Genomic DNA, 118,231 nt, shown 5'->3' on the forward strand with positions numbered 1-118,231 from the left:
CGATATTGTGAGGCTGGCAGTAATTTTCGTTGAGCAAGACATGTCAGTCGATTTTAAATGTACATTTTTGCGGTTTCCTTGTTGTCGTCGTAAGATAACAAAGTAAAACAAATGGAGCAGCACGCCAAATTGGTTGCGAGACCAGCCGGGTTTCTATCTGTCTGACTGCTGCGTGTGGGGCTGCAGACTGCCCACATTCGGGTTAAAAAAAGTTGCCACTGGTTCGGGCTGGACTCGGGTCTAATTTTCTCGGGTTTGTCTCGGTCGGGTCTTTCTTTCAAAAAAAATTATTTATGCACGTCGGGTATAAAGTGATTCGGGTCATTTCGGGTCGGGTACATTTCTTTGGATCCGAGAAGACCTCTAGTGCACATACGCATTCTTCTACAAAGAAGCTACTAGATCTTCTGATGATGGAAGCTACTAGAAGCAAAGTGTTTCAAACTTGGCACCAGCAAACATATCAAAGGCAACCACAGGAGAATGAGTTTCTTTTTGCATTACAGACAAAAGGTGTTATCCAAGCTGCTCTTTGCTATACAATGAAAGAGAATAGTGGCCAGAGCCTCGTTTTCGTTTATAAGAGGAGCTCGGAGCTTTTCTGTTCGACAGATGAATGTCATATGTTTTTTTTAACGATATAATAAGTAAATGATGATAAAAATCCATTTGGGTAAACTATCCCTTTTACATTCCTGAATAGGGAAGCTATTGGGGAAGAGATAAAGGTTCTCTGGAGTTCTAGGGAAAACTGAGGATCAGGGAAAGGAGGCAACGAGATTCATATTTCCATCCAGGGCCGGTGCTACCTATAGGCACAGTAGGTAAATGCCTAGGGCCTCCACAACTGCTAAATTCATGTGCGCTAGTCCACCAATCACGACTGACAACAATAGACTAAGTTACAAGGTGAGTTCGACTTTATGAGGCGCCGCAAGAACCGCAGGCAGATAACATTAAAGTAATGCGAGAATGATTGATAAAAGCAAACTCCTCTGTATGTTTTCTCAAATCGCTCTCGAGGTACTTTGATGTCATCCGCCTGTCGGTTCTTGCAGCGCCGCATGAAATCTAGCAGTATGATGAACAACATTCAAAACTTTGCAGCTGACTGACTTTAAGCGGCTATCATGTCCAGCGTAACCGGCATGCAAAGATGCAGGTATTTTGTAATGCATTGTAAAAAATTGCTTTGTTCTGTGTATCAACGTAATTTCAGGACATGTCTAGAAGGTGTTCATCTTTTAGGGTTTTTGCAGTGTAGTGCTGTCTTTTTAATTTTACTCTTTGGAGAAAGTAAATCTGTTATCCTGTGTTATCCCAAAACGGTGTGTTTTTAAATAAATAACTTAATCCACAACAACAAATTTAACTGCCTGAAAATGTTTAACGTGTATGGTTTTGCATAATTTTGAATTAAATTTGATCTATTTGTTAACTTGATAAATAGTTATGAGGAAAAACATGTTTGATAACTGTAGTGCTTAAATAATTTCTTACAAGGTAGAAAAACACTATGACACTTTCTCGCATTATTCTGAAAAATAGAGCACTGTTAACCCAGATATTGTCTTTACTTAAACAATCAAGTAAACATCACTTAATATTTTCTGTTTTGAAGCCAAAGCTTTTAAGCTTACAAAATCCATTAAACTAAAACATTCAAGTAAAATAAACTTAAAATTATTAGTTCATGTTGTGAGGAATACCCATAATCCTTTGCGCCTGAATATTTTGATTATTTTCTGCTTTTTCACAGAATAAACACTGATAAGAACTTGCACTACTCAAATTTTGTTAATAAAATGTCATATAGGTTCAAGCTCTTAGATTATTGATGTTGTTTTGTTGTAAATGATAATTTTGTGAAGTCACCGTTAAGGTGATCAGTGTTTCCGTGCATGAACACTGTTTAGAACATTTTATTGTATTTCTCTCCACAGAACTGACAATGTATGTCAAAAACACAGTTTTGTGTGTGTTATGTTTCTGTGGAGAATCACGTTTATTCAATGATTGACTTAAAGTCAGTCATTAATTTTGTGATATAATACCATTTATAACATCAAAGGTAATATAAAGTGATAAAAACTAAAGTTATATGCGACGGGTTTCCTGACAAATTTCTAGTAATGTCAACTAATCTGGGTTAAGAGTGCAGGAATATTGGAAGAAATTAAAACATTAAATCTATTCAACTTAAAATTTTTGTTAGAACAACTTATATGTTTAAGTAAACTTCACTTAAGTTTTTAAAGGGATAGTCTACCCTTTTGCCATATTAAACTATGTTATTATCTCAACTTAGACGAATTAATACATATCTATCTTTTTTCAATGCATGTACTGTACAGCGCGTCGTGAATGTGTTAGCATTTATCCTAGACCCATTCATTCCTATGGTACCAAACAGGGAAGCCACCAAACATTTCCGTGTGTTCCCTATTTAAAGACTGTTACATGAGGAGTTACACCAGTAAGTATGGTGCCACAAAATAAAACTTTTTTGGTACCATAGGAATGAATGGGGCTAGGCTAAATGCTAACACATTCACAACGCACTGTACAGTGCACGCATTGAAAAAATATAGGTATGTATTAATTCGTCTAGGTTGAGGAAATTTTTTTTTTAGGGCAACGAGTTACCTTTATTTTTTAAGTAAACTCAACTTATCCAGGCTTACAGTGAGGGGTGCGAGGGGCCTCCAACATAAATTTTGCCTAGGGCCTCCAAATATCTGCCGGCCCTGTTCTCATCATTCCCGCAGCTCAGAATGGGAAATCCCTAATGATGTTTAACCACTCCTGTCAAATACTTTAACCTACATGAGACACCTTAGAAATGTATGTCATTCTTACACACGAAGCTGCAGAGATTGCATGTAAAATACCACAACATTTTACTTTAAATATATGTGTAGAATGAAATGTGTCAAAGCTTACACGCAACAGCATGGAGTTTGTGTGGTGTGTTTGTCTTAAAGCATGTTTTTGTGTGATTGTTCTTTACCATACATCCTAAAGGAAAACTTCCAAAAGTATCTGTAAATCTCAAAATGCTGTAACGTTACTAATTTGAACACAATCACATTATCTTCTCAAGAACAAATGCTTGAGCATGAGCCAATTCAGATTTTCAACAATAAACAACTGTAGACACTGTACTTAACTAAAGACATTGTAGGTGGGACACAGTGCTTACATGACAGGCCACTCTGAGAGCAATAGATGGGTTACTGTTCCTCCCTTATTGTTTCTCCAACATTGTGCATTGGACAGTAACGGTTAAAGGGCAGAGCGGAGAGGAAGGTGCTTCTGAAGTCATTCATCCCTTATTCTGTGCTCGCTGCAATGCGCCTGCAGAGCTCCAATGCTGTCAAGAGTGCATGGTGAAAACCATGTGTCAATCATGATCTCCTTTCTCCTTTTTTTGGAACACACTTCTACAATATCTGATGTGATCAGCCCATTCAATAGCAGCCTTTCATCACAATTCCAAAATTGACGCATTTCATACAGTTTCACCTGAGCCTATATTTTCTTTCTTTCTCATTTTTCCTAATGCACAATGTTTGACTTTTTTATTGTTGTTACATGGGAACTGTTGGCACATTTTTGACCTTTAGAAACTGTCCCAGTTCAGATTCTGTTTTTGTAAACGGATGTCTTATCAATCTGAATATTTTACTTAAATTAATGTTAATTATTACTGCTTAAACATGTTATTTACTAGAATTCTTTACAAACAAACATCAAAATTTGCAACATGCATGTGATTCTTTATGCAACCCCAAGATTTACATGACATGTTTACGATCACTATATACAAACATCTTTGCCTGTGTAATGATCAGGCAATGTGACCTTGGACCTTAGAAAGTGCCCATATAAACTCTCCTACTGTTCTGTCTCTCTCTCTCTCTCTCTCTCTCTCTCTTCTCTTATGTTCCCTTTGAGCTACATATCACAAGTATAACACTCCTTTGTACAACAAAGATCCAATAGCTTCTACTGACAATTTACATAGAGCAATGGGAAATCTACTTGTGTCCATGAAGCACACACATTACCGCAAGGCATCCCATGGGAATCAATTTAATCAGAATGGGAATCCATCCAAATTATTCATGCTGTTCCTTAGTCTTTGTTTCAGGAGCAGATAAGATCTTTATGCAAATCAGATTGGTAAGGGTTGCATTGAGTTGAATTGCATTATAGGTGCAAACGTGTATTAGGCAATTGCCTGTTTTAGAGTAAAATCAATAAAAGCTCCCCTGCTTTCATTGCATCAATACATCTACTACAGCTTTTCCCAATGAGAATCCTTTTGCTATTCAGGATATTACATTTAACTGTTGGCGTATTTTCACAATACATTAAACGTTGTGATTTCAAGACCAATGTTGTTTTCTATAAAATAAGCTACCTTTATGAGCTTGCACCTGATCTGCGCGGAGACCATGTGGCTGTTCCTGAGATTCCCAACCCTAAACATGAGGCACAGCTTTCCGTCCCGTTGCGAGATGACCGCGTCCTGGCTGAACATGAGCGTCTCTGCGCGCTTCTTGGGTTGTGACATCTTAATGAACATGCAGCCGATAAGAAACGCGTCCACGATCGAACCCAACAGGGACTGGAAGAGGAAAAGTATGATGCCCTCCGGGCACTTCTCAGTTATGTACCTGTACCCGTAGCCTATGGTCGCCTCGGTCTCGATGAAGAACAGAAAAGCGGAGGGAAAGTTGTAAACGTTGGCGACGCACGGCGTGTACGACTCGTCGTGGCCGTGGCCGAGGTCTCCACGGATGTACGCGATGATCCACCACATAAATGCCATTATGAGCCATGCGACCGTGTATGTCAGGAGGAAAATGAGCAGGTTCCAGCGCCACTTTAGGTCCACGAGCGTGGTGAAGAGGTCGGAGAGGTACCGGCTGGTCTCTCCGCCAAGGTTACCGTGCTGGACGTTGCAGCGTCCGTTCTTCTCCACAAATCGCTGGCGCTTTCTTTTGGCCGGGGCAGAAAACGACATGCCCCGGTTGGTGTTTACTACCTGATAGTCTTCGCCGAATTTCCTCCTGATCGCAGACATGATGAGACGACCGCGGTTGACAGATAAAGTCACGCGTAAAATGCCTTAAGTTTTACACGAGTCTATTTACGCATGGCACGTAGCGGTCCATAGATGTTGCGAGTACTTCCCTAATGTCTAACTTCACTTGGAGCATTTGCGTAAAGTGTCTTCTTGATATTCTCAGATTATTAAAACATAGTAGGGATACTCAAAAAGTAGTCCAAGTAATAAACATAGTAATTCAGTTTTCTATGCGCCAGTGTCTCCAGCATGAGGTTACATCTCTGTTGAGCTCTATAGATTCTGGTGTAGATTAACTGCGGCACTGTGTAGGTTACATATGTACGGACCCTTGTGCTGCCTATACGCTATGAGATAGGCAGGGGTTGGGCAAATGTGCTGTGCGTGCGTGTGTGCGCGCTGTGCTTGCGTGCGTGTGTGTGTGTGTGTCCAAACCATTGAATAGCTGTAGTGTGGTGGGGAGAACGCGTATGGCTGGTGTGAAATTCTGGCATTAGAGTGCCATCTGCTGAAGGCATACTGATCATAACACCAACTTATATTGGCTAAGAATGGGACACACCCCTCAAAATCAAATACAGGAATGTGTAAAACAAAAACACATATAAGGAGCAAATAAATTATATAGAGAGATTAACAATACCAAATAAAATGTTTAATTATAGTACTAGTATAGGATGCATTTTTCCCCCACAAAAACAGATCTATTTTAGATGTCTCAAATGATTGCATTTATGAGATATCTGACTGATTTTATAAACATTTATGAAATTCAATCAAGGAATGATAACAAGGAATGGCAGGAATTTCATTGTTTTATATGGAGAGTTGGATTTTTTGTTAAAAAAGTTTACTTTTAAACATTTTGTCAAATATTGACATATTATTTACTTGTGAGTCAGAGTTTTGTCTATATGTCTTTGCAAGAAAGGTAAGTTAAAATTAATTTATACAGGGATTTGGGAATTTTTATTACAAAAAGAAAAAAAATGGTTAACTATACACTGTGCTGAGTTCAACTACTTATAAAGGTTTGCTACTGTGAGTGATTCTACCATTATTCAACAAATGGTGTTTTTATAGATGTGACCATTTTAATATTTAATAAAACACATATGGGCTGTGTCCTGGACAGGGATTAGACTCTTCCTAGACTCAAATACATTAAAGGGCTGTCCAAACTGAAAACAACTTTCACCGACATATCTTAAAATACATCAGTGCCCTTTGTTTTGCCTCAAAATGTATAGTAATGTTTTCAGAAAGGCTTGTTTGTTAAAACTAGTCATATTTCTTAATTAAACTAAGGCCTAGTACTGGCTTAAGCTTATCTCTGTCTGGAAACAACCCCTTAACCCCTAGTGTTCCAATGTGGGAGGAACACTAAATTATTTGACAGAAAACTTCATAAAAATTCAAAAACAAAAAGCTAATCATGTCACATATCTTTGGAAAGCTGAGATTTTTGTGATTCGAATGATGTAAACCCTTTAAATATACAATAAGCACAGCAGGTACAATTAGTGTCCTTTTAGGCGTTTTTTTGCATTTTTCAGGAATGCTAAGGGATTAATGTTATTGACATAAACATGCCAATGAAAGTTAACCTATTGATTCAAATATTAAACACAACATACAATTAAACAAGCATTTCAAAGTCTGTATGCTTCTGTTTTTAATTTATTTATCATGTTTAGTAATTTGGCTGCAATCAAATGTGCCATTTTTTTGGTATTCATGCAAGTCTGAACAGTGGATAAGAAGGCAAAGTTTTGCATATGAAAAATAAACAAGAAAGAAAGGTTAATAAAACTTGAAAACTTGAACTGATTTTCCAAATTAGTGACCAGATATTCAAGTTACACCCATTCGATAGATAGATAGATAGATAGATAGATAGATAGATAGATAGATAGATAGATAGATAGATAGATAGATAGATAGATAGATAGATAGATAGATAGATGTTTATTTAATTATAACTTTATATATTTATTTTTGCATAAATTAATCTATAGCCTGATTAAAGAAATAAGTGGCCTAAATAAAACGTGTGCTAGCAATTGGCAACAAATAGCAGATGCTCAGGCACAATCCGCATTTGCATAGTGGCCCCCTGCTTGACGAGTCCTGCTTGTCTCCGTCTGTCTCCTCTCACGACCCGTCCGCTCAACCCATAATTCCCAGCGTCGACACAACATGGAAGAGGCCAACAGCTGCAAGAGAACAATGTTATGGCTGTGAAATAACTTCAAGACCCGAACGCCGAGATTCTTCTGAACGCTGCGAGTCGGCCGTGGTCATGTACAAGTAAGTGCGATTCCATTTCTATCGTTTATTTGTCCCTAAGGTTACAAAGACGAGAGATTCCGCGCGGTTGAAATCTTCAAATGAAATCACAGTCGCTCGAGCGAGAGATGCGTTCATCGCGAGCATCATTGTTTCAGGGACACGCACCATTGCTTAAGACCGACTCGTTTAGAGTTACTTTTACTAAATCACTTTCTTTCTTTTAGAGCCCTTACCCCTGTAGTACTCTCGGTGTGTTTGCTATATCGTATTTATCGTCGTATATTCTCTGCGGATTGTGTTACTGTGTGCGGGCTATAATTAGTGATGGTGTGCGCAATGAATGGTAAGAATATATCACACCGTGTACGGTGCAAGAAAGTACAACGCTGCAGTAGTAATCAAATAAAACGTATTCAATTTTGCACTCAAATTGTATCAGATTAATCTGTTTTAATGATAGCGTTTTGGTGTGTCGCGTGCAGTGTAGCCATGGCTCTTTCATCTGCATGCTACTACTACTGCTGCTGGCTAGCCCTGTTCATCACTCACTTCAATAAAACACTTTACTTTGCTTACGAGTTTCAGTTTTATTTTGCATTTATGTTGTGTGGACTTGCAAACATTTCCATATTTACACCAATAAGTTTGTTTAAACGCTTGCTGAAGTTTCCCTGCCTCACTCTTTGGTGTTAGTTAGCCGTTAGCTGCTAATGGAGTCATTTAGACGGAGATGTGTTTGGTAATTGTGATGAACGACTAGATTAGCCGGATTTGATAAAACGGGATCAATTTTAGCTAGTTTAGAAAAAGAAAGACTTGAGTTAACATATCAACGAAGTAAAACTAAAGTATAGGAGAGCCCGAACTCGATTTTATGAATGAAACCACACGTATCAAAAGATTGAGCCATATCAACACGATTAAGCAGCTTTCCATTAACGTTAGCTGATCACAATAGAGAACAATGCTGCGACACACACAAAACAAGGAAAATGGTTTGCCCCAATATAAATATGTAAACTACATTTAGGTGTTTAAAATATGAATTATAAACCATTTAAGGTGTTTACAGAAAACATAACTCGACATTTTTAGCAAGTATCACCGATCTGATGTTGCTAAGGTTAGCTAACAGTAAATCGAAGGTGCTTATCTGGTTACCCATAAGAGTTAATATTGTATTGTTTCCTTTTTAAATTGTGTTGTATTAACCTTTAAATGAAACTGAAGCAATGTGAGTTCTTTTGTTCTTTTTATTGCATGAATATGCGTATGTTGTTTATATGTTTAAAGTTGTGTTTTTCCATCAAACCTTTATATTTTAGTGTGATTGCCGAATTACAGAGATATTATAAAAATGGCGATTTTTTTTTTACCTTATTTTTCATTCAGCCAAGGCACATTATCGTCATGACTATATAAAACCAATGATAGACCTTCATTACCATGACAAAGCTTGCCAAGATAATTTATGAACTCCTGCCATTTTGGCAGATATCTGCATTTACTTGTGACTTTTTAAAATGACCGGCACAATGATTTCAAGGTTATCGTTAAATTAGTAATTTAGTTGCCGTTCATGTCTGTCAGGTGCTGGAGGTCAGAAGGTTACGCTGTGCAGTCTACCTTGCCTGTATTAAGTCTTTAATCAAGCGTTTATATATTAAGTATGCACTGCATATAGATATAGTATGCACTGCTTGAAATGATCTCTGGTTATGATCTCTGATCTTTATTTTGAAGATATTTGATAACCTCTGGTGGTATGTGACCTATGGTGTCTCATAATCTCATAATAATAATAATAATGTGGTCATTATACAAACGTTACAGTTTAGGATTCTCTGATTTTGCTTTGTCATCAGCTGTGCTATACTTAAAATTGCACCGTTAACCTAGTTTATTTTAGTTTGCGGTCAATGTATGAATATCCCTGAATCATCAGCTATTTTTAATAAGGCCGGCGTAGTAATCTTTATACAGAAATAAGTTATATTTCTAAATCAGTTCATATGTATGTGTGTAATCCTATTTTGAATATATGATTTAAGTAGTATACAGTATGCACAATCATTTACTTGGATTTTAAGAGAAATTGTATTGTTCCCGAATAAGCAATGTCATGTCTTCTTCCTTTACAGCTTATTTTGTCATCTAAGCTGAATGAACTTTGGCCTTTTGAAGACCCAAGCATGAGTATTATCCAGGACAAGCTAGGCAATGAGTTTTTACGAAACGGAGGCATGGACCCCAACTTTCCCCCCAGCATGATTATGTTTAGTCATTTACCTCCAGTGACCAGTTTCACGCGGCTGACTTCTCAAGCCTCCATGGGGGATCTGCCTCAGGAGATGATCCTGAAGAAGGAGCGTGACTCTCCCGACCATGGTGGCGGCTTTCTCCACAGTATGGGTATCAAACAGGAGAAGCTCAGCGATTTCGACTACCGCCTCCCGATGTATGCGGGAACTGGAACGACAGGAGGAAAAAGCACTGATATGCTGGACATGTCGCTTGGAAACCACCAAAATATGCTTCTGCATGACCTAAGCCTTACCAATGTAGGTGTAGTTGAATAAGGAATATACACTATACTGTGTTGTGGTCTTACAAATGCGTAGCTCACATTGAAGTGTCATAGGATGATAATAATAACATTTTTTTATGCTTCATTAGCAGTTCTCTGGCAGATTAGGGAAAGACCCAAAAGAATCTGGAAGTAGAAGAGGGAAGAAGGCAAATGGAGAAGGACCAGAGGGCAAATCCAGAAGAAAACAAGGGGACCCTGCAAAGGTTTTTTTTGTTAAATCTTAAATCCTGAATCTACTTCATCATTAAATGTGTATATATAATATAGAAACATTTACATGCAAATCAATAAACCAACTATGCAGAAAACATGCATTTACATGGGATTTGGAGGTCAGGTTTCTTGCAGACTGTCACCACCTATAGTACATATAGGGGCAGTTTCTCAGACAGGCAAGATGTTTTGAAATATAGCCAGCTCAAACGTGAAGTTTAGTCTGAGACTTTGATAAACCCACCCATCTGTCTTAGGCTATACGGTTGTATCTCTTCCTGTAAATGTATCAAGAGCTTTTATTTTCGCAGTTTCTTTGCCAACTGCTTAAGTCGAGCGCAGATTTTTATGCGTTACTTTGTGCGTACTTCCACGTGTGATGTTTATCGTGCGCACATGAACAAAACTGTGAGAATGGCGGTTAAGGTGTTTACATGCAACGTGAAATAGGGGCAAAACACAAGCGGTGCCAATAGTTTTTTGCTTACACCAATTATGGGTTTTCCCCTATAACCGTTTTACGCATTTAAGCATAATCAATGTAATGCTGCATTTACACCAGCCGCGGTAGAGGCGGCAAAAACACGCTATCCACGCGTAGTTGGACACTTGAACATTTGCATTTACTCGCTTCATTCGGGCATGAAATTGTAGTCATTCGAGACATTCACGCGGAAATTCCCGTCATGGGAGGGGGTTCTGCGACTCTACTGAGACTACGCTCGCTTCCTGTAATCACGTCACTACTACAGCAAGGTCCTGATTGGTTAACGCGGCGCGGAAATCCACCGAAGTTCAGAGTTTTTTTTAACTGGCGCATTTCCCACGGCAACGCTCAATTCGCACGGCGTTCCGTACCGCAGGAAGCCTAATCGCGCCTTTGCATTGACTTACATATAACTCATCTGCGCTTGCCGCCTCTACCGCGGCTGGTGTAAATGCAGCATAAGACTGCACGTAAACATACTCATTAAAAATAGAAATATTGTTAATGTGAAATATTGCTCTGTCATAGTTGTAATCTGTTGTCGATTGCATAAACATAGCCGTGAAGTTAACTAGCAATTAGGCCTAGTCCACACAGACACGGGTATTTTTATAACCGTGACTGTTTACGCGGTTCGGCTGTTTGTCCATACGAAAACACAGTATTAGAGGACTGAAACCAAACCTTTTTGAAAACCCCTGCCAGGGTGAGGATTTTAAGAAGCGCCGGTTGCAGTGTTGTCGTGACGTGTAGAGAGTTAAACCCGTGTTTTTGCTTTGCGACGTCACTTTTGTTAGGCTTCGCTGCCTTCTGGTGTGGCATGCTCTTGACAGCGCTTGATAGCGTGTTTTTGCCTTTTTATGAGGATGGAGATTTCTTTTAAACCGAGCATGTGGGGACGGGATTTTTTTGGAGGAAGTGTGGGCTAGGCCTTAGTTAGGGCTAATCAGTCTTACTGTTTGGATTCAAATTCAACCAATCTACCTTTTTATGTAACATGCCTAAAAGGTTATGATCAGTCTTGAAGAAAAAAAGACATGAATAACTTTTAAGACTAGTTATGCAACCGGCTACTGATCTCAATAAATGTGACCGAAATCCAGGCTAAAGTCTAATAATCTAATTGTGAGATTTGGAGCATCACGGATTCGTTTACTTATTGATTTCACATTAATATTGACAAAGATTGAAATCAAAGATATCAATGTTGTTAAGTGCTGATGTTTTAATGCCTGTGTGTTTTACCTTGCTGTTTTAGTCGCACATGCTAGATGGGGATGCTGGACCTCTCTCTCCAAACTCTAAACCACACATATGCGAGCACTGCAACGCAGCCTTCCGCAGTTCCTATCACCTGCGCAGACACGTGCTCATTCACACAGGTGACAAGCTTATACTGCCAACTGCACTACAGCAATGAGATTCGAACGTAAGCAGCATTTATGGGGATGCAACCTAATGTGGAAAATGTTGCATTTGTTTTTCGACTGCATAGGTGAGAGGCCTTTCAGGTGTAGTCAGTGTAATATGAGCTTCATACAGAAGTATCTGCTGCAGCGGCATGAGAAAATCCACAGCGGTGAGTTTAAGTTTGCTTTTGCGGTGTATAAGAAGGAAAGTGTACATGTCATAAGCTTTTCATATGGAAATTGTGCTGAAATTGCTTTGCTTGCCTAACAGGGGAGAAACCTTTCAGCTGCGACCAGTGCAACATGCGCTTTATTCAGAAGTATCACATGGAGAGACACAAAAGGACACACAGTGGGGAAAAGCCATATAAATGTGACACCTGTCTACAGGTAGGAGATGATTCATATCTATGCTTATATTCTTATATAATATTTCTTGGCTTTTAAGTAAAAGTAAAGCTAAATGTATGCTTTGTTTTCTGTTTGCGGATACCTGTTGTGCGCATTATGTGTGACTACACGCATGAGGTAAATGGCTAGATGTAAACCCTCAACGTTTCTTTTTATGCCTGCAGTATTTCTCACGAACGGATCGATTATTAAAGCACAAGAGAACCTGTGGAGAAGCCATAAAGAAAGGTCTGGACCCAGGCATGCTAGACCTTGGGGATGAGGACATGGGACAAGGCAGCTACCTACTCACTCAGGGAAACACCAGCGCCCCACCTCGCAAGAGGGGCAAGTCCAAAATTGGCAACGAGGGAGGGGAGCGACGACGGAAGAAAGCTTCGGGAGGAGGAGGGGCGCTTATGACACGGGGACACTATGCTGCGGACCTGCCCAGTGGATCAGGGGCATCTTCTTCAGGAGGTCTGGATGAGACGAACATGGACAACCAGCATGGACGCACACCAAAGCTTGTCTTCAAGAAAGGCGGTCGCAAAGGAATGGATAAGGATCAAGTGTCTATGAATGAAGCCCACCAGGCCTCTAGTCTTCATGAACAGAAGCCTACTCTAGACATGTCTGGCCCTGGAAGCATGGACGGTCTTGGCCTTCTCCAGACCTCCGGTGGACACAAACAGGGAGGTACCAGCAGCAACTATGACGATGCCATGCAATTTTTGAAAAAGAGACGATACCTGCACGCTGCTAACAGCGGCGGTGGTCCTGACTTCAGCTCCGTCCACCTTCCCCAGCCGACGGTCATCCAGGGAGGGATAGGAGAACCCACGTTGGCCTTGCTTGACACTTCACCTTTGATAAGCGTCGACAAACATGACAAGTCAGGGATCCCAGATGAGGTGCTGCAGAGCTTGCTTGACCACTATTCCCACAAATCCGACGTGACATTTGATCTGCAAGATCCACACCACGTGGAATTGCAGCCGGCCTCATCCACCCCTGAACTCGTTCAGGATGACGGATCCCCTGGTGACAAAAGTGGGGTGATGAACGAATATTCAAAGTTCTTGCTACAGACCTTGGAGAGAACCAGCCACAGCAGTAGCTTCGTGTTGGGTCCATCTGGACCCTTCCCAAGCCTCCTGTCGTCTAGTAGCAGCCCTTCTAGCACTCTCTTCACAGACAAGAACATCTACAGTGCCTCCTCAATGGAGTGTGGATTTGGACAGCCTGTTGCCTCCCCTCTAGCGCCTTCCTCCTCTTCCCTAAGTAAGTCCCATTTTGCAATGCTGGTAGGTTCTCCGTCGCCTTCCCATGCCTCACCGTCCTCCCAACAAGGCTTTCATCTTAGCAGCCTGGAACCAGCAACGCACCAGCAGCTTACCCCATCTCAGGAGCTTACTGACCAGCTAGAGAAGCAGCACTCACCGCAATACCCTCTCACAACTCAGGAGCTGACCAACAGCAGCAGCCAGAAAGACCAGCAGTCCAAGAATGGCACCTCTTCGGCCAACAACAACGGGAACTGCACTAATGGCAGCTCATCTAACGGCTCCGTCTACTCTATGGCCCAACCTCCTGACCTCACTTCACTCGAGCCCTCTAAAGAAGTGGATATGCGTTCCACCTACCAGATTGAGAACTTTGCCCAAGCCTTTGGGTCCCAGTTCAAGTCTGGTCGCCAGACCCCGCTCGGCTACGTCGGCGACCCGCGGGTAGGGGTTGGGGAAGTTGACCACAGAATACAGCGGACTACCGTGTCTGAATTCTCAGGGTATACTAGTCTGTTAGCAGACGTCAATGAGCCAGCTAGCTCAGGATCCAAAACCCCCACAAGCCAAAGCTACAGGTAAGGGTTTAGGTGGCTCACCTAACCCTGATTTGGGGGATGAGGACTTTCTCGAATGCTTCCTCCTCTTCACCGAGTAAACTTTTATATTACACTGCCATTAAATGTCAATAGAGGACTTTACCAGGGAAGGCCTACATGACCTCAAATGCAATTTCATGTTCTTTTTAATGAATTTTAGTCATTTGTTTTATTAGTATAGTGGATGTAAGATTAGATTTAAATGACAAAATTAGAGGTTAGCTAATGGACTTGTTTGTTTGTTTTTTCAGATACCTATATGTCTTAGCTAGCGTAGTCCAATTAAGGTGTAAGATTAAGTTAATAATGAAAGATGTCAGGGAGTGGCCCAGTATTCAATGGCAAAAAATGTATTGTCTGTTACAAAAATCGAAAGTATTACTCAGGAAAAGCAGTAACTTTTTTTAATGAGGTGTTGTAACGCCGTTTTTTACAGGTGTACTTTGAAATGACAGTAAAGCTTTGTTTTTGAAGTTCCTTAAAGAGAAAAACAAGTCAATTTGGAATTCAACTTTTGACACTGGTGACTCTCTTCACTACTTTACATTGCTTACGGTACTTCTAATGTTAATGTGAAAACACTTGCATACTTTAATCACTAAGGGCCATGTAAAGAAAAAATACTGGTAGTCAAGTAGGCAGATAGGAACAATTGAGAATCTGTAGATATTTATTTGTAGCTACATGGAACTACATAACTTTTGTCTCAGGGTGAGCAGTAATTCTTATCCCCTTCTTTAAACTTTACTTTTTTGTCAGTTGAAATCATTTTATGTCTCAAGGAATTAAATAAGCACTTTTATACACCATTAAAAGCAAGAATTCAGATTCAGGACACAAAAAATTATTATTTTTGATGAAGAAAGCTGTGATTTTTAAAAGTGAGGGAAGGAGCGGCAGATTTGCTGATTGACAAAGGGCATATGAGTTTTTGAATATTAATTGGTGGTATTGGGGATGGCCTACCATTTTTTTTTTTTATTGTTGTGGCCCTTAGGCTAACAACAGTACCCTTGCAGAGCAGACAAGCTTTGAGGTCTAATGCTTTCAAAGTGTTCAGGTAACTATTCGACTCGGTTTGAGTAGCAAACCTCTTACCACATAGTTTTAAATTTAATGCCTGACAAAATTCCAAGCTTCCCTTTTAAATTGTCGCAAGGAGCAGACTTCTGAAATGTACGAAAGGACCTAAACCTGTGGTGTTTTATTTTTAAATCGTGTTTGGTTTTGATTGAGCAGTGAATTAGGAATGAAGCCGATCACAGAGAGACTTGACTTTGAAACGAGGTGTCGTCTTCCCGATGCAATTTTGATGCCCTTGGAAAAAGTGGTGGGCAGCTTTGTCTTCCACTTCCTGTGGATTGTGGCCCATGCAGCGAACCATTGCTGTCCTGTATGAGAGCCTTTAGTTGTCCTGCCCTGTTTTTTCCTTGCCTTTTATGGAGTCCTGTCACAGAAATGCCATTGCTGTGATGTTGAGAACAAAGACTGAATGCTGCACTCCAAACTCGTTCCATGCTTTTATAGAAAGAAAAAAAACGTGAAAAAAATAAGAATAAAAAGAGAGTGGTGTGAAGAATAGGATTGACCTTAATATACCTCATATCATTGTAAAAATGAAAAACCAGGGACATGTGTTTCATGTAGTGGGAATATTGTAGTATGCATCAGCTTATTGTATAATCATATAATACCACCTTTGTTTACAGTTTAAGCTGATATGATGGAAAACAAATGTACTACTTTTTTTGTCTGTTAAGCGGTGATGCCAAGCAGTGTTTCATTGTAGAATAATGCCTAGAATTTCATGATTTTGTCTGTTTTCCTCTTTGTTTTTGTTACTTGCCATGTGTTTTGATATATGATTTCTAGAAAGACTTTGTTTACAGTAATGTACAAAAACACTAAAATGTTTTTGCTTTCTTTTTTGTTTTCGAGTATGCATGAAATGAAGTTTGTTTTGTTTTTGTTTATGGCTTTTCCCTGATCACCATTGCACCAAAAGTTTGTAGCATATGCGTCCCCGACTTCAGTCTCGTTTCTGTGACAGGGCTGTACATGTCAGATGACTTTATAAATGATTAGGTAAGCCAATAAAAACCTTTTGTTATATAAAAACAAACTCGTTTCAACTTCCTTTAAAAAGCAATCAGAGAGTTTTACAGCAGCCAATGTTAATTGAGTGATACCCAACCCTTTTGAGTGGTGGGGTTAAATGTTGATTTGCATTTTTTTTTTTTGGTCTAGAAGCCTAATCTTGGTCTTGTTTTAAAGGAGACAATTTAAGGTTTTTAACAATGTTATAGCAGTTTACATTTATCTTAATACAAATAATCTAATAAAATATAAATTTTATAAATAAAATAATATACTTTCTTTATATTTCACAAAAGTAATAATGTAAACATGAAACCATAAGTCTCAAGTACTTGTGATCCAAATTTCAAGTTAAAATCACAAAGAAATAGGTGTATGTGTCACTTTTTGTAATTTTACCAACAGCGACCACTAGGTGTCAACGGTTTGCTGCATACTCTTGTCATAAATGAATAAATTACTGTCACTGCATTTTTACAGCAAAAACGTTTTAAAATATGAAAACTACTTAGAGTGTTCTGGTGAGATATAGTTTGTCTCAATTTTTGTATATGTATACTAGGATGTAGTGTTATGAAAATATAAAATTAATATGCATACATAATGGGGGGGGGGTAATGTAACCAAAAACTTCACTACATTATCTCTATCATCAGATGAGCTAGACATATGAAAACTACATTCTAAAGGCTTTCCGGTGATGTATAGTTTATCAAGATTTTTTGGGTTTAGAGTAGGGGTTTAGGGTTATAAATATGTAAAAACAAATTGGGCCTACATGTGGGCCCACGGCCTTTTAGAAAACTGACTCTTACTATGTAATCTTTTTTGAAAAATGACATCTTTGAAAACTACACTCTTAGAGCTTTCCAGTGATATATAGTTAGTCATGATTATATAAGAATTCAGATGCGAAACCCTGAAGCAAACATAGGCGTCCTGCTGGCGGACATTGACATTTAGCAGGATATAAATGTTTTGAGGCACACTCTCTTCATAAATGAATTAATTACTCTCCCTACATAGTTTATTTTATAAAACACTGTTGAAATACTCCAACAATATATAGTTTGTTGTGATAGATTAAGATTTACGTCAACAATATTGAAGTAAACTTGGGTATCACGCAGTGGCGGCCAGTGACTTCTTTTTTTTTTTTGAGAGTGCTCGATGCGAAGTTCGTCACAACACGTATGTAGCCCGTCATGTGTGTGGTTCCTTTTTTCAAAATATGTGTTCAGCGCGTCGAGTGAACCTATGTGCATCACATGTCTTGTCAAAATAAGTGCCTGCTGCAGATGCATCTGAAGGGTTTATGAAAAAAGAGACGCTCGCGTTTGCCAGATACTTGCATAATCTCATCAGTGTTAACTGTTAAGGGAGTGTCTTGCAAGTATTTTGTGAACGTTAGCATCTCTTTTATCATAAACGGTTTTGACAAAACATGTGATGCACATGGTTCACATGATGCAACAAACACATATTTTGAAAACGCAAGCAACACACATGACACTGCGAACACTTATTTTGAATTAGTGCCCCTCGGATGAGCAGTCACGAGCCGCCACTGGTATCACATATACGGATATACCATATATCACATAAGAGATCTAATAAAAAGGAGATGACCAATCGAAACAGTTAAAAGTGCAATAAAGATCAGGTTGATAAATTTGCTTCTGTAGCTGTTGGCAATATAATGATTTAAGATTTTTACTAATATGTAACATACTTTTTACATGTGTAGCTGTATTTACTGAACCTTTATCTACTGTTTACCACCAGGTGGCAAGATATAGCCAGTTTTCTGACAGCATCACACTGATAGCATTCAGTTGTGAAACAAGGATAACAATCTTTTACATTCTTTTTCAAAAAGTTGTCAAGGAATGATAAATATATCACATGAGTTATGTGTAATCATGTAAAATGACACAGGCAAAAGTATTGGAGCCCTGAAGAAAAAAAAGCCAAGACAGTAATAAAAAAAATCCTGCTTGTCTTGCAAATAATAACAGCTGGTTCGGTCCCAACTTATGGCCTATAAAATAGTGTTTCATTATACCAGTGCTTCTCAAATAGTGGGGCGGGACCCCCAGGGGGGGCACGAAGCGACACCAGGGGGGGCGCGCGAGACCCCAGGGAAAATACTTTTTCAGGAAGTGATTTTTAAAGATATTACACCCCAATCACGCTGTAAACCGCTTGTGTTATTTATTGATTATATTTAATTTTTCAGTATCAAATGGTAAAAAAATATTATACTTTAAATAAGGATTGATTTTTTATTTCAGGCAAATTGATGCATTTTAAGTCTTTTCTAAAAACAATGTTAATAAAGTTATTCTTTGTTGTAAGTTGATCGATATTTCTTTTTTTGTGTTTTCTTTTTGTGTTTTCTCAATGTTAATAAGGATACAATGTTTTGCAGATGTGTAATTTTATAGGCAAATTATACTATTTACAGCCGCGGCGGAGTGTTGGGGGGGGCGCGAAATGTTTACCTCTTCCTAGGGGGGCGTGACAGAAAATAATTGAGAAGCACTGCATTATACCAAGGTGTCATGCAAGAAACATCTCATGATGGATAAACCCTACCCTATACACAGCCAGGAAAACTCTCAATTGGTTTCAGAGAAAGAAAATAAAACTGATAGAATGGCCCAGCCTTACTCAAATCCGACTGAAATCTATGAAAAGATCTTAAGATCAGAGCTCATAGATGAGGCCCACAGAGCCTTCAAGACCTCAACATCACACCTGAGCAATGCATGCAACTAGTTTCTCCATACAGGAGGCGTCTTGAAGCTTTCATACCATTAGAGGCTTTGGTACAAAGTATTAAATACATTTCAGTAAGCGTGTTCAATACTTTTTCCCTGTGTCGTGATTACACATAATTTATAGACATCCATTGTTTGATTTCATTGAATGTGTGGATTGCATGTGTTCTTTCCAACATCTGGTGAAAAATGGCATGTCAGTAGCACCTTTAGAAATATGTTAACTGAGAAAAATGGTGTTATGTTCAATACTTATTTAACCAGCTCCATACACATGCATGCATGCTCGCGCACACAGCAATAATTCACAAAAAAAAGGATTCATTCAATTTACTCAATTATTTTAAGGTAAGTGGTTGCAATCAATTTATTTAAGATACATTTAAACAAAGTTTTTTTTTTAATGTAGCTTAAATAAATAGATTGCAACCACTTACCTTAAAAAAATTTAGTAAATTGAATGAATCCCTTTTTTCAGTGTTATGTTAAGATTTATCAATGAAGAGACACATACACAATTAGAAACATTCAGTGATGTTTAAAATCACTGTTCAACCACATTTGAATATGTACACTTTTGAAAAAGGTGACCAGTGTAATTTATTTTCATCTTATTTTTTTTTCATTTAGTATCTTGAAGATCCTTCTGATCCTCCTGTCCTTCAGAAGCTGTAAAATACATGTTTTCCAGAAGAGATTTTTTTATGCCAATTATTATTTTCAGAAGTTTATATATGTATATACTAAACTAAGATTTTGTATTAAATCAAATATAGATTTTTGTTGATTAACTAATTAGTTATAGATTGATCTTATCTGGTATCATTTACAAACAATGGATAGCTCATGCTGGTGATTCCTGTACACATACAAACATTTCCTGGTGTTATAATTATGTTTCTGAGCTAAACTTTATGACTAAATTATAGTGTTCATGTTTCCATTGTGAAACACATATTTCAACATTTCAAATAAATTACAGTACAATAGGCTTTTTTATAAGCCAACAGAAGGTGGTTTCATGTTGCTGAGAAACAGAACAGATTTCCTTATTTGAACGTAAATCATTTATCCAAATCAATTATATAAAGTTAAAGTATTTCGATTTTGTGTACATATCTCTGATGTTGTCTAATGTAAATATTAGAAACTAAATATTTTTTGTTAAGGTATCTAAATTAAAACAGACCATTAGCGTAATGGTGATAAATATATAACTTGTTAACCATTTGTAAAACAAATGGGTTGGGGTTTATGTTGAGTAAATTGAGTCAGTGACTTCCGCAACTTGGCAACAAGTCACTTTACATTTCCAGTAAGTCATGCTTATAGACTTTGTTTTGTATCAAAAACCCCTCTGATCCAGCATTCATACCCACTTAGCGAATGTTAAAATAAAACAATAATGCAGATGCAAATGATTGAAAAAGCTGTAAAATATTTGGTAGTTAATTCGGACGAAATACTAGTGTACTAAATGGACAAATTCTATTCTAGATCTATTCTTTAAAAAACAGCTAATACATCATTTCTGTTAATAGTGACATCAGACTCAACCCAGATTATGAGATATTTTCCTTGTGGTAATCCATCAGAGGAGGGTCAAAGTACATTAAGTTGACCTAAATGAATAAACCACAAGTCTTTATGATTTCTGCCCAACCATTTTTGCCTTAAGCTGTCATATGGCTTTATTTAAAAGCTAGATCTGTTATGTCTTTATTTATTTTAAGTGTAAACTTTATGGATATTCCATATCCATAAAGAATATTGGCCTTATAACAAAGCAATAATGTTGTTTACAGTGCTGACCGGTTTAGTACTGTGTCCATCCATATTACTGCACTATTATTCTTGCTCCCATATTGTTGTGCAATGTGATTTGACCAAAGAAATTTAAGTTATCGTAATTATGGTCTCATAACTGTGGCTTCTTTTATTGTTTTGCTAATGACTTACTGACCATAGCAGATTAATGGTTAGTGGAGTGAATGAATTATCATGTGCAGTTTATTTTTAACTGCCAGAAGAATTTGGTATCAAAGGTCCCAAAATAAACCCCTAAACGTAAAATACTTTTTATATAAGCCTAAACAGATCCAGTCAGGTCAATCAATCATCTGAAAAAGTGTTTTGGAAACTCAATGAAATTTACTTTTTTTTATTATACGTAAACGTATTATTTTTAGCGCAGGACCTTTATAAATGTTAATATTTAAGAAGTATACATATATTTAAAAAATTAAATATTTATAATAAAACCATATAATTGTAAACGTCTTCAGTTTTTTATAACTCATTTGTTTAGGTTTCCGGGAGGCGTGGCTTTGTATGTGTAACGTCACTCAGCGTTATTATGAGGCTTTCGCAGCGAGCTTGAATCAGACAGAGGGCAGTGTGAAACAATAACGTTTCACATTCACACTATTTCTTTATTTTCTACTTTTTAAATAATCAAAGGACTATCTGAAAATGCGTGCCCCACTTACAATCATTTTGACATTTTGCTTGGTGGCTGCATCGGAGTGTAAGTGTTTCTCTTTACTTACAAAGATTTTAATGCCATCTTAAAACTGTAACAAAGTAACTTACATTACTTGTCGTTCTTGAGTCTAAATTGTTATTTACTGCATTTTATGAGAAATATTATACATTCATGTTTAATCTGATTGATTGTCAATGTATTAGTTGTAAGCATTGCAGTTAAATAAGTTATAAACAAAAATGCTAAAGTGATTTATCATATTTTTTTTTTTTAAAGAAATCACATATCACACGTGTCTCTTATTAAAAGAGTGTGAGATAATAACCTTTACTGTTACTTAAAAGCACTCAATTGTTATTGATAGTTTTTTATTTATATATATTTGTAGAAAACGTTTTCCCAAATTGTTAATTTTGTTATTTTTTATTTACAGACATGGGTGGAGAAATTTTATTTTTGTTTTAAACACCAAATATATTTGATTTATTCATAAACCTATAGCCTAACTACACCAAACGCTTTTGTGGCTTATAAATATGTCACTTAATTCAAAGCACTGTTTACAAGTAAAATAACAAGTGCTTTCAAAAATATTTCAGGTATTAAATCTTGAGAATACATTAAACAATAGTGCATTACATTCACCCTAAACAAACCCTGAAAATGTACCATAGCAATGAACTATTTTGGTTTAAAAAAAATCTAATTTACCTAAACTGGTTTCATCTACAGTTTCGATAAGTCATGTTTTATGACAGGCTTATTTAATGTGCTAGTTAACCTTGTAAGCGGAAGAGTACAACATGAACTTTGTCATCTCCATGAGACATCATGTTGAACTTTTATTGCTTTCAAAGTCCTTAACTTTTTTGCTTTATTGACCTATGAACGATTATCGCCACCTATTATGACTCAATAGTCATATCAGTTTGCAAAAATTGTTCGTAAACAAATAAAGCATTACATTTCTGTCCCCAAATGCTGGAACTGACTTAAAACATTTTTGAGGTATACCAAAAAGGCACACCATCACTGAGATTCTATACATCTCCTCATAACATCTACACATTACCATGTCTCTTTATTTGGTCTCCTTATTCTGCAACATAGTGTCACTCAGTCAACTTTATATTGAAAGCCATTTCAAATTATTGGCTACTAAATAGTTTAGCTGTACCCCTAATATTACCAATACTTTGGTGACATGGAATACACATTTTTTGTAAGAGATTTAAAAGTCAGGATGGACTGATTAAGAGAGAAAACATGTTAGATGTTTTGTTTGTTCAGATTTGGTAGTGGGAATTTTCCTCAGCTTTGTGATAGAATTGTACAGCATGCTGATGCTGCTCTTATCCACATTCTTCAATAATTTTGTCTTTATTTTTTATGTAAAGAAATATTGACATTTTATTATTATAAACCCGCCTGCAGCCACAACCATTTCCGGAACTGCCACCACTACTGGGCCTGCCACCACTACCGGACCTGCCACCACTACTGGGGGTGCCACCACGACCGGGCCTGCCACCATGACTGGGCCTGCCACCACTACCGGACCTGCCACTTCAACCGGGCCTGCCACCACGACCGGGCCTCCCACCACGACTGGGCCTGCCACCACGACAGGGACTGCCACCACGACCGGGCCTGCCACCACGACCGGGCCTGCCACCACGACCGGGCCTGCCACCGCTACCGGGCCTGCCACCGCTACCGGGCCTGCCACCGCTACCGGGCCTGCCACCACTACCGGATCTGCCACCACGACCGGCAAGCCTGCCACCACAACTGGGCCTGTCACCACGACCGACAAGCCCGCCACCACGACCGGACCCGCCACCACTACCGGCAAGCCCGCCACCACGACCGGGCCTGCTACCACGACTGGCAAGCCTGCCTCCACGACCGGGCCCGCCACCACAACCGGCAAGCCTGCCACCACGACCGGTAAGCCTGCCACCACTACTGGGCCCGCCACCACAACCGACAAGCCTGCCACCACGACCGGGCCTGCTACCACGACTGGCAAGCCTGCCTCCACGACCGAGTCCGCCACCACAACCGAGAAGCCTGCCACCACAACCGGCCCCACCACCAAAGGTACTCCATAATCAAAAACCCCACCAGCAGACTTTAAAAATGTACAAGCAGTACATGTCATTTGTACCTCATTGTGATGACTCAAGAACAGGATAATTAACCTTACTAAGGGGAGATGGTCTATTCAATTTTACCCAAATAAAAACAAAGGTTATGAGGGTCAGACTGAGGGTCAGAGGATTTGTTTTGTTTTTATTGAAAACACTGTACAACTTGCATTCACAACCTTGCTATTGTCAAAAATGAATATGCACTCTCCACAAAGATGAGTTTTTTTCTAGCAAATGTGTATTGTACCTTAAATGTGTTTACATACCTTAAAAATGTACACCAGTTCATTTGTAAACACTACATTGGGTTATTTAATTTTCAGATGAAAATACTGTAGCCTTATATTGTATGAACTGATTGTATTTATTGAAGCTTGTGTATAATTACATATAAGTTATAAGAGAAACTACAAATCAACCTTGAAAACTACTGCTGGAGAGGATCTTGTACCGGGATGTATGTCCTCTTTGCATAATCATATTGTTTTTTGATTGTTAAGGACCCTGCTCTCCAAATCCCTGTATTGGAAATGGAATCTGTGAAGAGCGGTCAGGGGGTGATTTTGTTTGTGTCTGTCGGCTTGGGCTGGTTTACGATGACATCATAGGCTGTATTGAAGGTATGACCAGTCTACCTGTTAGTTATTAATACGTCAGTGCAGATTGTTTTGTCAAACTAATATACATTTGGTGTCAGTGGGGAAATTGATATTATATACTCATACATACACTATTCTCTATCAATTATATGCACTTATTTTTTTGAAGCAAAGGTTTTTCCTGGTACTTTAACTTTGAAAGACGACTTTGAACCAGAAATGGAAGACAAGAAATCTGATGCGTTTAAAGATAAAGCTGAAGAAATACAGAAGGAGGTAAGGGACGAATTTTTTTTTGATCATTTAAGGGATTCATTCCCAGCTGGTCAATAGAGGGTATCTGTTTCTTCTGCTTTGTAAAGGGTGTAGGAGTGTCAAAATGAAATGTTTGCATAGGTAATAATTGATGTTGTCACTTTCTTTATTCATAACTGAAATATAGCTCAGAGACGCTCTCAAAGGCGATGGCTACATTGATTCCATAGTTCTGAGTTTGAGGTGAGTCCATCTTATCATTGTTCCTTATTGTTGTTTGACTATTTTACTTCCTTGTATACATTTTTGCTTGTATATTTACATTTAGGCATTTAATAGATGTTTTATTGAAAGCATTATAAATATAAATTTTTTATCTATTTTTCACTTATACAGACAACACTGTGAAGTCATTAAATGTCTCAACAACTATTCGGAACAGTTTTAGTTTTACAGGGGGACCTCTGAGAAAATCTTGCTTCTCAGAGGTCCTCTGTGTTTTTAATCCCGTCTGAATCAGCCATGTCTGTGTTTTTCTCTGACGACCGCCGTAAAAATTCCAGAGCAATTTGCCTACTGTTTTTTTCGCCGAACTCAGAAGTCCTTAGAGAATTTTTGTCCAGTCCGAATACGAATGTCTGTGTTTTCCAGCAATATCTTTTGAAAACGTGTATTTTTGTGGTTTGGCCAACGTGATCGGCCGTAAGGTCTTACTAATGTTCGTATTTTGTACTTCCTGCGTCCCATTTATTCAGATATGGATGTTTTTTTCCATTTGGCGGAATAAAATAATTAAATCCAGACAAGCCAAATCTCATACAATGTTAAAGGAACAGTATGTAGGATTGTGGCCAAAACTGGTATTGCAATCACAAAACTTGTGGCTAAAACTGGTACTGCAATCACACAACTGGTGGCCAATACACAAAATGACAACATAAACATCAGTTGAGGGCTGCAACTCCACTTTTTAAACAACAATATCCTGGCCAGACCACTGTTGTCAGTGATATAAGTATTTGAAATTAACATGATTTTTTTAATGTCTAGTGACATATCAGGGCCATTTTATGGTTAATTGATATACATTTCTTACATACTGTTCCTTTAAGACTGGCCACTGTCAGTGTCATGTAAGAATAAATGTTATTAATCATGATTTTTTCATTTCTTTGTGTTTATTATAAGCAGCCATTAAAAAAAGTCATGCTACTTTAGTAGGATTTGTCGTTTTTACCATTTTTTACAAAAGTTATTTTGATTTGTTAAAATTAAATTAATAAATTACAAGTCTTGTAATAATTTTACATTTAAACAAAATATCAAATATTACAAACACGTGTATCCAGAGCATGTGATCTTCGGCAGTCCCCAAACTCATAAAACAGACACTCCCATCTCTGGAATAGCCTGAGAATTTTAGTCCCGTCTGAATTGGTACATAAAATCACAGACATCGTGGGGGACATGTTGAAACTCAAACGTAGTTTGGAAAAGTAATCCTCTCTGAATAGTGTTGATTGACATATTATAATAAGTAGCTTTTACTTAAAAACATATATTTTTTTTTACAATATTTTTACATAAACTGCATTATTCATGCAACAAAAAATAAAACTACAAGGAAAAAGGTATGCAATAAGTGAATTGAAAAATCCAAGTTGTTTCATATACAAATAAAATAAAGTAAACGTAACATAAATTTTAGGTGTAATTAACTTTAAATTATCAGTAAAAATGCTGTGAGGATTACCCATTAGCTCTCATGCCTGAATATTTACATTATTCATGTTTTTTTTCTCAAACAATAAGAACTGATGGGGCATTTAAATAGTTGTTAATAAGAGAAAGGGATTTAAACATTTTGTTTTTGTCGTAAATTATAGTTTTCTGTAAAGTCACCATTCAGGTAATCATTATTTGCTGTGGTAAACATGGACTGAAAATCAATACCAGTGGCGGCCGGTGTCTTCTTTTTCGAGGGCGTATGATGCGAAGCTCACCACAACATGTATTTAGCCCATCATGCGTGTTGGTCATCATGTCAAAATATGTGTTTGGCGCGTCATGTGAACCATGTGCATCACGTCTTGTCGGGACACAGGCCTGCTGCGCATGTGTCGAAGGGGTTCATGATAAAAGAGGCACTCACGTTTGCCAAAAACTTGCTTAACCCTTGTATTGTGTTTGATTTTTTGTGACGATTTTGATGGAGCGGGTCAAATTGACCCTAACTGGATTCATTGCAATTCCCTATAAATATTACATAATGGAAAACAAGAAGGAATTAGCTATGAACAGGATCATTTTAATATCAGTATTTGACATACATTACAAACACTTAATATCAAAACTTATTATTTTTTAAATACATTAACCACAATTTTTAACATAATATAAGGCTTAAAATAAGATTAGTGTTAAATCAGTGTGTGTCGAGTATTTTGTAGACACGGGCGTCTCTTTTATCATGGACCCTTTTAATGTATGTGCAGCGGGCCTACATTTTGACAAGATCCATGATGCACATGGTTCACATGACATGACGCAACCAACACATATTTTGAAATGACGAGCAACACACGACACTCCAAACACATAGTTTGATTTTGCGCCCCTCGGAAGAGAAGTCTACGGCCACCACTGATAAACACATAATATTTCCACAATAATGAAGACCCACATCAAAAATGCATTTTGCGGTGTATTTTTGTGGTGAAGCAAGTCCATTAAATGACTGCCACAGAAGCAGTCATGAAGTTTTTTAATATGCAAGTTAAATAAAATTTTTAATCTGAGTACAGTCTACATGAGCATTATTAGTTGAACTTGTGTTACATATTTTTTATATAAAGAAGGTTAAGTGAACTCAATTATTATTTCAGTTTTTCTTGTTATTTTGAATTAAAATCTCCTCAAGTTGAATCTACTATAATAAAAAAATGTGCTTACAGTAAAATCTAACATATAATTTTTTACAGTGAAGGCAGTATAGTTGCAGACGTGCAGAATTTCTATCAGGTTTCATCCAGTGCCACAACAGATACAGTTAAAAAATTAATTGATGATGCATTAAAAAATGCTACATTCAATGGTATGTAAGTTTTCACCTGTTTTATTGCTTACTTTTACATTTTCACTTTTTCAGATAATAAAAGGTAGCAACTTTTGTAAACATTGACCTTTTACTCAATTCTCAGAAAAGTCTTTGTGTGAAATTGGATACTGTGATAGTAAGACCACAGCCTGTGACAGTAGTACGTGGTGGTGGTATTGCAGTGTGCACTTGCAGAGAAGGGTATATCAAATCCGAACTCACAACTCAGTTGTGCATTTGTAAGTGTCGTCTAACATTATTTTTGTGTCCTTGGTGTTGTGCTTACTGTAATATACACACATTCATACTGATTAATTTTGCGCTGATGTTTCTGTCTTTGTACAGCTTGTCCTGAAGGGGAAAAAGCAGTTGATTCAAAAGATTGTGAAAAGTAAGCAAATGCATCATGACATGTTTTTCAAGCGATTCCTCACATTTAAATCTTGCGAAAAATTTTATTTCATGAAAAATGTATAAATGTTAAGGACTGTGTAGTTTAAAAAATGTCTTGGCACATCTGAATACTTTTAAATGTTTTGTCATTGCTTGGTGAGCCCACAAAGGTCCTCTGTGGTACCCCAATCTTTAGGCCCATGTAATCCCAGGCCATGTGAATTTAATGAAACAGTTCTCCCAAATATTAAACTTCTCTCATAATTTACTCATATGATGCTATCATAGATGTATATTACTTCCTTTCTTCAGTTAAACACAAATAATGTTATATTAAAATGCTGTCATGTTATCATCTTATATAGGAGTCCAAAAAACACATACATCCTTCATCAAAGTAATAATCATAAATGACTTTAGTGAGATGAAAAGCAGTAGCGCAGGATCATTAAGAGGTGTGTGGTTTATTTCAGGTGTCCTTTTGGCTTTTCGGGATTCAACTGCAAAAATCGTAAGTTGGTGCTGATAACTGATACCTCTTTATATCTTTAATTTATAACTTTATATCAGTCTTTATCGTTATCTCAGTTTCCATTGTTCTTGGAGTTGCAGGAATTGTGTATGCGTCAGCATGTAATGCATATTCTCATTACAGCTTATCTTTTGGTCGTGGTTGTGGTTTCCATTGGATTCGGCGTGTCTATTATAATTTTTGTGACCCTGCTGGTCGTGAAAAGCAGGTGAAAGTCTATTACACATATCTTACTAATAAAATTCTTATACATAAGCTTTGAGTGGATTTGTAACACACGTATTTGTATATGAACGTGTTTTTGTAGCAAACCGAAAGAAAGCTCCCCGTCTAAAAAAGATTTGAGCCCACATGGTAATGGAATGGAAATGCCTAAACCTGCGGGAGTTCCCAGGATCCCCCGAGCCAATCCTACTTCAGATTGGCAGACTACAAATTTGGAGATGAGCAATACTGGGAGCACTCAGGCACTGGTGACCAAAGATCAGCTAGAGAACAAAGCAGTAAGATCACCGCTAAAATGCCATAGGGCTGAATGTTGAACTGTGTGTCTGTATTTGTAGTTGTTGGCTTGCTAAACATTCAGAAGCATTTATTTATTGGTAATATCAAAGAATTAAAGAGATATGATCTTTTGGATTTAATATCCATCGAGAGAAACACTTCTGTATGCTTTTTTTGCAGTACAATTATTATGATAATGATGACGATGACGTGATGTACAAGAATCAAGATCCAGTGTACTCCAGGGTAAAGAAGGTGGAAAATGGCGGAAGAGGCGCCCAAAACCCATACTATCGGTTTGATGATGAGAGAATGCACAGATATTAGCAGCACTGGATTGATTTCTGGAACAGGACTTTTACTTTTTAAATGACCAAAATTTCAAGATATTACAAACAGACTTTACAGTTTTATATATGTTGATTTTAGGAACAGAATTCAGTTTTTCTCTGTATTTCATTTTATGGTATTAACAGCGTGTGTTTTACTCTTTTTATATATGCTTTTGGTTTATTTAAATATTTAAACAAAATTGAGCACTAAGCAGTTTCAAAAAAATGAACTATAGCTTTTTTGCAGAAATATGCATATACTTTCTTTTTATATACTGACTATCCATGTAGAAGTGTTAATGTTTTGTTTGTTTATTACAGCAACACAGTTGAATACATATCCATGCTTTTAATTAAATCTAAAATGTTTGCTTATTTATTAAATGTAATTATGAGGTTATGAATGTTGTTAATACTTGGGCTGGATCTCAGGTTTACTTTTACTAGGTGAATAAGATTTCTCTGAATCAGATTTTCAGTAATCCCAGGTGGTAAATAGTATAATTTATTCTGAGATAATGAAATTGAACCTGTAATTTTGAACAGATTTTTGATGTCTGTGCCAATTAAAATTTTATTATTAAAGGGCTAAACCACCAAATAAAAAATCATTTCTCCATTATTCATGCTTCAAGCCTATCACAAGAGCACAAAATGAATATTTTTTTTCAGAATGTCTAAACCAGTTCATTTATTGTTTGGAAAAGAGAAGCTTGAATATTCTGCTAAATAAAAAATATAAATTTCCTCTGTAATATTTCATACCAGAAAAAGGATTTGTTAGAAGATAAGTTAATTTAAAATGAAGATATTTGTTTAAAAATGCAGAATTTTTTTTCTCCTGGCTAGTGACAAAATTTTGTCATCATTTACTCATCCTCATGTTGTTCTAAACCTGTATGAATTTATTTTCTCTGATGAACACAAAAGGAGATATTTTGAGAAATGATGGTAAACACACAGCAGTAAGTGACTATTGACTTCCATAGTAGGAAAAAATTTTTTTTGAAGGATTGTGAAAAATGACTAAGAAAATGTTTTGATAAATGATGGTAAGCACACAGGCGACCGTAGCCATTAAATTTCATCATATTTTTTTATTCCTACTATGGAAGTCTATGGTCACTTACTGCTGTGTGTTTACCATCATTTCTCAAAATATCTTCTTTTGTGTTCATCAGAAAAAAAAAGAAATAATTCATACAGATTTAGAACAACATGAGGACGAGTAAATAATGACAGATTTTTCATTTTAAAGTGAACAATCCCTTTAATTATCAAATATAAATTATTTAAGTTGTATTAATTACTTTATATTTATTTAAAATAGTTGTTATAAGAGTGTAAACTAATGGTCAGCAGGAAGAATTGACAGAGGTCTGGCAAAAATAACACATCATGCCCAAAGCTAACAGTCAAGACGAATACATAATTTTATTGCAAGAGAGGATCTAGATAGATAGATAGATAGATAGATAGATAGATAGATACTGCCAAAAGGACAAAACATTTCTTCATTATTTTGGAGTTATAAAAGATTGAAAGTCAGATCAAACCATGGTCATTTTTTGTTCTGGCCCTGGTGAAATGTCACTTACTCCTCTCTGGTTCTCACCCCTCAAAATAAAAGGGTTGAATAAAAAAGTATAAAATAAGTATAATTTATTATAAATCAAGGTTAAACATGATGATTTAGCACACTGTAAAACATCTTTGCTGACTTAAAACTTTTTGTTTAATCAACTTGGATTTTTAAGTCATTTTAACCTACTATTATTGATCTTGACTAGAGATGAGTTTTTCTAACTTATAAAATATAGTTAAAATAAGTCAACTTTGTTTTGTAAGTTGTAGCAACTCATATCTTGTCAAGATAAATAATACTAAGTTGAAATGACTTGAATCTGAGTTGATTGAAACTTAAAAATTTAAGCAAAGAATTTTTACAGTGTGCTACCATGAATATTTTCCAACTTTAACACATTTTAAATTACAGCTAATGTATTATTTAAATACTACCTGGCATTTATTTGAACAGTTAACACAAAATGAAACATTTAGCCAGAAACGAAAGTCTAAATCTAGAGAGCCCCGTGCACCATCTTCCGATGGAACTTCCACGTGGAATTGTAGTCGGCAAATGCAATATCTTTTCCACCTCTAGTTAACAAGTCTGTTGTAACCCTGAAGAGAATCATGCAAAGTTTAATTTAGCCTACAAATTAATTTGCAGCATGAAGTTAAAACAAGGTTTTGCAAGTCAATTCAACATACTATTTTAAGTTCTATTTTGAGTTTAAAAAGTTGACATAACTTATAAAAAGAAGTTAAAATTGTTTAACTTTTTTAAGTTGAAGTTACATAAAAATATTGTTGATTTGCCAAAAATGCTGCATCTTTTTACAGTGTATAGACCATCGCACATTTTAAACTGTCACCAGACTTTTTTAGATGAATAAAGAAACATGTCTGTTTCCACAGTACACTGTAATAAACTACTTTTCTGTCTTAAAATTTTTTGTTAAATCAACTCAGATTTACAAGTCATGTCAACAGAGATGAGTTGTCACAACTTATAAAATATAGTTGAGAAAAGTCAACTTAATTTTATAAGTTATAACAATTCACCTCTAGTCAAGATAAATAATAGTAAGTTGAAATGACTAGTTAATCGAGTTGATTCTACAAAAATTTTAATGCAACAAAGTTTTTTTTACAGTGTAGAGATTGAAATCACACCAATCACCAAAAGTGTGTTTGTCCCTGCAACAGATACAAGACCTTATCAATAAAAACCAAAAAGGATGGTTCTTCATGAGTTACATGAACATGACAATGAAGAATTTTCTGCTGATGTTGACATGTTTCACTGGTAAAAGTTAATCTTAGATGAGATTCAAGCAAAGATGGGGTCATAAAGGCTTGTACCTTTGTCTCCTACATTCAGTCCAGGCTTATTTTAGGAGAGGAGCTCATCAAAGACCTCATCGAAGGTAAAGAGTTTGTGGATGGATCACTGAAACAGCTTCAGAAACAGAAGAAGATCATCATTCTCTTTCCATGGCCTGTTTTATTTAACTGTGCAAGAATTCTGATCAAATACTTCAGAAATGGACAGATTAGGTTTTTGTGTTTTAACATGGTTATTTTTAATCTACGGACCCTGCTTCGTGCAAGGTACAGTATGTTTTAATATTTATATCTGTTTTGTTCAATATGTTTTGCACTTGAAATATTGGAGTGTTATAACAGCTCAGTTTTCTATAAACATATTCTGTATAATAGGTTTTTAATGTCAATAATTTCTTTATAATATAATCAATACTCTGATATTTCTATTATAAATTTCTTATTTTACAGTAAATAAGGGATTTCATCTTAATGTTAAAGAAACAACAGAAAGAGGAGGCATCCTTTCAATTAAAGGGATAGTTCACCAAAAAATGAAAATTCTCTCATCATTTGCTCACCCTTATGTTGCTCTAAACTGGTCTCTTTTTTCTGTTAAACACAAATTGAGATACTTTGATAAATGATGGTAATCACACATTGATGGCACCCATTAACTTAGTTAGTATTTGTTATTCCTATTATGAAAGTCAATGAGTACAGCTAACTGTATGCTTACCATCATGTATTAAAATATCTTCTTTTGTATTTAGCAGAATAAATAAACTCATATAGGTTCTCAACAACATGTTAAAAATTATGTTGAGGTAAATGGTGATAGAATTTGCATTTTGGGGTAAACTATCCCTTTAAAACATTGTTTTCAAATGAGACCTGAATATGCTATTGCTCAGTTTGAACCTATTAATTTTGCACAAATAACTAAATAGACACCATCAAATAAAACTAATTGAAATATATTCAGGCATAATCTAAATATAAATTCACAGGGAAAATGTTTCAAATTTTAGTAGGCATCACATGATGTGAAGTTCCAATGTTCTACATCTACACAGTAGCTCCAAAAAGCCATAAACTTAAAGTTACTCATAAAGTTACTCATTAAATCTTGCAAAAGTGAGATTTATTTGTAAATTACCCAATAAACATCACTAATTTAAGTCATTAAAACCAACCTGCAAAGTGTTATAGCACATCAACACATAATGTATGTCTAATATCTACTGTAATAAACAGATTTCTCTTTGAGTAATGATCATCTTTAAACATTGTAACAGTTTTATGTTTTGACCATATGGACACAAAATGATTTTGGCATATTTGAAATACAACTAAACCTCCTAAGACCTGGTGTGTCCACATACGTGGACATCAAATTTTTTTGTTGTGTGCACCATAATACTTAATTCTCTGTAAACCTTTTGTACACAAACGTGGAAAAATATCTGGTTATTATATTTATTGGTTCTTATTTAACCCAAATATCTAGAATAAACCTAAAATGCAAGCCAAACCAAAGCTCGGGTCTTAGAAGGTTAAGTAATGTTTTATCATGTTAGAAAGTGTACCAGAGGCTGTTAAAACAAAACTAAATCATCATTTTCTGAGCAGGTCAGTGCAGCAGTGGTCAGTTTCAGTGTAATAATGGTCAATGTATAGATCAAAACTGGAGGTGTGATGGAACGAAGGATTGTCCAGATGACTCTGATGAACTGAACTGTCGTAAGTATCTCTGCCTGACCACTGACTGAACTGATAAACAAAAGTAGTCATTTTAGCATACTATTTTAAATTGTAAAATGTTTTTACATTAAATAAACTTACCAAGATAAGTTGTCAATATCAATTTATTTTTCTTTAAGTTACAGCAGCTGGTTAAAATAGTAGACTGAAATAGTAGAGTTTTCTTTTTATTGCTTATATTTGGTACCGTTGCATAAAGGAGCTTTCCAGAAAATAATACAAGCATAAAATGTCATGTAAAAAAATTCCAATATTGTCATTCTGCTCTCATTCTTCTCCTAATTGGATTTCCAGCTTTGCCCACCTGTAGCTCTCAGCAGTTCAAGTGCTTGACAGGTGGCGAGTGCATCCCTTTAGCATTTGTATGTGATGGGGAGGCAGACTGCACAGATGGTTCTGATGAACAGAGAGCTTGTGGTATGTCTACATGCATCTTAAAGGGCAATACAATGGAGAAATAAAAACGAGGCACTGATATTTGTAGCAATGTATTATCAGTGATGGTGCATGACAAGCAGGGTTTGTTTTTTAGGCGACCAGACATGCAGCACAGACCAGTTCACCTGTCGAGAAGGACAGTGCATTCCTAAACAATACAAATGTGACCATGTTTCAGACTGTGTGGATAACTCAGATGAGAACAACTGCAGTAAGATCATCTTTCTTCTGTAAAAGTAGCATTAACCAATAATGTCTTCCTTTGATATGCTATTTCATATAGTAATCATTTGTAAAAATTCTAATAATCAGTGTATTCCTATTTAATTTTTAGAATAATAGTTTAATTTTAATTGTTTCTTTTGTGCTTAAAGGCCAAAGTAGGAAAACTCTTAAATAAGAGAAATATAATATTTCTGTGGTTTTACACTGAAATGTAATACTATTATTTTTTATGCCATGTTACTTTAACGTCACATAATATTTTCTCTAACACAGTTTACACAAAAACAAACATGAGATTTGTGTCACAAATGTTTTAGAAATGCCCATGTGACTGTACTTTTGAAATGTGACAAGAGTACAGCATTATTCAAAACAGAATCTGAATTACCGAAGCAAAAATTTATTGCAAACAGCCCTGTGATGAATGTCATAAAAGTCATAAGCACAATTATCTTTACAAGACTAAAAATGCTTGACTTCAACATTTATTTAGCACATAAAAGTCTCAGGATAAATCAGTTACTAGAATGACAAGTAATAGCTGCTAAGATCATCAGGTTTTGGAATGCCAATAAAACACAAGTGTGAAATTTCCTGTTGTTGAATTCAGACTACCCAGCATGCACAGAGAAGACATGCGCTAATGGAGCGTGCTACGACAACGCTCAACACTGCGATGGGATGCTAGATTGTCGGGATGGTTCGGATGAATCCAATTGCAGTGAGTGTCAAAGAATCCAAGCAATATATGTGACCCTGCCTTTATTGTTTTCTAAACAAAATCATAAAAGAAACATACTGTGAAAATATAACCTTAATATCTTTAATAATATTAACTTAGTAAGGGCATGTCAAAGATTGAAATCCATATGCATATTCCGCATGCTATGTTTTATTTTTTAAACAGCAAGACAATGTATGCCACACCAGTTTGAATGCACGAATGGATACTGTATCCCGATGCCCTTCGTCTGTGATCACTGGGATGACTGTGGGGACAGCAGTGATGAGAAAGACTGTGGTGAGTCTTTAAGTAATAAAGCCTACAGTGTGCCTGCCTTATCAAAAGTGATGAATGAAGTATGCATAGCATATGTAGGTTTTAATAATAACTAAACAGACCACTATGTTGTCTTCACTTCTAGAGTATAAGACCTGCAGCGGGTCAGAGTTCACCTGCAGTAATGGACGCTGTATGTCTCAGCAGTGGGTGTGTGACGGCATCAATGACTGTGGTGACTTTAGTGATGAGAATGGATGTGGTAAGATATCGACACCCATCTCCTGTCAAAATGAAATTTATTAGAAATCATAATGTGCAAAAGCAATTTCAGTAAAATCTTTTTTTTTTTAAGAAAACACATGTTAAGGGTTTGTCAAACTTTCAGACCCAAGTATTCGAGACTGTTACCCGGGCGAATGGCCGTGTCCTGGCTCTTCAATGTGTGTGCCCATAAACAAAGTGTGCGACAATAATCCTGACTGCCCTGGTGGAACAGATGAGACCAACACTACGGCACAGCTAACCTGCGGTAAATACCAGCAAGACAGATTATGTTAAATAATTATAATATTAATAATATGTGTCTGTTTTAATACAATCTTATAAAAATGATCCCAGCACCATATAAAACATTTGAACATTTAAGAGACATTTAACAGTTCATTTAAAAGAGAACATTTATTTTTTACCCTGTCTGCTGTACTATTATAAAAAGCTTCAAAGTTTGATTTCAATCTTACACAGTCTTAAACAGTTAGTATTAAAGATATCAAAGTTATATTTCTACAGAATATTCTTTACATTATGCTGGATGATTTTGTGTAGAAAACAGTAGAAACAGTAAATAATAAAGAGTTTACCTGGGTTTTGCAGACTGGGTAAAAATTATAAAAATGTATTTGCATTATATAACAGAAAGTATAAAGAATATTGTTCAAAATGGCAAATTTATTTCTGGTTGTGGTAAAACTGTGGAACATTGTCCACAGTTAAGTAGACGTCTCATCGGACGCACGCGCGTTGCCGCAGTTACGAAACGGAGCTAACTTCCGGTCTGTGCTTGTTTATTGGTCTGACCAGAGATAGGCTACTATAATTTGGTCTGGCTACTAGCGACTAAACGGACCTCTGGAAAAAATACGTGGTGGAAAATAAAAAGTTTTGGTTTCCAAAAGACGAGGAGAGACAGTGAGCATGGATCACTGCTGTGAGGATTTGGTTTCATCGGAAGCACGCGCGTTGCCACGGTTACGCGTCAGGCCCGCAGTTTACTTCCGGGCTGTACTTGTTTATCGGCCTGGCTAGTGACTAAACTGACCTCAGGAACAAATGCGTTGTGGAAAATAGGTGTCTTTAGGAAATGTTTCGGTTTCCTAAAGTCAAGACGAGGGGAGATGGTGAGTAATGGATAATCGCTGTGTGTGGATTTTGGCTGCCAGGCAAGAGTTTAATGATCATTTACGTTATCTAGCATGTTACATTATACCGTTATACATTCATTTTACATAGTTTAGCCCAGTGTAATGGTTGATATGCTTTAGCTATGATCTGAACTTAAGGTACTTTACTTGTTATTTATTTAATCTATTCTAGAGGGACTTGTTGTTATTGATTCTTTTCGTAAGTCTAACGTTACGGGAAGTTAAGTTTGGGCCACAAAAGTCATTTGTTTATGTTGTTGCTGCTGAAACCATATATCTTAACAATGAAGGAATATCTTATTTGTCAACACAGTACACCTGTGGTTACCCATGCGTGAAGGGAAACAGACTTCATACATCCACTAAAAGTTGGATACAAATGTAAAAGATGTCACTTGTTGTAATGTTTGGTAGTTAATGCAATGACATTTAGCCTAATCATATGGCTCAGCCGTTTGAGCATTGTGTTGGCAGCACAAAATGTCATGGGCCCGATCCCAGAAAACACACTGATAAATACTGATAAAATATATACTTGTTATGCACTGTAAGTCACTTTGGATAACTGCAACTGCAAAATGTGTAAACGTAAATGTAGACGTGTTTTGTTTTCTCATAATCTATGTGACCAATTTTGATATAATGATAATCACATGGCATCATCAAATCAGTGCCAAGCAATCGGCTTATCAACAGTCATATTTTACTAGACACTCATGTGTTTTACATTTTATTGAGATTTTATGTGCTCAAATTCAACTGCCTGCACATTTGAGTCACATTTTATGGCAGCACTTTTAATGCGTTTGATGATAGCCTCACATCACATTATGCATGTGACAGTACACAAATTAACTGAATCTGTTAACTGCATCTCACCTGTAGGTTTAAGCCAGTGCTCAGCTCTAAGCTGTGAATATCGCTGTCACCCCAGCCCTCAGGGCGGAGCCTGCTACTGTCCCGATGGCTTTACGGTAGCCAATGATAGCCGTTCATGTGTGGGTGAGTGCAGATTTCTTTTTGAAATGTTAAAGTGGTTCACATTACACAATGTACACTTTGCACAATTAATTTGTTAAACTTATAGTTTTAGATGCTAATTGATCAATACTGTATTTTTTAATAAATCCCAGTTTTAACCTCATGATCCTTATGTTCATGTTCTATTTACATGACTATTGTATAACTATATTTTCTATCAAATTAAATATTAAATATTAAATATTGATTTTACTTATCATTTTGAATAAGAAAAACATATTTATTTATACATAGTCATTATTAAAGTCTTTTCTTTAATCACAATAAAAAACTTGATCTGTGTCATATTCCAAATATAGTTCATTGTCACTAGGCTTTCGTACATTATTGCTGACAAATATGGCCCTTTATTTATTATACTAGTGTCTATTGGCAGACTTACAGTAGCAGGTATATGGTTTATCCTCAGACTATGATGACTGTAATATTTGGGGAATCTGTGATCACTTCTGTGAGGATCGACCAGGCACACATCATTGTAGCTGTGCAGATGGATATTTCTTAGAGCAAGGTCATGTCTGCAAAGCCAACATCTCAGGTAAAGAGAAACTGAAACCCAAAATGCTTCTGATGAGCTTAAAATATATTATATATATTTATAAACAGCCTTATTCAGAGTTATTATAGAGTGCCACATGGATGACGTATTTTTGTAGGCTATCCCAGAAGTTATTGAGACACTGGTTCCCTTGGAAAAAAGCTCATTAATTTTTCCTGTAGACTTTTGGGTTATCTCAAAAATAAGCTCTGTGTTTAACAAAAGTTTATGATACTTACATGTTTTGTCTAACAAGCTAGTCTTCACAGATGAACACACATTTTGAACACACAGACTTGTTTTTATTGTTTTTATTGTTGTGATGCACCTGTGTTATAACATGTCTTGCTTGGTTCTCCTAGGTGGTTTACCACACCTGATCTTCACAGATGGACGTGATATAAAGATGGCAGACATACATGGGAGGTTTGTTAGACTTCTGGCCCAATCAGATGGCAGAGGTTACGCTGTGGGTGTTGGTTATAACTGGCACAGTCAACGCATCTTTTGGACAGACACCGATTCTCAGAAGGTGTCTATTAATTTATAGTATGAAATAACCACAGATTTGAATCAGAATCAAATCATGTTGACAAGAATATTTTTATTCAGATTTACTCCATGAACTTTAATGGTGAGGATAAGAAGGAGGTTCTCTCTGAAGCAGTGCACAGTGCGCAGAACCTGGCTGTGGACTGGATCAACTTCAAGCTTTACTTTGTGGAGGAACGGGTGGAGAGGATCGAAGCGTGTGATTATGATGGGGGAAACCGTGTCACGCTGATTGCTGAAAATTTGGTGACTCCTCATGGGCTTGCCCTGGACCCAACAGTGGGGTGAGTACTGTATGTGTGTGGATATATCATGTTAGTTATATGTTTATGTATATCCTATTACTGATTGATAATCTAATTTTCCAGGTATATGTTCTTCACGGACTCTGGCTTCAACACAGATGATGTAAAACTTGAGCGAGCTTTCATGGATGGTAGTAATCGGTTTGAGCTGATTAAGACCAGACTTGGTTCTCCTACTGGAATCACACTGGATTTGGTCACTCAGAGGGTTTATTGGACCGACAGCCATTATAACCTAGTTGAGACCATCACTTATAGTGGCGTAGACAGGTATAACCATTTGTTTCAGGAACAGATCATGTGTTTTGATGGGTTAAACTAAACCTGTAGATTTTAGTAGAGTGTTTTTAAGAAGAAAGATTTTTACTTTACCAATGTAATATTTTTCAATTTATGTCAATAATGTCCTGTTTTGTATGTTTATGCTATCAAATGTGCCACTAGGAAAGTAGTGCTGAATGGAGGTCATCAGGTACCCCATCCCTTTGGGATTTCAGTATTTGAGAACCATGCTTTTTTCACTGACTGGGTCAAGATGGGTGTGATTCGGACCAATCGCTTCAATGGCAGTGATTCAACATTTCTCTATCGTTCTACTAACAGACCTGGACAAATTGTGGTCTCACATCCACTCCTTCAGCCCACAGGTGAGACAGAGTTTAATGATAATGACAAAATACTTGCTAGGGCTAAAATATATACTTGAACTACCTGAGTGATTTTAATATTTCACAAAGTTGTGTCGTCAAAGCGAGACTATCAAGCTTTTATGATGTTTATATAATTGTCATAAAAAATATGACGCATAATTGTATTGCATATTGTATAACACGTTCTTTTAGCAAAGTATTGCATATTTTGCACTTTTTCAGTACCATGCAGCACTGCTTCCTGATAAAAAAATCCATCTTTAACCAGCCAAAGATTTGTTTAGTTGACTTTTGTTTTAGTCCAGTCTGCTGCTGCTCTAGCTGGCTACCTAACGTTAGTCTTGCCAAGCTGGTCTTTCTAAAAGTTTTCCAAGCCCCAGCCAACAGACCATCTTGACCAGGCTAATGGCGCTTTTCCATTGCATAGTACCCCACTGTTTGGTTTGGGTCAGGTCGGGTCAGCTCACCTCACTATGGAGGACTACACAACACGTTTAGACTGGTTAAAGTTGTTTTTTAGAGTAGAAGCATAGCCAACACTTCACCCAAATTTTGTTAACTATTCCAGAAACATCAGTGAATATGATTAATAATATATGATCATATTCAATATATCAAAATTTTTTCTGACAGTGAGAAGCCCATGTGGCAAACACAATGGCGGGTGTGAGCAAATTTGCCTTCTAAGTCACCGCACAGACAACGATGGGTTGGGTTACCGCTGCAAGTGCCGCCTTGGATACGACCTGCAATCTGATGATCACAGCTGCTTTAGTGAGTTTGCCACATGCATATAGTTTGTTAGCTTAACTTATTGTACTGTAAAACATGTAGAATCTGATGAATCCCTTCTTTCCGTCCACCTCTCTTACACTTCCAGAGATAAAAGATTATTTACTGGTGTCAAGTGCGTCAGCAGTCAGAGGGATCCCTCTTAATGTGTCCTCTCAGGAGGACGTCACCCTGCCGCTGGCTGGTCTGACCGGAAGTTTTTCCGGTTCTGCAGTGGAGTATGATGCCTCCGCAGAGACAGTGTTTTACAACGATCGCTTGCGGCAGCTCATTTACCAATCACCCATCAATGGCACCAGTGAGTCTGAGGATACTTACATTTAGATACCGAACTGCATGGTTATGAATCTCTTTCCACAAAACATTCAGCACTTTGTTAACTACGTTGTATTGTGTTGTTATATATCAGATCAAAAGATTTTGACAGGTTATAGAGTGGGCACTGTGGAGTCAATGGCATATGACTGGACTTCAAAGGTCCTCTTCTGGACATCCAGCTCGTATCGCACCATCTCAGCTTTTAAAGTGACTGACGGATCCAGACGGGACATTGTTAAAAACCTGATATACCCTCGGGGTATTGCTGTACATCCTAGTGCAGGGTAAGAGAGAACAAGGGCATGGTAAAGAATACATCAGTTAAAGATTTTGATTTCTTTATATCCTAAGATGAGTAAAATCTCCCCCCAATACCACCTGCCTCCACTTAACAAATCATGGCTTGTGGCTGCCCACATGAAAAAATACTGTAGTATACCTAGTATTTACTGTAGTAACGTGTAGTAAATATTAGCACACTGTAGTATATTATAGTACATTTTGTATATAGTAACATATAGTATTGTGTAGTATCACTATAAATTGATAAACTGTATTAAATACTGTAGTATACTTAAACTATTGTAAACCTGTATTAAATTTTAGCATACCAAAGTATATTATCATAGTACACTTTGTTAATTTATATGCCATTGCCTACTGTGGTATTTTGTAGTATCAATTATAGAGGATTGAATAACTGTAGTAAATACTGTAGAGTACCTTAATATTAACAGTACCATGGTAAGATTCAAGAACACTCTAGTATTTAGGAATTTTACGCCAGTTAAAGGAATAGTCTACTCATTTTCAATATTAAAATATGTTATTACCTTAACTAAGAATTGTTTATACATCCCTCTATCATCTGTGTGCGTGCACGTAAGCGCTGGAGCGCGCTGCAACGCTTCGATAGCATTTAGCTTAGCCCCATTCATTCAATGGTACCATTTAGAGATAAAGTTAGAAGTGACCAAACACATCAACGTTTTTCCTATTTAAGATGAGTAGTTAAACGAGCAAGTTTGGTGGTACAAAATAAAACGTATCGCTTTTCTAAGCGGATTTAAAAGAGGAACTATATTTTATGGCGTAATAGCACTTTTGGGAGTACTTCGACTCGGCGCAGTAACACCCTCCCTCTCCCATTATGAGTCGAAGTACTCCCAAAAGTGCCATTACGCCAGAAAATATAGTTCCTCTTCCAAATCCGCCCAGAAAAGCGCCACGCTCCATTTTGTACCACCAAACTTGCTCGTACAACCACTCGTCCCAAATAGGAAAAACGCTGATGTGCCTGGTCACCTCCAACTCCATCTCCAAACGGCACCATTGAATGAATGGGGCCAAGCCAAATGCCATCGAAGCGTCGCAGCGCGCTCCAGCGCCCACGTGCACGCACACAGATGACAGAGGGATGCATCAACAATTCCCAGCTAAGGCAACAACACATTTTAATATTGAAAATGAGTAGACTATTCCTTTAACAATAGTAAATAATTAAATATACCTAGCTTTTAATGTGGGCATCTAAAGTTATTGGCTATTTCAAACTAAAGGATTATCCTTTTCATATGATAAACATTAAGGGCCCTATTTTAACAATTTAAGCGCATGGTCCAAAGCGCACGGCACAAGTGCATTTGGGGCGTCTCTAAATCCACTTTTGCTAGTTTAACGACAGGGAAAATGGTCTATGCGAATGGCGCACAGTCTATTTTCGTAATGAGTAATGGGTGTGTTTTGGGCGTAACGTGCAATAAACCAATAAAAGTCTTATTTCTCATCCCCTTTAAAAGCCAGTTGCGCTTGGCGTATTGGAGTTTGTAAGCGGAACAAACAAAGTATTAAATAACAAAATTATTTTTCATTGTTTTATTCATAATAATGGTTATTTGTGTAATGAAGGCTTTGGTTCTCTTTAAAAGTCGTTATTTCAGTCATGGAGTATTAAGTCAAATAAGCTGGTAAAGTATGATGCAAGATCGCTGTAATCTTAAAAAGGTTTTTATAAGAATAATTTACAAATATGCTAAAAACAGGTTTGCAAAAAACTTTATTTGTAACAAACAGGAAATTAAGAATTTACAGACGTGTGGAGTTCAGCACTGGGAAAAAATATTACTTAAAAATGGTTGCCATCTCACCATATCCAAAGGTACAAAATCATCATATACAATACATCCATGGGGTAGCATTTAAAAAATCTAAATAAATGCAATATATATTTGAACTTTTTAAAAGCAAAAAAAATCTGCTTCACAAGCTAAAGGTGAATCAGCTACACGCCTTCTAAAGTCCTGTAAACTGTCCTCATTTATGTCCAAAAGACTCAATAATAATCTTTTACATTTTAATCCTTTAATTTAAATTTCTAATTTAATTTAATATTTAAAAATGTTTGTGTGCTGCTGCGCATCCATTGTGTGTAATAAGCAAACGCACGTTGTCATCCCACTTATAGGTGCATATTGCTAACGTGCTCTTTAAATAACAAAAACAATATTGCGCCATTGACTTTAGACCAGGTTTTATTTGGTCAATGGCATAGTCTGTTTTAGTTGCCTTAAAATAGCAATGCGCCAACAATGAACACACCTCGTTTTCAAGCCAAGCACGCTCATGGGTGAACAAATGGGCGCAAATGCATTTGCTATTTAATCAATGTGATGCTGGATGTGAAAATTATAATTTTGCGCCGCGCTGAAACTAGCAAAAAACACTTGCGTTGTGCATTGTGCTGTATTGCACCGGGTGTATGATAGGGCCCTTAAACAGCAAAGACAATTGTGCTTGTCAAGTAATTTCATGGGGCCTTGTTAATTTTTTGTCCTAAGAGATCTATCTATTTCATTTAAGACTCAAATGACATAATATTTAACTCTTCTTTAGATGTGAGTTAGTATTTGTTTGAGATATCCTTGACTGTACTACACAGCTTTTTTGTATATCTTCAGATACCTCTTCTGGTCGGATTGGTATCGTCCAGCGGTGATCACCAGAGCATATACAGATGGCAGCAATGCTATTTCTCTTGTCAACACTACACTTGGGTGGCCAAATGGACTTGCTGTGGATTACCTGTAAGGAAGACTTGAGAGTTATTTGCTTTCACTATTCTTGAGTTTTTAAATAAAATGGGTTTATCCAATAATAATGAGCTTGTGGAAAAGTCTCAAAAAGTTTTGTTTGTGCTCCACAGAATGGATAGACTATATTGGGTTGATGCACTGCTGGATCGGATTGAGCATGTGAACATTGACGGGATGGATCGACAGGCGTTTTCCAGTGTTGGACAAATCACTGACCCTTTTTCACTTACAATACACTCAGGTTAGGCTCATTACAGTGCTCATATGCTTTATATTTAGTAAGAATTTACAAGTGATTCAAAAACATACATTACAGTGAGAAAGGATGTTTAACTACAAAGATACTGTATAAGGAAGTGCATGTATCAATGTTTTTTTAGTTGTTAATGACTGATCTGTCTCTGCTGTGTGTTAGATCATCTGTTTGTATCAGATTGGAGGACAAATTCTGTGTTTCGTATGAGGAAGAGGGATGGTGGAGAAAATGTCATACTCAGAAAGGGCATTACGGGCATAATGAATGTCAAAGCCTATTCAGCTGATATTCAAGACTGTACGTGTCAAAAATTGCCCTACTTATCACAAAAATGCTGAGTTTTTTCAGCACAAAGTTAACGTATGTGCATCTCTGTGTACTCTGTGTCTAACTTTTCCTGACTTTTTTGTTTATTTTTGTTGAATCAGTATTCAAAAGCAGATGCAACTTGATTGCAAACGGCCTCTGCAGTCACTTCTGCTTCCCTACGCCTGCGTCCGGCCGCATGTGTGGTTGTCCCTATGGCATGAAACTGCAGGAAAACAATAGAGACTGTGTAAAAGATGACTCTGAGCCTCCACCAGATAATAACTGTGGTGACTACTCCTTTCCCTGTGATGAGGGCCGCTGTGTACCTAATTCATACCGCTGTGATGGTGTTAATGACTGCATCGACAAGACAGATGAAGCCAACTGCACAGAGCCAGGTGCGTATAGTATGTACAGGTGTGAGCAAAAGGACAACAGTATATATGTTGGAGGGCATCACAAACTTTTGAAACACAAATTTGGGAGTTAGTCATAATATCTAAGGACGCGAGTGTCAACTTTTGATGAAGCATATGCACTTAAAAAAAAAAAAGTTTAAAAGGTTCTAGTTAAAGGTACCTTGAAAGATGTCAAAGGTTTTGTCGACATAAAATGAAAAATAAAATGTACAATTTTTAGTCTTTTATGAAGTTAACCTTTCAATATTGCTAGGGTGGTCACAATGATTAAATAATCATCTCATTGTGATTGTTTAATCCCCCTCCCCTTATGTGCACTGTATATAAGTACTATATCTATTATCTGTATTGTAAAAAATAATTTGCTTTATAAAAAAGTTTTCCTCCGAAGAGAGGGGGGGTCATTGTGATGATTTCAGATCACCGCAATGATTGCACATCCCTCTAAAAACACAAGGGGGAGCTGCAGCAGCTGTATAAATGAGACCATAACAGTGTAACGCGATACATTGCAAAGAAATTTAATACAGTGTATTATAATAATACATAATTTATAAGACAATTAACTGTCAGTCAAATTTAATAATTGTTACAGCCCTAAATATAGCTGGAGGCGCTACAACTAAAAAGGTCACACTTCACTTTAGTGAAGTTTTATTTTTGCATTTAGTTTAAAACTGCAATTTATGAATGTGCCCCTGCAAGCTCAGTGTAGAGCACTGGTTAGCATGCCAAAAGGTCAAGGGTATAAACCCAGGGAGCACACATAATGAAAAAAATGTATACCTTGCTTTGGACGAAGTGTCTGCCAAATATATATATATATATATATATACACAATACATAATATTTTGCTTTAAAACAAAAATAGAAAATTATTTTTCATAAATATATAGCAAAATATGTATCGTTGTACATCTCTAAAATGTTTTTAATTAGGGACAACCTGCTCCCCCTATGCTTTCACCTGTGGGAACAAGCACTGCATCCCTGCTAGATGGCGCTGTGATGGACACAATGACTGCGGTGATGGGTCTGATGAGGATAACTGCCCTACACGTGGTCCAACCACCTGTTCTTCAGACCAATTCCCCTGCACCAATGGAAATTGTGTGCCAAAATCATGGGTGTGCGATGCGTTCAATGACTGCGGTGATGGTTCTGATGAGAGAGACTGCAGTAAGTATCGCACTCCAAGATTTTGTAATAAAATTAAAGATCTGCAAATGCACATCCTCAACCTTAATTTGTGTTTTCATGGCCATTGAATAAAAAGTTTACCCAAAGATTAAAATACATAAAATATTCTTTTCTATTTATTTTTAGATGTCATCAGCAGCTGCCAGCCAGGCTACTTTCTTTGCCCAGACCACCGCTGTATATACGGGTCATATGTTTGTGATGGAGATAAGGACTGTTTGGATGGCTCTGATGAGAAAGACTGTGGTAAGGTGTAGTTGGCATATTTGAGGTTCAGGTATCCCTTCTAAAGGTCTACTTATTCAGTATGGATTGTGTGGTTGTTTCTTACTCTGGATAGAGTATTCGTGTGGAAATTGGGAGTTTGCTTGTGCCAGTGGAGATCAGTGTGTGAGTCAGAGCTACCGCTGTGATGGGGTTTATGACTGCAGGGACCACTCAGATGAAAGTGGCTGTCGTAAGTTACTGTTATTTGTTACATGTACATTTTATCTATATTTTATGATATTATTTAAAATTTGAAATTTTTGGGTGATAGTTCATAGGTTGACAGCATAGGATACTATCTTTTATAATGTTGCTGTGAACATCCCTGCATCCCAATTTGAATACAATAAGTACTAAATAATAGTCAAAATTAGTTTTAGTATGTCTATCTCTGTTAAAGTTCCAATAACAAAAACAAAAATGCCCCCACATTCACGTAATTGTTTGTGATGGGTCACTATTTGACAAAGCCACAATGTTTACTTTTGATAGACCCGCCCCACACATATGCAACCCATTTAACAATGTTGGTTAGTAGACACGCCCCTTACTGCTGATTGGCTACAAGTGTATTTTGGTACTCGGCCGACTCTCTTCTCTCTCAAAAATCATGCACCTCGTCTTTAATAAGGACGAATAAAGAAATGCCAGTGACTGATGGTTTATTCCATGTGCAGCCACACGTGGGCCTGGTCTCTGCCATGACAATGAATTCCAGTGCCAGGTGGACGGATTCTGTATTCCGAAATTATGGGAATGTGACGGCCATCCGGACTGCGAAGACGGCTCTGACGAACACAATGGCTGCCCTCCCCGCACCTGCAGATCGCCAGATTTTCAGTGTGCTAATGGAAACTGTGTGTCTCAGAGTTGGGTTTGCGACGGGGATGATGATTGTAGGGACATGAGCGATGAGACAAACTGTCCAACTCCACCATTCAGTTGCCCGTCAGGTCAGTGGTTGTGTCCAACCGACCAGGTGTGCATTGCGCAGTCTTGGTTGTGTGATGGCAAAAAAGACTGTCCCAATGGAGCTGACGAATCTCCCCTTTGCAGTGAGTACAATGCCAGATTTATGCATTGCATTTATGCACTCTAATCTAACATTTTTACTTTCTCTTTCTAACATCTGTTATACGTTTTTTAAGATGGAGATGACTGTGAGGTAAATAACGGAGGCTGCAGTGATGGTTGTATTCAGGGTCCGTTCGGAGCGCAATGCATATGTGATATTGGATTCCAGCTGTTGAATGACTCGAAAACCTGTGATGATATAAACGAGTGTCTGATCCCTGGATTTTGCAGTCAGACTTGCTACAATGAGCGCGGCTCTTTCCGATGCTCCTGTGACTTTGGCTACCAGATGGAGCCTGATGGACGGACATGTAAAGCCACCTGTAAGCAACATCTCCATCATTCACATTCTTGACTGGATTAAGATGTTTTTAGAAAAGTATATACTTGCTTGGACTGTTTTTAATTAGTTAATTGTAACACTAGTAATTTTGTCACTTTTGTCTCCTTTAGCACCAGGTGAAGCTTTACTTCTGGTGGCCAGGCGCAGCCAGCTTATCGCTAACCGTGTGAACCTCAGGCCACAGATCATCCAACCCGTAGCCAGTGGTGGGAGCATCGTCACTGTAGACTTTGATAGAGTCAGCAAAAGAATCTACTGGGGCGATGCAAATTACAACATGATCTACAGTTCATTCCAGAACGGCACGGACCAAAAACAGGTACAGCAAGTAATAAAATGTCTTTCTGTACTAAACTGATAGATGGTTATGGGTCATGGCTTCAATCCCAGTGAACACACATACAGTGCACTGATAAAATGAATACCTTTTAAGTCTCTTCTAAGCATCTGTCAAATGCATACATTTAATGTAGATGTATAAAAAGAAATAAAGATTAGATTTTTAGGATATAAACTCATTTACTGATGCTGTTATATTAGGTGTTTTCTTCGGGCCTGATGGTACCTGAAACTATAGCAGTGGATTGGGTGGGTAGAAACATTTACTGGACTGACTATGTCATGGAGAACATTGAAGTATCTACCCTAGATGGCCGCTTCCGGAAAGTTTTGATTACAGAGAATGTCACCAGCCCTCGTGGATTGGCTCTGGACCCTCGCAACCAGTAAGAATATTTGCAATATTTGTATTATAACATAGCATAAGATGCAATATAAGGTAGCACAACATCATAATATCCACTGTGTTCTTCACAGCACCAATCTTATGTTTTGGTCGGACTGGGGTCAGAACCCTCGTATAGAACAGGCCAGTATGGATGGGTTCGGGAGAAGAGCAATCGTGACCAGTAAGGTATACTGGCCTAATGGACTTACCCTGGATTACACAACCAGAAGACTATACTTTGCTGACGCCTATTTGAAATATATTGACTACTGTGACTACGACGGTAAAAACCGGAACCAGGTCTTTGCAAGTGATTTGGTAAGAGTCCACCATTTATTGCAAGTCTACTTTTATTTGTGTCATGCAATATATTTTTTTCTCAATTATAGGTTTTAATTAAAGGGACACTTCACTTTTTTTTAAAATATGCTAATTTTTCAGCTCCCCTATGTTTAAACATTTGATTTTTACAGTTTTGGAATCCATTTAGCTGATCTTCGGGTCTGGTGGTACCCCTTTTAGCATAGATTAGCATAATCCATTGAATCTGATTAGACCATTAGCATCACGCTACAAAATAACCAAAGAGTTTGGATATTTTTCCTATTTAAAACTTGACTCTTCTGTAGTTCCATTGTGTACTAAGACCGACAGAAAATTAAAAGTTGTGATTTTCTTGGTTGATATGGCTAGGAACTATACTCTCATTCTGGCGTAATAATCAGTCACTTTGCTGATGTAGCATGGCTGCAGCAGGCGCAATGTTATTACGCACTGCCCGAAAATAGACCTTTTATTTGGGTCATGCAATATAGTTTTTCTCAATTATAGGTTTTAATTAAAGGGACACTTCACTTTTTTTTTTAAATATGCTAATTTTCAGCTCCCCTATGTTTAAACATTTGATTTTTACAGTTTTGGAATCCATTTAGCTGATCTTCGGGTCTGGTGGTACCCCTTTTAGCATAGATTAGCATAATCCATTGAATCTGATTAGACCATTAGCATCACGCTAAAAAATAACCAAAGAGTTTGGATATTTTTCCTATTTAAAACTTGACTCTTCTGTAGTTCCATTGTGTACTAAGACCGACAGAAAATTAAAAGTTGTGATTTTCTTGGTTGATATTGTCATGGTCCTGCCTTCTTGTCATAGTTTTGTTCCTTGTGGCAGGATCATGACAGCCCATGTGTTTTATGTTAAGGCACTTGGCTTTGTTTATCTGGCCATGTGCCTTGCCTGTCTTGTCTATAACCCCGCCCCCTTGTCTCCTTGTTAATCACCTAATTATAGTTTGATTCATGTCACCTGTTCCCTCTTGATTTGCTCCCCTATTTAGTGTCCTTGTGTTTGCTGTCCTGTGCTGGTTCGTTTGTCTCATGTATGCCATGTTTCCTGTCTTGTGAGTTATTTTGCTCCCTCGTGGGCCTTTATGTTATTGTTAATAAAGTTTTGTGTTAAACGTCTGCATCTGGGTTCTCCGCCTCGTGATTCCTGACAGATATGGCTAGGAACTATACTCTCATTCTGGCGTAATAATCAGTCACTTTGCTGATGTAGCATGGCTGCAGCAGGCGCAATGTTATTACGCACTGCCCGAAAATAGACCCTTGGTTACTTTCAATAGCAGGGGACTATTTAAAGGTGCTGCGTAATATCATTGCACCTGCTGCATGGTCTAATCAGATTCAATGGATTATTCTAAACTATGCAGAAATGGTACCGCCGGACCCGGAAATCAGCTGAATGTATTTCAAAACGATAAAAATCCCTTTAAAGATGCACTTATATAAAATTTTCCTTCGATTTCCGATATTATTGTCAATACAATAGCCGATACCAATGGTTTGGTGGTTATATTAACTTGCATTAAAGGAATATTCTACTCATTTTCAATATCAAAATATGTCACTACCCTAACCAAGAATAGCCGATACATCCCTCCATCATCTGTGTGCGCGCACGCAAGCGCCGGAGCGCGCCGCGACGCCCCGACAGCACCCAGCCCAGCCCCATTCACTCAATGGCACCAACCAGAGACAAAGCCAGAAGTGACCAAACACATCAACGCCCCCCCCATTCAAGACGAGCAGCCACACGAGCAAGTTTGGTGGCACAAAACAAAACGCAGCGCTTTTCTAAGCGGATTTAAAAGAGGAGCTGCATTTTATGGCGCAATAGCACTTTTGGGAGTACCCCGACCCGCCGCAGTAACACCCTCCCTCTCCCATTATGAGAGGGAGAAAGGGAGTGGACTTTTCAGGCGAGTCGAAGTACTCCCGAAAATGCTATTACGCCATAAAATATAGTTCCTCTTTTAAATCCGCTTAGAAAAGCGCTACGTTTTATTTTGTACCACCAAACTTGCTCGTATAACTACTCGTCTTAAAAAGGAAAAACGTTGATGTGTTTGGTCACTTATAACTTTATCTCTAAATGGTACCATTGAATGAATGGGGCTAAGCTAAATGCTATCGAAGCATCACAGCGCGCTCCAGCGCTTACGTGCGCGCACACAGATGATAGAGGGATGTATCAACAATTCTTAGTTAAGGTAATAACATATTTTAATATTGAAAATGAGTAGAGTATTCCTTTAACTAAATTCTAAAGATTACAATTTCTGACATTATTCATTTCATATACGGACCATTAATATTGAACAACTAGTGATGTTTCTTAACAGTTTCTATACACTGATCTCAAATTCATTGAATTTTCCTGATTTATTTTAACTGACAGAATATTTCGGCCATGACTATCGGCTGTTTTAAACTATCGGCCAATAGCTAATAGTGTGAAAAATTGCTTTTATCGACCGATACCTATTAATGGCCAATATATTGGTGCATCTTTTCATATGTAAAATAATAGCAACACATTTATAAACATTAGCTAACAAACTATATTGTTATTGCTCATTGTTAATTCATCTTAGCAAATGCCTTATTGTAATGTTTTACTAAAATTAAGATGTAAACTCTTATGAGTAAGTGAACATGGCAATGTATTGTTATGTTTTTTGCTAATATCATTAACTTAAGGTTGGACTGATGCTGGACTAGAGCATATTTCTGACATTTAGTACATCTTTTTTAAAATACTATTTAATATTACAACCCTGGATTGATTAAATTCTGCACATTTCATACACCTCTTGAACTATAGGTGTTATATGTTATATAGGTGTTAGATGTTATATATTTACTGTATAGCTGCTTTGCTAAATACAAAACTTTGAAAAGTGCTATAGAAATAAATTGAAATGATCTAATTGAATTTTCTACATTCTTCATTTTCTGTCATTTCTCCAGGTTCTTCAGCAACCGCACGGCATAACCATCTTCGAGGACAACATATACTGGAGTGACCGGTCCACAAGTCAAATCATGATGACCAACAAATTTCATGGAGGAAACACCACCGTTCTTATGACCGCTGTATACCAGGGCATGGGCATCACCATAGATCACTCTGTAAAGCAGCCTTTAGGTTAGACCTCCACACAGTTTACTGATGGCACAACTAGTTTTTCATAACTGTAAATAACAAAATCTGTTGGGTTTCATACAGCGCTGAACCCCTGTGAAAACCATCCGTGCAGTCAACTGTGCCTGCTGTCAACCTTAAGACCTCGATACTACAACTGCGCCTGTCAGTCTGGTTGGAACCTTGATAGTGATGGCCGTACTTGTATTAAAGGTCAGAGTTTTGATAAACCTTGAAGTGTAGTGTGTAATTGTAGTGTGATGTTTTTTTTACGTCAAAGCTGATATGTATTAAGTAAAGGAGGGCTTGGGAGAAGCTTGCTCACCTGTCCATGGGTCTATTTGGACTTGTCCAAACTCATCCTTTACTTCAACTATCTCTGTCAATTTTTCTAGATAAAACACCATTCCTGATGGTTGTTAGGGATACAGTCATTATGGGAATTCCTCTAAATCCCAATGACACATCCAACAACGCCATGGCGCCAATTTCAGGCATCACACAGGGTCGAGACATTGATTTTGATGACCAAGAGGAGTTTGTCTATTGGGTGCAAGGCACAGTGAGTAACCCATTAAAACTAAATTTATTTTTAAAGAAACCCATGTCTCCATTACTAGTTTGAAAGAACATAAGTTATTTTTATGGTGGTCCTGTGGCTCGATGGGTATAGCCAAAGTCCCTTCACAGAAGCCGCGCCACTGGGCGGCCATGTTTGCAATGCCTCCAGGCAATTATTTCAATCATGCAAGACTAAAGTCCTATTTACTTACATGGGGAAAGACAGATAACTCTAAAATCACATGCTAAAATCAAAATTAAACAACATATTTATGACCAACAATTAAATCTGATATCACCTGTATCATTATATTTGTTCAAGTTAATCTCAATTTGTGCTAAAAACACCTTTTTCTATGTCATTTCATGCTGTATCTATATTGTTTCTTTATTTTGGACTTCCGTTGCCAAAGCTGCCATATTGCATTTTCCCTATACATAATAATCTTAGTGCTTAATATTGTATTTATCCAATGTCCATGGTATAGCATTGTGTTGCAAAGGTCATTGAGTGAACACACATACTGATAAAACAAATGTAGAGATTGAATGCTCTGAATAAAACCATCTGCCAAATGCATAAATCTAAAATGAATTTAGTTTGTGCATAGTGTGATTGAATATTTGCAGTGTCATGATTTTTCAAAGTAGTTCACAGATGATTATTGATACAAAGCAATATTGGTTTCTTTTAGGGTTCTATTTACAGAAGTAAAACAGACGGGACCAATCGAACTGAGTTTGCACCAGCTGCTATTATTGGTTCCCCATCTGGTCTTGCATTTGATTGGATAACTCGAATCATGTACTACACCAATCCATCCACCAGCAGCATTGAGGTGAGCAACACATAAACTTAGATATTTTTATCATTTAATTTTTTTGATATCACATATGGTTGGGTAAATATGGACAAACCCAACCATTGGGTTTAAATTTAAACCTATTTTGAGTTGTTTCAACCCAAATGCTGAGATATTTCAATCCATAGTTGGATCAAATATGGACATATTTAGGTTAATTTAAAACAATGGGTTAAAAATAACATTTTAAAATTTGTTAAAATAAATGAGCAAAGTTAACAGTATGAATTGCATTTTGAAAAAAAAAATTTCTTCTCCCATAGGTTATTAGGGTTGATGGATCTCAACATTATAGAAAAACTATTATCACAAACACAGGAAAGCCGGAAGGAGCTGGAGAGCCCATTGGAATTGCTCTTGATCCAGCCAGAGGGTAAAAACATTATTATTACACATTTTACTTGTTCTAACATATGTATCACAATTGGATAATAATGGAGAGTCATCTACAGGAAATTGTTCTGGACAGACAGAGGAACAGGCAGTGGAGTTCCACCAAAGGTGGCGAGTGCAGACATGGATGGTGGTAACCTCAAAAACCTCTACACAGGAAACATGGGCAATATTGAGTTTATTGCTGCAGACATTGAAGCCAGAAAGCTCTACTGGGGTGTTCCTCAAACTGGGATGGTAAGAACCGCACACTTATTAGACATATGTACATGTTAACATGTAGCTCAATTGGTAGAGCATTATGTTAGTAGGGCAATTACTGATACATTCTGAACTTTTGTATACCTTGTAAGATGCTTTGGATAAAAGCATTTGCTTAATGCATACATGTACATTTGTACAGTAATTAATCTCACACCTCCTCGAGTTTTATTGCTTTGACTTACTGTACACTGCCCAATGACCTCACTGTCATTCATTTCAAATATATCTCACTTTATTTATGTGTTTTCTTGTAAAGCCACTGTTTGTTTGGTGAGTCTGAAATGACTCTTTAATTGGCAGATTGAATGTGGAACTATGGATGGTGTGAGCAGGGTGACTATTGTAAGTGGATTATCTCACCCCTGGGGGATCACTGTATACCAAAACTACCTCTACTACACTGACCTTGACTATGAGGTCATCGAGAGAGTGGACAAAAACTCTGGCGCAGGCTTGGTGGTGATGAGGACTGGCATGGCTGGGGTGCGGGCACTAAAAGTGCATGCCAGAGATAGTGAGTAAATCATTGCAATGCTTTATTTAAAAGTGTCCTGTTAAGCTTTTTCACCTTGTCAGCTTAATTTAGTGAGGTTAAAGAAAGATCTAAATAAAGATTTAAATAAAGACTTTTTAGGTTCTTTCTTATATTAATTTATTAATTTGTGAAACAAACTTAATTATTCACTTCTCTTGACATGAGGTAAATAATAGATTAACATCCTAATCAACATCTCAAACTATGCAGTTTGCAAAAAAATTAAGATTTTCATAACAGCTCTCAGAAAAAAATGTCAAAATTGTTCCCTAGCTGCCTGTCACTGGGGCAGTACCCTTTCAAAAAGTACCCCTTTCATTTGAAGAGTTCAAATTACATATGGGTACCAAATGTATACATATCTGCACATACAATAAATGGTACATATTGGGACCTGATTAAAGGGAACTACCCCAAAGACAGCTTGGGACCATTTTGAATATTTTATTTCTCTTGAAGGAGAAACATATTAATAGTAAAATGAAACAACATAGATAGATCTCTCTGATTAGTACAATTTTCATTTAAGGCACAATATAAGACTATCCGAGTTTAATCTTTTGGATTTTTCCTGTTTAAAAATAATTTATGTTCTGTTCACCTTCAATTCATTAAATGCAGACTTTGCTGGAACAACCAATGCTTGTAGCACCAACAACGGTGGCTGTCCCCATCTGTGTCTGCCCAAACCTGATGGACAGAAGACATGTGCCTGCACTACAGGGTTTGTCCCATCTCAGGATGGCTCTCACTGTGAGCAGTATGACTCTTATGCTGTGGTCTCCTCTTCTAAATTCATCAGAGGATTCCACATCAACAGCTCGGATCACTCTGAAGCCATGGTTCCTATTGGGGCCAGTGAGTATTCATTGTAATATGTCAGTATTTCTTAGCATGGAGGAAGAGGTTAAACTTTGTCCTAACCTGTGATAAGATTCTAGTAAAAAAATATTTTGTCAGTACTGCATGTGAAAATGCATTTAACACAGAGACTGCTAGTTTCCTTAGTTACCCATTCACAGTTATCTAATCTGGTTAGGACATTGTAGAGGGAGGCAGTTTACAAAACCTATACAGGGAGTGCAGAATTATTAGGCAAGTTGTATTTTTGAGGATTACTTTTGTTATTGTACAACTACAGTGCTCTTGGTCAATTCAAAATGTTAACAAACCCTCAAACCTGAACATTTAAGTAGTAAAAGTAAAATTTTGGCTTTATTAAGAGAATATTTCTATGTACATCATTATTAGGCAACTATTAGTGTGCAGAATTATTAGGCAACTAAATGAAAAACAAAGATTTTACCATCTCACTTGTTTTTTTTTCAACTGTTAAAGTGAGAATAATAAACAAACTCTACATTTATAAAAAAAATAATAAAACAATAAAAAAATAAAAAATATATAGACTCAGTGACCAATATAGCCACCCTTCTTTTCGATAACAGTCACAAGCCTTCCATTCACGGATTCAGTCAGTTTCTTGATCTGGTCTGAACCAACATTTTGTGCAGACGCAACCACAGCCTCCCAGACACTGTTCAGAGAGGTGTACTGTTTACCTTTACTGTAAATGTCCTGCTTAAGAAGAGATCAAAAGGTCTCAATAGGGTTTAAGTCAGGTGAAGAAGGGGGCCATGTCATTAGTTTTTCATCTCTAAGGCCTTTACTGGCCAGCCATGCAGTGGAGTACTTGTGATGTATGTGATGGAGCGTTGTCTTACAAAATAATTAGGGATCGACCGATATGGATTTTTTTGTGCCGATGCCGATACCGATTTTTTTCCATCAGCCTTAGCCGATGACCGATACCAGGCTGCCGATTTTCTTTAGCCGATATTTTGAGCCGATACTGTTTTTTCTCATTCAGTTTATATCATAAAAATGACACAATGATAAAACCAAATGTTACAACTCTTAATTTAAAAAAGGAACATTTACTGAACTATATTTAACAAATAGTAAAAAAGGTAGAGCAAGTAAGAAAATTCAGTGCTGCTTATGTGACCGGAGAGTGCTTTCTCATCCTCTACACGGCAAGTTCCAACTGATGCCTTCGGGAAGACGTTATAGGCAACCACGAGTAATTAGGAAGGTTTACCAATTATCCTTTGTGCCAAATGCTGTCAAGATTTTAAATGGTTCTGATTGATGTGTGTTTGTTTTTTCTATTTTCTTTTTTTTATTGTATTTTGTTATGTTATGTGTTGTTGTATTGATGCATGTGAAGCCAGAGACAAATTTCCACTACGTGGACAATAAAATAAAGTAAAGTAAAGTAAAGTAAAGTTAAAATACATAAATAAAATAATAATTACACCATTGCACACAGTAGCAGCAACCAAGCAGCATAACAAGGGGAACACTTTACTTTATCCATGAAAGTAACCAACTATTTACAACCTATTTAATGCTTAGGTCTAAGTTTTAGTGCACTTAACTTAATCTCTTGTATAGCAAATGTCTTTAATAAGAAGCCAAGGGAAATGTAAACAGCAATACTGATCAAAAAACAACTTAAAAAGAATTCTGAATAACATGCCAATTGCCCCACTTCTGTACCTCACACACCCTAGTGCCATATAATAAATGCGAGGGATAGTTAGTTTGCCTCAGCTCGCTTAAAACGCATAAAACTGAACAAATACATGAGGATTTGTGTACGGACTTCGGTCAGATAGTAAAGCGCGTGCACGTGGGAGAGGTTCAGTGAGACATGGATGAGAGAGTGCATGTATCTTTGCGCTCCCAGTGAACGGAAATGTTGACAAAACTTACAAAACAACACTTCTCCGGTCACATAAAAGTCATGTAGGAACTGTTTGGAACTAAGTGCTTTGGGTCGAATTTCTTAATTTTTTTCGCTGACGAAAATTCCGCGTTAACAACCATAAACGTATGCAACCATGAACTGCGCTCTCCACAATGACGAGAAACTATCAGCAATGGATATTGATTTTTAGCCTTTTACTACTACATATATTTATGGAGATGAGAATTAAAAACCCACCCTGTCCAGCTATGATCAGCTGTTCGGCTTATGACCTGCGTTCGCTTGCGGCATTATGAGCACGCGTCGCGTCCAAACGTCAGACTGGTGGTCGCTGAATAAAACTCCTATAAATACCACGAAATCACGGAACAACGTCAGCATTATTTAATCCTATGACCAGTATTCGTAACAGCTGCCGTATGCATACGGTTAGCCTAAAAGCTATTTGAAGCTCCCTAAATACAATGGCAAGCAGTTTTATAGGCATTCGCGTTTTCCATTAGGACCACCAAACTTTCTTAGCTATGGTTGCACGCACATATAAAGCAACGTGTTAACACTTTCAAAGTATATGGCAATATTTCAGTCAAACAGTTAAAAGATGCTTTGAAGTTTAAAACTTACCAGCACTGGCTTGGAGCGCTCCGCTCTGCTAGTGGGGGGAGGGGCAATGCACGGGCTGCAGGCAGCCTCCAGCAACACAGAGCTGCCTGTGGGCGCCTGTCTGTAATTAATGCCGGGGAAAAACTATCGGCGAACGCAAGCCGCGAATCGGCCGATGCCGATACACCTAAAACCTGCTAAAATCGGCCCGATGTATCGGCCGGCCGATATATCGGTCGATCACTAAAAATAATCAGTCTTCTTGAAAGATGCAAACTTTTCCTGTACCACTGCTTGAAGAAAGTGTCTTCTACATTACAGGCAGGCAGGCACAGACAAGTATTATTAAAGATGAGCTTGTTGGACCTTTTTGGGTTGAAAATGTATATAAAAAACAACTCTCAGACCTACTGCCAATTTTTAGAAGACACTTTCTTCAAGCAGTGGTACAGGAAAAAAATCTGCACCTTTCAATAAGACTTTTTTATGCAAGACAACGCTTCAGCACATGCATCAAAGTACTCAACTGAGTGGCTGGCCAGTAAAGGCCTTAAAGGTAAAAAACTAATGACATGGCCCCTTCTTCACCTGACTTAAACCCTATTGAGACCTTTTGATCCCTTCTTAAGCAGGACATTTACAGTGAAGGTAAACAGTACACCTCTCTGAACAGTGTCTGGGAGGCTGTGGTTGCGGCTGCACAAAATGTTGATTCTGACCAGATCAAGAAAATGACTGAATCCGTGAATGGAACGCTTGTGACTGTTATCGAAAAGAAGGGTGGCTATATTGGTCACTGAGTCTATATATTTTTTTAATTTTTATTGTTTTATAAAAATTTTTTGTAAATGTAGAGTTTGTTTATTATTCTCACTTTAACAGTTGAAAAAAAAAAACAAGTGAGATGGTAAAATCTTGGTTTTTCATTAAGTTGCCTAATAATTCTGCACACTAATAGTTGCCTAATAATGATGTACATAGAAATATTCTCTTAATAAAGCCAAAATTTCACTTTTACTACTTAAATGTTCAGGTTTGAGGGTTTGTTAACATTTTGAATTGACCAAGAGCACTGTAATTGTACAATAACAAAAGTAATCCTCAAAAATACAACTTGCCTAATAATTCTGCACTCCCTGTATAATATTAATAAAATCCCTGTAAATAATTCTTAATAAAATAACAAAGTAAGTTCTGTAATCCTGTTTAGCATTGACTAAATAATGTGTAGTGTTCACCATTTTTTGGGCTGTTTTGCAGGTACTTACTCAATTATTGACAAGTTGGACATGCACATTGCCTCCGGATTTTTGTACTGGATTGATAACAGCACCTACACATCCTACAGAGGCATTTACAGAGCCAAGACAGATGGATCCGGCTATTCTGCCATCATCACTCAAGTGGGCTTGGGAAGGATTCAGGGCTTGGCTGTAGATTGGATCGCAGGTAAATTACTGTGAAAACAATGATTTTGATTTACTGTGAAACGGGTACATTACCCACTCCTGACTCTGGAGGTAGTAACGAAAAATAACAATATTGGTCTTTTTCGAGGCCCTGTAATTGGAATGAGCGTATCCTACCCATTGGAGGTTTCAGTTTGCAAAAAGTATTTGGCAAGTGCATGCAAATAAATTTATTACATTATTGTTTTTGTCAGGAAACTTATACTTCACCAACGCATTTACGACTCAGACGTACCTCGAGGTGTTGTGTCTGAACACCAGTAATCGACTGATCCTGCTTAAGAGTTCAGATGATCGTCCACAAGATCTTGCTGTTAGCCCCAAACTGCGCCTTCTCTTTTGGACTGATGCTGGCCAGTCGCCTAAAATCGAAAGTGCTCTTTTAGATGGTACCAATCGGACTATTCTTGCCACTGAGAGCCTGTCATCCCCCCGGGGTCTTACAATTGACTACACCAGTGACTTTCTGTACTGGGTTGATGACACGCTGGACATGATCTCCCGCATGGCACCCGATGGTTCTGAGCGCCAGATCGTACGCTATGGCAGTCGCTACCCTTCCCCATACAGCGTTGCCATCTTTGGCAACTACATGCTGTGGGTGGATCGCAAGCTAGGCAAACTTTTCCAGGCCAGCAAGCTACCGGAGAATACAGACACGCCTGAGGTCATCCGAGATGGTATTGTGGATCTGACAGATGTTGCAGTGTTTGACAGCCATGTTCAGCCCACCGATGCCAACCTGGTGGGCTTTAACCCATGCCATGAGAACAACGGACGCTGCGTACAGTTATGCTTCGCAATCCCTGAACAGCAACAGCCCAAATGTGGCTGCGCCCATGGCTCTCTACTCAGCAATGGGGTCTCTTGCGGTTTCGGCCTTGATGAGTATTTGTTTTTCACCACGGATTACACCCTGAACAGCATCAGGCTGGACCCAGATGACCACAACTCCCCGTTCCCCACTTTTTCCCTCGGCTATGGAGTCTTGGCAACGGAGTTTGACTTTCAGGACAAGAGAGTGTTCTTCACCCAGTACGTGGGTATAGGACGGAGTATAATCGGATACATCACAACCACCAGCAGCACAAGCCCTCCAATCACCATAGCCAGTGGTACAATCTGATGTTTTCACATTTTTTTGAATTAATAGAGCTGCCAATGTGTTCTGAATCTTTTCTAACCAACTGTGTGTTTTACTTTAGATCTGGATGATCCCCAAGGTCTGGCCTATGATTGGATCCACAAGCGTCTTTATTTCACTGATTATCATAATCGGAGTGTGCAGGCCATCGGAGTAGGTGGCCTAAACCGCTCCTTCATCGCACATGCCAACCGGCCCAGAGCAATCGTAGTGGATCCCTGCTATGGGTAAAATATCCATACTTTCGCTTTTAAAATCTCAGGACCATCATGTTAAAAAATGCTTTTTAAGAAATGTTTTCTTACCTAGATACTTGTACTGGACAGACTGGGGATATCCTGCTAAAATTGAACGAGCCACACTTGGTGGAAACTTCCGGATCTCTATTGTAAACACAAGCCTTTCTCAACCTAATGCTCTGTCTTTGGATTATGAAGAAAGACTGCTGTATTGGGCAGATGCAACACTGTGAGTTTAGTTTTCAGAGATGCAAACATTTGTGGAAATTGCTCTGTGCCACAGGGACCAGATTGAGCGTGCGTCTTTGACCGGAGCCAACAGGGAAGTCATTCTTACCCTCACTCAGAACCCATTTTCCGTGACCGTGTTCCAGCAGGATATCTACTGGACGGATTGGAATACACGGACTGTGTACCGTGCCAACAAGGACGACGGCTCCGGAGTCTCAATAATGGCCACGGATCTGCAGTATAGACCCAATGACATTCACGTCTTCTCTGGCAGCAAGCAGGAGAGCTGCTCAAGTCCCTGTCAGCTGTTCAATGGAGGCTGCAGTCATGTCTGTGTGCCAGGTCAGTCTGCGTCCCATGTGTACAAAGTTGGACATTGATCTGAATGGCAGTTATTTGAGGAAACTTACAGTGAAACTTATTTAGACATTAAGGGTGTTTTCACACCTATTTCGTTTGAGCCCTTCAAACGCTCCCAGAGCAGATCGTGTGTATATGTGAACAAATGAAGTGATCTCAGAGCCCTCCTAAAAGGACCCAAAAGCAAACCGTATTCAGACCACGTCCGGGTGTGTCCTTGAGATTGTTGAAAGGTGGTATATAAAATAAACATTATTATTATCACGTATGCCTTTTGTCTCTTTGTTCCAGGTCCAGCTGGCCCAGAGTGTCAGTGTCCAAGCACTGGTAACTGGTATCTGGCCAACAATGGGAAAGACTGCATAAGTGACAATGGGCAGCGTTGCCATCCAGACCAGTTCACCTGTCTGAACGGAGACTGTTTGTCCGAAAGCTGGAAGTGTGATGGCTACAAGGACTGCAAGGATGGATCAGATGAGCTTGAGAGAGTGTGCGGTAAGTGAGAATTAGACATTTACTTTCATTTAGGTCTGTATTTCTCTAAATAAATACCGGTAACAATGTTACTCTGAAGTAACTTCCAATCACACATTGACACAACAGTCTTCAAACAGGAATCTGCACTTGTGTGAAACAGATATTTTGGTGAAAATTACATTTTTATTATCACTGACAGAAAGAAAAAACAACGTTATTTTGTGTATTTGGTATAATTCAATGTGCTTGAGTGGTTTATGGTTAAAAAACACAGTAAATTTTTGTAGCTCCAGATTTCGCTCTCTTCCTGAAACGCACGGATTTGAAAAGCTCTGTGTCCCTGATTGGCCAGCTAATTTGTACGTTGTGATTGGCCTGAAAACCTCTGACGTCAGCCAGCAATCCCAGGAAGTAAACTGTTGCCTACAATCCGTGTGTTTGTTGTAGTCCATGAAAAGAGATTTACGTTGGAGACGATAATGCACATCATTGTTTACTTTGGGGTTTGTACATTTTGCATATCATAACATGTACTAATACACACTTACACGCCAAAGGAAATTTAAAAATGTGAATCGGACAATAGGTGCTCTTTAAAGTGTTTTAGTCTTTATTAAAGGGATAGTTCACCAAAAAATGAAAATACAGTCATCATTTACTCACCCTCATGTTCTTAAAATCCTGTATGAGTTTCTGTTGAACACAAAAAAGAATTTTTTTCTTACCGTGGTAGTCAACTGTGTGTGTGGTTTAAATGTTTTATGTATGAAACTAGATATCCGTTGAACTTAGCCCAAGTTTGTCCTTTCTTTGCAAGTGGACCTGGCCATCTGCTGATCTATCATTCATTTTGTAATAATTTGCTTGAACACACATCCCAGCAAGCACTTGTCGTCATTTCACCGTCTAGGTTAACAATAGTCCCATTATAGTCCGGCTATGAGTACCCCACATCTAGTCAAAATAAACTTGAATTTGGTTACATGTCATTTTTGCCAAAATTACTTGCGAGATGTATGATATAGCTACCATCATGTAAGCAAAGTCAACAGTGATTACGAGGTGTTTGGTTTTATGTATATATTTATTTTTGGGCTACCCTTTCAAAAAGTACAACTTTGCACCTAAAGGATTCATATTGGTACCTCAGAGCTACATACTGGTACCAAAGAGAGCTTATTAGTACCTCAAAGAGCTAAAAATGTATAAGCATCTCAAAGGTACCAAATGTATAAATATGTGTACCTAATTAGGACTTTTTTGGGGTACATATTTTGATCATTTTTTGTAAGTGTATGGTTAAACGTCTATTAAAGGAAAACACCACCGTTTTTCAATATTTTACTATGTTCTTACCTTAACTTAGATGAATTAATACATACCTATTTTTCTCAACGCGTGCACTTAATCTTTGTACAGCGCTTTTTGAATGTGTTAGCATTTAGCCTAGCCCCATTCATTCCTATGGCTCCAAGCAAAAGTTTTATTTTGTGCCACCATACTTACTCGTGTAATTACTCATGTAACAGTCTTTAAATATGGAAAAATAGAAGTGTTTGGTGGTTTCTAAATGCATCCCTGTTTGGAACCATCAAAAGTTTCATGCAACTCAAAAAATCTCTTGCAGACTTTAGTGCATTAAAATCTTATTTATAATAATAACTATATACAATAAAATGATCTCAATAATAAATCAACTTTTTATGTACTGTACTATATAAACATTTTTATGTGCCTGTACAGCTTTCCACACCTGCTCACATACTGAATTCACCTGTGATAATGGGGGCTGTGTGCCTTTGTACTATGTGTGCGACTACATGAATGACTGTGGAGACAACAGCGATGAGGATGGCTGTCCCTACCCCACCTGTAACCCCATCACAGAGTTTACCTGCGCTAACGGACGCTGCATCAATGCTGCGTTTGTATGTGATGGATTCAATGACTGCAGAGACAACAGCACTACGGATGAGATTAACTGCCGTGAGTGACATCCACATCTACACTGATCAATAATCTATACAAGGTTTCCTTAAAGGGATAGTTTACTCAAACATTGTCATTTACTCACCCTTATGCTGTTTCAAGGCCATATAACTTACTTCTGTGAAACAAGTTGCAAAAATCTTTACTATGACTTCAGTCAAAGTTTTTTACTTTCAATGTATCACAAAAGGTGCACATCAACATTCTTTACATTTTTAGCTGTTTTGAGAAAGTTGTTCCAGTTTTCTAGCTGTTCTGAAAACGTTTGCTTTTGTTCAATAACAAAAGTTTCCACCCCAAGCTCACACACATACTATTCATTGATCCAATATTTATAGGTCTGGCCCTGTTTTGCTCCTGAAACATTTCTGTGCAATGTTTGTATCACTAGTGGTGTAGATATCACTCACATCTATATCATGACTTTACAGATATCAGCTCATTTGCATTTAAAAGGACATGCCACATTTTTGCTCACACCTACAAAATAGCAATTTTTACATGCTATAATAAATTATCTATATGGTATTTTGAGCTAGAACTTCACATACGTACTCTGGAGACACCAAAGATTTATTTTACATCTTAAAAAAGTCTTGTGAAATGTCCCCTTTAAATATGTAATAGATTTTTGGCAACACAGCACAATGTTCTTTATTTTTTAGCGGACAGAACTTGCACATCTGGCTTCATAAAATGTGACACAACCAACATCTGCATCCATCCATCTAATCTGTGTGATGGGTTTAACAACTGTGGGGACAACAGTGATGAAAATCCACTCTTCTGTGGTAAGGGAGTTGTCTGTTTTTTTCTACAGATTTTTTGTATTAATCTGGAAATTTGAAACAAAATGCTTTTACTTTAAAACTTTCAAATAATATATGTGCTGAAATGTCCTGCTCTGCTTATGGTCAACAGCTGGCCGGACTTGCTCTCCTGGTGAATTCGGCTGTGACAATGGCAAGTGCATTCCTGAGTCATGGTTGTGTGATCGCATTCCAGATTGTTTGGATAAGACGGATGAACCTTCCACCTGTGGTAGGTATCAAATCCAACTTTTAGGTAGAGCTTGAAACACCATCTACTGCTCTTACTTTGACCCTGTAGTGCAAAATACATGTATAAGTAGTGTCCAACATGTTTTGTGACCCTATTACTCAAAACATGTTTGAAATGTGTGTGATCACCTCAAATTTGTAGTGTGATACCTTACTAATGCCTCCCGGATAACATTCAAAGACTGAATATTTTATAGCCCATATTTTTAGTTTTTGATAGATGGATGCACTTTTTGATTTAATGGTTTAAATACCATAATTTCTCACAAGACCTTTGTGTTTTTCACAGTCTATCCAGTTTGGACTTGCAGCCCACAGCAGTTCAGTTGTGCAAATGGACACTGCATACAGAGATCTTTAGTGTGTGATGGCAACAATGACTGTGGAGACAACAGCGATGAGGCTCCAGAACTTCAGTGCGGTAAGGGCTGTAATTCATTTTCAATGCATGTTGAAAATAAAAATAAAATTCTTTCAATAGAAACCTACCAGTTACAAGTCAATGCATGTATTGTGTTATTATATCAGAAACAAGGACCTGCAGCCCCGGTGATTTCGCATGTCCTGTTTGGTATCCTGGCTTTCCGCGTTGTGTTCCATTGAGCTTTTTATGTGATGGTGAAAGGGACTGCGCAGACGCCGCAGATGAGCTGCAGAACTGCCCCAATCGCACCTGCCACATGAACGAGTTTGCTTGCACCAATGGTCGCTGCATTCTGGTGCCTTTTCAGTGCGTCTCTCCTATTCCACCCATACACTTATTGTTATTGCAGGGAATGTTCAAATTGGGTGGGGCAAGGGGTCCCATCAGCACTCCCAATATTTCGAAGTGGGCCGAAGTTGGAAAATGCACATGGAAACAAATATATAATGTTTGCTTCAGTGTAGCATATCAAGTATACATCATAAAATGTAATAATTTGTGACCCTGCACTGTAAGAAAAAAGGTACAAAATTGTACCTTTTCTGTCGCTGGGGTAGTACCCTCAAGGTTCAATGAAATTGAAATGTTGTACATTTTAGGGTACAATTTTATACCCTTTTGAGCTATTGTGTACCCATTTTGTGCCAGTTAAATTTTACAGAACAGTTAACTGTTCCACTAAAGGTACACAATAGATTCTTAAAGCATTAGTCCATTTTCTTAAAAAAAAATCCAGATAATTTACTCACCACCATGTCATCAAAAATGTTGATGTCTTTCTTTGTTCAGTCGAACATTTTAATGGACTTTTATGGACACTAACACGTAACAGTTTTGATGCAGTTTGGAATTGCCGTTTTAAAAGACTCTACACGATCCCAAACGAGGCATAAGGGTTTTATCTAGCGAAACGGTTGCCATTTTTGTCAAGAAAAAAAAGCACTTTTAAACCACAACTTCTCATCTTCTTCTGGTCGTGTGACGCGCCAGCGCGACCTCACGTAAAACGTCATCATGTCAAGAGGTCACGGATGACGTATGCGAAAACTATGCCCCAGTGTTTACAAGTGTGGAGAAAGAGGACCGTTCTGTAGTGATAGGAGAAACAAAGCTATTTGAAAATTAATTCAGTTATTGAAGCTTTCGAAACACCACACACGCTGGCGACACCTGCTGGTCGAAATAGTTTAAAAGCAGTTCTGTCCAAACATTTTACACTTTCTTATAACTCTCCCTAGTGGTGAATCATCGCTTTTTCAAAACGTTTCAAACAGTTATGACGTAATGAAGCCTCGTATGCTAAAATCACGTGACTTGGACAGTTTTAAAACACGCTCCGAACCAATGATTCGAAACAAAAGATTTGTAAAAGTTTCGAAGCCGCATGAAGCAGTGCTTCAAAAGCAGCCATCACTATCATTCCGACGTTGTTGTATGTCGAATGATACTAATTAATGTCTTTGTGTCAGTTTATTGTTTAAAATGGTCATTACGCAATTACGTGAGGTCGTGCCTGTGCGTCACACAGCTGGAGGAAGGAGAAGTTGTGGTTTAAAAGTGCATATTTTTTATTTTTCTTGCCAAAAATGACAATCGTTTTATCTGTTTAGAGTCCTTTAAAACTGCAATTTTAAACTGCATTAAAACTGTTAAGTGTTGAGGTGCATTAAAGTCCATTAAAATGAGAAAAATCCTGGAATGTTTTCCTCAAAAAACATAATTTCTTCTCGACTGAACAAAGAAAGACATCAACATTTTGGATGACATGGTGGTGAGTAAATTATCTGGATTTTTTTTAAGAAAATTGATTAATCCTGTAAAGGTACAAAACAGGGTACAGTGACTAATTATGAGGTAAGGAGCACTAAAGTAATCATATCCATAATGAATAAGTTAATGTGTATTTATTGCAAAAAAGTTTTATTTTAAATACTAATATCAATGATTTTATGCATGTTTTATTGTGCACAAAAACCCAGTTGGCTTGCTAAACATTGATTTCAATTTCTGACATATTTTTTTATTAAAGATATCAAGTTTATTTGGTTCATAGATATCACAAAAAATGACTTTAGCTGTGTGCTTTCACATTCTGGGTCACAATTAAGTAAAGTTATCAAGAGCAGCAGGATCTCATTTAGTGTCACATTTGCTATGTTGGTTCGATTGGCGGCACCTCACTCAAATCTAATCCTAAAAACCTAAACTGTTCACAAGTATAAGCTGTTACCATAATGCTGCGTTTACACCAGCCGCGGTAGAGGCGTCAAGTGCGATTGATTTCAATGTTAAGTCAATGTGAAGACACGTTGACGCGCGTCTGCGGTAGACGCGATTCCACCGAATTTAGTGTATAGCCCGCTATGCGCGAATGGTGCTTTTTGTGCATTTTGCATTTGCAGTTTATCGACCCACGCCATTTATTTTCCCCCTATAGGAAGGTGACTAAATACAAACTGGTAACTCTCTCGATAAATTCACAATCATCATCAGCCATCCTGCAAACAGACAACCACATAGCACTTGCCCCTCCCACAAGAAGCGGATTTCGCCTCTGAAGCGCATCAAATGCTTGCTTTTTTCCGCGCCTCTAATGCATTCAAACTGCTCAGTCGGCAAACTAGGCACGGTAGACGCGATTTTGTCGCCTGAAACGCGGTTGGTGTAAACGTAGCATTACATGCTAACTCGAAAGTACTCGATACCATGCTGACTTTTTGTGGGACTCCGCCGTGGTACTTCATTAGGGTCTTCATTTCGACATCAGTACAATCAATTAACTGTGCATCTTCCCTCATCAGCTGTGACCGTGTGAATGACTGCGGGGACGGCAGCGATGAGAAAGGCTGCGTGTATGACACCTGCTCCAGTAGCGAGTTCACCTGTCAGAATGGAGTGTGTATCCCGTCTGCGTTTGTTTGCGATGGAGCTGTAGACTGTCGGGACGGCTCTGATGAACTAGAGGGGCTGTGCAGCAGCCCGGCACCCACCTGTGCACCTGGACAATTTTTGTGTCAATCTGGGGAATGCATTGACAATTCCAAGGTCTGCAACCAGCAGAAGGATTGTTCGGACAATAGCGATGAGAAGGGCTGTGGTAAGACATGACTTCTTATATGCAAAAGGCATTGCCATTTTGTAAAGGAAGAGGACATAATAGTCAATGCTCTCTCTTTTCTATTTCGTTTTGGATTAAAGCATCTACTAAATGAAGTGTACATGTAAATAGTGCATGTAATATGCGTAACAAAGACACTTTCTCCTCTCACAGGAATAAATGAGTGCAGTAACCCAGCCGTGCACCAGTGTGCTCACATCTGCACAGACACTCAGACAGGTTACTACTGCTCCTGCAGAGAGGGTTACAAACTCATGCCAGATGGCAAGGCCTGCGAAGACATCGATGAATGCAAGGAGACACCGGAAGTGTGCAGTCAGGTGTGTGAGAATGCCGTGGGCTCCTTCTACTGTAAGTGTGCTGCGGGATACCTGCGTGAGCCCGACGGTCGCACCTGCAGGCAGAACAGTGGGATCTCTCCGTACCTCCTCTACAGTAACCGATACTACATCCGTAACCTGACTGCAGATGGATCTTCATTGTCAGTGGTCCTGCAGGGCCTGTCTAACGTTGTGGCTCTTGACTTTGATACCTATGAGAAACGTCTATACTGGCTGGATGTGGGCACGCAGCGCATTGAGAGGATGAATTTAGATGGAACGGGAAGGGAGGTCATAATGCAAAATGACCTGGCTGGAGCAGAGGGTCTGGCTGTAGACTGGGTTGGCCGGTAAGTTAATTGGGGGCATTGAATCATCATACTTAATTGTATGTGTGATTTGACTTCTTGAATGTTCAAAACTTAAGGTTTGAGCAGATTTTCTCAACCTTAAGGGTTATGGCATATTTTATGCATGTTTTTGAAGGTTAGAACTTCAAATAAAATGTGTGACCCTGGACCACAAAACCATAAGGGTAATTGTTTATGTGATTTTTTTAATGTGTGGTTTTTTAGGATAGGACAATATTTTGGCCGATATTAAAAATTTGATTCTGAGGGTGCAAAACAATTAAATATTGAGAAAATTGCCTTCAAAGTTGTCCAAATGAAGTCCTTAGTGCTTCATCCACTCACAAAAATAAAAGTTTTGATATAGACGGTTTCAGCAGTAACAACATAAACAAGGCGCTGTCGCGGTCCGCACGTAACTTCCGGTAAACTCGGCTAATGATAAATAACAACAAAGTACTTTAAACGTAGTTTATTTATATAACAAGCAAAAAACAACACATAGATTACCTAGGAAACCAAAACATTTGTTATTTTCGACGAGGAATTTGTTCAAGAGACCATTAAAAAAACAAAACCGGAAGTAAAGTTCGGATCCAGATGTGTGTCACGTGCGTCCGATGAAACCGTCTATATTTACGGTAGGAAATGTACAAAATATCTTCATGATATGATCTTTAAATAATACCCTAATAGTTTTTGGCTAAAAAATATATAATTTTGATCCATACAATGTATTGTTGACTTGCTAGAAAATACCCATGCTAGTTATTACTGGTTTTGTGGTCTAGGGTCACATTCACTGCAAAAAATCACTTTCCTACTTAGTATTTTTGTCTTGTTTTCAGTAGAAATATCTAAAAGACCAAGATGTATTTTCTTGATAACAAAATGGCCTAAAAAAATTACAATTTGAGTAAATTTGTGCTTAAAACGAGCAAAAATATCTGCCAATGGGGTGAGAAAATTTAGCTTGAATTAAGTGTTTAATAAACAAGAAAACTTATTTCAAGATTTTTTTTCTCACCCCATTTGTTCTATAAAAACTAGACTTATTTTCTTTGGTTGTTTTGCACATCAAGAAAAAGCATCTTAATTTAAGAATTTTTAGATATTTTTACTGAAAACAAGACAAAAATACTAAGATTTTTTTTCTTGAAAATCATCTTTTGCAGTGTAGGTCATTTAGCACATCAAGAAAACGCATCTTTATTTAAGAATTTTTTGATATTTCTATTAAAAACAAACTAAGTAAGAAAGTCATTTTTTGCAGTGTATATATGCAAAAAATTATTTTCAAGAAAAAAAATTGTATTTTTGTCTTGTTTTCAGTAGAAATATCTAAAAATTCTTAAATTAAGATGCTTTTCTTAAAGAGCAAAACGACCCAAGAAAATAAGACCAAAAATAACAAATTTAAGTGATTTTGTTCATAAAACAAGCAAAAAATCTGCCAATGGGGTAAGCAAAATTTTCTTGAATTTTTCTTGAATTTAGTGTGTGATTTTTTTTGCTTACTCCATTGTTTTATGCACAAATTCACTTAAATTTGATATTAGTCCAATATTTAACAACCATGGGTTAAACCAACCTAAAATATTTTACAGTGCAATGAAAAAATAAGACTGTGATAACATTACATGTGTTATAATTCTTATTAAATATGTTATAACAGGCATCTCCATCTGCTCCTGGTGAGCTACTGTCCTGCAGACTTCAGTTCCAACCCAGTTCCAACACCTGTCTGTTATTTTGAAGCAACCCTGAACACCTTGATTAGCTGGTTCACCTGTGTTTGATTGGGGTTGGAGCTAAAATCTTCAGGAGGGTAGCTCACCAGGAACAGGGTTGAAGACGTCTGTTCTATAATAATCACAGTTTGCCTCAATCAATAAAATCCACTCAGGATTAATGGATTGATGTTTCATTTCCTTCAGGAAGCTCTACTGGGCAGACGGAAGTATTGGAGCCATTCACGTCTCTGAACTTGACGGACGTTACCGGAAGAAACTCCTCAAAGATTGCGTCGATGCCAACTCTACATACTGCTTTGCCAGTCCTCGTGCTGTTGCTGTCAACCCTAAATACGGGTGAGCAAAATAATCAGATTTGACCTGTTTGTTGAGTTAAACACAGTAGTTTTATTCCCAAATGTTCTCCTTCCTGTTCCTGGTCAGATGGTTGTATTGGACAGACTGGGGTCGGACACCTTTCATTGGCAGGGCTGGAATGGATGGAACTAATGCATCTGCCATTATCACTGCAAAACTAGCGTGGCCGAATGCCCTGACCATTGACTACACCACCAACAAGATCTTCTTCGCTGATGCTCACCTCAATTTCCTAGAGTAAGATTCTTACAGTACTATTTAGTATTAGTTCGTTTTTACTTTGACTATAATTTAGGCTTTTCTAGTTTTGGTTTAGTTTTTCAGTACTTCAGTTTCTTACTTTAGGCCATGTGGTATTATTGCACACTGGTGGTACTATTTTCATTTCTGATTATTTTCTGATTTCAATAGTTATGCTGATATGGATGGACAGAACAGACACAGGGCCATACCTGGCTCTCTGCCTCATGCTTTTGCGGTTACCCTGTTTGAGGACTCAGTGTTTTGGACCGACTGGAACACTCATACTGTGGAAAGAGCACACAAGTACACTGGCGCTGACCGCATTGTCATGGGCAACAACACACACCGCCCTAATGACATCCACATCTACCATCCTTACAGACAGCCACGCAGTGAGAATTTTATTTGATAAATGTGTACAAATGCATCAGTTTTGTGCATCAACCCTGTTATCATTCATGTCACAGTTATCTATATTAGTGCTTATTGATTTCAATGCCAAGTTCATACTGTAGGTTCGAATCACGGGGAAAATGAAATCTATACGTTAATTGTTTTAAGTTGCTTTAGATAAATGTTATTATACAGCAGCATCAATGTTTTTTTAGGTGAGAATCCCTGCAATGGTCATGACCTGACCTGTAGCCACCTGTGTCTGATTGGGCCGGGTGGCACATCTGCCAGATGCGAATGTCCAGATCATTTTATCGGACTGTCTATTGGCTTTAAGATCCAGTGTGTGGCCGACTGCTCCAGCACTCAGTTCCGCTGTGGTGACAATGAGAAGTACGTTCACCTGTCGGTTTAAAAGGTTGATATCCGTCTGCCATTTGTTTTCTTAATATTTTTTTCATCTTTTGATCTCCAGGTGTATTCCCATATGGTGGAAGTGTGATGGTCAGTCAGACTGTGGGGACGGCTCTGATGAGCCTCAGACCTGTCCTCCACGTTACTGCCCGATCGGACGCTTCCAGTGTCAGGATGGGAACTGCACCTACCCATTCTTCCTGTGTGATGGCCACATGGACTGCGCTGATGGATCTGATGAAGACGCCGCACTTTGCAGTATGCAACACTAGACATCTCAACAGCGAAAAATGCATTCATTTGTAATTTTTAGACCAAATAAAAGTTAAAAGTAAACGTGTTTAGCATCTAGTCTTGTACATTTCGATTTTAGTTGACTTAATGTGTAACAATGTCAGTTTGTTATAACCTGGGATTTATGCATCAAATCACAAAATCATCTGATCAAGCTAAAAAAGCACCTGTTTCCTAGATCGGCACAAACTTATCCTGTTGTCTGTGGAAATTTTCCTTTGCATTTTTTAATCATCCATACCTTCTTTGTACACCAGGTGACCATCGTTGCACTGATAATCAATTCCAGTGTAAAAATAAACGCTGCATCCCTATATCCTGGCACTGTGATGGTGTGCAGGACTGCACTGATGGCAGCGATGAGGAACCAGAGAGCTGCGCGGTGAAGACCTGCAAACCCGGGGAGTTCCAGTGCAAAAACGGACGCTGCATACCCCCAAGCTATGTGTGCGATGCGCAGGACGACTGCGGTGACAACTCTGATGAGCCACATGATGAATGTAGTGAGTATTCCTATAGCTCAGTTGGTAGAGCATTGAGTTGAGAAGTCAAAGGTCTTGGGTTTGATTCCAAAGAATTTCAGAATTTATTTTTGGATTATGCCTTTTACACCTAGTTTATATCTTAAAAATGTATTTCGTCGTCCTTCATCTTATTCATAGTGGGCCCAGATCATAAGTGTGATGCCGATACAGAGTTCTCCTGCAAGACGAACTATCGCTGTATACCTCAGTGGGCTGTGTGTGACGGCACCAATGACTGCATAGACAACAGTGATGAGCAGGGCTGCCGTAAGTACCATATAATGCTGTGATTTACAGGATTCACATTAGGGATTGACAAAAAACAAACGCACTTCTATAAGATACAATCTAGCTCTGTTGTTTTACAATAGGGTGCCGCAGTGATGACATATTTCTGTAGGTCAACACGGAAGTTAGCTGGACACTGGTTTCTTCGCCAAAAAGCCCATTCATTTTCCCCATAGATCATTTATTGTGTTTAATAAAAGTTTACAAGACCAACAAGATAATCTTGACCAATTAACATAGAAGGAGTCTAAATGCATTTACTAGAAATAAAAAGCTAACCTTAGGCTACAAGAGAACTACATCAACGTCATCACTAAGCTTCCGACAGCTTTTTAGACTTTATTAAACACATTTAAAATGTTTGTTGGGAATTGCAACCATGTTGCGTTGTTTTTTAAAAAAGAGCAGTGCGACGCAACTTTTTATATTGCTAAGCAACCACCGAGTCAGCTGTCTTGTCAATCAAATATTGAAGCGTGAGCGCTCTTTTGCTGTTAACTGTCATATTAGCAGAAACTTTAAAAAGAGGACGCTTGCTCTGACCTTGTTTGATGGTGAGAGGTGCACAAAAACAGGAGAGAGTGAGCGAGTGGAGTCCGGTCTTCAAAGCAACTCTAAACTTCCCTCACCACAACGTAAGGCCCACCTCTCCCCTCATTTGATTCGATAATGGAAAGAAGCGAATGACGTCGGGCTCTTCTCCGCTCTCAGGGCTCCTTCAAAAGCGCGTGCTGCGGCTGGCTGCAAAAACCGCAAGGCGTTTGGCGCGCATAAACAGCGCGCAAAACGCTCCCTGCCCATAGAGTATCATTCAAAAAAGGCGCCTGCAACTGCCATAAACGCTTTTGGTGTGATCAGCCACTAAGGGGCTGGACACACCAAAACTTTTAAACGCGGCTGAAAACGCCTTGAGGATGCCGAATGCCAGCTGTTTTTCATCCGAGCGCTTTGGTAGCTGTGATACTTCGAAAAAAAAACTCTAGCTGCTGGCTTATTTGTAAAACGCAGAGTTTCCATTGGAATCAATTAAAAACATGTGCCGGCAGCGGGCGTAAAAGCTTTGGTGTGCACGCCCCCTAAGGCTTCTAAAGTCACGAGTGGGGGTATTACTGATGTGTTTTATGTTGTGAATAAAGCGTAAAATATTTTGGTTTATGTTAACCCAGAGCTGGCGCCAGACCATAACTAACAGGGGGGCCACGCGACTTCCAACGGGGGGCACGCAATCAGCAACAATAACTTGCAAAAACAAGACATAAAACAACAAATACAGTGCAAGCACACTTATTCAACTGGTAACGTACAGACTGTCAGCTCATTTCCCGTATAAAGTGCAGAAGATCACAAACTAATCAGTATATTACCATAATCACGTCGCAATGCTGTTAACGGTCTATAGCCACACTTTACATTTAGGCTTACGTAAATTAAAAACAACGCCAACTTACCTTTAAAAAAGCTAAAACAGTGTCCTGTAGATATGAAAATTCCGCCTCGACCTCTAATCTCAGAGCTTGAGCCAATCAGTGTTTGCATGAAGTCAGATGGAGCAGGCGGTGCTGGTTTGTTCTAAATGTTCTAATATCCATATTTCCAAAAAATGCCGCGAAATGCTGCAATACAACCAATCAGAGAAACTGGTCTATTTTAATTTAAAACATATATCAATTATATTTTCCTCATTTGATTACATTAAAAGTCATGAAACCTTCAATGTTTAATGTTTAATTTATTTTAATTATTCTTGATATATATTAAATTAATAAAAAACTGTGTAGGGGGGCACAGCAACCTGTTTGGGGGGACACGGCCCGCGAATGCCCCCACTTGACGCCGGCCCTGTGTTAACCCAAGATCTCATTTAAGTAATATAACCAAAACCCTATTAAAAAAACACATTAACTTCGGGACGAGGGAGCCAGAAGTGCTAAAATGCAACTTTGTTTATAGGTTTTGCCTAAAAAATACACCATAGGTTCTTATAAATTGACAAAAATTAAAGCCTGACTTTAACCAAGCATGCTAATATTATTATCTAGTAAAGACAGGTTTGTTCTGGTTTAGCTGGTAAACCATAAGTGGTTATGCAAAAATCCAACACATACAGGTGCTGCATAGCAAATTTCCCCTTTAATGAATCTCATAAAAGGTAGCTTTTTATTTTACTTTGAGCACTGATCAAGTAACACAGACATTTTTCTCTCCCAGATGAGCTTACCTGTGACCCTCTGGGTGATTTCCGCTGTGATAATCATCGCTGTGTGCCCATTCGCTGGCGTTGTGATGGAAACAATGACTGCGGAGATGGATCTGATGAGAGAAACTGTGGTAGGTTACAGAATTAAACATCCAAAATGGCTAAAGCTCTCTTCATCGTCAAGTGAGATGTATTTAGCAGTGTCTTTGTTACCTACAGAACCCAGACCCTGCTCTGAAAGCGAGTACCGCTGTGACAACCAGCAGTGCATACCAGGTGCCTGGGTTTGTGATCATGAAAATAACTGCGGGGACAATTCAGATGAGCGGGACTGCGGTACGTTAACTTGAAATTAAAGCATGCAAACACATATTTGACTTTCTCAATGTCGCTGGTCTTATTGCTTCAGTCATGGAAATCAAATGGAGATTGTTGCGTTTTTAGAAAAGATCTTAGCATTTTTATGTATTCCATGTATTTCTTTTCATTATAGATCTGTTTACGTGTCGTCCTGGGACATTCCAGTGTACCTCGGGACATTGTATTCCAGAAGCTCTTAAATGTGATGGCCGTCCAGACTGCTTAGACTTCTCTGATGAGTCCACATGCCGTGAGTGTGCTATATCAACCAATGTAAAAATATTATTGAAAATACTGGCAGCCAGTAACGGAGTGGCAATCGGAAGCGATAGGACTTTTCCCGCTGGGCCGGTCTGATAATAGTTATACACTGGCAGCATTTAATTTATTCCAGATTTTCTGATTCACCAACAGCTACCCGCTATCCTGGAGGACGCTGGTGTCCAATATACCAGTTCCAGTGTAACAACAAAGTGTGCGTGAACCAAAACTGGGTGTGTGATGGCTTCAACGATTGTGGAGACGGTTCAGATGAGCAACTCAGCCTCTGCTGTAAGACACTATTAGTCATTACGTTTTAAAACTAAATTTGGAAGTTCTTATACTTTTGAAAAGACCATCATTGCTGGTCAATGAAACTTTAAATGTTATTACTGCATGTGTATGAATGCACAGCTGTTTTTTGATCAGGGAACATCACATGTGAATCGCCGGGCAAGTTCCGCTGTGACAATGGCTACTGCATTTATAGTAGCCTCAAGTGCAACAAGAAAGACGACTGTGGAGATGGAAGTGACGAAAAAGAGGACCTCTGTAAGAGATTCACCCATAATTCACTCTTAAACAGTTCTGTGACTTACCATAGTGCCTACAAAATGCGGTATGAATGTGAATGTGTTAACAATCAGGTCAACAGCCCACCCTCGCTCCCTGCACGCCCAATGAGTTTAAATGCACCAATGGCTACTGTGTGGCTCTGCCCTACGTCTGTGACCACAACAACAACTGTGGAGACCTTACTGATGAACTGGGATGCAGTAAGTCGATATACGATTATTTGTTAAGGATATTTGGTCGTACTGTATACCTAATGAAAGGCTGAGAACTACATTTATTTTATCTTTCAGATTGTTAATCATTTATATCATTTTCAGATTTCGGTCACGACCGTACCTGTGATGAGAAGTTATGCCAACATGAGTGTACAAACCTAAATGGCACCGGATTCATCTGTACTTGTAGACCAGGATACGCAGTGGATCCAGACAACACCTTCCGCTGCAATGGTACAACACCTCGCAAAATTCAGAATTGAGCTCAGAATTTGAATTTATGTGACCATGCCCCACATACAGCATTGTCAATTTGAACTTGAAATGGAAAATGTGTATAATAGTAGATTAATACATAAGAGTAACATTTTGTTAGTCTAATACAATAACAAATGAAAACAGACATGAGCTTCATTTCCATTTCTAAATGTCGACAAAAACTTTTTTGACGTTCAATTAACAGATGCGACTAAAACATAATTATATTGTCTCTCGATAAGTCATTCCAAAAACCAGACTACATGCGGAAATGTCATCAAAAACGTGTTATGTATATTCTTTTTTTTTTAATTATATATGGGACTTTACGCGAAATTGCCTTGTATCTATTTGTGTTTGCATTTTCAATTTGCGCAATTTGAAGGGTAATTGAACTACTGCCTGATAGCTATTCTGTTGTTTCACACTATTTAAAAGGTAAATATAAGAATTCTGGGAAATAGCTTTTTATTCTTCCTTGTATGAACTTATTAATTTCTAAATTTAAATATGCATATACATTAAATTTAAATTTTTATATGTGAGGTTATATGCATCACCTACAATATAAAACAATTCTGTATCCTGTTTGCTACTTTATGAACACTGATGTACTATTAAGGGGGTCGCACACCGGATGCGCAGCACCGCGCCGTTCTTAAAAAATCGAACACATTGTTTTCTATGAGTGTACGCACACCGGCGCCAACAGGTGGCACCTGTCCGCACCGCGATTTGTCCTAGACGCGACTCGATGCGGCGCTGAGCTGCGCGTCCGGTGTGCGGCCCCCTTTACAGAAAAGAAAACAATTTTCTTTACATAAGATATTAATTTTGTGTACTTCACATCTAACTTGTTATATATTGTGTTAATACACAGCTGACACACTTCCTGTGGTCTTTTTCTCTCTGCAGATATAGATGAGTGTTTAGAGTATGACACATGTCCACAGGTCTGCAAGAACATTAAAGGCAGTTATGACTGTGAATGTGCTCAGGGCTACAGGAAAGTGGGTTCAGGCAATCAATGTGAGGCTGAAGGTAAGAACAAAAAATAATGTAAATAAAAAAAAAATTAATTAAAGTCATAAAGAATAATTAAAATTAAAATTTTGTTATGATTTGTTCACCCTCATGTCTTTCCAAATTTATATGACTTTCATGACAGATAAAAAAAACTATATCTATTGTTCCCATAATTCTTGTTTTTTTAAGAATCCGAACAAGCTTAAATTTTCCTCAAAAACATACTTTTTTTGGTTCATATTCCTTCTCCTCCTGTCTCTTAGGTCCCGGACCCCTGCTTTTGTTGCCAGAGAACATCCGCATCCGCCGCTTCAACCTCCAGACAGAAGAGTATCATGATTTCTTGCAAGAAGAGGAACGCATTGTGGCCCTGGACTACGACTGGGACCATAACAACACTGGACTCAGTGTGTGCTCTCTATAAATTGATAATAAATTATAAAACATCATATACTGTACACAGCAAGATCACTTTCAAATAATGTGCCTAATGCGGTATCTTTCTCTGCGTGTCAGTGTGGTGTATTTTACTGTAGAAGGGAAGGGTGCGGTGCCTGGTGCTATTAAAAGAGCTTATCTGCCAGCTGTGGACGATCACAGTAATAACATCGCTGCTGCCGTCAACCTGGACATCAAGTACATCACAAAGCCTTATGGGATTGCGGTGGATTGGGTTGGCAGGTAGAAAGCTTAGTTATTTCTGTTGTCGAAATGGTACATGGTGGTTTTCCTTTAACAATAGTTGGATGAATAGTTCATTTGTTCACCCATCATCCCAAACATTTGACTTTGTTATAAATCCTGGAAAAATTCTGGAAAAAACTGTTGTGGTCCGTCTTTACCATGCAATCACTATGCTTTCAAGCTTTTATGAACATGCCAAGGAGAGCAAAGCAAATCATTTTCAGTAAATATAATAACATCTCATAATATCTTACACTTTTATGATACTTTCAAGTTGTTGCAAAAATACTAGAAAGAAACACCACTACAGAGTCATCAATATTTTTTTGTACATAAATGTGATTAAACAATGACAGAATTCGCATTTTATTTGTAAACTTTTACTTTAGAGAATCACTGAAAAGCCTGTTTTTTTTGCAGGAATCTGTACTGGGCCGATGCTCAGCTCAAACGTCTGGAGGTGGCTATGTTGGATGGGCGTTACAGAAAGCATCTGATTAAAACTGACCTGGGTGAACCGAATTCTGTGGCCGTTAATCCTCGACTGGGGTGAGTCCCATTTGTTTGTGGTCAGTGTTAGTTGGCGTACATAAAGTTAACATGCAGATCTTAAAAAAATACTTTTTGGATGCTGTGATGCAGGATGCTCTACTGGAGCGACAATGGTGACACTCCCCAAATCGAGGCCTCCTGGTTGGATGGCCAGGAGAGGAGGGTCTTGGTGGACAATAATTTGGGTTGGCCTACAGGTTTATCCATTGACTACACTAACAATGACCGTATCTATTGGTCAGATGCGAAGGAGAGTCGCATTGAGTCTGTGATGCCAGATGGACAAGGCAGACGCATCGCAGTTTTCATAGGTAAAGATGTGATTGGTTTGGGAAAACTGGTTGATTCAATCAGCATGTGTCATCATGGGAAAATTTCAAATTATCACTTTTCTTCGGGCTTTAAAACTAGATTAACCGACCTCTCTTGATAAACCTTCATTAGAAAGATCATGATGCTTGATTACATTATAAACAAATATATCACCACTCTGCTGTCTCAGATGTGAGGAACCCATTCAGCGTGGATGTGTTTGAGGACCACGTGTACTGGAGCACACAGGAGAAAGGTGAAGTGTTCAGACAGGACAAATTCGGGAAAGGTGACAAAACCAAACTTTTGACAGCAGGACCCTGGCTCACTCAGATCAACGTCTACCAGCAGCAGAAATACAACTCTGTAACCATGAGTAACCTTAGTAAAACACAACATAAAATAATTGACATAAAATTAGTAGAAAAATAATGTTCCTTCTTTTAACAGTGAAGAACCCTTGTAAGGGAACATGCAGTCACCTGTGCCTACTGAGGCCGGGAGGCTACACCTGTGCCTGCCCAGAAGGCACCAGCTTTTATCCTGGCAGCAGCACGAAATGTGACGCAGGTGCTTTTATATTTGTTATCTTTATAGCAGATCTTTATGATGACCATAAACTTATTCATTTCAGCTAGTTAAACATTACTGACACCAGTCATTTTTTGGGTTCTTCATATAAGCGTCTTTGCCCGCCAATAACTAATGGTGCTTTTTGTGCCCTTGGCTTTTAGCGTCTGAGCCTGAACCCCCCATGCCCCCTCCGTGCCAGTGTGTGAATGGTGGCACCTGTTATTTTGATGACGATAAGGCGCTCTGCATGTAAGCTTGTGATTATATATTGATACATGTGTTGTAACCAAAAAGGTTCAAAGGTTACATGGATGGGTGGAAATGTGTGGATATGGTAATGCTGACTGTTAATTTCCGCCACACAGCTGCCCTCCTGACTGGAAAGGAGATTTCTGCGAAATCAGTGTTTATGGTGTAGCGTCAGCCTCAGGTACTATGCCAACAGCCAATCACCTGCCATTAAACCTCGGCAGTGCATTTATCATACAATTACGACAAGCTGTCCTCATATGTAAATCTGCCTATAAACACTAGTGTGTCATTTTCCTGTTGCTCAACTGGTTTGTATTTACGTATATCGGTTAGTAGAAGATTGCGGTGCAAAGGTCATGGATTTCCAGGGAACACCCATACTGATAAGAAATGTATTAAATATACTGCGAGTCAGTTAAAAGTGTCTACCAAATGCATATAAATGGTGTTTAGTGGTGAGGTCACTGGTTTAAATCTCTGATGAATTTTAGCCAAAGTGACCTTGAAAGTGTCTTTTATCAAAATAAATGTATATGACTGTTAATATATCTACTTTTATCTTTTCATCCACAGTTGCTATTGCTCTCGGTGTGACTGCGGCTGTGGTTGTTTTACTCGTATGCTTGATATATTCTGCCCAAAAGAAATCAAAAATAATAAATGTTCTTCATAACATCAATCTGCCTGTCAGCATGCCAAACTTCAAAAGGCCCAGTTTCTGGTGAGAATATGAAGTTCTGAATTAAAATCTCCATGAAGAAAACAATGTGCAGTAAAGGTCCAGGTTTTAAACTGTTGCATTTGTTTAACACTCAGGGCTGAATTCTCCAACCCACCTGAATCCAGAGAAAATGACAATAACATCACCAACGAGGTTTGTGTTTGTCCTTGAAATCCTTGAAAGTTTGTGAATCCTTGAAAAAATTTAAGGCCCTGTGTAGTTTTTGAAAATATGTATACATAGATACAAGTCATTGAAAGTGATTGAATCTATTATATGCAAGAAGTTTTCTGGAAAAAATCCATATTATTCACTGTGTAGTGTAGGATAATATCATAAAAATTCTAGACTTTTTAAGCACACGTGCAAAACTGTTCCCTTTAAATGCTTATATCTTCCGTATGCGAATGTTGATTCATACCAAAATGCTTTTTTGCATAGTTGTGTTTGACACATGAAAACGTCTTGGGTTACTTATGTTACTGTTGTTCCCTACGAAGGGAACAAGGCGCTGCATCCCCCTTGCCATACTTCCTGCATCCCTGTGATGCCATCTTTGGCAATATTTCAGATAGCGATATATTTCCTGGCTCCCGCATCACCCTGTCTTTGTCTGTCTTTGCCTCACCATTGGTTGAATTTGATATAAACATTCAGACGCACTTACCCCTGGAGGCATCCCCAAAGTGTCACCGCAGTGATGCAGTGCAAGTTCCCTCGAAACGGAACTGTAACATTGTATCTTTAAAGGTAACACAATGTAACCTTGCTCTCACTTGAAATGTGTTCCCACATTTAGTCGTTGAATTTGAGGGTATTGGACCTGGAAAGTCCTTGAAAGGTCCTTGAAATTTGAAGTTAACTAAGGTGTCGGAACCCTGAATAGACGTTTTATCGGACGCACGTGCGTTGTCTCGGTTACGTGTCTGAAAGGAACTTAACTTCCGGTCTCTGTTTGTTTAATGGACTGTTGCTAAACTGAACTCTGGAACATATAGCTCATTGAAAATGAAACAAATGTTTTGGTTTCCTAAAGACGAGGGGAGATGGCGATAATGGATCACCACTATGTGAAGCGAGGTTTGGCAGCTGGTCGAAGTGCTGCATACTAAGTGCTCTTCCGCCATACAATATAGTTCTCTTTTTAATCCGCTTAAAAAATCGCCACATTTTATTTTGTTGCACCATACTTACTTGTGTAACTACTCATGTAACAGTCTTTAAATAGGGAAAACATGGAAGTTTTTGGTGGCTTCTAAATTCATCCCTGTTTGGATCCTAAGGAATGAATGGGGCTAGGCTAACTGGTAACACATTTACAACGCGCTGTACAAAGATTAAGTGCACGCATTGAAAAAAGATAGGGATGTATTAATTAGTCTAATTTGAGGTAAGAACATAGTAAAATATTGAAAAACGGTGGTGTTTTCACTGTAATCTAGACTCAGTGTAGCTTTAGCTATGATTTAAACTAAGGCAATCAACTTTCTTTAGCTTGTTATCAGAAATTAACTAAAAGGACTCTTCGGGAAGTTTGCCAGAAGTTACGTTTGTTCCATGAAAGCCGTTTGTTTATTTTGTTACTGCTGAAACAGTCTATACATATTTATGCAGTGGCTTTCATTTTCACCTAAATGTTTCATTTAGTTTGAAGATCTAGGTTTGCTTTTTAATATACAAACTTTTTTTGCAGGAGTCCAGCACAGCTGTTGAAGTGGAGGTAGCAGGAAGGAGTTTTGAGAACCCAGCATACAGCACCGAGGAGGGAACACAGGACTCTCCTGCCGCCCCAACGGCTGTGCCAACTACAGTCATCAATGGCCATGTCAAAGTATGTTACTGTCCTCTAGTGGATGAAAAAGTGTACAGACATTTTATCCGGATTGAAATGGTTCACTGAAAAACATTAACACACAAAAATCATTTGGCATCAGAAGACTAAGGGAGCGTGCACACTTTTTAAGAGCTTAGCAGCTTCTGGGGTTTTATTTTATAGAAAAGTCAAAGTGAGGTTTATTGTCATTGAGTGAGGTTTCCCAGAAAACCCTGGCTTGGTGCAAACATATAACAACATTTAACATCTACAGTGACTTTTTTCAGTGGCACTGACAGTAGCACCATGTTGCATGTTTATTGCTCCATACAACAATAAACAAACATTCATCATATTCAAACTGTAATCACATTTTTTTTTATCTTTCAGGAGAGTGTTGAAAACCCAATCTATACCGCTGATATGAGCACTGTGACACAGCCGAATGATGCTGTAACCTTTATCAAAGCAGATGCCACACCAATCAACTCTGAGCCTGACAAGGTTACGGTCACAGTCAGTATATGACACATTATTTTATTCCTTTGTTTGGCTGTATGAAGAAATTTCAATCTAGCCATTCAGTCATAAAGAAAGCAGAGGGAACATTGTGACCATGAAGTCCTTTTCACATACTCACTCTTTACAATGTGCCTATAAAAAGCCCTGCCATCAAAGATAATACACAGATAAAAAATACAAATGAAACCCGAAAGCTTGCAAGTCAGTAAGAGAATAGTGTTAAGTTCTAGGTAAGCTTGTGTTTTGCTTCTGAATAAGTATTTTGTTGGTCGCTAAATGGGCATTGAGTTATAGCATCACAAAGATCACACATATTGGTTAAATATATAACCTGTAAGCCACTTTGAATAAAAGCATCTGCCAAATGCTCAAAAGTAAATGTAACATTAACAAAAAATAAATTATAAATCACATCTCTAAGGTAGAAGTAAGTAGGGTTTAAATAACAGCATATGTTTATGAATAGTATAAGTTAAGCAGTTTAGAAGAATGTCCTTACTAGGATTTCTGAGAAATATCAATGCAGTGCTGCCTTTAAAAGCAGTGCTGTAATAAAAGGAAACACCCACGCATGAGTAGTTATGCCTTACTGGTGAAGATGTGACAGGGAGATTAACTGTATGTGGGAGAGGAAGACACAGAGGAGTTAGAAAGTAAGTACAGAGAACACCGAGAGAGAGCTGTGTTGTTTAAACTGTGTTGAGACAATCGGTTACGATTGTCACGATCATCAGACTGTGATTATGACACTCTTGGTTATCTGTTACACAGGCTGATACTTCACAGATACAGTCTGACATGGACACAGATGACACATTCACTAACCCCTTGTACACGGTGAGATAATCTTTGTGAATTTGGTAAAAACTGAACACATAAACACAACTAAACACAAACATTTGTCTCTTACTTCAATTTATTAAATCTAACTAAAATAGCACCTGTGTGTAATCATATTGTGGTATGTTGAACCATAAGGTGCTATAGTCATTGGTGCTAAACAGGTGATCTGTGGCACTAAAAATGGTTCCCATATGATTTAGTACTATTTAGCACCATTTTAGTGTAGGAAAACGCAAGCGAAGCAGGTGTCTTCTTAACAGTAATGTAGTTCAGGCCCTGCGGTAAAGGCAGAGAGCCAGCCATGTTGACATCCTCTCTTTTCTAATGCTGTTAAAGTCAGGAAATGAATGCTGTAATAATACAATGAAAGCTGTGACAGTTTACTCACTGAAAGCATGTGATGGCCTCAAATAGAAGAGATTTCGAAGACAGAACAAGATAAAAAAAAGAACAAGAAAGAAGTCTTCTTGATGAAATGATTGAGAGGTTTAGAGAGGTGGAGGCGTCTATTCGGGTGCACTTGAACAAACTGTAGGCGTAAAGGAAATTGTTCCTGCTCTCATGAAATACTGTACAGCTACTATTATTTAGACAAAAGTCTGTTTATTTGTTTGGATTGTTGCATTTTGCTGTGGTTATATTCTTTGCATACGATATTGTCATCCAGCAGATTATTTTTATAACATACCCATCCACCTATTCTTTAAATTGAGACTCAAATGTAGCTGAAAATACATTCGCATTAGACTAATGAAAGGTCAGGCCCTTGGTTGCTTAAAATATTACCGTGACACAGATCTAGCTGTGATTTGCTCCATCGAGGCCTTAAAGTAAATTGATTTTTCAAATGCAGATTCACTCGTGCGCGGTTCCCACTCGGCCAACATTCAGTCATTTTAAAGAGATGTGGTGATTTCTTCCCTTACGGGTCAAAAGTTTGGAAGCACTTACTCATTCTTTATTTATACTTTTTCCACATTATGAAATAATATTGAACTCGATTGTATTGTGACTGTGGGAATTATGCAGTGACTAAAAGCATCCTAAATATATCAAAACTATGTTCTATTTTTTTGCCTAGCATTTGCAAAATCGTACTGATGCATTTTATCATGAAGCTTCTTGATTGTTTACCCTAAAATGAATTTGAAAGAATATTGAAGGAGTTCACTGGAGTTCTAATCTGTGCTGTTATTGGCAGTTTTTTTTCTCCAATATTCAGTTTTAGCCATCTATTTAAAAAGTATTTTGTAATTTATAATGTACATTTTCTAATGTTTGGCACAAGTATATTTGTGACCCTGTACTCCAAAACCAGTCATAAGGGTAACTTTTTTAAATTGAGATTTGCAAGCCATCTGAAAGCTGAATAAATAAGCTTTCTGTTGATGTATGGTTTGTTAGCACAGGGCAATATTTGGCCAAGGCCTAGAATCTGAGAATGCAAAAAATCTAAATAATGAGAAAATCGCCTTTAAATTTGTCCAAATTTAATCCTAGCAACACACATTACTAATGATAAATACATGTTTTTATATACTTATAGGTAGGAAATTGACAAAATATCTTTACTTATTATCCTAATGATTTCCTAATTATTTTGCACCATACAATGTATTGTTGGCTATTGCTACAAACATACACATGCAACTTATGACTGGTGGCGTAAATCTATAGTCATTAAATAGCACCCAAATTCTTGATATATAGTATATGCAGGCCCGGATTAAGAATTCGGAGGCCTCTGGGCACAATTTCTTGTAGGCCCCCCACACACACAATCAAACTATATATTATATATATTATATGGTTCTTTTTTTAGAAACACCTCTACTTTTACAGGATTTACACTGACACATTACAGCCGGTGATCACTACCTGTACGACAATATCAATGCATGTAGATATTTTTGTTGCAAGCAGGGACCTGCACAGAGACCTGCACAGGGGGCAGATGCTCAAGTGAAAAAAGGGCACTTCTCTTAGGCCTAATTCTTTTTTAAACAAAAGATTAAATATATTGACACAACTTCAATATTTTAATTCCTTCACACACACCCAACTGTTTCATACTCTACAGATTTCTACAAAATACAAAATAATCAGTTCACACAAAGTGTTTATCACAAGAACAGAAGACAGCAAATGCTACTGCCAACAATGTGCATGCTTTCTTTTCTACTAGTTTCAAATATATTTAGAATAAATGACTGCGCCGAGGAGAGGGTACAGTTTCACTAATAATGTGTTTGTTTATTTTGCACGTGGTAGTAAATCTTTTTAATTCTTTTGGTGTTAAAATAACACATCTTTACACTAAACTAAAAAAGGAGGGTTGCTGCTATATTGTTAATTTCACAGGAAAAAATGCTTCCCCTTCAGCCGTTACTTATTTACGATACAGCACTTGCCTCGAGTACCTTATTGCTTTTATAAAACGGTTACCACACAATATTAAAGTAAAAAAAATATTAATGCAACTTTCATGAAGTTATATAAATAAAAACATTCCTTCCGCTAGAAAAAATAGTCCCTGACTGCGAACAACAACATGAAAGCTCAAATAAAAACAACAAACTGTTCTCAGACTTTGTCTCATTATATGTTTATGTGTTGCTAAGGGTGTTGCTAAGGGTGCAGTGATATTAAATAGAACCGTTGGGTGAAGCGGTCATAGCAGTGTTTTATCGGGAATAAAGCACACCTATTGACCAATCAGAATCAAGGATTGGAACTAACCGTTTTATAATTTCACAGAATGTTCTTTACATTATCTAGGATTATTTTATGTAGAAACAGTCGCATAAAAGACAAAAGTGTACAGTTTAGGAATAAATAAATTATTAAAAAACAGGAAAAACAAGCAATACATAGAATACATGCATTAGCATTAATTAATGTAACTTTAAGATTGTAATTGAACCAACCTGATCTCACGAATTTCCGTGGCATAGTCACGGAATTTTGTGCTCATTTTTCCGTGGTATCTCACGGATCTCCGCATTTTTCCGTGGCCATACTACGGACTGTCTTTTTCCGTGGCATTCTCACGGATTGGTTACTCAACTGTTTTGTCCTATTTTCTTACCATTTTCGCTTCGGTTTAGGGTTAGATTTACATAAAATGACATCCCTACCCAAACCCAACTCTAACCCCAACACCAGGCGACAATTGTTTAAAGTTTAGAAAATATAAAAGAATAAATCAGAAAAAATAGTATAAACCAATAGTTAAAGTGACATACTAATGCAAACACCAAATCTAACCATAAACTGAAGCGAAAATGGTTTGAAAACAGGAAAAAGCAGTTGAGTAACCAATCCGTGAGAATGCCATGGAAAAATGAGCACAAAATTCCATGACTATCCCACGGAACTTTGTGAGATCATGTTGAATTGAACCATATTACCAACGTGCTATGAAGTAAGTGTACTGTATGTGTATTGGTAATATATGGTATATAGGTGATATATGCTCACAAAGTGTTTCGTGGTACCTGCACTGAAAAAAACAACTTGTAAAATTTACTTGTAAAAAAATCCTCTTAACAATTTGCACGAACTTTTTTTAAGTAAAATTTACTGCCTCTTTTAGGTACAACTTAACCTACTAAAATCAAATAAAATCTACTTAATAATTATTTATTTTAAAATATGTTTTTTATGCATTAAGTAAATGTTACTTTTTAATTGAGTAATGTTAGTTTTTTTTTAATTGAAGCATTGCTGTATTAAAAATATTAAATAAATCGTATTTACTGTTTATTTTCTTTAACAAAGTTCTATGGACTTAGTTATTTTAAGTGTTATAAATGGCATTATAACACAAAATTCATGACTGACTATACTGTAAGAGAAATACAATATAATGTTCTAAACAGGGTTCATGTAAGGAAACACTGATCACCTGAACGGTGACTTCACAAAATTATAATGTACAACAAAACAACATCAATAATATAAGAGATTAAACCTTTATGACATTTTATTAACAAATATTTAAGTAGTTAAAGTTCTTATCAGTTCTTATTCTGTGAATAAGAAAATAAATGAATAAAAAATATTCAGGCACAAAGGATTGTGGGTATTCCTTACAGCATGTGCAAATAAATTTAAGTAAATTTTACTTGAATTTTTTTAGTTTAATGTATTTAATATTCTTAAGTTAAATGAACTAAGATTTTTTTTACTTGAATCTTCTAAAGTTTTTGATTAAAATTTACTTAATTATATTACGACTATGTGCAGTGACTATAAAACTGTTAAAAAATACAAGAAAATATCTAATACGACTTACTATTCCCACACAGTTCATTTTCTACATGAATTAATTGTGTATTTATCATTATTTTACATAAAATCTAGTTCTCAATAAATGTTAATATTATTATGTAGAAATTATGAGAGTTAATCTAATATATATTACTACACCAAAAAGTTCGTTTTTTTTTCAGTGTGTACATTTGATGAAAAAAGTGTCTAATACAGATTTCTTGTGTTTTATCTTAGCAGGATTCATCAGTCATATACAGCCAAGGAGAGTCAACAATTTAAAGAGCATTTGAGATCATCTTACAGGACCGACTCTCAGTCACTTTGGCAGCTAAGACGTATGGCTGGTAAATTATGGCTGCAGAATATCATCCATCAATTCACATGATGATTTAGGTCTGCGTTCGCAAGGAGTTACAAGTGTTGGCAAACATTTCGAGAACTGAGAACAAAGTTTTGCTGATTACACATTATTTTCATGTTATTTTACGGCTTTGCACTGTAATACGTTTGATGTCTGTAGTTTGGTGTAATTTTTGGTCAAATTATCATTAGCTGTTTTTTAAATGTATATAATCAATTCCAATGCTGCTTTGTTTCACTTTGTAAAGATATTAATAAAGTATGATTATAAAGTTTTCACATTTTTAAAGTTGAAATTTACACAATTTCGCACAAAGCACACTTTAACACAATTACTGACCCTGCTATGCTCCTTTACACCAAAATTAGCTGATAAATAGTACAGCCTGCATCTTCTAATGATGTTAAACTATTCATGTTCATACAAGTGACCCATGATGAAGTTTCAAAATGTGCTTCTCTTTTATTTTTCATGTTTATGCCCACAAAGCCCACTTATCTTATAAATGGTTAAGAAAGCCATTGCACAGCAGACATATCTGACAACTGCTACCTATCAGCTCTTGCCGTATCACAGCAAGCATCATTAGAGGAGAGAGTGAGGAAGAGGAACAATGGGGGATGGTGATCGAGCAAGAGATTGAGGGAGGGCTGAAGATTGTGTGTGGAGAGAGAGAGAGAGAGAGATAGACAGAGAGGGAGGGGGGAAGGGAGTGAACAAATGAAACATACTAACAGAGAATCGAGGATCAGTGTAGCAGGAATTGCTACAGAGATGCCCAGGGTTTCTCCATGTAAGAGGAAATACTCTCTCTCACACACATAGTGAAGGTAAGAGATCCTCCCATTTGCATGGCTGGATTTATAATCCGCTCAGCAGACAGAATGAACAGCAGGGGGATGGATTCGGGACTTAAAAGGATCTCAGCATCCAGTTAATGCATTTTTTTGCTGGCCACATTCAGTGACGGACAGTTTTGGGGGAGACTGGGATGCACGTCTGCTGGAATGAGGTAGAGATGCTGGGTATCTACAGTATTAACATTCCTCAGGTTCACCTTAGTTACAGTGATAAGGCATATGGATTGAGAGATGTAGATGTAGTGATGTCGTATTTTAGAGTTACTTTCTTTTTCAACATGAGCTTCTGCTTTCTTAGAGGTTCTTGTGATGCACCTGTGTTATGACATGAATGTCAGCCAACGGTTTACGAATACTACATGATGTGATAAACAATGTTACAATGCAAAGATGTATCTGTGAGGGTTAGGGGATTAAAAAAGCATTAGTTCAGTCTAAAAACAGCATGTATCAATTGAAAATCCCCATTTTGATAAGCACATGCATTGATGCACTGTGACAAATTGTCAACCAATGACTCAGATACATATATTGTGGTTGGTATTGGTGACAAGTTGATGTGTCTGTTTATCTGAATCTGAATGCATTTGGCTATCGCATAGTGCTCAGTAACGGCTGCTGATGTTGTACAATAATCTGCTTCAAAGAGATTTCATTTGATGTCTATGCTTGTATCCATCTAAGCATCTATAGTATGTACATGCACAAAAAACAGAGCTGTTTTTTACTAATATTGGTGCTTAATAGTGAAGAGGACAGATGGTGGCAGAAGGGTGGCAGAATGACCTTGTCTCCCACCGGGGCGCATTTTCAGCCACACACGAGTCAGTCTGTAAGGGCAAGGACTGTGCGAAAGACCCTCTGTTTTAAAGAGAATATCAGTGAATGGTGAAAGGTCAGGCAAAGCTCGTCCAACATTTTCAGATTGCATGCTACTGAAATTGACATTTTACAATGAAACTTTTGGTTTAAAAGTTTTTAGGCATTACAACCATATTTCACGAAATTATGTGCCTTGGTCATGTAGATTTTTGGTTCTTTTCCGTGACACTGTCACGTTTTTCCACGTTTTTACGTGACCGTATCACGCATTTCGGTTTACGTGTCATTGTCACGTATTGGTTACTCAACTGTTTTTTTCCTATTTTCAAACCATTGTCGTTGCGTTTTAGGGTTAGATTTGGTGTTTGTATTTGGATGTCACTTTCAATGTTTATACTATTTTTTTCTGATTATTTTTTTATATTTTATGATTTTTAAACCATTGTCGCCTGGCATTAGGGTTTGAGTTGGTTTTGGGTAAGGATGTCTTTTTAGGTAAATCTAACCCTAAACCAGAGCGACAATGGTAAGAAAATAGGATAAAACAAGCAATACGTGACAATGACACGTAAGCAAAAAATTTGTGATGCGGTCATGTAAAAACGCGACAGTGTCGCGGAAAGGAGTAAAAAAATTGGGTGACTGTAGGTACGTAATTTCGTGATACTATGCAGTGGATGTCCTTTTGGTGCATGCACTTTAACTCTTTCGCCGCCAGCATTTAAAAAAAAAGTTGCCAGCCAGCGCCAGCGTTTTTCATGATTTTCACAAAAGTTTAGTGCCTTCCAGAAAATGTTTTTCTTTAAATATACAAACATACAATATACCAAATGAAAGAACAGACCCTCTGCTTTCAAACAAAAGAAAGTTTCATCCTACCTTCAGTAGTTCTTTTGTAATCAGCTTTTGAATATGGGTAGGTTTCTGCAAAAACACCACATTTTGAGCAAAAAGCAGAGATAATTCCATTTTTGTGACGGACTTTTCATAGAGATCCCATTCAGAGCGATCTTTAAAACAGACACGGACATGCAGCCGCTTGCCTTAGGGCAACACTTCCGGGTTTCAAAAGTTGCGCCACCTGGTGGATAATAGCGGTATTGCGGAAAGACGGAAATACTCGTCATTGGCAGGGAAGCGTTTTCTCTTGATTGACGAGATATCTCGTCAATGGCAGCGAAAGAGTTAAAAAAATGCTGTGTTATTTTCAACCCAGCATTGGGTCAAACACAGACAAACCCAGCCATTGGGGTAAATCAACCCAGACATTTTCCTGTTCTCTTTTGATTGATATAGCCGATTTTTAAATTATTGGGAAATAGTGTGAATTTTTTTTCCAACCGATTATTGCCCTATATATTGGTACATCTGTAGTTATATTACAACACAATCAGTTGGGTTCATCTACTAAAAAATAGCTTGTTGGTTTCCACAAATCTATTTCCACACAATTTAATTGATTTATCTAAACACAAGCTGTGGGAATTGTATTTACAAGTAAAAATTAAGTTCACTCCACTTATTTTGTTTAAAGGGGTCATAGCATGAAAATGTTAGCATTGCCACTTTGTAGGTTTGAGCAAAAATGTGTCGTTTTGGGTGTGTTTTTTAAAATGCAAATGAGCGGATGAAGTGCAAACACTGATCACAATGATGGTGGTTTGTTGTGATTCAAACTCAATTGTGCTGTCAAGTCCTTCTTTTCTCTCTCTTTCTCGCTGCACTAAATAGCAGTGCTGTGGTTGGATAGTGCACATTAAGGGGGCGGTATTATTCTAATAAGATATCCTTATGACATCATAATGAAAGCCAAATTTCAATGACCTATTTTTGCTCACACCTACAAAGTGGCAATGCTAACATTTTCATGCAATAGCCCCTTTAAGTTTATTTGTGTTGCTCCAACTAACTTTATTTGCTTTTGTTAGACAATTAAAAAAATTAACATTTCTTTATTTTTATCATAATGAATAATGCTGACAGGAAGCACCAGTGAGTTTAATTCATGAGTATTTGCACATGATTTATTCATTAAGTAAAGCTGCATACATGCCAAAATGATATAAACATTCTCACCCTGAACCTATGAAACACTTGCACTTCACCACTATGATAACCCCCAAAAAACTTATACACAACAGAAAACTTCTGGATTTCAACATTACAGAATAACAAACAATAACATGTTCTCTTAACTTTCATCTGGCTTAAAACACACAATTAAATACCTAGTTTAACATTTACTGTGTTCATTTGTCATGAGAGCAAAGCACGGGACCTCAATCCTCTGCATGGTTTTAGTTAGTAAATGAAAATGATGTTGTTGTCCTAACACAAATTAATTAGGCAAGCAGTTACAGTAGGCTTCTTAACTGAGTAGAGTATTAAAAAAAAAGATTAAGTTATGTCAAGGAGTTGCTTATGTCAATATTATTGTGTTTGAACAAAAACTAAACAAATGTGTAACATTAAACTATACTGCTTAAGCAAAACATCCTTTAAAAATGAGTTTCATGCTGGGTTGAAAATAACTGATATGATGTTAATTTACCAACCTACATGCCATAAAATATGCTGATAATTACTTCTGTATAACACATACTAAAATGGATGGACACATGATTATACCAAACTAATTAGTTCACGATATAATGATGATAATCATTTAGCCAAACATTAGAAAAAAACTGTACAGGAACATAACTTAAGTAATAACAAAAAGTATTTAAATAAAATATAAAAAATGAATATTTAAAAAACTTACAGTAAATTATATAACAAATTGGTAACACTTTCTATGAAGCCTGTATTTATAATGATTTATAAGGGCATTCTTAACACATAATGCAGGCATAATGACTTATAAACAACCTTATAATGTATTGTATCGTGTAATAAATAATTATAACAACAGTTACAATACATTGTGGTCACCATGTCACATAACACAAATACATTTATAACAGTTATAACTTTCAAGAGTATGATTTATAACATGATAAATTCCATATTGTATTATCTTCTTATATGGGGTTAATATATAGTCAACATTTGAAGGGGATCTAAACTTCTTATAAAAGTTGTCTTTGGACCACTATGTAGTTTTTTACCTTTAAATAATGTCTCTAAAATTATTTCAGTGATAGAACAACTTTTAACTGGACAAATTGTACTGTTGCTGCAACCTGAGCAGCCTCCTAGCTGCTACAAGCACACTCTGAAAGTGGTGGTGGAGGGTAGAGCACACAGCCCCGCCCCTCCCCCTGCCTGCAGAAGAGTGTCTGATACCAGGCACTGTTGCGCTTTTCAACCACATGGGGGAGCTGTAAGTCATTTTTACATGGAAACTTTCTGATCCACTTTAAATGTTGACTAGTGTATTTGTCTTCTGAAGCAAAACAGTATGATATGTAGTGATCAATACGTTGCGTACCATAAAACATCAAATTCAGATATGACATCACATCGAAACTTTTTTGCTCTTGTGTCTTGTGATGAAGGATGCATACATGAGGTACAGTATGACAATTAGTCACAAGACACACAAAAATCTGAATTTTTATATTTGGGTGAACTCTGCCTGTAACTGTAGCATTTATACATCATTTTTTCATCAATTTCAGCAATTAAATTCAGAAATCCTTAATGTGATCATAAACTGCTGAACTATATTTCGCTTCCTTGTGTAGGTGATGAGATGCCATTTCAAAAAGGAAAGCAGGGCTGCAAAGTAGCAGTGTTAGAAAGGCTGATCTGAACATATGTGTGGTGAGAATCCTCCCAGTGCATCTCCAGCATGAGATGAAAAGAGACACAATCCAGTGTAATCTCTTCATGTACGTCATAATCAGAGACAGAGATTCTTCTGGGGCTTTTGAGAGAATCTGGCAGATTAAACTGCTTTCAGAAAATGAAAAGTCCTGGGAAGGCTTCATCTGGTCTGATACAAGATGTGCTCAATTTGAATGACACCCCACAAGAGATAAGTTGATATAACTTATAAAATAAAAGTGTACACATACATATTTTTTAAGTTATAACTCATCTCTAGTCAAAATAAATAATAGTAAGTTAAGATGACTAAATCTGAGTTGGTTAAACAAAAAATTTAAGACAGCAACATTTTTTTACAGTGCATAAGACATTTGATGAAATTTCAGCTGTGTTTCATTTAATTATCAGTTTAGTCTCAGATGTTTATCCTAAGATTGCTTAGGAGAAATAAAAATATAAACAAATGAGACAATTTTTAAAATGCATTAAAAGTATGGAGCTGTGAAATCACTGTTAAAAAGTTTTGTCGGTTCAACTTAAAAATATCAGTTAACCTAAATACATTGTGTATAGGGTGGCCATTCGTGCCAGTTCCGCCGGACACCTCCCGAACATGTTTTCGGGTTCGGTCTCCGGAAGGCGCGTTGCTCTACCGCATACGTAATCACATTTCAGTTAAAATACATTAGAAAAATAAGATTTATTTCTTTTAAGACATACAATCATTGTAGTTTCATTCTTACCTTGAAATGTAACGGTTGCTTTTCTGAAATTAAACCCGAAATATTAAACCTTGATGATGTATGCGGTTGACTAACGCGACTTCCCGGAGAACGAACCCAAAAACATGTCCGGGACGTGTCCGGCGGAACCGGCACGAATGGCCACCCTAGTTGTGTAAAAATGGCTGTGTCAACTAATATATTTAAGTTGAGCCAACTTTTTTACAGTGAAAAGAGTTAAAATAATATTGTGTGAATTTTAAAAGAAATGTTTGAGTTCATACTAAAAACTTTAATAATATTGACTGTGAATTGTAAACAAATCTCAGTGTGGCATTATTGAGATGTCTTCTTAGGTTTTTGGGAGTTTCTGTTTGCTCTCCATTTAATCATATTGATGTCTAGGAGAAATACATGTGATCTGGGATTTTTCTCACTTATTGGCTGTAGTAAAATATTTCATAAGGTATTTTGGTCTTTAAAACTATATTCCTAAATGTATTTTACAGTTATTAAAGGAATCCAGGATTTGTGCATTGCATTATCGCCATTGTTTACACCCTACTGTAAAAGCATCCATTTCAGACTTGAATAAATAAGTACTTAAACAAGTGCAGAGCAATTTATAAATAGCTGTGTGCCGTGATTTTGATCTCTCTGCATAAAAACATGTGACAAAGTACAGTATTGATTGTTGTTGCCATGGGATTATTTTCCACTGGACTCTTTCAGGAGGTGAAGTGATCATATTTCTACTTACTTCACTAATTTACTCGGATCGGGTGCAGATCACCAGAAGTTATACAGTATATCCTTCTAAAGACAGATGTTTTGCTGCTGTTGAGATTGTATTTCATACTGATGATTTATATGTAATTAAATGCTTGAATGACTATTATCTTTAATAACTTTATCTTTTAATAACATTTGGCGTTGAACCCCATTATTAAACCGTAGTGTTATTTCAATTAAGTAATCATATGGGCATAAAACATATCAATTTTAGTACTTACCAATTCTGCTGGGTTATTTTAAACCCAATGCTGGGTAAGTATTGGACAGAACACATGTTGGGTTACAAGTATAAAAGCAATGCATTGAAAAGACCCAGCATAGGTTTATTTATTAACCCAAAATGTGTCTAATATTTATTTACCCAGCATTGGGTTAAAAATAACCCAGCAGAATTTCCCCAAATTAACTTAATTCAGACTTCCTAAAGTTGACTTCATTTTGTTGTTTTCCTAGGATTTGTGGATATGTTTTTTCTGACGAGCCTGCATTCTGAGTGAACTATAAGAAAAGGAGATTATTTTTTCCTGTATCTCTGACTCTCTCATGAGCAGCCATGCCTGTTCTGTCACCTGTCACAGGTGGGTAATTCATACAGCAGGTGTGATGCTATAAATCCTTTTGATTGTCTTTCTACAACCTCATTGTTATATACACTATTGCTTATCCTCGTTGTTTGCTGCAGGTTTACATGAGATGCTTGCACTCCTCACTTCTCAGCTTCATCCAGAAGCGAATCATAAGGAGGACGTGGGCTTTCTCAGGGAGGTCTTCAGTGAGAGGAGCCTTAGCTATTTAATGAAAGTGTGTAATCCACGATGGCAATGTTTAATTACTAATGTTTACTTATGTATACTATGCACAATATCCAAACTTTCTGCAAAAATATACAAACATTTCTGATGATCAGGCCCATTCACTTTCAGAAAAAGGTACAAACGGTCCTAAAATGTACCATTTTGAAATTATGTATATAGTCATGTAAAAAAAAAAATCTTTTTCGTGACCGTATCACAAATTATGTTTTCGTGTAATTATCACGTATTGGTTACTCAACTGTTTTGTTCTATTTTCTTACCATTGTCGCTTCCGTTTAGGGTTTTAATAACTAAATAAATAAATAAATTTTTTTTTATAAACCAATACTTAAAGGAATATTCCATTTGCTTAAAAGAAAAATCCAGATAATTTACTTACCACCATGTCATCCAAAATGTTGATGTCTTCCTTTGTTCAGTCGAGAAGAAATTATGTTTTTTGAGGAAAACATTGCAGGATTTTTCTCATTTTAATGGACTTTAATAGACACCAACACTTAACACGTAACAGTTTTTTTCAACGGAGTTTCAGAGGACTATAAACAATCCCAAACGAGGTATAAGTGTCTTATCTAGCAAAACGATTGACATTTTTGACAAGAAAAATAACAAATATACACTTTTAAAGCACAACTTCTCGTCTAGATCTGGTCGTGATGCGCCAGGTGACCCCACGCAATACCTCATGACGTCAAGAGGTCACAGAAGACGAACGCGAAACTCCGCCCCAGTGTTAACAAGTGTGTTGAAAGAGGACCGTTCCTACATTGTTGTATGTCAACTGATACTAATTAATGTCTTTGTGTCAGTTTATTGTTTACAATGGTCGGCAAATGTGCGTTTTATATATGTAACACGTGACCTCCCTACGTCACTACGCATTTACGTTAGGTCGCGCTGGACCAGAACTAGACGAAAAGCTGTGGTCCAAAAGTGCATATTTCTTCTTTTTCTTGTCAAAAATGACAATCGTTTCGCTAGATAAGACCCTTATGCCTCGTTTGGGATTGTTTATAGTCCTTTGAAACTCTGTTGAAAAAAACTGTTACGTGTTGAGTTAAGTGTTAAGTGTTGGTATCCATTAAAGTCCATTAAAATGAAACGTCAAATCTAACCCTAAACCGAAGCGGCAATGGTTTGAAAATAGGAAAAAGCAGTTGAGTAACCAATACATGACAATGACACAAACAGAAATTCGTGATACGATCACAAAAAAAAAAACGTGGAAATTCTTGACAGTTTCACGAAAAAGAATCAAAAATTACGTGACTTTATGTACATAATTTCGTAATCAAAACTGTGTTTTGGTTCAAGTATATACCTTTGAGGCACCAACATGCACTTTTTGAAAAGGTATCAACCTGTTGACAACGTTTGTACCTTATTGTGGGTTTTCTCTGCGAATGTGGACTGCGTTGATTTTTTGGGAAAATCTGCAGAATTGTGGGGAATGGATTTTAACCCTGCTAAAGGATTTGTGGTTTGCTGATGATTCATTGGACATGCAGAAATGTTCAGCATACAATTAACACATTGCAAGAATACTATAAACCTAATGCACTTGACTTTCTATTTCTAGTGCGATGAAAAATGAAAGTAATTACAGCAAAAAATTATAGACACAAAAACAAGCAATATTGGGAACGCCCTCAGGCTCTCATTTCTAGTCATCCTTTTATAACTTCTAAAATGAAGTTTGTTCCCCTGTTTAGCACGTACAGTGTGCTTAGGGGTGGGGTTAATATGTTTGTTATGAGAATGGGGAAAACAGGGGAACAGAATTCATTCCTGGAACACATGGTGCGAGTAAAATTGTACAGGGGGATACACAACATTTAGATGGTCACTATTTCTCTCACATGATAAGAGCTGCAAATAAATAAACACCAATGATTTTCATACACTTTCTCCCCAAAGAAAATAATCCATACGTTTTCTGTTTTAAGTGTGATTCATGGTTTTTAACATTAATTGAAAATAGATAAATATATATAAAATAAATAAAAAATATAAATTGTATACTATTGTAGTTAAGTAAATTAAAGGTGCAGTGTGTAAATTTTAGCGGCATCTAGTGGTGAGGTTGTGAATTGCAACCAACGGCTCAGTCCACTGCTTTTGAAACACATAAAGAAGCTACTGTAGCCACCACCGGACAAACAGGTCACTGTCGGAGACAACTTAGTAAAAAAAGTTTGTCCGTTAAGGGCTTCTGTAGAAACATGGCAGCCCAAAATGCCGACTTCCATGTAGGGGGACCCTCGGTGTATGTAGATAAAAACGTCTCATTCTAAGGCAATAAACACATAACGGTTAATTATGAAAGGTCTTTGTACACCCCTGATAATATAGTTTTGTTTATTATTTTGCATTTCTGTCAAGAGATCTTTCTAAAAATTACACACTGCACCTTTAAGATTCCAAACATAAGCTATATCATCTCTAATATCTTTGTAATTAACAATTCTAATGTACTGACTGTTTCTCCAGATCCATGAGCGACTGAGGCAATATCAGCTGCAAAGCCCGACCCCGGTGTTCCACAGCGCCTCCTGTTTAGCAGAGGATGTAAGTGACCTTTCCCACCACAATGGTGCCAGATTTATGATTATGAAAGATTGTTTTGGATGTTCTTGCTGTACTGATACTGCAAAATATTGTTGTGACTACAGTACACTGTGTGATCTCATGGTTTGGATTGACAGGTTGCAGAGGAGCTACAGAATGGACCACTGGATGAAGATGAGAGAGAGTTATTAACCCTTCTGACTGCTCCACATGTGAAGGTTCAAACTCACACAGACACACACCAATTTCTGTACTTATCCTTATATTGTAAAACCACCAGGTTCTAACCAGCTGAAGAGGCTTTAAAAATTAAACAGTGTTTGTAGAAATTAACATCACCCAGTCTTATATTAAAGGAATAGTTTAATATTTACATTTGAGGTACTAATATGCACTCTTTAGTACCAATATTCTGCTTACAGTGTATAAACCTTTTAGGTCCAAAGACGTAGGCCTACTTTTTGAAAGAGTGACAGCTAGGACCATTTTTGTCAGATGTATATGATTTCCTATCCTTGGTTGAATACATCTCATTGGTTTCTGCATGTCCTGTGACAGAACGCATTAAATGCTCAAACTATTACATATTTGGATTAATTTCTAGTTCATTATTTGGTTCATTAGTTCATTTTTTCCTAGAAATGTTTTATTAAAAATCAGTGCTGGCCACTTATCCTAACCCTTAATCTATCTGACGTAACACAAAAAATTGTAAACACATTACAAAGACTGTGAACTATGTAGTACTGCATTGAGTTTCACCGTAAAAAAATATTTGGCTAAAATGGTGGCTCGATGACATGGACGGGGCGCACCGTGTCATGACCTGAGGACCGCGCCCACTGGGGGGAAAACAATCCATCCGTCTCCGTTGACTTTGTATTGCGAGAGGCAGCCACCTTGTCATTTCATAACAGAGAACAGAGTGGTTCCTGAAATCTGCTGTGTGACGGGGTGTGCGGCTGGCGGGCCAAGGGATCCAGGGGTAAACTTTTATAAGCTGTCGACCCCCAAAAGCGAGCGTTTGAGGGCACAAAAGTGGAAAACAGGCAACTTTTTCATAGTACTACTATTAGTAGAACTGCGCCCACTAGAGGGAAACATAGTCGGTGATCCACTTTTTTCTCCTTAAAGGCTGGGTTTTGCGGCTCGACAGCTTAGAAAAGTGTGTTTCTTGGTTTTTTGGCTTGTTGGCTGTGCGCCTGTCACACAGCGGCTTTTAGGCATTGTTCTGTTTTTTTGTTATAAGCGGCCTCTCGCAATACAAAGTCAATGGAGACAGTGGGCGTGGTTTTCAAATTAGCATAACTGCGCTCTGTCTCTATACTGGAGCCACCACGCATGGCCCCACCCCTAACAAAATCATGAGCTTTGATTCAGATTGTAGAGGTATTTAAAAGTTAAGAGAGATATCAGCTTTCCCTCGAGTGGTTTCAGGGCAGACAGTGGACACGCCCCCAGAATCCTGCCTGTTTCTTTAAGATTTTGATAACTTATTTTATTTACTTGGGGATTTTTTTAAATAATTTAAAATTGTCTGTGGTAAACCCTGTATCTTGAAATTATGTACCTGTAATCACGTAATTTTGTGAGTGTTTTCCATGACACTGACACGTTTTTTCCGCCTTTTTTACTTCTGTTTACGTGTCACTGTCATGTATTTGTTACTCAACTGGTTTGTCCTATTTTCAAACCATTGACGCTTTAGGGTTAGATTTGGTGTTTGGGTTAGGATGTCACTTGAAAGGTGCAGTGTGTAAATTTTAGTGGCATCTAGTGGTGAGGTTGCGAATTGCAACCAAAGGCTCAGTCCACTGCTCACCTCTTGCTTTTGAAACACATTAGCCGCCACCGGACAAACATGTCATCGTTGGAGACAACTTAGTAAAAACGTTTGTCCGTTAAGGGCTTCTGTAGAAACATGGCTGCACAAATGGTGGCTTCCATGTAAGGGGACCCTCTGTGTATGTAGATAAAATGTCTCATTCTAAGGCAATAAACACATAACGATTCATTATGAAAGGTCTTTATACACCCCTGATATTTTAGTTTTGTATATTATTTTGCATTTCTGATCATTCTAAAAATTACACACTGCACCTTTAAGTATTGGTTTCAACCTTTTTTTCATGATTACTCTTTTTTATTTTATTATTTTTAAACCATTGTCGCCTGGAATTAGGGTTAGAGTTGGGTTTGGGTAAGGATGTCATTTTATGTAAATCTAACCCTAAACCAAAGCGACAATGGTAAGAAAGTTAGACAAAACAGTTGAGTAACAAATACGTGACAGTGACACGTAAACAGAAAAAAGGCGGAAAAACGTGTCAGTGTCATGGAAAAGACTCACAAAATTATGTACCTATAGGTACATCATTTCGTGATACTGGGTTGGTGTGGTTAATATCAAATTGTTTTGTGATGTGAAAACTGAAAACACATTTAATATCACTTTTAATGCCAAAACACAATCATTTCTGTTTAGTCATAAAAAGCCTGCCCCCAGTTTCACAGACAATGCTTAAGGCTACAGAGCCTTAAATAACTTAGATCTGAAATATGCCAGTGCCTATGATTTGTCTCGAGATACACACCAGTAACGTTTTTTCTAAGGCATGTTTATAAAAGATGCTAAAACTAAGGCCGAGTCCTTTTTACACTTTGTTTATTTGCTTTCTCTCTCAAAGCAGTAATGCATTATTCTCTACCACTATTTTACACATATGTCAATGTTTTTCACAGCACTAATGGAGCTTATTAATGTGTTGTTGTGATTTTTCTTCATTGTCTCTCACGACCCATTAGGCAGTGCTAACAGTACATGACACTGTGGCCCAGAAGAACTTTGATCCTGTTCTCCCACCTCTTCCAGATGATCTGGATGATGAATTAGAGGAAGAATCTGTGAAGATTGTGCGTTTGGTGAAGAACAAGGAGCCACTTGTGAGTTTCATCACAAGACATACAAGTATAAGCTCTGCGTCAGATGTTACATGTGCAGTTCATGATGATGTTTGAAAGGTGCTGTAGTGCTGCTTTGACTGTCTAAAGAAATATCAGCCAATCTGAATTTATCTCACAGATTTTTCTGATTGGTTAAAAAATGGGGACTGTCACAAAGACATACATTCATTTCCTGTAGTTAATTATGATAAAGATGGTGTACTTTACTGTAGTTTTTGTCTTTTAAGGGGGCGACCATCCGTAGGGATGAGGTTACTGGAGCGGTGGTGGTTGCTAGAATCATGAGGGGTGGGGCTGCAGACCGCAGTGGTAAGTGACAGACAACCTGGTTCCTCCCTCTTTCTGCATGACATATTGTAATATAATGACAGATAGTGTAACATAATCTGTGATGACACAGCCAGAGAAGTGAAACGTTTAAGAAGATGATGGGTAATATCACATGTTAAAAGTTAAATGTTGAAAAGAAAGCAAGACAGAAGTCACAGCAAAATCGTTATGTTGTTGATATTTAATCCAGACAACAGATTTTTTATCACAACCAAAATATTGATTTAAATCCTTCAGATTATGCTTTGCTGTGGGATTACAGATTACACTACAAATATACAGACCAGGATTTAATGGTTGCTATAGAGAGAATATGATTTGATGTGCTTGCGTAGGATTGTGTATAATGTTGTAATGCATAACACTTAGTGTCTGTCTGTCTGTTTGTCTATCTATTAATCTTGATCGCCAACACAAATATGTGACCTACAGTGGCTGAGAAGTGCAAAACAAAACAACAAATCCAAAATAAAAACAACAATTTAAAGACAAATTCAATGATGAAATAACAAGTCAGACTTTCTCACTTGTTAATTATTTTCTGACTTATTTTGGCATTTTGTTTATAGACTTGCCGGTAACACTTTACAATAAGGGTGCACTAATAATCATGAATTCATGCTTAACAATGCACAGATAATACTGAATTAATGTATTACTAATGATTATCCAAGCCATTCACTAGCTACTCATCAATGACTGCCCCACCAGCAACCAACGAAGAGTCTGACTAATATATTAGTTCATATATGAATTGTTATCAATCAAATATGCAATTGTCGATTAATTCCATCATCACTTATTTTATGAACTAATAGTGTTAATTAATTTGTTCCTTATTGTAAAGTGTTACCGACTTGCCTTTGTGTTTTTAAATTGTTGTTTTTATTTTGGATTTGTTGTTTTGTTTTGCACTGATCTGCCACCGTAGGAACCATCCTAAACTTTTTGGGGTGGTTTCCCGGACAGGGATTAGACTAGTCCTAGACTAAAACATTTTTAAGAGCTGTCCAAACTGAAAACAACTTGCACTTATATCTTAAAATGCATCAGTGCCCTTTGTTTTGCCTCAAAATGCACACAGGTAATGTTTTTAGTAAGACATGTTTGTTAAAACTAGTTATTTTTCCTAATTAAACTAAGGCCTAGTCCTGGATTAAGCTAATCCCTGTCCAGGAAACCGCCCCTTTTTGTTTAAATTTAAACCTGAATATAAACTATTTTGGGACTCAAATGTCTATGCCCAAGTGCAAGCTTTCATTTAAGCAAACGGGAAACATACTAAAATACAAAGATGTTCTAAAATGATAAATCATTCTTTTAACTTTTACCTCAACGTCTTATGTTGGTAATCATGTGTTGGCAGTGTGTGAACACAAAAACCAGTACAATAAAAAAAATCATCCTTCTATTTCTTTTTTAATCCCCATTAAACCAAAGCAGTCTCATTAGACATGCTGTTTTGATTCTCTTGTTAATGTGACATCACATTGATAAAGCCATGCCTATGGCTACCAACTGACTGGTTAATTTGACCCAAAAGTGCTTTTCCAAATGTGTTTGTTAGCACTTTGCAGCAATAAAGCTAAACATGCTATTGTATTGGACTGTATTCACAGGAATCAGATACAGTACTGTGCAAAAGTCACCACCACCAGACTTGTTGTTTTAGATGTTTTTATATGTCCATCCACATTTATTTTTCAATGTATTAATATGTACAAATATATATATATATATATATTACATTTTCAGGACTAAATGTCTTCTTTAGGGCCGATTCACACCGGCGGCGTGGCGTATCTGTTGCGTGTCAGTTGCGTGGCGGCTGCATCACATTTTCTGTGTCTGTACCAGAAGCGTGCCTGACGCGGCGCTGACGCGCTGCTGTTGCTATAGGTGACATATATTTTGCCTGGAAACGCTTCCAAGACGCTTGCGTATGGCGGGAAAAATAGGCGTCGGCCCGCACGCGTTTTCGGCGCGGCTCGAGCCGCTCCTGAGTCGTGCGTGTCATGCAGGCGGTGTGAACCGTCGAACCTGCTAACATGGGAGCCTAAATAAAAACGGACACACCACACAACTGAGACGCACACGCCATGCAGCCGGTGTGAATCGGCCCTTAGGCATCGTCTGTGTTTAGTGTGACCTCTCTTGGCACTAAACACATCTTGAGCGTTTTTGAGCAGAATGAAATAAAAAGATTAATTTCTTTAAAATTAGAAATTAGGATTTAAAGAGCCAGTTAGATGCAAATTTAAGCGTCCTATCACTGTTTATAAGTCCGCGACAACAGGTTTAAATGCATGCAAGGTCACAAAAACTGTAATTTTCTCAAAATATAAATTTAAAATTACCCCATTTCTCAGAGATCCCCAAAAGATTCGTGTGAAGCCTTTCAACAACTCAGTCTGCCTAAACCCCAACTTTCAGTAGTCTACTCTGCTCTGATTGGTCAACTGACACAGTCTCCGCACAGACCACAGATCTGTGGACCAACAATAGTGCAACATGTATTGACCTAGTGCTAACATGATTTACTGAGAGGACATTATCGACATCAATACACATCATTCATCATTAATCCAAGCAATAAAGAAGACGACAGACACTAACATTTTACACACATTTAAGCCAGTATGTAACTTACAGGTTGTGGTTAGGAGACGCGTGTTGTTCCAAATAAAGTGGGTACTGAACCATATGGGTATCTTTTCTCCATGAAAAAGTTATTTTAACCACTGATTCGTCATATCTTCATTCAGTGGTAGTGAAAACAAAACAAACTGAAAACACAGCGTGATATGATGTTAACACACTAACTAGCTGAAGTGTCTGTGGGCAGGTCATAGTTTTCGTTTCTCCCGGGCAAAGCTGTAGGCGGGGATTATTATGCAAAGTGTTCGTATCTAGGTAGATAAAGACAGGCAGGAGATTCAATCCATATGACGACTCGTTTCAGCGATTCAGAGTCGACTCCCTACTTTAGAAGCCAATAACTTTATAAATCGTGCACTTTTTCGTTCAACTACTTTGCATATTATTTACATTGATTGACAGCTACATAACACACTGCAATACAGGTCATTTTCGATTTTACTTTAATTTTATTTAGGTTTAAGAGATCCTGCAGATCTGTAAGGTATGTTGAGCTGAAACTTCACAGAGACTTTCTAGGCACACCTGAGACTTATATTACATTTTCTAAAAATGCCATAATACAGTATGTGCCCTTTAAAATGCATATAATTACATTATTAAATAATAACTCCTTTAAGAACAATAGGGTGCTGCAATTTCATTAGACTGTTGACTGTTGTATTTTGAATGCGGTGTGACTAATGTTGCCTGAATGCTCCTTCAGGTTTGGTGCATGTTGGAGATGAGCTCAGGGAAGTCAATGGAAATCTAATCATCCACAAACGTCCCGAGGAAATCAGCCAGATTCTGGTGTGTGGACGATTTGTTTCACTTACTTTACAAAAGCTGAGTCATTCCTATCTAAAAGCAAAAATGCATTTCTGTGATTAAGTGGCCTTGATGTAAATATTTTTCGCTGGGTTGCAGTCTCAGTCTCAAGGCTCGATCACTCTGAAGATAATCCCTGCCATAAAGGAGGAGGACAGATTCAAGGAAAGTAAGGTGAATGGATCCCTGTTCTCAGTGTACATGTTCATTAATTTACATTAATTTACTCTTTTTTTTTTACGATGCAATAGAGGAATGTCCTATTAAGGAGGCATTTACAGAATAAAAGGTCCACTTACCAATGATAAATAATAGGTTTAAATGTACAAACTATTACAGAATAAATTATAATTTGAATCAAATAAAGCTACACTCCAAAAAAGTGTTGTTTAAACCATGGTTGGCGCAGAATATTTACATTTTAGGTTAATTTAAACCAATAGTTGGATTTGTCTAACTATTAGGGTTCTAAACTTGAACTTAAGAGATGTAAAGCAATTAAATTTGTCTTTTTATATTTCTGTACCAAGGTCTATTTAAGAGCCCTGTTTGATTACACACCATTTGAAGACAAAGCCACGCCCTGTCAAGAGGCCGGGCTTCCCTTCCAGCGTGGGGACATCCTGCAGGTGGTCACTCAGGATGACCCAACATGGTGGCAGGCCAAACGAGTGGGAGATAGCAACCTGCGTGCTGGACTTATTCCCTCAAAACAGTTCCAGGAGAGGTACACAACGCAAAGATCATTTTAACCTTGTCATCAACAATTACACTCTAAGAAAGGATGTGTTAATATTTTACACATTTTTGTGTTATGTTACTTAACACATTTTGTGTTGATTTTGTGTTCAAATAAATAAAAGCGACAACACAAATTGTGTTGTTCCAATAATAACACAGAGATGTGTCTAGTTAAGATGTGTCCAGTTTCTAGGTCACATCATGTCAGAGATTTTGGAAGATATTTTGGAAAGGTGTTTATTTTAACAATCTTTGTCTGCACCTCTTAAATTTGAAGACGACTGTTATATAGGATCAAAACAGGAACGTACCAGAGCCCAAAATCTCCTAGAGCAGCACCATGTAAGTAAGCTACTGCTACACTATATTTAAGTACAATCTTATTGGCTGTTCGAATCATTTCAACTTATTTTCATTGCTGTCATCTATAAAAAAGTTTAAATTGCTTAAAGGGATAGTTTACACCAAATTGAAAATAATTTTACTCTCAAATCATCCCAGTTGTATTTGACTTCAGCCAAACACAGTCAAAGTTCTATTAACTCTTCCCCGCCATTGACAAGTTAACTCGTCAATTTAGAGAAAACACTTCCCTGCCAATGACGAGTATTTCCGTCTTTCTGCAATACCGCAATAAGATGGTGGCGCTCTTCGGTAACTTATAAAACCGAAAGTATCACCCTAGGGCAAACAGCTGTATGTCCGTGTATATTTTGAGGATCGTTCTGAATCTGATCTCTATCAAAAGTCCTTCACAAAAATAGAATTATCTCAGCTTTTTGCTCAAAATTTGATATTTTTGAAGAAACCTACCCATATTTGAGAGGTAATAACCTTTTGTGAAAATCATGAAAAATGCTGGCGGTGGCTGGCAACTTAAAAAAAAAACGCTGGTGGGGAAAGAGTTAAAAACTAATATTCTGGCTCTTTTCAGCTTTATAATGACATTAGATTGCAATTCAATTTTAAAGTATAATCAATTTGGATTTACAAGTAATTTTTATTATGATTTGCAAGATTTCTTATCTTGATGAGTTGCTTTTACTTATAAAGTTAAATTAACTTATTTCAACTTTATTAACTCATTCCCTGCCAGCTTTTTTTTTAAAGTTGTCCCCCAGCATTTTTTGTGATTTTCACAAAAGTTTTACAAAATGCCTTTCAGGAAAAAAAAAATCTATAAATATATACATACAAATATATCAAATGAAAGTTTGGTGTGTCATTCTACCTTCATTTTTTTCCTCTTTTTATAACTTCTTAAATAAAGCTAGGTTTCTTCAAAAATACTAAATTTTGAGCAAAAAGCTGAAATAATTGCATTTTTGTAAGGGAATTTTGTTAGAGATCATATTCAGAACAATGATAAAAACATGCACACAGAGTTTAAAATGTTGTTAAATTTGTTTTTGCTTCAGTTTTTTATAAATTGTGGATAATAGCGCAATTACAGATTACCGTAAAAACTCGCCAGGAAAGCGTAATTGGCAGGGAAATGTTTTCTCTTAATTGACGAGATAACTCGTCAATGGCGAGGAAAGAGTTAATTTAGAGCAACTTCTCACTATAGATACAAAAATCAAAGTTGAAAAGACTTCTAAATCCAAGTTGAGTATACACTCTTAGAAAGGATGTGTTCATTTTTTACACATCTTTGTGTGTTAAGCTTTTAACACATTGTGTGTGCTTTTAACACATTTTGTGTCATTGTGTGTTGATTTTATGTTAAAATATAACACAAGTTGTGTTAAACGTAACACAGAATGTGTTGTTTCAATAATAACACAGAGATGGGCGGACTAATGTGTTGTTCGTTCTAAGAGTGTACTTAAAAATTAAATTGCAAATTTTTTTACAGAAAGCTCCAAAAAGCACATCCATCCATCAAAACCTAATCCATACAGTCATTAAATATTTTCTAAAGTGGAGCGATGCGTTTTAGTATGGTTGGGTCAGAGGTCAGCATCCACCCTGACCTCTTGTGAACATGCGAACAGCCGTAGTGTGTCCTTACTAAACCCATCGCTTTACCCCAGAAGACTAATAAAACTGGGATAATCTTTATTTTGGGGGTGAACTTTTCCTTTTCTTTATTTTCAGGAGTTAATGTAATGTAAAAACATGTGCCGTCATGACTTATTGATTGGATCATTTTTTACAGTGCAGTAGCTAGTGATGCGTGTGCTGTTGTGTTTGTTTCCTCATTCTGCTTACCCCAGATGATCAGACTGGTGAAAAAGGTAAGTGGTTTTGACCAAACTTAGCTATTTGCATACTTTTGTCCACTAGAATAAGCAAGCATATTTTAAATAAAAAAATTGAAAAGTAGCTCTTTTTAAACATTTTCTCTTCATTTTTGATCATACTGGAATTGACCCAATACACACTCTAAATTGGCTCGGTTATTTTTGAGCCATGTTGGGTTATTTATTGGACAGAACACACTGCTGGGTTAGAAGTAACCCAATGCTGGGTTGTTTTATCCCAACTGCTGGGTTATTATACCCCATGATTGCATAACAACAACCCAACATTGGGTCATTTTTAACCCAGCATGTGTTCTGTCCAATATTTACCCATTATGGGTCAAAAATAACCAAGCCATTTTTGGAGTGCAATTACATGCTGGGTCGCCATCTTAAAATCGTGGCTAGCCAATTAACAAAACTCTTACTGTTTTTGGGCTGCCTTTATAAAGACCTTGTGAATATTTGAAGAGAGCAGTTGCATTATTTTTTGCTCTATGTGCGCTCCGCACTTGCTGCCTTTTTTGCCATTGTGGTCCTTCTGCCCTCTCCAATAATTCTGACCCCTGCTAAGAAACCTATAAAAACTCCACCCCACTGATTTTCTCCTCCTTGCTACTCTTCTGTTCTCCCTGCCCCAAATCACCCCTCCGCCCACCCACCAGAAGACTGTGATAGTGAGGGCAGTGGAACTGGACACCACATAGGTGAGAGCATGCACCTCCACACGCTAAAAGCCTCTTCACGTGGCTGTGGATCTGGATGATGCATTGTTGTGTGAGACGCTTTATTGTCACCCGGTCATCGGTCAGTGCTCGGCTGCTGGCTTAGGCCGTCTTCTTTGTGCGAGTTTTTGGTTAATGTGTGCCGTTTGCTAGAGAGAGACTTTGGCAGACTAATGCTGTGTAATGTTTGTGAGGCTTATTAAGTGTAAAGCGGTGTGAACAGGGGACTGTTGCATCAGGCAAATGGCTAATGTAGGCTTTGGCATGGCTAATCGCTTGCGATGGGTTCTGTAGAATAATGTCGGATGTGTGATGGTCTAACATTAGTTGTAGTTTCTCCAAAGTGTAAGGTGGTGGCACCCTCCTGTGGCCAAGCCTTTTCCTGGGAATTTTACTCAGGTACCACATTTCTTTCATATTTGTAAGGTGAACAGATCCATTGCTGCTTTACCTATTGCATATTACTATTCGGTAGATGTACAGTGACGTTTACAGTGTGCTGCTAATCACTCTTGAGATGTTACATAAAGGACTATTATTATTTTTTCAACTCATGGTTGGGTAAAATATGGACAAACCCTTAAATTAGAATGGTTTCAATTAGAAAATGTCCATATTTTACCCAACCATGGGTTGAAACAACCCATCATAGGTCAATTCAAACCCATCAGTTGGGTTTGTCCATATTTTACCCAACCATGGGTTAAAACGGCTAAAGCATTTCTTTTCTAAAAAAAAAATGTCTTTTGAGGATGCTTCATTAAATTCCCACCCTTGTTTTTCTTGTGTGATCTTTGCTTACATGTGGTTCTGTCAAATCTGCTGTATTTTGTGTTCCCATGCTCATCTATATCGTCAAATCTTTCACAGCTGGACTCAGGAGAAGTTTCAGGCTGAGCCGCAAGGATTGTCAGGGTTCGACCACAGAGTCTCAAACGGTGGAGTCCGAAGAGACTGAGTTTCTCATATATGAAGAGGTGACTTTATATCAGATGAGACCTCATGATAAACCAAGACTTGTGGTGCTTATAGGTAAGCTCGAAGGGACTTCAATGCAATCAAAGTTATATTTTGTTTGCCTTTATAATCAGATCTTTAGCTTTATTTATGTACGCTAGCTCTTCTTTCTTCTTCTCCTGCAGGGTCTCTTGGTGCTCGGATCAATGAGCTGAAGCAGAAGATGATTGCTGAGAATCCTCAACGGTATGGCGTTGCTGTACCACGTAAGTTCTTTTTATCTTTTGGTCCAAGAGACCAGGGATGCCTTGCTTTTGTTTTCTTTTGTTTCAATTGGTGCAAATTAGGACAAAATATTAAGTTTAGTGGTAGGTCTTTCATGTAAGGGGACCCGCAATGTATGCAGATAAAACGGATGACCTGTACAAAATAATAAAGAAAAAGTAGCAAATAACTACCCAGAATAAATAAAAATTCCTTCAGTACTGTTTTAAAAAGCATCTCAGGGATAATTTTGCCAATTTTAGGAGTTGGGTGGTTACTTTGAAGATGCTAAAATATAACATGATGTTTACTATTAAAAAATGTGGAAAAAATTAATAAATAGGAAGTGTTTCAAAAAAAAGTTAAATAGTAACAGTGTAACATTTATTTACAGCTTATTCACAAAACTGGAAAGTTAGTATACTTAAATGGTATAATATTTAACTCTTTTCAACAGACACAACAAGACCCAGGAAAAGCCATGAGAAGGAGGGTGTAGAATATCACTTCATATCCAAACAGGCCTTTGAGGCTGACGTCCAATCTAATAGGTTTATTGAATATGGTGAATATAAGAACAACCAATATGGGACGAGTCTAGAGGCGATACGGAGTGTCCTGGCGAGAAATAAAGTGTGTCTGGTAGATGTTCAACCTGAGGTGAATTTTACACTTCTGTTATTTCTCTTTAGACAGTTATTAACTTTCCTCTGTACAATTTTTCTTATACTGAGAGTTGATGGTACCTCTGATGTTCTCATGATAGTTAAGAGGCTGTCATTTGTGATGCTCATAAGATCTTTAATTGCATGATTTCCAGGCCCTGAAAATTCTTCGTACGGCAGAGTTTAAGCCCTATGTGATCTTTGTAAAGCCTCATGTACCTGAGACCCACCAGCACCGTACTACATCACCAGGAAGGGCTGATAATGGACACATCACAGTAGGACACAATTTATTAATATTTCTTTAAATCTGCTATTTTAACATTTTATTCAAAATTGTACACACACATACAAAATAAAGGTTTTCTTCCGTTATGAAAAGGATGAAGACCTACAGGATATGAGGCAGTCAGCCAAACAGATGGACCAACAATACGGCCATCTAGTGGACAGGGTCCTAATAAAGGAGGACTCTGCCAGTGCCTGTGTGGAGCTGAGGAATATCCTGGAACGACTTGAGAGGGAGCCACAGTGGGTGCCTGTCAGCTGGGTTCGATCTTGATATCCCCCCCCCTACCTTAATTAGAATATTCTTGCATATGGTGTAATGAAAACATAGACCTCTCTGCCTCCCGAATCGTTGTTTGTTGTTGTTCAACTGGAGTAAGACATAAAGATAAAAGTGGTGACTGTTAATTGTCCTGGCAGTCTGCTGTCGACTGTAATAGTCATGAATTTGATTTTTAATATTTTGCATGGAAGTAATTACACTCAGTGCTGGGTAAATATTTGGTTGTTGTTAACTCGACCATGAGTTGAAACAACCTAGCATAGGTTTATTTAACATGTTTTCTGTCCAATATTTACCCATCATTGGATAAAATGTAATAATTGAGTTGATCTGGCTGATGTGTTTATTTCTGTTGATTGAGTGACAGATATAAATATCATGACGCAAGAGTAATTGGATGGGAGACAACATTAATGCAGGTTTACGCACTCTGTGTAAGCTGGGTTTATGTTTACGTAACACTCTTAAAAGGCTGGGTTGTTTCCAACTTATAGTGTTGGTCCAAAGGGGACAAAACCAGCCTTTGGTTAAATTAACCTAAAAAATGGTTTATACAGTATTTGACTCGACAATGGGTTAAACAACCCAGCATTTTGGTTGAAACAACCCAGCATAGGATAGATTTCAACCCAGCAGGCTGGGTTTGTCCATTTTTGACCTAACACTGGGTTGAAAATAACCCAGCATTTTTTTTTTATTAAAAAAAATCTTCACAGTGATGCCATAGAAAAACTTTTTAGTTTCAAAGGAACCTTAAAGGAATAGTCCATTTTCTTGGAAGAGAGATCCAGATAGTTTGCTCACCACCGTGTCGTCCGGGATGTTGGTGTCTTTCTTTGTTCATTCGGGAGGAAGTTGTGTTTTTTGGGGAAGGCATTCCAGGATTTTTCTCATTTTAATGGACTTTAATGGACACCAACACTTGAAGCTTGACTCGGCACGTAACAGTTATTTTCAACGGAGTTTCGAGGGACTGTGGATGGTCCCGGGCGAGGCGTGGGGGTCTTGTCTGGCGAAGCGATTGTCATTTTTGACAGGAAAAGTGAAAGATGTGCTCTTTTGGGCCACAACTTTTTGTCTAGGTCCGGTCCAGGGCGATCTAGCGTAAATGCGTGGTGACGTAGGGAGGTCACGTGTTACATATATAAAACGCACATTTGCGGACCATTGTAAACAATAAACTGACACAAAGACATTAATTAGTATCATTCCACATACAACAACGTAGGAATGGTCCTCTTTCAGCACACTTGTAAACACTGGGGCGGAGTTTCGCATTCGTCCTCTGTGACCTCTTGACATCATAACGTATTGCGTGGGGTCGCGCTGACGCTTTCACCTGGACGAGAAGTTGTGGTTTGGAGGTGTATATTTGTTATTTTGTTGTCAAGGATGACGGTCGTTTTGCTGGATGGGACCCTTGTGCCTCGTTTGGGATAGTTTATAGTCCTTTGAAACTGTTGCGTGTTGAGTTGGGTGTTAGGTGTTGGTGTCCATTAGAATGAGAGGGGCCCTGCAATGTTTTCTTCGGGGAACGTGGTTTCTTCTGGACTGAGCAGGGAGGGCCATCAACATTTTGGATGACGTGGTGTTGAGTAGTAAGTTATCTGGATTTTTCTTTTAAGAAAATTGACTATTCCTTTAAGTCAAATAACCATTAATTTCGGACGATTTCATAGACCTTTTTTGAAACTGAATGGTTCTTTGGATGTTAAAAGTTCTTCATACAGTGCATAAATGTTTTTTATGGCATCATGTAGCATCTTTATGTTGCACTTAAATTTAATCAACTTGATTTTACAATTTAATTTAATTCATTTTAACTTTCTTGACTAGTGAGTTGCTATAAATTAGAAATATTGAAATAACTTAAGCTAAATCAACTTCCTTTCTATGATTTATAGCAACTCCTCAATAGTGAAGAAAGTTATAATTTATTTTAAATTCAAGTAAACTTAAAAATGTAAGTGCAACAAGGATTTTTTTACAGTGCACCATCTTGCTGGCAGTGTATATTTAGTCCAATGTAAATAAAGTTGTTGTGGGATATACTGTATATTTGCAAATAATGTCAGTATTGATATCGTCTAAAATGCAATATTAGTGCAGAAGCTGTCATAATTGGTTGTAATTGTCAGTGTTTTTTGTATACTATATTGAGCTGTTGACTGATGTTTTTCTGTATGATATCTACTGTATAGTTTATTAAGCAAATGCATTGAAGTCAAAGCGTGGAAAGGCATGTTAACATCTTTAGAGCCATATAATACTGTTAAAAATGTTATGAATGTTGTTAAAAATGTAATGAATGTCGACCCTTTTAGAATATATGGAGTATTTTTGAATGTAAATTGTTATAATAAAATATACGGTACAATTTACAATAAGATTGTATTGGTAAACATTAGTAAATGCATTAACTAACAAAAACAAACAATAGTCAATATAGTTTTTCAGCATTTTGTGTTCATAGAAAATGCTAAAATTAACATTAACTAATATTAATAATGCTGTTGAGTTAGTTCATGTTAGCTAATGCATTAACTAATTGTTAGCAAATACAACCTTATTGTAAAGTGTTACTAAACATACTTAAAAAAGGTATTTATTCACTTATTTTTTTAAATAAGTTGTAAAATATTAAATGTTATTTTATCTAGCCATTTAATATAAAAAATTGTAGAAATGTCTCACTGTTTGTTGTTAAATCACCTATTAGTCATCTGTTGTTGTTTTTTTATTGCACACTGCTAATACAGCCACCCATCACCAGATGGTGGTAGTAGTAGACTATACAGGACTTCCTGTATATGATCATGTTTAAACCTCTCAATATGTTAGGCAGATCAAGAAACCAGTGTTTGTAAGGATTAAATGTACGTTCCTTTAAAAAATATATTTTCTTATATTTTTGGCCCATGTCAACCTAAAGTGCAACACATTTGTTTGGTTTTATTCTTGTTAAGCTGTGAAGATATTGCCTATTATTGCTCACATACTGTAACAGGCCAGATTTGGGTCCCAGATCACTGGTTATGAATGCAGGGGAATGTAAAATGCGTATACTATACACATAACCATGAACTATGTACAGAAATCAGATTTGAAAGAAATTATATTTTAAAGCTTTAAATAAACAAATGTGTAATGGAATATTCTCATCTCTTAAGAGTAATTTCTTTCAAAAGTTTCTCTTAAAATACTTTAAAAGGAAACAAAATTTATACAGATCCATAACATATATAGTATGTGTATATTATATATAACCAGTTCATTTGGTTTTTGAATCATTTGTTGAGAAATGTTGGAAAAGTCATTTCAAAATCTTTGACTTTTGATTGCAGAATGCAGTACCTTGGAAGTTGACATGGTTGAGATCTCTTCTGCATTTTTTCTCATTTAATCTCAAAACTGTCTGGGAAAATGTGGTTTTAAATAGTTCAGTGAATAAGCTTATGTTTGATTTCCCTCCCTGTCATTCCAGACATACCATTTTAGGCGGCTGTATAAGGTCAAATCAAGACATAGCATTGCAAGCTCTGTCATGTTTTACAATTTGTTTTGCTTAATACATGGTAGCATATCTAGTGATATGAAGCAACCACCCCCACCCTCTATTGTTTGCCTTCACCAGGAAATCATCCACGAGCTACACCACTCACTGCGTAAACAATAGTTGAAAGTCTTTCCAAACTTAATAACAATTTACACTCAAAATATTCAATAATCAAACTTTTAACATAGGCATGGTTACATATGGATGGTACATTCGCTTATGCATGCATTTTAATGACTAGAAATGGTTAACCGCATTTAAAATTCAATGACTCTTAATTCCCCCTCATTTTCTTAACATTACTGTAAACAGAAGCGTAATCTGACTTTCTGATGGTGTCTAAACTTATTGTTTACTTCCTGTTTTGCAAGTGGTTAATGGACTAATAGTTCAAGGAAGTTTCTAGGCTTGTTCAGCAAGTTTACATTTAGATTTAGCAAACTATCTCAGACATACTATAAAAGGAAGATATATTGTTTGTCAAGATATCTATATTTAAATGAATGTTGGCATTTTTTGTTTAATTGAATAAATAGAATATCTGTGTGTTTATAGCTTTTTGTTTTGGTCTACAACTATTGAGGATTCCTTTTTCTGGATTCTACATTTTCGCATAGCAGATCCATCACTCTTTTACACAGGATTTGCTTGGATAGACTCGAGCTCTCCATGACCCAGAATAAGCAGTATAGATAAATAGATTTTATTAACCATATACCTGCATAGTAATTGCATTTTGTGGATCTAAATTGCCTTTTTAAATGATGCAATGAATAAATGCATCAGCAAAGTTTTATAAATGTATGATTTTTAAAGAAGGAGTCATTTAAAATTCAGTGCATCAGACATTCATTATATTAGTAGGCCTATATAAAGTATGTACTTTTATTTTAGCTTATGATTACTGTTGTTTACTTGCTGAACTTCTAAGACGACATACACAATTTTGTGTGATAATGTGATATTACTACAACATCTTAGGATTTTATTTTCCCACTGATTCTTTGAAAAGAACACTGCTATGCTTAAAACTTAAACAAATAATAAACCATCAGCTCATGAACATATTTAATAGTGAATAACATTTCTTTCGAAAAAATAACCATGTCCAGGAGTGACATAACTAGGTTTAAACTCACAACCATGAAACACTGTACTAGAAATGTGCCTGTATCATACTTTTGATCTTTTTTTTTATCAGCGCTAAAACTGAATTATCGCACCACCAGTGATGCAAGGGGTAACTGACAAATGTAGGGCACATTACTCAACAGGCTATTGAGATTGCAACATATTGACTGCATACTGTAACAGCTGTGGGGTATGACATCTTTATTAATGATTAATCTTAACAACTGACAGTTTGCCAATCATTAGAAATGAACTCTGCTTTATCTATACGGTATTTCTGTGCATTTTCATATTTGTTTTTTATTTTTGTG

At 37.4% G+C, this 118,231-nt stretch overlaps 5 protein-coding genes and 1 long non-coding RNA gene across 18 annotated transcripts in view; 4 read left to right on the top strand and 2 right to left on the bottom strand.

Annotated features, from left to right (window-relative positions):
* Positions 1-5,472, bottom strand: part of kcnj19b (potassium inwardly rectifying channel subfamily J member 19b) — a 13,104-nt gene extending 7,632 nt beyond the window's left edge. Inside the window, exon 1 of the mRNA XM_055175846.2 lies at positions 4,427-5,472. Within this exon, the coding sequence (XP_055031821.2) occupies positions 4,427-5,092 (666 nt within the window). The 5' untranslated portion in view covers positions 5,093-5,472. The remainder of the gene's footprint in view (positions 1-4,426) is intronic.
* Positions 5,473-7,120: 1,648 nt separating this feature from the next.
* On the top strand, positions 7,121-16,483 carry znf281b (zinc finger protein 281b). 2 transcript variants are annotated; one of them, XM_055175845.2, is made up of 7 exons: positions 7,121-7,405; positions 9,529-9,948; positions 10,067-10,180; positions 11,936-12,059; positions 12,173-12,256; positions 12,358-12,476; positions 12,662-16,483. In XM_055175845.2, the coding sequence occupies exons 2-7, from the start codon at positions 9,580-9,582 to the stop codon at positions 14,342-14,344; spliced, it is 2,493 nt and encodes an 830-aa protein (XP_055031820.2). In that variant the 5' UTR covers positions 7,121-7,405; positions 9,529-9,579; the 3' UTR covers positions 14,345-16,483. The 2 variants fall into 2 exon arrangements, with proteins under 2 accessions (XP_055031820.2, XP_055031819.2); XM_055175844.2 differs by having other exon boundaries at positions 7,124-7,405; positions 10,064-10,180.
* Positions 16,484-21,599: 5,116 nt separating this feature from the next.
* Positions 21,600-30,213, top strand: muc13b (mucin 13b, cell surface associated). Its single transcript, XM_073866500.1, has 13 exons — positions 21,600-21,768; positions 23,161-23,702; positions 23,802-23,829; positions 24,380-24,499; positions 24,648-24,754; positions 24,921-24,976; positions 27,715-27,827; positions 27,896-28,069; positions 28,176-28,221; positions 28,697-28,734; positions 28,879-28,963; positions 29,063-29,258; positions 29,440-30,213. Exons 1-13 carry the CDS (start codon positions 21,714-21,716, stop codon positions 29,584-29,586), a joined length of 1,707 nt encoding a protein of 568 aa, XP_073722601.1. The 5' UTR covers positions 21,600-21,713; the 3' UTR covers positions 29,587-30,213.
* Positions 30,214-32,527: 2,314 nt separating this feature from the next.
* lrp2b (low density lipoprotein receptor-related protein 2b) lies at positions 32,528-90,222 on the top strand. 5 transcript variants are annotated; one of them, XM_073866771.1, is made up of 79 exons: positions 32,528-32,768; positions 34,113-34,223; positions 34,539-34,661; positions 34,777-34,893; positions 35,518-35,628; positions 35,815-35,928; positions 36,053-36,169; positions 36,296-36,439; positions 38,217-38,333; positions 38,782-38,910; positions 39,273-39,442; positions 39,523-39,746; positions 39,831-40,037; positions 40,212-40,414; positions 41,051-41,191; positions 41,298-41,507; positions 41,619-41,811; positions 44,485-44,610; positions 44,730-44,860; positions 45,035-45,172; positions 45,304-45,582; positions 46,543-46,782; positions 46,930-47,049; positions 47,144-47,260; positions 47,748-48,125; positions 48,219-48,467; positions 48,598-48,806; positions 49,028-49,212; positions 49,304-49,532; positions 52,530-52,707; positions 52,789-52,917; positions 53,100-53,266; positions 53,961-54,104; positions 54,392-54,501; positions 54,581-54,758; positions 55,086-55,299; positions 55,942-56,178; positions 59,957-60,145; positions 60,360-61,280; positions 61,371-61,536; positions 61,619-61,777; positions 61,832-62,121; positions 62,431-62,634; positions 64,360-64,602; positions 65,271-65,396; positions 65,527-65,646; positions 65,956-66,087; positions 66,195-66,396; positions 68,892-69,187; positions 69,362-69,878; positions 71,816-71,968; positions 72,056-72,226; positions 72,401-72,624; positions 72,841-73,018; positions 73,101-73,297; positions 73,591-73,836; positions 73,996-74,124; positions 76,354-76,473; positions 76,562-76,678; positions 76,836-76,952; positions 77,117-77,254; positions 77,393-77,515; positions 77,611-77,739; positions 77,857-77,988; positions 78,928-79,053; positions 79,302-79,442; positions 79,551-79,719; positions 80,143-80,271; positions 80,365-80,585; positions 80,777-80,967; positions 81,045-81,156; positions 81,321-81,408; positions 81,525-81,589; positions 81,985-82,132; positions 82,228-82,285; positions 83,826-83,963; positions 84,336-84,461; positions 85,239-85,304; positions 89,820-90,222. In XM_073866771.1, the coding sequence occupies exons 1-79, from the start codon at positions 32,702-32,704 to the stop codon at positions 89,862-89,864; spliced, it is 13,818 nt and encodes a 4,605-aa protein (XP_073722872.1). In that variant the 5' UTR covers positions 32,528-32,701; the 3' UTR covers positions 89,865-90,222. The 5 variants fall into 5 exon arrangements, with proteins under 5 accessions (XP_073722872.1, XP_073722873.1, XP_073722874.1 ...); XM_073866772.1 differs by having other exon boundaries at positions 89,823-90,222; XM_073866773.1 differs by having other exon boundaries at positions 84,336-84,449.
* Positions 35,126-37,143, bottom strand: LOC129420692 (uncharacterized). 2 transcript variants are annotated; one of them, XR_008636892.2, is made up of 5 exons: positions 36,771-37,143; positions 36,319-36,434; positions 36,084-36,191; positions 35,835-35,896; positions 35,126-35,679 (listed from the first exon to the last, which is right to left on the bottom strand). It is a non-coding gene; the product is annotated as an uncharacterized lncRNA (long non-coding RNA). The 2 variants fall into 2 exon arrangements; XR_012369223.1 differs by lacking the exon at positions 35,126-35,679 and having other exon boundaries at positions 35,780-35,896; positions 36,771-37,134.
* Positions 90,223-90,630: 408 nt separating the features above from the next.
* mpp3b (MAGUK p55 scaffold protein 3b) lies at positions 90,631-114,025 on the top strand. 7 transcript variants are annotated; one of them, XM_073866778.1, is made up of 20 exons: positions 90,643-90,776; positions 95,318-95,464; positions 97,373-97,497; positions 97,602-97,720; positions 100,225-100,302; positions 100,440-100,520; positions 103,108-103,245; positions 103,494-103,575; positions 106,961-107,046; positions 107,164-107,238; positions 107,595-107,791; positions 108,083-108,147; positions 110,025-110,045; positions 110,717-110,758; positions 111,110-111,175; positions 111,647-111,808; positions 111,919-111,999; positions 112,455-112,657; positions 112,818-112,940; positions 113,045-114,025. In XM_073866778.1, exons 3-20 carry the CDS (start codon positions 97,473-97,475, stop codon positions 113,222-113,224), a joined length of 1,824 nt encoding a protein of 607 aa, XP_073722879.1. In that variant the 5' UTR covers positions 90,643-90,776; positions 95,318-95,464; positions 97,373-97,472; the 3' UTR covers positions 113,225-114,025. The 7 variants fall into 7 exon arrangements, with proteins under 7 accessions (XP_073722878.1, XP_073722883.1, XP_073722884.1 ...); XM_073866780.1 differs by lacking the exon at positions 90,643-90,776 and adding an exon at positions 90,793-90,958; XM_073866781.1 differs by lacking the exon at positions 90,643-90,776 and adding an exon at positions 90,793-90,958 and having other exon boundaries at positions 95,318-95,396.
* The last annotated feature ends 4,206 nt before the right edge of the window (positions 114,026-118,231 follow it).

The sequence above is a fragment of the Misgurnus anguillicaudatus genome, chromosome 4 (genome assembly GCF_027580225.2).
Source record: "Misgurnus anguillicaudatus chromosome 4, ASM2758022v2, whole genome shotgun sequence".
Classification (NCBI taxonomy): domain Eukaryota; kingdom Metazoa; phylum Chordata; class Actinopteri; order Cypriniformes; family Cobitidae; genus Misgurnus; species Misgurnus anguillicaudatus.

What these genes read in the sequence shown, in the direction of transcription:
- znf281b (XM_055175844.2), top strand. Translation starts at nt 9,580, where the DNA reads ATGAGTATTATCCAGGACAAGCTAGGCAATGAGTTTTTACGAAACGGA. An exon ending in ACACGTGCTCATTCACACAG is followed by an intron (nt 12,060 to 12,172) that starts GTGACAAGCTTA and finishes TCGACTGCATAG; the next exon opens with GTGAGAGGCCTTTCAGGTGT. An exon ending in AATGTGACACCTGTCTACAG is followed by an intron (nt 12,477 to 12,661) that starts GTAGGAGATGAT and finishes TTATGCCTGCAG; the next exon opens with TATTTCTCACGAACGGATCG.
- muc13b (XM_073866500.1), top strand. Translation starts at nt 21,714, where the DNA reads ATGCGTGCCCCACTTACAATCATTTTGACATTTTGCTTGGTGGCTGCA. An exon ending in CATCATAGGCTGTATTGAAG is followed by an intron (nt 24,500 to 24,647) that starts GTATGACCAGTC and finishes ATTTTTTTGAAG; the next exon opens with CAAAGGTTTTTCCTGGTACT. An exon ending in GATTCAAAAGATTGTGAAAA is followed by an intron (nt 28,222 to 28,696) that starts GTAAGCAAATGC and finishes GGTTTATTTCAG; the next exon opens with GTGTCCTTTTGGCTTTTCGG.
- lrp2b (XM_073866771.1), top strand. Translation starts at nt 32,702, where the DNA reads ATGGACAGATTAGGTTTTTGTGTTTTAACATGGTTATTTTTAATCTAC. An exon ending in CTCAGATGAAAGTGGCTGTC is followed by an intron (nt 47,261 to 47,747) that starts GTAAGTTACTGT and finishes TTCCATGTGCAG; the next exon opens with CCACACGTGGGCCTGGTCTC. An exon ending in ACTCTGTAACCATGAGTAAC is followed by an intron (nt 80,968 to 81,044) that starts CTTAGTAAAACA and finishes ACAGTGAAGAAC; the next exon opens with CCTTGTAAGGGAACATGCAG.
- mpp3b (XM_073866777.1), top strand. Translation starts at nt 97,473, where the DNA reads ATGCCTGTTCTGTCACCTGTCACAG. An exon ending in TGTTCTGTCACCTGTCACAG is followed by an intron (nt 97,498 to 97,601) that starts GTGGGTAATTCA and finishes TGTTTGCTGCAG; the next exon opens with GTTTACATGAGATGCTTGCA. An exon ending in GTATGGCGTTGCTGTACCAC is followed by an intron (nt 112,000 to 112,454) that starts GTAAGTTCTTTT and finishes TCTTTTCAACAG; the next exon opens with ACACAACAAGACCCAGGAAA.